General features: G+C 35.5%; 7 protein-coding genes and 1 long non-coding RNA gene across 18 annotated transcripts in view; 5 read left to right on the plus strand and 3 right to left on the minus strand.

Moving 5' to 3' along the window:
• Positions 1-9,258: 9,258 nt before the first annotated feature.
• Positions 9,259-9,655, plus strand: LOC149966637 (uncharacterized). The gene is made up of 3 exons (XR_016480328.1): positions 9,259-9,324; positions 9,389-9,476; positions 9,544-9,655. It is a non-coding gene; the product is annotated as an uncharacterized LOC149966637 (long non-coding RNA).
• A 10,866-nt stretch (positions 9,656-20,521) lies between these two features.
• On the minus strand, positions 20,522-39,374 carry LOC149966638 (uncharacterized). The gene is made up of 7 exons (XM_090153650.1): positions 39,305-39,374; positions 35,733-35,850; positions 29,294-29,342; positions 28,959-29,031; positions 28,155-28,840; positions 26,155-26,615; positions 20,522-21,117 (listed from the first exon to the last, which is right to left on the minus strand). Exons 3-7 carry the CDS (start codon positions 29,331-29,333, stop codon positions 20,986-20,988), a joined length of 1,392 nt encoding a protein of 463 aa, XP_090009776.1. The 5' UTR covers positions 29,334-29,342; positions 35,733-35,850; positions 39,305-39,374; the 3' UTR covers positions 20,522-20,985.
• A 1,969-nt stretch (positions 39,375-41,343) lies between these two features.
• On the plus strand, positions 41,344-45,298 carry mRpS33 (mitochondrial ribosomal protein S33). Of its 3 annotated transcripts, none has more exons than XM_090153666.1 (2): positions 41,344-41,476; positions 44,857-45,298. In XM_090153666.1, the coding sequence occupies exon 2, from the start codon at positions 44,874-44,876 to the stop codon at positions 45,210-45,212; it is 339 nt and encodes a 112-aa protein (XP_090009792.1). In that variant the 5' UTR covers positions 41,344-41,476; positions 44,857-44,873; the 3' UTR covers positions 45,213-45,298. The 3 variants fall into 3 exon arrangements, with proteins under 3 accessions (XP_090009792.1, XP_090009797.1, XP_090009800.1); XM_090153671.1 differs by having other exon boundaries at positions 41,366-41,490; XM_090153674.1 differs by lacking the exon at positions 41,344-41,476 and adding an exon at positions 41,576-41,675.
• A 2,282-nt stretch (positions 45,299-47,580) lies between these two features.
• LOC149966640 (uncharacterized) lies at positions 47,581-53,423 on the plus strand. The gene is made up of 8 exons (XM_090153657.1): positions 47,581-47,627; positions 47,723-47,773; positions 49,525-49,627; positions 49,701-49,889; positions 50,023-50,106; positions 50,242-50,329; positions 50,462-52,303; positions 52,586-53,423. Exons 4-8 carry the CDS (start codon positions 49,845-49,847, stop codon positions 52,930-52,932), a joined length of 2,406 nt encoding a protein of 801 aa, XP_090009783.1. The 5' UTR covers positions 47,581-47,627; positions 47,723-47,773; positions 49,525-49,627; positions 49,701-49,844; the 3' UTR covers positions 52,933-53,423.
• A 12,434-nt stretch (positions 53,424-65,857) lies between these two features.
• Positions 65,858-69,951, minus strand: LOC149966641 (uncharacterized). 5 transcript variants are annotated; one of them, XR_016480335.1, is made up of 8 exons: positions 69,909-69,951; positions 67,860-67,941; positions 67,714-67,797; positions 67,528-67,597; positions 66,766-67,469; positions 66,528-66,584; positions 66,371-66,470; positions 66,214-66,297 (listed from the first exon to the last, which is right to left on the minus strand). XR_016480335.1 is itself a non-coding variant. In XM_090171878.1 (6 exons), the coding sequence occupies exons 3-6, from the start codon at positions 67,768-67,770 to the stop codon at positions 66,103-66,105; spliced, it is 1,014 nt and encodes a 337-aa protein (XP_090028004.1). In that variant the 5' UTR covers positions 67,771-67,797; positions 67,860-67,941; positions 69,909-69,951; the 3' UTR covers positions 65,858-66,102. The 5 variants fall into 5 exon arrangements, 3 of the variants coding, with proteins under 3 accessions (XP_090028004.1, XP_090027987.1, XP_090027995.1); XR_016480334.1 differs by having other exon boundaries at positions 66,371-66,584; XM_090171878.1 differs by lacking the exons at positions 66,371-66,470; positions 66,528-66,584 and having other exon boundaries at positions 65,858-66,297; positions 67,540-67,597.
• A 6,237-nt stretch (positions 69,952-76,188) lies between these two features.
• LOC149966642 (putative glutamate receptor) lies at positions 76,189-108,131 on the plus strand. 2 transcript variants are annotated; one of them, XM_090171899.1, is made up of 9 exons: positions 76,189-76,326; positions 77,065-77,106; positions 77,864-77,958; positions 80,609-80,693; positions 80,752-80,916; positions 83,286-83,442; positions 84,148-84,365; positions 85,470-85,768; positions 107,897-108,131. In XM_090171899.1, the coding sequence occupies exons 1-9, from the start codon at positions 76,312-76,314 to the stop codon at positions 108,114-108,116; spliced, it is 1,296 nt and encodes a 431-aa protein (XP_090028025.1). In that variant the 5' UTR covers positions 76,189-76,311; the 3' UTR covers positions 108,117-108,131. The 2 variants fall into 2 exon arrangements, with proteins under 2 accessions (XP_090028025.1, XP_090028033.1); XM_090171907.1 differs by lacking the exon at positions 77,864-77,958 and having other exon boundaries at positions 76,197-76,326.
• A 4,576-nt stretch (positions 108,132-112,707) lies between these two features.
• On the minus strand, positions 112,708-115,414 carry LOC149966643 (amine sulfotransferase-like). The gene is made up of 2 exons (XM_090171919.1): positions 115,212-115,414; positions 112,708-113,575 (listed from the first exon to the last, which is right to left on the minus strand). The coding sequence occupies exons 1-2, from the start codon at positions 115,341-115,343 to the stop codon at positions 112,754-112,756; spliced, it is 954 nt and encodes a 317-aa protein (XP_090028045.1). The 5' UTR covers positions 115,344-115,414; the 3' UTR covers positions 112,708-112,753.
• A 19,831-nt stretch (positions 115,415-135,245) lies between these two features.
• The window catches only part of LOC149966644 (uncharacterized), a 10,590-nt gene continuing 1,656 nt past the window's right edge, over positions 135,246-144,179 (plus strand). The window contains exons 1-5 of one of the 4 annotated variants that reach the window (XM_090171946.1): positions 135,246-135,265; positions 139,020-139,101; positions 139,165-139,248; positions 141,907-141,976; positions 142,039-142,742. In XM_090171946.1, the coding sequence (XP_090028072.1) occupies positions 139,045-139,101; positions 139,165-139,248; positions 141,907-141,976; positions 142,039-142,742 (915 nt within the window). In that variant the 5' untranslated portion in view covers positions 135,246-135,265; positions 139,020-139,044. Of the gene's footprint in view, positions 135,266-136,989; positions 137,094-138,918; positions 139,102-139,164; positions 139,249-141,906; positions 141,977-142,038; positions 142,743-144,179 lie in introns of those variants that run through there. The other 3 variants (XM_090171954.1, XM_090171930.1, XM_090171937.1) reach the window with 3 other exon arrangements.

Consider the following 144,179-nt stretch of genomic DNA (forward strand, 5'->3'; position numbering starts at 1 on the left):
GGTGGTCATGCAAACATTACAAGTCACTGATCGGAAGTTGGCAGATATCCTCAAGAGCCAGCTCGAAGACGAAGCCTGTTCCAAGCTAATATCGTATGTTAATAACGGGTGGCCTCCAGTTAAGAGGAAAGTTCCACCGAGTTGCCAGGTATACTATCCTGCAAGAAACAAATTGACGGTCCAGGAGGGCCTCTTGATGTATAACTGCCGTTTGGTGATACCAGCTTCGAGGCGAAAGGAGATCATGCAAAATATCCATCAAGGTCATCTGGGCATTGTAAAATGTCGTGAACGAGTAAAGCAAGCTGTATGGTGGCCGGGCGTTTCTAAAGAAGTAGGAGACACAGTGAAGAACTGTGAGAAATGCCTTAAAGAAGGATCAAATCGCCACCAGCCGTTGTCTGTCTTCCCGGATCGACCTTGGCAGATCATAGCGATGGGCATTTTCCACTGTGACTCCAAATGATACTTACTAATTTCCGATAACTATTCTCGTTACTTCGAGCTAATTCCGCTTCGAGATCAGTCAACGGTCACGATTATTGAAGCTGCGAAGTCAGTATTCGCCAGATTTGGAATCCCGGAGGTTGTTCGCACGGACAATAACTCACAGTTGACTGCCACCAGGTCAGAGGCTTTTGAACGATTCTCTAAGGACTACGGCTTCCAGTCCACCACCAGCAGTCCTAAAATTTCCCAAAGCAATGGTTTCATAGAGTCGGCGGTCAAGATTGTTGAAAGCCGTATCAAGAAGTCCGATGATGTCTACCTTGGGATGTTGGCGTATCGGTCAACTCCTTTGGCGAATGGCTTTAATCCGGCAGAGCTTCTAATGAATCGCCGTCTTCACACCACTGTTCCGGTGTTATCTTCATCTCTACGGTCGTTGGTACCGCCACGAGAAGTGGTGGTTGAAAGAGAGCAGCGTTCCAAACAGGATCAGAAGTCCAACTATGACCGACGTCATGGCGTAAGAGTCTTACCTGATCTCGTAGAGGGGGACAGAGTTTGGATTGTCGACAAACGTATCGACGGTCGGCTCGTTAGCCATGCCCAGCGTCCAAGGTCGTATGTAGTGGCTACTAATAACGGGGAACTACAACAAAATCGGTTCCACCTGGTACCGTTACCGAAACCACTACCTGGTGGTGATCCGTCTCGGGGTCTCCTTTCAGTCCACTGCCCAGCCCGGTAACTTCTGGTTCCAAGTCACCGGTATCCTGTCGTGGGTCTAAATTAGTTCAACCAGCCAGTCGACCGTCTACGTCAACACCGATGACAACAAAGTCCGGAATAGTAGTCAATCCTCCCGTTCGTTTGAATCTTTAACGATGGGTCGCTAATTTTGGGAAAGGATGTGTAATCACGCTTGTGATAATGTAAAAAAGAATATATTCTTATCAATGTTGTTTTTGTGTAAATAATTTTAGGTTAAATAGCTGTTGTAATAACTTTGATAATCAGTTATCTCATTGAAATCTTAATGTTATGTTAATAAAGCCTGTTCTGGTTTTAATCTGAGTGTAGTTCTACGTAACAGATCCATATGAAACTATGAATTTTTTCAGTTTATTTTCTGAACTTGAACTGTGCTTTAAGACAAATTTGCCCAGATATTCTGTAAGCTCCGCCTTCGTGCGAATAGCAGAGAGCAAATCCTTCAGGCTGACCTGCGCGATGCAAGTGTTGTCGCTTATGTGATAGTATGTGGCGTTCTTTTGTTTACGTGTATTCCTCGTTTGTTCCTTTAAAGATGAATCTTTGTAAGTGTCGAAAACGAGCATAACTTCATCGTAATCTGTGGCCATTTTCTGAAGATTTCCAAGGAACAAGTTCGCCAAATCTCTGCAAGTTTTGATTCGCTCATTTTTCCTCAGCGATTGTACAATAGCCATACCATCTATTAAGAGTACCATATACGAGAAATGATAGTGGGAAGAAGTTCTTTCATATAAATGATCCTTAACAAGAATTTCCAAATCTTTATTTTCATTAAGGGCGACTAATTTTAGCTCTTCTTTCAGCATCGACACAGCCAGGGTTTCCAGTTGCGCACAACATTGCTGGAGACGGACCAACTGACAAAGCCAAAGAGACCTCTTGGAATTGCCCCAAACTCGAAGATTCAAATACATTCTTTAAGGTCCAATTCTGGCCTTTTTCTTGCAACAATTAGGAAACGCTGTAAGAGATCCCGTTCCTCGGTTATCTTAACAATTTTTCCCCCAAAGCGGACTGTTCGAGTGGCATTGCTGGTCTTGAAGGTTTTTAATTTAATTTTTTTCATTGGAGCCCAAACGCTTAGTAACCCTTCGTTGAGACGTTCAACTACGAACTCCTCAAATTTCTTTTGTTCCAAATTATCTCTTTCGAGAATATCCAAAGCGAAGTTTTCTTCGACAACTTTGTGAGTCAATAGGTTGTGAAGATCATCTTTTCCGCTTTTATATGGATCCCCGTGGTTTCTACACACCTCTCGAAGCTTCTTGACATTCTGGGATATTATATTTCCCTTAGTTTATGATGTTTCGTTCTCTTCTCGCATTGATTTATACCAAATAGTGTTTTGAAGTCATCGGTCATGTGGGATAGCGAAGGAGAACTTGTGAAATACCGATCAAAAGCTTCTTTGTTTTGGGTTATTCCAACTATTCCACCGTTGACTTTTACACGACGGTTTTCATGCTCAATTCCGTAGTCTGGTACGATTGACGTAAGCGGTACACAACTTTTAGTTACATAAATATAACCTTTATCAAGCTCTCGCCATAAAGTGGGTTTCTTTTCTTTGGTCTCTTCCATTGTATGTAGGTATAGAGGCAACACACGTGCATAATTTAAGTGATCGTGCACAAATAAGTACTTGATAAGGCTATACTCAGGACCGGCTTGTTTTGCGTTATCTTTATCTCTGCGTATCTTTTTCTAAAGTGTTTCAATACTTTAAAGATATAAACTGTTATATAAGACGTGTAAAGGGTGAATGAAAATAAAAAAGCTCTCGACTAACTCATTTCAAATGGGTATACGAATACGTTAAATTACATTCCGTTATACAAATATATATACTTGACGTTCAATAGCTTTCCAAAATGTAAATATAGGTAGTAAAATACTACAAAAACCTCTTACTCGACGTTCAATACGTTAAAATAGATTTCAATACGCAAATATAGGTGGAAAAATACTACAAAAACACCTTAACTTGGCGTTCAATACGTTAAAATACTTTTCCGATACGCAAATATAGGTAGAAAGATACTATTTAAACATCTAAATTCTAGTTTAAATCGGATAAAATATATTTCGGATATGCCAATACATAGAAAAATACTACAAAAACTAAACTCTACTTTTAATGCAACAAAATACAATTCCGATATTCAAATATTTAAAAATACTTAATTAATGTACTAATTAAAATACGTTTAAAAGAACCTTTATAAACACGAATTCATCCAATAGTTAAACATAGATTCCAGATTAGATGGTGTATGTATGATGGGTAAGACTCTTGTTAGAAAGATAAATTCTGCTTTTAATACGTTAAAATACATTTCCAATATGCAAATATAGGTAGAAAAATACTACTTAAATCCCTTTTTAAATTTGATAAAATACATTTCCGATATTAAAATAGGTAGAACACTATAAAAATTCCTTTTCCTACTTTTATTACGGCAACACACAACTCTGATACACAAATATATACAGAAAATACTAAAAAAATCTTTACTCTACGTTCGATACGTTAAAATACAATTCCGATACACAAATATAGATAAAGAAATACTACAAAATGTAAAAAGGTAGAAAAATACTACACATTAACCATTATGAATTTAAGCTTACAACATCCTTCACGTAGAGTAAAACATATAAGTTCAGAGTTAACTTGTTTCCTCGTTTTCTATATCTCATGTGTTTTAAATAATGTATGGAATAAGTTAAGAATGTATTGAAATGGTGTATGTTAAAACGTCGTAGAATAAAGAGTAAAACATATGTTCAGAGTCGGCTTGATTACTAAAGAGAATAACACAGACGTTTCCGGTGTAGTAACGTACGTAGGAAGAAAAATACTACAAAATCTCTATACTCTACCTTCAATACGTTAAATTACATTCCCATATGTAAATATAGGAGGAAAAACACTACAAAAACCTCTTTTCTTGGCGTTCAATATGTTAAAATAGATTTCTGAAATGCAAATATATGTAGTAAATACTACAAAAGCCTCTTACTCTACGTTCGATACGTTAAAATAATGACATGCCTCCGATCGAAGAGTCCAATATCTGAAATATATTTTATCCGATTTAAAAAATGATAATAACGAACTCCAAAATGGAGTTGTTGGAAGAAAAATAATCGAAAAAAGTGGGTCCATAAAAGTTTATTTTAATATAATTTATTCATAAATTTGGTTTTGAAGTACAAATAAGAGTAGTAACCATTTAGTTATTAACAAAGTTAAAGTTTTATCAATAAGTAAGTGTTGATCTATATAAAGTATATTTGTAATATTTAGGTAATGTAGTAATTCCACCTACGTGACTTCGGTATAAAGGCGTTTAATGATATTAAAATGAAATTTAAAATTATTCCTACCTATTCTATTTAACTTTGTGACGTAGTATACTATTTTTTAAATTTAAATTTTCTTATTTACAACACTATGTAATCCTCATTTAACGTCTTAAAATTTGGGGCGACAAAGTTTATTTTAATATAATTTATTTATAAATATTTTTTGAAGTGCAAACCAGAATAGTAACCTAAGTCTACACACAAAAACATCTTTACTCTACTTTAAATCAATCAAATTTATTTCCGATGTATAAATAGGTGGAAACATATTGCAAAAAATCTCTTTTTCTACTTTTAATATTAAGACATTATTTTATCGTTCATTGCTTTTTTTATGAAATAAGCCTCAGATATATCTAGTTCGTTGCGGGTATTACAGTGTTTTTTAAGGATAATAGAGTCGAAGTTTATTACATGGTTAGTTTCGGTGGCATGGGTTGCGAGAGCAGATTTTTCTAGTCTTTTATGTTTGACGTCAGCGTTACAAGACTTTGAAGTACACTCTGTTTGAAAAGTCTTCGACAGCTGAAATTTTTGCCCTCTTTTTAATTCTGCTAAAAAACTATAATAGATAGCTCGATGAAACCAATTGCAACTTTTATTTATTTTCCAATATCTTTCGTTATTTATCGGTTTCGTCCGCCAAAAATTAATAGTTTGGCGGGAACCGTCGAAACTCATTTTTGACAACTGTTTAAATATTGGTTCTACGGCACTGACTCACGCGTTTTTGAATTCACAATGGTCGATTCATATTTAGAAAGTGGAAAAATTATCCCTCTACAACCAACGGTTGAGAAGTTATAGCGTTTCCAAACTTTCCTCGAAACTAGGAAACACCTAAAATTCATCAAGCGATTATAAATAACGCAACTTCGATGACAATTTGGAAACGCGATAACTTCTCAACCGTTGGTTGTAGAGGGATAATTTTTCCACTTTCTAAATATGAACCGACCATTGTGAATTCAAAAACGCGCGAGTCAGTGCCGTAGAACCAATATTTAAACAGTTGTCAAAAATGAGTTTCGACGGTTCCCGCCAAACTATTAATTTTTGGCGGACGAAACCGATAAATAACGAAAGATATTGGAAAATAAATAAAAGTTGCAATTGGTTTCATCGAGCTATCTATTATAGTTTTCTAGCAGAATTAAAAAGAGGGCAAAAATTTCAGCTGTCGAAGACTTTTCAAACAGAGTGTACTCTGACAGCGTGTTCTCTTCCGAGTCATCGCTTAACATAAACCATTAAATCGTTATTTCTTAGCGCTTTGCCGTTAGCTACGTCTAGATCAGATTGTCCTTATCAGTTTATAACAGATGCCTCTGATGTGGGGCTCGGGGATATGTTGTCGCAGGATCAAGTAGGCGAGGAGGTGACTATTTCATATACTAGTCGTGTTTTCCAACCGGCTGAAAAAAAATATTCCGTTACTGAAAAGGAATACTTGGCTGTAGTGTGGGCGCTTAAGAGTTATACCCATTTTTTTAGAGGGTACGGATTTTAAAGTACTAACGGATCATCATGCTTTGCGCTGGCTTCAAAATTTGAAGGATCCCCAGGGCAGCTTAGTTCATTGGGCTTTAGAACTGCAAGATCTCCATCCGACCATGGAGCATAAGAAAGGGAGTACCAATGTGGTAGTTGATGCGTTGTTCCGCTGTTCAGTACCAACCTCCGCAACCGCGTCAGAAACCTTGTGTCGTGTCAAGGGTTTGTGTCCACTTCCGCAGTTTTCGTTTGCGCACGTTCCCAATTGCGCGTTTTCCATTTGCGGAATTGCTATTTGCGCAGCTTCCCATTTGCGCAGTTTGTCATTTGCGCAATTTACCATTTGCGCGCTTTTTCCCGATTGCGCGGTTTTCTCGTTTGCGCAGTTTCCCGTTTGCGCGGTTTCCCCGTTTGCGCGATTTTCCTGTTGCGCAGATTTGTTATTTGAACGGTTTTCCTATTTGCGGGGATTTTTATGACGTAAATATTCACTATTAATCCTTTTTCCTAGAAAAAGGGTTATTTCTGGCAGGTAAATTTTAACATTACCTTGTTTACCATCCAGCTGCGCTGCTAGTGTTTGTTTAATGTCCGGTTGGGCTGTAAATACCAAAAAAAAAAAATAGGTTTTTCTTAATTAAAATAGCATTCGTTGAATTAGTCTCTTGGGAAAATATATATAGTCCAACAGCGACTCGAAGCTTCCCGGCCTTTTGGCTAAGATCATAGTGTAGTAACTGTTTACTGACAGTTCCAGCTTTAAGGACGATTTTAATGATGGCCATACCTCTTAAAAAATTGTAGGCGGCACAATAAAAACGATACAATAAAAAATGATAAAAAATAAAAACGATGTTTAAAATCTAAAATAAACAGGAATTAAAAAATGTTTCAATTTCAGATAAAAATGCTGCTAATACCTTAGCACCACTTTTAAAATGGCTTCTGTCGTAGGACAATATACGTCCTCTGTAGTAGAACACCTATATGAAAACGGTGCCTACGCGCCTGCGGCGCGCCCGGCTCACCTAACCGTTGAAATGGCCTCCAATATAGGACAGTAAGCGTCCTGTATTTCGTAGGAATGGCCTCTGTCATAGGACAGTTACGTCCTATGTGAGAGGAAAATACCAAGATATTTCGTTAGAATGGCTTCTGTCGTAGAACACCTCCTATATGAAAACGGTGCCTACGCTCCTGGCTAACCTAACCGTTAAAAAATATTCTTTCTGACCCCTAGGAAACATGCAGTGCAATTAAAAAAGTGCATTTTTGGTGGAAGGCACTAAATTTAAATAGCAGCCAATATACTGTCCTCAATGTTACAGATACTACATTTTCTTTTAGCCTAAAGGCTGAGAAGCTACGATTCGCTTGTCGACCGAAGATTTATTCCCAACAAAATAATTCAACAACCGATATGTCAACTTCAAACAACTTTAAATTATTGGTATGGACAGCGCGACCGGTAATTAAAAATACACCAGCAGCACAGTTGGATGGTAAACAAGGTTACGTTAAAAATAAACTACCTGAAAAAATCTTATTTCAAGGAAAATTGCTTAATATAGAATATTCAGGTCGTGAGAAGCCGCGGAATATAAAAACCTGCGCAAATGGAAAACAGCCCCATTGGGAAACCGCGCAAATGGAAAATCTGCGCAAATGAAAAACCTGCGCAAATGATAAACCGCGCAAATGGAAAATATCTGCGCAAGTGGAAAACTGCGCTTACGGAAAAAGCGCAAATGAAAAACGCGCTAATGGAAAACTGCGGAAATGGGATACTGCGCAAATGAAAAACCGCGAAATTGCATTTGCGGAAATGGGAACTGCGCAATTGGCCCATTACCGTGTCAAGGGGTCTAACCTTCAGGGATTATTATTAGATACAATCGACCTGTGTACTATCCGCAATTTTTTTTACCTACTTTCGATGTTTATCAACCCTTTTCTTTTTCTGTTGAAGAGGTTAGGCAGTAAACAAAGGGAGGATGATCGCGTTGGTGACTTATATTCGTCGTTATTTAGCGCTACTCCTCGGACAGGTGGTGTAAATCCAATCGAATTGCGTCAGTATACTATGTACAATAACTTGTTGTATCGTAATTATGCTCCTACTCTATTACGTGAGCGCGGTCTAATGACGTAAAAGGAACGCTGCTCTTACAAGGACACTACCCGAGGTGATAATCACCGATTTTTTTTAAACTAGGTGGTAACATGAAATTTCCCCACGGGAAAAATTGCAATGGGCATTAGTTTTGCCATGGCAACCGAAAACGTTTTTGTACAAAAGTTCCAAGATTCGAGGTCTTCGGTTTCCAGTTCTCTCATATCAATGATATAAAGGGGAGCCCAGCGAACTTAGTTAAGTTGATCAAGCGCGTGAAAATACAAGCACATATCTTCTAGTGAAGATAGGTGAATATTCCAATTTGCACTTCGACTAGTGTGAATAAAACAAAATAAGTTTAGCACCTGCTTAATGTAGTTTTGTAATCCAAATTTATGGTAGAACACGCCACAATCCACGTGTCGATGAGAGGGATTAGCCTAGCGGCATCTTTCTTAGCGACAGGCACCAACAAACGCTTTGCTCTCAAGATCCACTGTCCTTCAACTCAACAGCCGTGATTGAACTTCCGTCTCCCAAATTTCAATTCGTTGACCCCTGGTCCGCAATCCTTTCACTGGTAAGAATGGCAGCGTCACAAGCCACCTCTCTGCAGTCTTGGTACCACCGCGAAATGGACACTTTTGAAATTTGCAGTTCTTGAGCAGCAAAAATTTGCGGTATATTAAATGTGAAAAAGTAAATTGTCAGAAATATATCTCTTAATAACAATGGAGATTCCTTAAACCATTAATCTGTGTACGGAAAATTTAATGTTTCACTGAATTTTCTTCTTGTTTCGGTACTGCGTAGTACCAGCGACATCTCTATACAAAACGGTTAAGAGTCTAGTAATCTAGGTATAATTGCAATTTTTGGTTTGCATTTCGCAAAATCTAATCATTTCGGCAGAATAGAGTAGTGATAGTGCTTAGAGTGCTACATCACGCAACGTCACCCATGCTTTTTCCTATCCATGTTCCTATTCGCTAACGAAAACTCCGGCAGCGCCCCTATCCACACTGCGTGTAACTGTATAGTGGTGATCAGCATTCAGCAAATAGTGGTGTGCTACTGATGAGATGGTATTATATACGTTTTAACAGCGAATTAGTGTTTTCTTGGTAAGTAGGATTGAATGTAAAGTTTAGACATAATGTTTGGTTCTAATTATAAACTGTCATTAAGATTTGAAGTCCTTTTGGATTTACTTAAAACATTGTTAGAGTAGGCCTTGGAGCAATATTGTTCAAATAAAAGATGACATCTCAAAAAGGTATGCTAACATTTAATTGGTATTCTATTATATTATCCTATTTTAACCTTTATTTATTCCATAATAGTGAATCTCACCATGGTTGAAATTTGGAAATACATTGGGGAAAAGCCAAGAGCCTTAGAAGAAGGAGAACGGATGTTTAGAGAAAGCCCAAAAGGATCAAAATGGGAACAAAATGGAGAAAGTTTCTCGGGCCAAATTTTCGTGGCTTAAAAAAGTACAAGTATTGGAATATGGCCTCTTAATTAACTTAAATAATCCATTTCTAGCTTTTAGTCCAGATGGATTATACATGGAAAATGGAGAGAGAAAATTACTCGAGATTAAGAGTCCTTATGTAGCAAATTTAACTTCTTGAAAATTGGAAAAGACGGAATTTATTTACCAACTAACGATTGTAGAGGCTACTATGCACAAATTCAGCTTGGCCTTTTTTTCTTGTATTCTCCCAATTGCTATCTTTTAATTGATATTCAAAGAGACGAAGATTATTTGAAACAAAACATAGTCAAATTGTGCAATTTTTATTTCAAATTATATTTACCATTACTAGTCAAGAGTAAATGATTTTTAAAACAAAAAGTTCCTATTTTGTACTGTGCCAATTAGTATTATATAAGAAAAGTAAAATGAATTTGATCAATTAATGTTATAAATGAATTATTAATAATTATTTATAATAAAAGATTTTTAAACTTATTTGATAAAAATTAATAAAATAATCATCATCGTCATTAAATAAGATTTAAACTTAGTCATCAAATTTATCATCTGCTAGAATTGGTTTTAGTAAATTTACTAATCCACATATGACCTTCAGAATTTCGTCACAGTAGGGAACTAAATCAAGGTCAAATTTATCATTTAAAATTTTAAATAATTTGATTCTTTGAATGGTTATCTCCACGTGAACACGAGCGGATGCAATTTTTTGATTTTTTACACTTTCTTCCTTACTAAACTGTTATTTTACTCAAAAATGGAGGGATGTGTAGAGCTATGCCATTGGCCGCACATTCATCTTCAATAAGGAAGCCTAAATTTAAGTTGAATGAGTTTTAAAATATTTTTTTAACATATTACACTTTTATGCATACCTTTGCCAACCATAATTCCATCAATAAATTGTTCACAAAGATTTATGACCCCACTCTCAATGGTGACTTCCTTTTCCACCCCAGGGGTCGCTAACGAGCGTGATCATGCCAGAAGGTGAAATTCCAATGAGAATTTTTATTGTGCGAGTTCCTTTATAATGGCTGTAGGTTGCCACTCAGTCGTGAAATGTGTTGGGCTTCATCATAGGTACTTCTGAGCAGTCCAACACAATGCGAGTATTATTAAACTCTTTAAAACATTTAGGAAAGTTACTTCTGATATTTTCCATATCCGGCCAAAAGATAAATTTCTTCAAAACTTCAGCAAGGGCACAAAGGGTTCTTTTGAAATATGTTGAAACTGTTCGATTCGAAATGACAAATAATGAAGCCAAAGCGTCAAATGTCAAATTTGACTTAAGCTTCATTAGGGTTAACAACACCCTATCTTTTACAGGCATTAGAAAATTAGAGAGCTTGCTCTGGTTTTCAAGCCCTAAAACCTCACTTGAAAGGCTTTCAAATAGTTCTTTCCCAATGCCAGTAAGAGACACAAAATCAGCATTTTTCATTCCATTGCTTGAAATTCCAACTCTTGACCCAGCAAAATACTTTCCATGGTCCAACTAAACTTGAACACCAATAGACGCATTCATTACTCTAGATGGTTTGTGAGATTGGTCCTTTCCTTGAGCTTCAGTTGTTACTTCAGATAGCATAGCTAAGTTTGATAATGACAAAACATTATCATTCGGAGCTGGTTCACTTGCGCTTTCAACAACTTTTGGAGCAATGGAATCTGTTATTGGTGATGTTGAACATAGAACTGCTTGATTTAAAATTAAATTTGTGTTATTATTCTATTTATTATTTCACAAAAGTTTACCATAAAATAAGAATACCTTTAGAACGCTTTACGTAACGTTGAGCTCGTTCTTTTAATCTAACTTCGGTTGATTCTTTAATTGGCTTACATGGCAATTTTTGGGAGGGAATGGCGTTACATTTCAAACGTCTTCTTACTCTATTGATGAGTTTTTCGATTAATTTATTTTAAAAAAATTAATGTTATTTGCATCTCACCATTTCTTTCCAAGAAGTCATCATCTGTAAAATGGGCGCTACAAATCTGAGCCCACTTACTAGGCCTTTTCCCCGACTTTATCTTTGTTAACCACACATTTAAAAGTTTCTTACAACTTGGGAATTTAGGAAATGATAATCCTGGCTTTGGTTCTTCACTATTTTCTTCAGTTTTACGTTTTTTAAGCACAGTATTATTGCAAAAAGGGACCGCACAACTTCTCCCACCTCTAGCGTTAATGTGAACCGCCATATTTCTTGGATTTGTTTTGATTTTGATCACCACTATACGCTGGAAAACCAAGCTGCAGGGGTAGCGACGGCAGCGCCACCTATACCCGTTTTGCTAGCGAATAGAGTAGTTTCAGTTCGTAGCTTTGGCAATGGCCGCCATTTTGTGCGGGATTTTTTCTCTACGGGAAAAAGCATAGGTGACGTCGTGTCATGTGATACTGAAATGTATAGATATAAAAACGCGCCAAAAATGGAGGCCATGGCCAAAGCTAAGAGGTGATACTACTCTATTACGCGATAGGCGATCCAATCCAGATAAAGTGAAGAATTCACCTTCGTAAATTTCGCTGTCGTCCGACGATTCACCAGTAGGATCTGTTGGTTCACTAATAGAACCACCTGAAGACAATTTATTTTTATAACACATTGAACTTATTTTCTATATTTAGGTTATTTGGCGCCCAGGGCCAAACTCCTAAATTTGCGCCCCCCCCCCACCTACGCCAGCCCCAATTTCCGCCATAAAATTCCATGTTTTTAAACGAAACCTAATCATTATCAATAAGAAAATAAATATTAATATATTACAATTTAATTGATATATTAAAAAATTTCCAGTTTCCAATATCCGCTTTAATACTTTAGGCGCCTTTTTGGCCACCCCTGGCCGTCGGCGCCCAGGGCGTATGCCCCCTCTCTGTTGTGGGTAAATGTCTAATTGTGGGTAAATATAGAAATTTGAGTAATAATTTGGGTAAATATAGAAATTTGAGTAATAATTTGGGTAAATATAGAAATTTGAGTAATAATTTGGGTAAATATAGAAATTTGAGTAATAATTTGGGTAAATATAGAAATTTGAGTAATAATTTGGGTAAATATAGAAATTTGAGTAATAATTTGGGTAAATATAGAAATTTGAGTAATAATTTGGGTAAATATTTTAATACACGTAAATATCTGAATTCGGGTAAATATCTAAACAACCCTAAGACTAATTTTTATCCAAATCTAAAAAGGTAGGGTGGAAAATTGCAAAACATTTGGTCGATTTGTCGTGTAATGATCCCAAATTTAGAAGTTTACCAAAATTTAGATATTTACAAAATTTAGATATTTACCCAATTTTAAATATTTACCCAATTTTAAATACTTACCCGAATTTAAATTCATACCTAAATTCAATTTAAGTATTTACCAAATTTAGATATTTACCTGAATTAAAATATTTACACAAATTTACATACCTGAAATAAAATATTTACACAAATTTACATACTTACCTGAATTAAAATATTTACACAAATTTAAGTACTTACCCAAATTATTACTCAAATATAAATAATTATCCAAATTTTAATACCCAAATTTTAATACGCAAATTTTGATATTTACCCAAAATTAGACATTTATTCAAAATGAGATCAAGAATGTATTTATTTCTACTCGGGGAGAATGAATATGTCGAGACTATCGACGAACACGTTGAGCCCCTAACCCCGTCACGCTAAGGGGGGGGGGGGAAAGGAGGCGGTCTTATTTTTTGAATCCTTGCAGCAGCGTTAATCGCGTCGAAAAACGTAATTTTTAAGAACCAATGAGATTGCAGTATTATTTGATTTTATTAAAGCGGAGCAGCATACTGGGGGGCCCAACGGGTGGAATTGGAGAAACGCTAAAAATAATCTTGACATATTCATTCTCCCTGAGTATAAATAAATACATTCTTGATGAGATATTTACCCAAAATTAGATATTAACCCAAATTTAACCACCTTTGTTTTAAAAAAATCTTTGAATAATTTCATAATCTTCGATTTTGGGACGTTAATTTCCATAGATAAATATAATATTTTAGTTGTCAAAAACGTCTTTGGTTGCCATGGTAAAACTAAAGCCCATTTTTTCCCTTTGGGGTTTTTAAGTTACATGAAGGTCTACTTAATCCCTGAATTTAAACAAAATCGATGAGTTACACCTCGGGTAGTCTCCTTGTCAGTACCCTACCTACCTGAACGGCACACACTATGGGTTTTAATACCTGGGGTCCCTCAACAAACTTCATCAACCTATAACTTGCATTATTTGCCCTTGTGAATAGAAAATAAAAACTAATTACTACTTTCCCTTCTCCATGAAGTTTCAAACCCCCGCCCTGTGCCACCGAAGTTTTGAGCCCCTTTAATATATTAGTATAAATGTATAGCTGGGAAATAACTTCAGATACTTGTCCAACTGCTCTTTTATTAGCTTAATGTTCAAATGGAAGCACCATTTACGTAAGGCACCAGCATAATGATCAAAATTGACCAGTTCTTGACCAATTGTAATTTCTGAGCCAGTTTTTGGAACACATTTCAAAATAATAAATTTTATTACAATAAGTTCTAAGTGGATTTTGATGAAATTTTCTTATTAGGGCTCTTTGGACTAAAAGAACTGTAATCTCAATTTTTGGAAAGACTCTTAAAGCCATTGTCAATATGTGTAGGGGTTTTCTTAAATTTGTCCCTGCTCCTATTGGCATCAAAACGCATCTCTCAATCAAATTGAAATGAGACATGTAGTTTATGCTCTTTTCTATATAAGAGGAATCTGAAGATTGTTTCATATTTGTCAAGCTCATGATGTTCAATAATCATTTAAATTGTTTGACTTCCAAAATAGTGATGTTTTTATTCTCATATTTAGTTTTTATACTTCTCTGCCAATGATTTTTGGAGAACTTTTAAGGGGGTGAAAGCGCCAAACATTTTAAACAACAGTAAGAACTAAGGAAACTATTTTAAATAAATAACTATAAATAATAAAGCCTCTAATTTTTATCTGGAAAACTGCATGTGCCAAAAGTGTCCATCTCAGTCTGTTCAAGAGATACGCTTTGGTCAAGGTAAAAATTTGTCTTTTTGAAAATTGTGAATTTGGTCCCCATGATCCAAAGAACCCTAGAAACAAAATTTTACCAAAATCCACAAAATAATGCTTGAAAAGTTGGGTCAATCAGATTTGGTACACTTTTGCTTTGGGCAATACTGTATAACAAAAGGGAGGAACAAAACCTAACAGGTCAATTCAAACCACTACTAACTTTTCAATGCATCTTACTGGTTAATAAAAAAATTATTTTTGGTTGATGGACAACAGTTTATTTCGAAGGGTTAAAGAACTAAAGGTGAAATATATTAATAATGTTTTATTACGAACATTGATGCCTTTAATAAGTGACTTTCTGTTAAATAAAATTTTAAAGTAATTGTTTGCTGGGGGAATTTATTGAGAAACAATAATAAGAGTTAGCAGAGGAGTAACCATATCCAACCTTGGATTATTTAAAAAAAAAGTTCCAAAAATGCCCAGATTAGCTAAATAAAGCTGCTATATTGAAAAAATTCTGGCATTGCATTTGAAACATGGATCTGTGAAGGATTTCTCTAAGCTTTGAATTTGTAATTTAAAAAACTTACCATTTGAGTTAGTTCTTTTTATGCAGATTCTTAAGTGTTAATTAAAAGGTTGAAACCATGTATTTCAAATATTAAATTCCAGATTTTGGTGTGGCAGGATTCAGGATGAATAATCCATTGATTCATTAAATAACCGAAAATATAACTTCTTAGAAATTCAAAAAATAAGCCATTACTGACAATTCTCAATTCTTATCTTTAAAACGAAATTATGGTAAAGAAAACAAAAGGGGTTGTAAATTAAAACTATTTTGGGATTTGAGAGTAGGTCCTTACAAAGACCAAAAGTGAAGCTTCGCGAGCACATACAGAACAAGGTCAAAATGACATTACGAGGAATAATGGGTTATGGCCATTAAACCCTCTAAACCAATTTAAGAGCGACCCTACAAATATACCAGGAGGCGATACACGGCAAGCGTTTGATGTAAAACCGTCAATCGAAAAAAGTGAAGGACGGCCAGTGTCGATACCATTCATCGGTTTTAAATGAGCTTTGGAAGAAATGGAAAGTAAAAGTTACTGTATTCTATTTGGAGAAAATTCTGTAGGTACATAAAGGACCTTAATGGGTCAGGGTGTGCAATACCTGGTGGCTTTATAGGGGAGTCGGGGTCCGGCTCTTGTAACCCTCAAAGGCAGTGGCGCACTGGGATATGTTAGCTCTAAGGTGGGGTGGCTGAGTGGTTAGCACTTTAGCCTCGCAGCAAGAGGAGCCGGGTTCGATCCCAGCTAGAGACACTGGGTGAAAATCCAGAACCACTCCTGCGTAGAGTTTGTAAGTTCTCTCTCCACTGGTTAAAGGGGTTTTCCACCGAGATCTTTGGTTTCCTCTTCCCATAAAAACTTGCTGAGGTTAACGGTAATAGTTAGTGTAGGGAGCTGTTGGCTCGCGTGGCATGAAGGGCTTGCCACCACCCTCCTACGCATTGTAACCCGGCCACCTGTTACTTGATCACGCACAAGCAACATTGCTTATGTGGTCGAAGGTGGTGCCTTGGGTATTAACTCTATTTAAAAAAAAAATGGTCCTATCTCCACCTCCGACTTTGGTCAGGTAGGGGCTGGATACTGGGCTTCGGCTCAGGCTAACGGAGAGGGTCCAGGCATCCTGGCCACCTCGGCGGATTGGGTAGCCTGCTGTGGGGCGGGCCTCTGTATGAGGGGACGGCGGTCCTGTTTCCCGGCCTTTTGGAGTCCCACAGGGATCTCCGGTGCCAGCTGTGCCAGGTTACTTGGACTGCTGTGTGCCCGTTGTCCCCCGTTAGGAGCTCTCTCCAAAGGGCTTGGCTCTGTACCTCTGTAGGTGGGGTGCCGGCTGGAGTTGCTATAGCATCCGTTCTCTATCCCACAGCTGTGCGTGAAGTGGCGGGCTGGTCGTCCCATTCTTGCGCCTTTTGTCGGGGATGAGTGGCTTGCGTCGAGGGTGCGACCATCAGTAGAGGGGTTCTGCTACCCATGCTTGTTTTGTCACCTGTCCGGGCTTGTGGATGCTGGCGTAGGGCATTCTGATGAGACCACCGGTGTAGTAGGCTTTTTGATTCGCTTGGAGCACCAGTATATGTACCAAATAACTTCTATAAATATTATGTCTTTTCAATAAAACTGTTTGAGCAAAATTCACCCTTGCAGGATGTCCCTTTAATTTTTTTATTGTACCTATAGATGTAACTAAATTTGTTACAGTGTAGGTCTGTATGGATAGTTCCTATATTTGCGTTAAATTTTCCAAACACAATTTTTGTTGTTAAACATTTATGTTAGAGTTACTTTGGCATTTTATACTGCATTACTTATGTTTCACTCAGTTATATACTTAGGAGCTTGTTTGTTTTTGACATATGTAGTACACATTTTGGCCGCGTGATGGTGCCACCAGTTAGGTAGTGGGTATATAACAGCCAGCAGAGGCAGATAAACGAAAACAATCTCATAGCCGCTTGCCCACTTAACCTGGTCTCCTGCTTTAACCGAGTTCGTTTATAATTAAAAATTACTATTTTAATTATTCAATTATTACCGTCATAAAAACAATCCACACTACAAATTGGCAATCGCGGTGTAACCGATCTAAGGCCAGCAAACCTAGGTTCAAAGTAGGAAATAAATAAGACCTCGAAACACATCTTATGGAAGTCAAGGTTTATTTTAATCTTTCAACATCCACTTTTTTAAAGCAAGATAACAATAAAATATAACATTAGGTTTCGAGATATGATTATTTCTTAATAGATTTAAATGATATTTATATAAATTATTAAGATTGTAGAGAAATATAACACACCAAAGTGTGAAGGGTCATGTTGACTAAACAAAAATTACCCAGGGATAACTCGGTAGTCAATGTTAACAAATGACGCACAGGTCAGAAATGGAACTTAAGAGTGTTGCCTAGTAAAAAGGACAACGTGTAGGGGAACGGGAGATCAAGGTTTGACCGCGGAGTTCTTGTTCCACCAAACCGAATTAAAGAAAACATTCTCAAAAGATTATCTTGTAAAAGTCTTTATTTTAACCAGCCGATAAAGTACACCATTTAAACAGTATAGAGACCTTCGGAGAGTGAAATGACTATTCAGATCCAACCGTCAAAAGTGACCGCCGACCTCCTTGATATGTCCTTATATAGCTTCAAAAGCCCTCCGCAGACCGTTGAACCCGAGATAAGCCATCTCTCCACATGTGGTTCAACTATAATAAATACAGCCACCAAGGCTTCCCGACATATCTCCCGTTACAAACGTATTGGCGACTGGAACCTAGCTACTCCAGGCTGGTCTACCTTGATGTTCTGCTGCTTTCTCCCACTCTACTCAATATATATATATATATATCTGTTAGCGACCCGAGCGCCTCCTATACTTGAAAATGGTGACGTTATGTCAACGGCCAATCATGCAGTGGTGAGATAGATAAGAATGTAGGTAAAGCTAATGTAGAAAAGTAGGAATGTCCCAACTGTTTCAGCGGTTGTGCAACTTCTTCAAGGGTATTCAGCAATGTTCTCAGAGTCAATAAAACAATCCGTGAAACCTGGGTTCTACATTACCAAACTCTAGTAAGTCACTGACAGCTCGCTTTACTTTATTTGAAAAATCTCACACACTCTTCTTGGGTTTCAGTCATCTTCTCCAAAGTACAAGTTGCAAGTGTACGTGGGCTCTAGGGGTACCGTTTAATAAAAACTCTGGTTATTATGGATAACACAGGCTTTTATTTCTAAATAACTATGTTTAACATACAATGAGAGCATATAAATACAACGTTGCTTGAGTTGAGCGTTGAATCAGTCTGCCAGCTCCTCTTATACTGGATCATTCCCGCCAAACCGGGTAGCCATGTGGCCCCCTCCTGTGGCCAGAGATCTCCCTGAAAACAACCATGTGGTTTTCCATACTATAGCCAAGGCCCCCATTACAAGGGCAACAATTTTGGTAAACTCTGGTCTTGACTAACGAACCATAATTCGAAAGATTGACGATCTCGATGATGTTAGCCAAAAAATAACTTCCATTTATACACCAAAAATGTACTTGGACTTTAAACAATTGTCTAATTAGATGTTTCAAAATACTTTTCTATTTTTTAAAGGCTAAAAAACGTTTGCAACAACAATAATGAGTGAAATTTTAGATGAGTAAGCTATGCTTTTGTAATAATGTGCGAGACTCTCTCTTTCTCGGATCAAACAAGTTAATTTTGGCTTGCCCCACTTGGAAATTTTAAAATTGCATTTTCCAGTGAAAAATAGGTCTTTTCCATCGAACCAAAGGTATTTATAGCTTTCAGATGATGCTCTACAAACTCTCAATTGACCCAATTAATCTAGCACATAGTGGTGATCAAATAATTTTTCTAAAAGTGTGAAAATATTTGCAGAAAAGTATGTAATTTCTGCCATGTCCGCTGGTGTATTTATTTAACCACAAAAATGTCAAGTAGTTTCGTAAAAAATCACTTGTCCAAACAAAAAAAAACCACCCTGTATAATAAATAGGATATACACCCCTTTTAAGGCCTCTGTACCCTTAAGAGAGATCTAAAGTGTTTTTTCTGTTTGTAGAACTGATGTAATACTTTCTTTATTAGAATTTTGTTTTGAAACCAATCTGTAAGAAGAATTGTATAGTTTGGGCAAATGTTTTAGTTGCTGTAAAGATACTAAATTAATATAATTGATTCTTAAAGTAAATATTTAGTTTAAACTATTTATTGTAGTCCTTATAGAAAAAGTTTTGAAATGCTACAAAGAGTTCCAGTTAAAAGATATATAACATTGCGCTTTGAAGTATTCTTTAAAATTATAAGACCCTGTCTGTAAAGTGTGCAAGATAAAAGTGTTCCTCCAAAGGGGGTTTGAGATAGAATTCTAAGAATGCTAGATTCTAAAAATTATTTTTAGCATGACCCCTCCTGGGTACATTAATCATGGGAGAAAAATCTTTAGGTGTTTGTTTTTAGTTCTTGTTTAAATGGCTAACATAAGTGCCTAAATAAATAACAAAGAAGATTGGTGTCATTGTAATTTGTTTACTACGAACATTTCTGTAACTGAAGAAAAACAAGAAACTGTATTTCAAAAGACTATACCAGATATTGTCCAGTTATACTAATACTAATAAATAAAATCCAACTATTTAAAAGTTACATAATGTAAAAAATGTAACACGAGATATATGAAAGCTGTACATTTGTTTTCACAACAATGCTAGTTTTGAATAGTAGGTATGGTTCTCACACCATAGAATTTTAAGGCACCACCCACTTAAACCACATTTTAATTATGAATTATAACTACTTGCTTATAGCAACTGGATCAAATCAATCCAGTTTTCTACAATATATACATTTTATACAAGTTAACAAAATCTGATACCTTTACACATCAAATTATCTTAAAAAGAATGTTAAAAACCTTATATACTTTGATATCATACCATAAGCAGAAAATATATTAGTCCCGATAAGTTAGAACCTGGCCATGGAACCTTGATAAAGTATTTCCTTCTTAGGTTGGGAAGAAAAAGCGGCAAGTGCAATTTTAGTAGTAAAGATGGAGAAATTGAGATGGAAAATCACAATATATTAAAAATAGTTTAATTTCCCATCTTATCTATAAGCACTGAGCACCAAGAAGAACGCTTATCCAACTGATGGAAGAAAATTTAATTTCACCAAGTGGGGTTAATACACAAAACATATTGGAAGAAAATTATTTGACACTGTTTTGCTTCTAAGGACTAATATATAATTTGCTTATGCTTATGCTTTTTGGAGGGTTTTCTTTGTGCTAAAAACTTAAAAACTTTGAGCATTTGGAGACATTCGCATTTAAAATTAAGCTGAAATATAATTAAATTTTATACTTATATTAACTATATCATTGTCTCTTCAAATCTAGAAACATTTTAAAAAGAAACTTAAATTTTTATACAAGCAATATCAAACCAAAAATATTTATCGAATTAAAAAACTCAAAAAAATATAAATTATAAAAAGGTTTGCACATTTCAGTTTGTGAGGCTTAGCTAAAATTAATAACTAGTTACTGAGTTAATAAAATAAATAAATGTAACTTGTAAGTAAATTTACTGTAAATGTACTTTTCAAAGTTCCTGAATTGAAGTACTATAATCCATTTTTCTTTATACTAGGATTGGGCAATTTTTTACTTAAATTTAATTTGTTAAGATTCCTCATTTGTAAGGTTTTGGCATCCACAAAACTTGTTCCATTGCCAGGAAAATCTATTTTAGTGTCCTGCAAAAATTTGAAAAATTAATCAATTAATCAAAGGTCAACAGAGGAAGATTATTGTTATAATTTATTCATGTTCTACCAAGAAAGAGTGAATTTATACTTGGCGAGAATGACTATGTCGAGGTGATCTTTGGGTTTACTTTGAACTGACATTGCTACAAAACTGTTTTGTAAATTTCCATAGATTCAAGTTGATTTGAATCTAATCATTTTTGTAAAAAAAAATTTAGATCTATGACATAGATTTAATTCAAGCAAAAAAGTGTAATTTAGTTTTATTTAAACAAGACAAATAATATTTTTGGGAAAAAATTGGTATATCACCTTTAAATACTCAAAATAGTATTTGTTTCTGGGTAGCACATTAGGCCATCTCAGTTATCACTAATACTAACTTGGGTGAAGTGAACTACAGCGGCCTCATTGAATTTTATATTAATTTGGGTTGCGCCTGATAGACCTTGTCACATAGATACGGGGGGCATTTTTTATTTTGGCCGCAAATGATTATTTAATTTTTAAATTTATTTTTAAAAAATTATCATTTTTGGGCATTTTCACGTGATTCGTTGCACTTATTTCCATCGTGCGTTCGCCGACACCACAGTTTTGATGTCATAATAATTTCTACGTGATATTCCGGTCAGCCTTGGAAATAAGTTTTTTTTAAACTGGTCCTTATGACCAGTGACCCCCTAGCATATGAATTATTAAACTGGTCCTTATGACCAGTGACCCCCTAGCTTACGAATTATTAAAATATAGTACTATCTCACCTACATTAGCGGCGCCAGCAACAGGCCAGGGTAGGCCTGGGCCTACTTGAAATTTTGTTAGGGGCCTCCAAAATTTAATATATGGGCATCCAAATTATTTAATATCAAAAAATTCTGTAATTTGTTAGTGAAATAATTTATTTTTATTAGTTTTACAATATTCAATGCGAGTGATTCGCTTAACGACACTGCTGTTTTTATCCCTTTCACTGATACGACTAACTTTTCTTTGACAGTAGTTTATTTTTTAGTTTTAATTTTTTGCGAGCGCTACTATATCCAAATTGTATCTTTAATTTTATCTTTACAAATAAATGGTTCTTAAACTTACTTTACTATGTGTAACTACGTACATTCATCTTCGTTAAGTTGTAAGTTTTGATGTAAGGAATGAATGTAAATTGATAGACTGGAATTCAGTCGTAGAAATAATAAATAACCACTCATTTGTTAAGTGTTATCGGTACACAGAAAAGGATCGACAAACACTGTTTTTAGTAATGTTTAAATTCATAATTAATTCTAATTTTTTCGTAGCGTACCCATTTTACCCAAAATTTCACCACTTGCTTAAAAAAATTAAATAATCTACGTGGACGAATTTGAAAAAATTGTGGTGGGAGGGCCTCCATAATTTTGGTGGGGCCTCCAAATAGTTGGCCTACCTCCCCAATAATCCTGGCACCGCTACTGCTCACCTAAGACTACTACTATAGCCTAGAAGACCCTCGTAATTTACCGTATAATCTCTTTCACTAGGCCCCGTAATCCAGAGTCCCCGGTCCGTTACCGCGTAGCCAGGTAGCCTACCGTACTCAGGGGAAAGCGAGACTAGAGGATTGAGGGTTTGAGGCCAGAGGGGTGTTAGACAGTTCAACTCGTTCGAGGGATGCGAGCGAAGGGACTCTACATAAAACCTCGACGTGCAGCCGCGGCAGTAGTAAGCGGAGTCGCTGTACATAGAAATCCAGTGAATAGGGAAATCCAAATTGATTTAAACCTTAAATTAATAGGTCATCTCCTATTATTTGGAATTATTAAACTGGTCACCTTCTGTTTTTTTGTTATTATTTCGAATTAATAAACTGGACACAGTGACCAGTGACCCCCCAAATTTTGAATGAATAAAGGGGTCTGAGCAATTAATTAACTGGTCTTTGACCACCTGTCCACAGTTATTTCCAAGGCTGATTCCCGTACTTTATAAAATCAATTAGTTTTTGTTAATTTTCTAGGTGTTTTATATTTTTGGCCACAAAGTGATATTCCCGTACTTTATAAAATCAATTACAGGTTTTGTTAATTTTCTAGGTGCTTTGTATTTTTGGGCCACAAACGCTTTTTTCTGGTTAATATTAAAAGTATATACTTGATGCGTAAGGCTTGGTACTGTCCTCTAGGTCGCGTTATAGATGGCCCATCGCTTTTTTTAATATGGGGTTGGGGAGGCGCCGCGCGCCCCCAGCGCTTGAGCGAAGTGAGTGCGCGGCGCCGTCAGGCACCAATACGGGGAATCTCAAAGTGCGTCAGGTGCCAATACGCCGAGTTTAGTAACGTCTTTTACGTGTTTTGGAAGCAAACCTGTTCTAAATTTTGTTACTATTTAAGTTGAGACGATTTCACTAATTACGATTCCAGAAGGCCCACCGTCAATGCTCGGAATGGGGCTGGGGCGCGTCAAAAAAGTGGTAACGGATACACGACGGAACTGTTTTTTAGGAAAACATTAATCCCCTAAAATGACTACTTTTTTAATATTAAGTTAATTAAAAAAATTATCATTTGCGGCCCAAAAAATAACTTCGTAATCTACGCGTCAAGCGCTACATACTCCACCAAAAAAAAAAAACGGTAATCCCCTAAAGTTACTACTCTTTAAAATTAAGTCAACTAAAAAAATTATCAATTGCGGCCCAAACAAAAAATAATTTCGTAATCTACGCGTCAAGTGCTACATTCTCCACCAAAAAAAGCAAAATTACATGAGGCCGCTGAAGTTCAATTTTGCCAAAAACTTATTTAATTTACTGAGAATTAAATGTCTCCCATCGAGGATGGGCTAGCACAGTGGCGTAGCTAGCATGGGTGATCGACAGCTGGGGAGGATATCATATCATGTGGGTGACACCCGGGGTGGATATCATGATGTGCTACTTACTAGTCTCTAGTTAGTGTAAGTTTTTCATTATTACACCCAGGGCGGGCCACTCACGTCGCCCCCCACTGGCTACGCCACTGTTCTAGCATGATCTACTACCTATTGAGAAAATGTCTATAATAAGTTGCGAAAAATTTAAATTTAACTCTAAATTTAGTTCATGCAACCTTAACTGAAGCTGAATTTAACAATTTAATTTTTAAATTCATCATGAATAGTCAAATAACTTACTCATTAGAGGGTTAACAATTTAAAATTTCCAACTAGTTTCAGACACGTTATTAGTCCGTCATCAGGGTCTAGCCAATTTACAATGCAGGAATTTATAAACTCTGAATATGATACGTTAATTTCAGTAAAGTTTTTTTTTAAATAAGTTTTTTTCTAATTTTTAATATATTCTACTCCTGGATCTAGGTCGCGATTTACACAATTATTTTATCAGTAGCTTTTTTGATACAATAAGCTTCAGTGATATTTAATTCTAATGGTTTTTTTTGCAAAATGTTGTAAGTTTACAGGTTTTGAAATTAATTTTATGTTCTTTGTCTACAGTGTGTTCTGGTAAGGCAGATTTTAGCACTCGCTGGTGTCTTACATTGGCGGAATGTTCCTTCGCGAGTTTTTTAAAACTTTGCCCCGTCTGTACACTGTACTCTTTTCCACAGCTACATTCAATGGAGTACATTCCGGGCTTATCATCTTGTAGCACCTGGTCTTTTAGGGATTTTAAATAATTAGCTATTTTTATAATAGGTTTGAATGCAATATTGCAATCCAAAGTATTCTTTAAATTGTTAGCAATTTTTGATGATAAATTAGATCAGAAGGGAAAACACACCACTGGTCTTTTTTGTCAAAAGGTTTCAACCTTGTGTGGTTAGATACGTCATTAGAGTTATTTAATTTATTGTCCATTGCTACCATTCTTAGAAAATCTAATTCCAATTTTTATGTTTGATTTGAGCAGATATTTAAGGCTCTGTAAATTAAGGTAATTAAATTTTTTGGGATGAGCTGCCTGGTTTTGGGGAATTGTAGCTGGAAAAGGCTTCTGATATACAGTTGCTCAATTTCGTTGTTAACTTTTTTACCTAGAACATCTAACATATTAGACATAAGTTCCAACATAAATTTTATCGCTGGGTGGATACTATCTAAGTATTCGTAATGCTCTTAACCAGTATAGTATCAATTCTAAACTGGTTCTTAGCTGTTTATATCTCCTTTTTGTTACTGGGACGCACCATAAAGCTAAACTTTATTGGATAACTGGTCATAAAGGGCATCATGAGAACGAAAAGACTGACGCCTTGGCTAGAGAGGGTGCAAAGGCTGGGTTTAAAGGGCCAGAACCTGCTCTACCCATCCCCGTGACCTGGTCTCCAAGTATATGTCGGATCGTCAACTCAAGCTTTGGCTTGAGACAGATGGTCAAAGGCAGGCCAAAGAGTTTATCGCAGGCCCTTCTAGGCAGAGAGCAAAAGATTTACTCTCACTCTCTAAGACTAATATAAGATTGGTAACTGGCCTACTTACAGGCCATTACCAACTTAACAGACACTTAAATCTTATTGGAGTCAGTGATTAACCATTTTGAAGGGCTTGTCTAGCTGAAGAGGAAACTGCCTCTCACATTCTTTGTAGCTGTGATTACTACGTGGCTCAAAGGTTCTAGCATCTCAGTATGTACCGGTTGAAGACGCATGACTTCTTCAACATCCTGGCTAAGCGGATTCTTAGCTTTTGGTAGTAAATAGGACTTTATACTTGAAGTCACAGGTTGGGGCTTGTACAATGGACCTAGGGTTGAAGTGCACGGCTTGCCACCCATTTCAATAATAAAAATAAGTATTTGTGAAAAATTTCGAAGGCCTCCAAATCCAGGTCGCTAAATTAAAAAATGTCATCTACATAGGGAATTCATTGGGTCAGCGAGTTTGAAGAGGATTCGAAGCTGTTGATCTGTGCCAAGGTTACATGTATTTTTACAAATATTTGTATAATTTCATTATTTGTGATTTTGTTGCAAAGAATTATGGCTTTCCTGGTAAGATATGAGATCGGTAGGCAAAGAAGTTCGGTGTGAATAAAAATACTAACTTTATGAAGAGACAAGGCTTTTTTGGTTGCTGCCACAATATTTCCACTGTAAATAATTCTTTTCTTGGGGATTGAGTCTTTCATTTTATTATTAGATGGGCTGCAATTCTCCACCAAATTAAGCCAGTCGTGAACCCTGGTTATCCTCATTTCATCTCCAATGCTTCTGTTCTGCCGTCCAAAAAAGTACGCAACATCAGAATCAAGTAAGGTGTGTCGTGAAAATGAAACATCTTTGTTCACAAGTTCATCTGTTGTCACTGGCTGAAGGACTCTACAAGAGTTTGCTACTGGAATGAGTGAACTTTTCTGACAGATGGACTTCAAAGGAGAAATGGGTGAATTGCAGAAATCATTCTTCATGTATTTGTCTATGGTTTTTTGACTAAGTCGTCTTAGCCAGATTTGAAGAACTCTTTTTTTGCAGTGTTTCATTAACAACAAACTCTGAGTTGAAAGTCCTACAACAAAAAATTAAATTTAAAATAATTTTTTCAACGAAAATTAGGAGGTTACATAATTTCCTTTCCTAACTGATTCCATAACAATAATTAGGTAAAATAATTACTAGAACAATAAATATATTTATATTAAAACATAATATGAAGCCACAACTACAGCTTGTTTTAATGAATAAAGACATATCTGTCTACACAGAGAAAGAGCCTGCGATCGTACCAGTCTCTTTCTCCCTTACTGGGAGAGTGAGGAAGGATTACAGGAGGAAAGGTGGAAGGGCATGGTTTTCCTTTCTGGAATGACCACGCGAAAAGGGTGCTGCCCACACATTCTCTCTAGCAGGAGTATTATTTAAAGAGAGGAGCTTTAAAAATTATTTTGTTTATTTGGCAAAATGAATAGCAACTATTTTCTAGTTTTGCTCAATATCTCAGTAAAACTGAAGCTTACATATTTAAGAATTACTTCCCCATTTAAACCTCAAGAAAATCAAAGAACTGTTAATTTTTACAATGAAGTGGCAACAATTTTTAAAAGCCACAATATTTTGGACATATCCAATACACCTATAAACGAAAAGGTTATGAGTTTTATCACACCAGAAAAGAAATTTTTCCAAGGATTCAGCAGTGTATTATTTTTTTCAATTGATCATGAGTAATATTCTACTATAGATGTCAGTCTTCTTTACCAAATAAACTTTTAGAATTTTCACTCAGCTAGGCTCTTAGGTGCTCTGATTTCGGCTAGTAGTGTCTACTTCATAAAAGGCAGATTCAAAATTGCACACACTACTATTGTTGAAAAGCATTATGAAGTATCTTAATATTTTGGGAGATTTAAGAGAAGTAGTTACAGTTAAAAACTATAATTTTCTGTCAAAATCAAACAACATTTTCACAAAGTATTCATAAAAACTACTAATAATAAATAACATAACAGGTAAAATAAAATTATAATGATTTTTTTTTAATTCAAAAGATGATAGCTTAATACTTAGGAAATTTGCAATTCAGGTTATAAATAGGAAATTACTGGTAACACAAAATTAATTACACTCGCTACACTTCAGATTTGAGGTACGGAAATTTTACTGCATACATACATCTACCTAGTATATTTAGTTAAAAGTACTATAGTAATGTCAATAAGAAAAGATGACGCGATTCAACACTAGTTCATGCACAGTGGATGTGTTAATTAAAACATTTCACTGCCCATGCATAAATAAATTAAAGAAATCCCCTAAGTATTGTGTGGCGCCATCTTTAATCTAATTAGCAAACAAGTACCCTTATTCCATTATCAATAAAAATTTTAGAAATAACCATGATAAAAAAATTAAGCCTTTTAATTCTAAATTTTCCAAAGTTAAAATAGAAATACAGGTACCCAGTATATTAAAAATTAGGCAAAAAAAGGAGCAATTCTAAAGAATAATAGCCTTAAGAATGCCAATAACCCAGAAAAGCCATGCATTTTCTTAATAATAAATTACTTTTCAGAGTTTCTATCTTCAAAGAATCTGTTTTTCCACACACCTGAATCGAGTCTTTGGTATCGCTGATGTCTCTGTCGGACGGAGAATGAAAACATGTGACAAAATTTCTTATCCGCAGATTTCGGAGATCGATATGTAACACTAAATTTAAGCAGGGCTTCTCTATTTCTCAGCTGATGCGATTGCCCCCGAGACTTTGCTAATAAGGAAGCTTCAACAGTTTGACAATGATGTTCATAATTGTTTATCGCTTTTGACACAGATATTGGGTTCCATAAAAAGTTATTCAATGGAATTATGCCAGAACGAAGTAGAGGAGAACAAACGTCTAAATATTCAACATAATCGTGAATTGTAGAGCTATTTTGAAAAGTTAGTTCACTATTGGAAACACCACTTTTTGGAAGTCTGCTTATCCTCCGTAATGGGAAATGAGTTTTTGCTTTACTAATATCACTTGAGCGCATAAACCGATCAGTTGGAATTAAATTGACCATGCGCATGAACGCAGCAGTATCTATGCATTCTTCATCAGGCTCCGGTGAAGATGGAGGTGCATCATAATTTACCATAAGTGCTTTTTTCACATGATTGGTTTTGGAAGTTACTTTTTTGTTCGTAGGTCGTTGTGTGACACCTCCATTAAGAGAACATGTATCTACATTTCTCCTTAATCTTAGCCTGGAAGTACCAACATTTCTATTATCTATATCCTGTGTAGCCTTTCTGCAAAATAAAATAAGAAAACATAACATGGGAGATTTATACAGGTGCCAACCCAAAATAGAATCAGGTAAAATGGGTTGCTACAACACAACACTAGAAGAAAATAAACATTTCATACTTATTATCACTTTCGGGTTTCTTTCGTAAACCTTGACGTCTGTGATCCCGAGAAGAATGTAGTGTGTTTTGTCCTGTAAATAATTATATTCATTTTACTAAGGCTTAGGGTTTTTTCAGTAACTATATGCGCTGTTAAAAAGTTTTAAGAATAATAAAAGACGTCGTTACATTTACATATATATATATTTTAAAATATGTAAATATTGTAAAAAAGATTTTATAAAAAAAACTTGTAAAATATATACATATATATGCAAATGTAACGACGTCTTTTATTATTCCTAAAACTTATTAATTTTACTCTAAAACTGTACAGATAGTCAAATAACTTACCGTTTTTATTATCTGGTTCTTTCTTCTTTTTACTTTCCATAAGTGTCACCTAAAAATAAAATATAAAGAGTTTGAGATGTTTTTACAAAATGGAATCTCTCTCAATGACATTCCACAGCAAAATATGATGTATAAACTAAAATCTCATTTTACACTTTTTTATAGTTAGTCATTTTGCAATGGATGTCTTTTTAGCAAATGTTAACCCTAGGCTTAGTGGCTATTGCCACTAGGACGCGCCTTGACACTCCTACGCCTACTTTGCTATATTTATATTTCCACCAGTTACTCGCCTCTCCCGGGAGATGGCGCCAGCGGGGAGGAAACGCCAAAGGTCAGGGGAAGCTCATATATATAAGCTTAAGTCAGAGCAGAGTTTTTTTTTAAGCTAGAGGACTTCTAGCCTAGAGTGGATCCTGGGTAGCTGGCTGGAATTTTCCTGGCAGCCCAGTACTGTTGTAACGGGTCCGGTCCCCGGATGGCGTCCGTGTCAATTACAGTGAACCCTCCTATTTTTTATAAACATTTTTAGTTCTATTTTCGCTATCAGCCGCTAGAGGGATAGCAGTCTATCGTGGCCAGTATAAATGTCCTGCGCCACGCGATTTCATTGTCTCTTTCTCCTTGTCTTGCCCGTGAGGATTCCGGGTCAACGTTTTGTATCCCCTCGTTGGTATGTTTTTAATCCTTGCCCCAAGAATTTCCTTCTGTATTATAAAGTTTCCCTGAGATATATTATGGCTGAACAAAGTAGTTCCAATGTTATTGTAAGTGTAATTATATTTCTGAATATTAAACCTGTTTTTGACTGAATCAACTCGTGTGGTGATTTTCACTTATAAGACTGGCTTAGCCCGAACCCTAACTTGTAACCACTTACTCTAATCGTGTTACATCCTTAATGGGATACGATTTGGGAAGGAGAAACGGTTACACTGTTAAATAGTACACTTAGACCGTGGTGGGTAATTCTCCCTCACAAAATTTTGAGGCAATCCGCTGACTTGGCACTCTCTTCTCTGGTAACGTAAAATAATTTCTTTACCCTATATTATTTTTGTCAATCCGTTGATATATTAAGATAAGCTTCTTAACGTAACTGTAAACCCCTTTGTGACCCCGAATAAAGACTATGATAAGGTATTTTTATTTCTATTCAACCCGATTCAGTTTCCCCCTGGCTCGAAATCGGTTACAATTTTACTACCTAAAACCTTTTAATAATAATTACAGTAAAAAATTTACCAATTTCATCATCTAAAATACCACAATTATTATAATCTATTTATGGTAAATTTCTACAATTGAAATAAAAGTTTTTATGGTCAACACTAGAAATATTTTCCTTCCCCAAATACAGTCCTTATTTTCCTCAAGAAACTACAATACTTTTGTTTCATTTCAATCAATGGAATTTAATTGTCAGCGTCTCGATATAGACAAGGCCTCCTTTATCTAAAAAGCATGTTTACAATTTAACTAGGCTCAGTCATTAAAAACCAACACGTTATAGAATAGCATCAAAGAGAAAGGAACCTGTTAGTTTGTTTAGATATTCCTATTTCACATATTGATGATTTAATAGTCTTTTGTATTGACTAGGTTGGCCAATTCCAATGGCTAGGGACAATAGAGCTAAAAAATGTTTTACGACTCATTGTCGTAAGCTCCGAGGTTTTTAGTTATGCCTTTTGGAGACCATAATTCATTGAGCACTTTTCAGCGCTTCATGTATTTGGTTTGAATATAGATTGGAAGGACCAATTGGATGCTTTAGAAGGTTCAACATAGCAGACTCTTCATTGTGCAGAAGTCAAGTTACTGGCATTTAAAAAGGGAAAGAAGCAGCTGTCACCATTTGAGATAGAAGATAGAAGAAAAATAGCTAGTCTATGTATTCACGTTGAACGTGTCATAGGTTGTGTTCGCCAGAAATACACCATACTTGAAGGGCCCCTACCCATAGAGGTGTTAATTAATGATTGTTCAGATGAAGCAGCAAAATTGCTCAAGTTCGTTGTGCTCTATTTAACACATGCCCATTATTAATGAATGATTATGAGAAACAAAATTGTATGCGCCAACTTGTGCATAAATTACGATTGAAATTTTAAAAACAATTTTATTTATTTTGCTAATTATTAAAATTACTGATTATAGTTTCAACTTATTTAGGCCATCAGGGTTAAAACCCTGAGATGTCCTAATTAAGCCGAAACTGTAGTCATTTATATAATTGATTTTAATATTGACCAAAATAAATACCATTGATTTTAAAAATTTTGTCGTAATTATGAGTATTTTATTAGTAACATTATGTAAATTAGGAACATTTGTTTGTATTACTGTATATTTTTTTCAAGATAAATCTTAACGGTATGCTTTGCAAATCCATTTTCCTTTTGATTTTCAGACATTTGGTACGGTACCAACCAACTTTACATTATTGATTCTCGCAAAATGTCATTCTTTCATCGTAGCTTACTTGTCCTTTGTAAAGACACCAAATTTCTTTATCTTGACTAGATTTTAAGGTGTCTTTTGTGCTAGATTTGGTTGGAACTTTAAAAATACTTGAATAAGTTTTGTCATTAGAAGACGCAATTGAGTCCATTAAGGAAGTGAAGGGGTGGAAACTGTCTTTTGACTCATTTGAAGCAATGACAGCTGTGCCCTTTGAGGTGGATTCAACTTGATTGCCATTGGTAAAAAAGTTACCTACTAATTCAGCTAATATTGCATGCCTGAAAAAATTAGTCGCCTTTTATAAACAATTTTGCCAAAATTCAATATCAGGTACAATGCATTCTCTAAAAATATCTTCTTTCTCAGTCAGTACTACAAAATCACAATACCCTTTATCACAGATTTGCATTTTAGCTTGACAATGGAAGTAGTATTTGTGTTTCTTATCCAGAACTACATAACTGCCATCTCGAATTAAACAGTTTTTCTTTGAAACCAAGTCCTTTAATACGAAAAGGACATTTGGCCTCAACACAACCTTCTCCGCAGTAGTCGAAACTGACCATTGCATCTGGAGATGCTCCTAGATGGGGATACTTTGGGTTTATCACTAACCCTACATGATTGACTTCAAAATTGGCGTGGCCATTTTTCATGCTATTCACATACGCTTTAATGTTATCCTTCTCATGTTTGCATCCCCATTCAGTTGCTTCATTACAGGGTTGGCAAGTTTTAAACAAAATGTTTAACAAGTGTTTAAAACATGTTTAAAACATATTTTAAACAAACACCAATTTGTTTTAAACGTTTTTAACTATCTGTTTTAAACATGTTTTTTATTAGGTAAATTTTCATTGTTTTTTGGTAAGATTTTGGTGATTCAATATGAGGGAAAAGGTAGAAAAACACATTCGAAGGCTCTAAGAAAGGTAAATTGTATTGATAACGTGTAGTTTGATTTTAAGATTCTCTGAAAAGAGCGACTGAAAGGGCTCGATATGATTTCATAAATATTCTACCAGTGCAGTGTAAAAATCCTACGTACGCATTGAATTTTGTCTTTTTGTTTAAATAGAATGTATATAGCTTCCAATATACATCTATTTGAGACACGGCCGGTCTGGACAGATCGGGTTAAAACCGACTAGGCGGCACTCCTAGATAAAAATCAAGGGATTTCGGTCCCCTTTCTCGATTTTTTAGAAATTTTATGACGTGATGGAAGATTTAAGATTATAGAGGTATCCAAGTTCTTATTTTTTATTACATTGTTTATTTGTGATGATTTATGACTTCAGACGTGCACATTTCAATAAACCAAAAATAAAAACAATGTGTGAATAACTAGCTATTTTCCCTTTTCTTGGTACTATGCGACCGAAAATTCCAAGGTTATAGCTATATTAAAAACCCTACTACAGGTTAGGTAGTATTTGCATTTGGCATCGAAAACCCTAAGGCCGTCAATGGTTGGTAACAACGCTTAGCGAAATTCTTGGCTCGTTTAAATAAGCGTGTACTCTTTGGTTCTTCGCCCTGTGAGTGTATTTATAATACCGTAAGTGGCATAATTACATAAATTTAAGTTGAAACACCTTACGCTACTTGATTGAATTAAAAATATAAAAACCACTAATTTAATGCGTAAGTAAAATTAGTTATTTTAAATAAATAACTAATTTTACTTACGCATTAAATTCGTGGTTTTTATTTTTTATTCAATGGCATATTTACCCTAAGTGTGCCAATAGGAGTCTTTCCCACAGAAAATCTTCAATTTGAGCTTGTTCTTAACAGACGAAAGAAACGTAGGACTCGCGAATTCCCTTCAAGTACCCTATATGGTATTTTTAATGCTCGCGCCGCAGACGCCGCATCGCAAACACATTACGTAAATTTCGCCACTGGAAAAAATGACGTCATTTACGTCACTTTCGTTAAACAAGGTATCATTGAAAAATTCATCTTATTGACACACTTAGGGTAATTATGCCATTTATGATAATACGTTTAATGATACGTAATATTTCTTTAAATGAGTTTACTCGTGAGTCTGATTCATAAGTATAATAAAAAGTTTAAAACGTGTTTTAAACATAGTTTTTTATTGTTTATTATGTGTTTTTTATTATTTGATTTAAAAACAGTTAAAAACAATGAATCTTGTTTAAAACAATAAAAAACATTGTTTTTGTTCTTTTTGAAAAAAACAAGGATTTTGCCAACCCTGCTTCATTAGTGAATTTATTCTTCTCAGGATAGCAGATAATTTAACTAAACTTGGATTTGAGGTAGCGGACCGAGTGCAACACATCTTTATAATAATAATAATTAGCTAGGCTAATACCCAAGGCACCACCTTAGGCTCAAGTCATCAAGCGACTTTTGAAGCCATTAATTCAGGTTGCCGGGTTATAATGCGTAGGAGGGTGGTGGCAAACCCTGCGACGCTGTTACCCTTCCAGCTCGGATATCAAACCAATACTTGGATTGTGCTTGCTCTCTTGTGTTTTTTTTTCTATTTCTAAGGCCTCGTCTTTAGATAACTGAACATCAATGTTTTTTTATGATAATTTGGCACTTTCTTCTGAATGTAACTCTTTTAATGAGTTTTTTGGTAATGGCTTTGATAGAAATAGAGAAACAAAGAACTCCAGTTAAAAATACAGGCTTGAATTTCCAAGGAAGAGTGTGAAATAATTTATACATTTCCTCTTTTTCACTTATGGTTGGAAGAGGAATTACTCTTTTCTTCTTGGGATTCTTCGATTGGCCTGCCTCCGAGCATTTTCTCTTTCCAGTTGTGAAATTTAAATTAAATATCTCTGCATATATTACTTGTTTATCTCCAGGAGCAGGCCACTGTTGTCTTATGGCATAATCCATGAAAAATAGAAGAGCACCTACATGTGAGCAAACTTCACCCAAACCTGCCACACATGTACCATGTGCTGCAAGTATTTTGTGATGGAAACTTGAAATCAGCCAAGGTTGTGTGGGCTTCTCATTGAAGGTTTGTCAAATTATCAAATTATTAATGATGTAAGGCCTGAGAGTTGGCAACTGGCCAATTTATATAGTGTAAATTGTAGTTGAGAAAAACTTACTTTTCCTATGAAGAGAAAGTTGTGGGTGTATTCCTTTACCACAATTTCCCTTACAAAACCACAAATATAAAAATTGTAGGCCTCCAAACTCTTGTAAGCTTTTAGTTGATCAAGAGTATAATATTAAATATGTAAACAAATCTAAATAAGTAATAGGAGGCCAGAGCCTGATGTCTGAAATGCTTTAATTACTACAAACTAAGTATGTATGGATCTTCTTCGTATATCAGGGGCATTTTATCGAAGTAACGCTTTCCCGCCACTTTATCAGTAATACATAGTGATTTAAAATACTCTCATTTTTAAGAAAATTAGTTAAAACCATAAAAACGTGAAAATATAATTGAATGTTGACTAGACTCGCGATATTTAAAAACGTGCTTGCCCTCCAAGCGTTTGAAAAGTTGACTGCTTTAGTGGTTGCTATGGAAACGTAGGTGGAGCTTAAGGTCAGTGTCAGAGCTCTATTTTAATCCCCTCATTGAAATACACTGTCATTTAAATCAACGATTTAAAAAAAACTATTTTAATTACAATTTAAATCAGGCAGCCCTGCTCCATGCCACGCTAGCAAACAGCTGCCTACACTTACTATTACCATTGACTTCAAGTTTTTACAGACACGGGAAACTGAAGCACTCTGAAAACCTGTTTAAACAGTGGGGAGACAACTTGCAAACTCCACACAAGAGGTGTTAAGGGTTTTCACCCAATGCCACAAGCTGGGATCTGGCTCCTCTTGCTGTGAAGCGGTAACCAATCTGCCATTCCCACTTTTCAGTCCCACCTGTGCCCAACCACTTGCACTGATTGCCCTTAAATTCCTAAGTTTTCAATTTATAAAAATTAAATGCGAAACATACCTTAACTGTTTGTTTCTCTGCTGGCACCTTAGCACTTGGAATATTGCACAAGAATGAGTTAGTCGAAAAGTTAAATACAGCATATGACCCATCTGCATTTTGAGTCAATTTAAAAGACCTGTAAAAAATAATACCATTCTGTCAATAAAAAAATATAATGAATTAAATGAAAAACTAAATAAGGTCATATAGTACATCATAATAAGAGAATTTGTAATATCGTAATGATCTAGCATTTTTCTGCTTTGCCATACCAAAGAATATGGAACTGCAGTGATTTTTAACCCAACACTCCCATACTTGTACATAAAATCATATGCTTTTGATTTTTCACAACACTCTTACACACACAATTGTTATCAATGTTTATATTTTGTTATTAAAAAGCATATGAACATTCACTGCTACTAATGCACCATATTCTTAGGCACCCAAATTCATTCTTGAGAAGATAACAAATTTTAGTCAAGGTTGAGGAGAAAAACCCTTGGAAAAAAATGGTTGGATTTTAACAAAATATAAAAGTAGTTAAATTCTGCATTTCATTCATTACAAAAGTATTATGAAAAGCAGTGCAATTGTAAGGAGATAACAAAAAATTTAAATTATGTATTATAACCCAACCACAACAGGGGGTTATGCATTGTCAATAGAGCAATGGCAGTGCTACGACGCCCATGCTTTTTCCTATTCATAAAAAATTTGCAACCACAATGGCGGCCATGGCCAAAGCTGTGGAGTGCTACTAAATTTTCAAACCAGGTTTCACAAAGAAAAACAAGTTTTTATCAGATTATGCAGCAACTAAACCACAGAATGAATTTAGCTCATATATTAATAGGGATAACCATTTTACTTTAGACTGTAAAGTATGGCTTATCAGTAGAAAACCTTCCAGTATTCTTCAAGGAAGTTAAATTTACTTTTATTGTATATTTTGTACAAATAATTTGTAGACTGGTGTGATGAACACTAAGGTATGTTTACTTGTTTATAAACTTGAAATATGATGAAAAAGTGCGAAATTAGATAATGACAAGTAAAGTATTTACCATTTTCCATCAATTAGTCTAATCTAGTAACAAAAAAAGGCTATCAAATTTAAGTTATATCAAGTGATACAAGACTTAAGAAACTTGATTTAAGTTTCTTTAACTGAAAATTGAAACATGTAAAAACCGGTCATTACACACCTGTCTTGTGCAGAACAAAATAACATTTAAATACTATATAGTAGAAATGAACTACTAACAAAGGAAACTACCCGAGGTGGTTATCACTGATTTTGTTGAAACTCAGGGGTTAGGTAGACCTTATGGTAGTATGAAAATGGCCAAAGAGAAAAGTTGCAATCGGCTTAATTTTCATATGGCAACCAAAAATGTTTTTGATCTCTCAAATCCAAAAAATCTCCATTTAAAAAAGCATAGGATTTTCTCGGTTTCACTTAAAAAATTTGAAAAAATTAAATTTTGAAAACTTACCAAAAAGATAAATTTGACCTATTTTGGGTAAAATTGATCGACGATTTTGGGTAAAATGGATCAATTTTGGTTAAATTTTAACAAAATTTGGGTAACCAAGGAAATCCCATGCTTTCTTAAATGTAGAGGTCAAAAACATTTTTGGTTGCCATGGGAAAACTAAAGCCCATTGCAACTTTTCCCTTCGCGAAATTTTCATACTACCTAACCTCGGAGTTTTAACAAAATCGGTGATAAACACCTCGGGTAGTCTCCTGCAAGTACTATTAATTGAAGTTACATGTACCGTATTACCAAAAGTGCTATAGCATAACCCAAGTGTGCCAACTCTACCTTTACGCCACCATAGTCTACAAAGCCAACTATATGGCGATATACTACCGATGTTTTCTTGGTCTACGTGCTAATTAAACTTTGCATCATTCTCTCTCTTCTCTCATGCGTAAGGATACATTCTAAAAAAATGTACAATTTTGATCACATTTTTACTACTCTCCTACAAATATTTTCACCTCGCGACAAGCTCTAAGTTAAAAATATACACACTTATAAGTTTTATGTTGCTTGTAGTATTACAAATAAGCACATTTTAGCATAAACATCAGATCGGTAGAGATACCTTAAAAATTTGTGAGAGTTTTGAGAAAATTGGCACAAGTTTTCATAAAAGAATTAGCTGAAGTACTCCAAGGGAAACCCTGTAAACATATGTAAATACAACTTTGCAAGTTCTAGAACCAAGAGGCGACAAAAACTTGGCGATTTCAATGTATTAACTTCATTTAAATTATTTCATGTTAAATTTGGGTTAGGTTTTAAAAGTGTTTCACCTTGGATTTCAGATTAATAAATTAGTCTCAGATTTATAGAATTGGCAATCAGGTATTTTCTACCAGGGTTAATACAATTTAATTGATATTGAAGAATCCACAAGATGATTTTTTCAAAAATGGAAGTGTCTCAAATACCATTCATATCTCTAATTAAAAAGCTGGATCAAAGGGTTAATAATAAATCAATTTTGTACACACATTGTATAATTAGTTTGTCATTAACTATTGTAATATATTGGAGGCAACAATGGCAAAAAATCAACCAAAGAGGAATGAAAACTGCCGATTTGAAAAAAAATTGTCTAAAATAAGTAAAAATAACAGTTTTAAACAAACATTTCTTATAAGTGTAATTTTCTTATCTTCATTTTAGTACTATTTTATAGCAACTAAATTCACAAAAGTGTTTGCTGTCTAAATATTTTTCTTAAAATAACTTCATTGAAAATTTTGGTTTAGTTATTAGTAAAAATTGTTTCTTTGTGACTAGTATTTTATTTACGTAAATTCTCTTGCATTTGGGTATTTCTTGAAAGTGTATTTCTGTGGTTTTACATTATGGCACCATTAATTCGCATACACTCATTGGTTGATACAATACAAACCAAATAATTTATGTATCCAATATGAAGCGGAGTGTAAAGTACCTCAATCAGCACTTTCCCAAACTTTTTTTTCCTACAGATTTCATATTTACTATTTAAGATTTGAGCATTGTTATACTAACACATCTAGAGCAAAATTCTTTGAACTTTTTAAGAACCACATTGAATAATTCTACAGATTTTAGCATGAATGTATATTGTGTTTATAATTGTTGAATATTACTTTTTAAAACTAAAATAATTGAACTAGAGAAATAAATAGAACAACAATAATTTTATGCACCGAATTGATAGAAAATAATTTCTTTAAATTTAAGTAATGAAAAACGAATCAAATTGTAACTCTTGATAAGCCCTAGAAACAATTTATTAAAAAAATATTATTTATTACTCTTTAAAGTATTTAACAATACTTATAAGTAATTAACGGTTTTACCATGGTTTTAAGTCTGAAACGCTGTTTAGTAAAAAAAACCACGATAAATTTTTACAACAATCTTCCTTTTATTAATGCCACATTAAAATGTTACCTAAAAAAGGGAGCGTGCACAAAATTTTTACCAAGGCCTGAATAACGTTATTCGTTATTTATAAAGTACCTCTAAGGAGTCCAGAAAAACGTTATTAAAATTATTATAAAAATCACGCACCTATAAACTACTGAAACAGTAACCAACAAAACGAGAAAAATTTCGAAAATATGAAAACAATCGACATGAAACAAGCAATTGGCACTTACATATTATTTTGAAGTTTCCGTTCAAATATAGAGGTTATCCACTAGTCCAGCTCCAGCAGTGGGAACTGGGAAAGAGCGCCAAGACAGACGAGATTTGGCAGACAACGTTCTACGTTACCAAAGGGTTGGAGTTATATCCATTTTCTCCGTCTCAATTTTCAATATGGTCTCCAATATAGTTTTTAGACATAAAAGTCGTGAGTAAAATAAATTATATATTATAATTTTTATAAGGTATGTAACTATTTAAAACTAGAAATCTCACGACCGTTCTTTTTGGTACCACATGAACCCGCGACGATGATGACTAAAAGAAATTTTTCAAAGATTGAGGCGCTGCAGTCACTAGTTTCCGTTATGAAATCTCGACTATGATTGGTTCATTTCGTCCACGTAATTTTTATAGGCCTAGGGTTCCAAAACCTAGAATCTAGGCCTTGAAAAGTTGAAAGTCATATTGTAGGTTTTGTTACTACAAATACACGACTTTCAATGAAAATTAAATTAAAAAAATGTGGGAAAATACGTTTTGGAGGGTAAAATTATTAATGTAAATTATAATAGTTCAGTGCCGTAATACTCATTACTATCTTGTTACAAATAGGAATTTTATAAAATTAACGATAAAGTTGATTTAGACAATAGGGTTAGCTAGCCAGCAATATTGGAAACAGAGTAGTAGTTTTAGTAGTTGTTTTCTTCATTGTGACCATTTTCTATTTGTCTAGATGGCTCTGCAGCCCCAAAGCTTTTATATCCTGCTACGGTAACACTCTTTAATGTACTGTCTGTAGTAGCCAAATGCCTTTGAAAAAAATACGTTTTGCTGAAATTTGTCTATCGTGATTCTCAACAGACCACCAAAGCGTTGCGTAGAAACTGTTTTTTTTGGAAATCTAGCTTTAGTCCTGAACGATTCTCAAGCTGATAACATCTGGACTTTATTCTGTAAACCATTGAACGAGATTTCTATTTCGATACTCTTACCATGTCGAGTTCATATTCAAGATTTTGTACTGATTTATGCTCACTTGAAATTTGTACAGAATTTACGCTTCAATAAAACATCTTCAAGGAAATTACCAAGAAGTAATATTTCCGAGAGCCAAGACCTGTAATTTACTGTTTATATAGTGCATATTGAAATAATGGACATTTTTCCGTGACGTAATTCTAACTGTAATTTTCCTAAATAGCGTATGATGTGTACGTCTCGCCAATGAAAAAAATATTTCGAGCAATAAGGTACGGGCTGGCTAGAAATGCCTATAGACCCAAAGAAATTTTTAGTGCCCTAATGTTTTGTACCGACCACTTTTTCCTAAAATAATCTCGTGTTACCGAATTGAGTCATGATGTTTTTCAGTTTGCGTGAAGCCACAATCAGGGCCGCTTTATTCATAAGGCAGACTAGGGCCTACGAAAATTTTAGGAGACATTAGGGCCTAAGAGATTTTTGCCTAAGGCCTACGGAAAGGTTAAAACGGCTCTGGCCACAATAAAAGATCTTATCTCTAGCTTTAATTTTCGACATAATTCTTTTGGTGACTGTAGGCACTTGAGAAGTTGAGTGTACGTCGAAGCAGTGGCGTAGCCAGGATTTTGTTTCGGGGGGGGGGCACACCATTGAAAAAAAAATAAAAATATTTGTACGTACGACCATACGATTCGGCGGGGGGCATGTGCCCCTGTGCCCCCCAACTACGCCACTGCGTCGAAGCTTTTAAAACCTAAAGGAAGAGTAGACTCTACCCAAAGAGTGACACCGAATGCTTTGGCACTGCATAGTCTTCTAAACTCGTTTCTGTCACGGAGAGTGTATGCCATTAAAATTAGTGACTCCACCCTATCTTCACTCTACGCGTGGCTTAAAAAAACTTCCTGTTATGGAAATTTCCAAATAACAAAAATTACATTATCTTGGCTTCATTCATCCATTTTCAACTTATATATAGCTCTTTTTCCCGGTTTTGATCGTCTGCTTTCATTTCTACATCTATATCAAAATAGTTTAATATATTTGACTAATATACGAAAAATATACCTTAGGACTAAAATACCACAACTCTGCGATATTCAATAGGTAATGTGCTTTTGGTAAGGTGATTCAAATTTATATAAGAATAAGATTTTTTAAGTCTATTGTAAGGTTATTTTTGATATTCGTACTTAAATGGTTTTAACCCCGAGTTGTAAATACGAAAAGATAAATCATGGAAGTAGGAAAACGCGAGTGCAGCTGGACTCGTAACGACGCAATGTAATTTAAGTATGGTTAACAGGTAAACTGAATGTTACGCATTGGCCTTTGAACGATTGTTCTTTCTGGTTGTGTAATAGCTAAACAAAATTAATTTTTTGTGTGTTGACAATGCTATACAGTATCTCAACAAGTACTTGATCTTTTTCCTTAACCGGATTTTTTAAGTCTAAGACAAATTTGTAAACGTTTCCGAGGAAAAATAATCAGCTAGTTAAGAAATCCCCTACAGTGGCCATGGCGAGACGTAGAGTGACTTCACCAATGTTATTTGACCATAGAGAAAATTATTCCACAGATTGCGTCCACTATTAAAGCTACTGCTATGACGTCGAGTGATATGAAGAATTGATAGGCTTTGAAGTTTCGAACGCGTGGCTTGATTTTAATATTTCATATGCTTTATCACGACTAACTTTGAATACGCGCTCCCGTGCTATAGCGGTCGTAAGAATAATTCAAAATCCCATTAAAATAAGCGAATAGAAATAATCTAGGTATCCTCAAATATTGTAAATTTTAATGAAGGGGCGGAAATCGAATTAATTTTTATAGACATTTTTTCGCGTGTCTTCTCAATATTTTTGGACAAATTATGTTGAAATAAGTAAATATGATATGTTTAGAATTACATTAGATATACTTTACTCAATTAATAAACTGACTAAACGATAATTCGTTTCCCGACGAGAAAGGGAAGTCTGAGATATAAGGAGACGAGTTATTGATATGAAGACGCCATTTTGGAACGCATTATGGATATAAAAGCGCCATTTTTGAAAGCGTTATTTGAAATACGAATTTAGGAATGTATCTGTCAATATTCATATAAAAGAGTATAAATTGTAAACCATGCCTTCTTGTTGTGCCTCTAAAACAAGCAATAGAAAAGATTTATCGTTCCATGAGTTCCCAAGTAAAGAATATCTTTGGATATTATGGTTAAAAAACATAAACCGTAAATATTTTATTATAAATGAAAATGGAAAAGATGTAGTACACAGTCTAAATTTCAAGGAAGATGATTACATTTCAGGTTTGTACCTTTATTTGATAAAATAATTATCGATCATATTCTTTCAATATTGGTAATAAATTAACTTTATTTTTGTTTAGGCGTAAGCTAAAAAATAAACTGTGCCAAGTATTTTTCCTAATTATCCTTACTATATGCAAAATCCAAAGAAAAGAACAATTTTAGTACGATAACCTACAAGAGTAACTACATGTGAACCAACTGATTCTATTAAACATGCCGAAAATGTTACTTTACAGAATACATTCCTCAAAGGTCTAAAGGTGAAATTAAAAAAAATGAAGGTTACCATAAAAAATTTGGCGTCAAACAAAAAATTACAGCAAGAACAAGTTGACTCATTAAGAGAAATTTCTACAAAACCCTTACCTGAAACTAGGATAAATAATAGAAGATGCTGGTGAGGCAGAAAACCAACAGGCGTTATTCTTGTTTGTTTTAGTTAAGAATTATAAGATTAAACGCCTGCCATGGTCAACAAACACTTTACGGCTATGTGCCATCTGGAACTTTGCGTTACCTTAAGGATAAAAATGCTCAACCAAAAATGATTTCCTCAAGCTCCCGTCTAACATAACCCTGATGAAAAGATATGTTGGAAACATTTATGGTGAAATAGGAGTAACAAAAGTCATCAATAAATTGGATCCACATGAAACCTTGTATCTTTAATAAGCGACGAGATGTCCATTAAACCACTTAACCACAGTTAATTTATGACAAGAAGCTGGACCGAATTTTTGGATTAAAAAATACTACAAAACAAATAGATAGTAGACATAAAATAGATCCCTCTGCTGATGAAATTCAGCCTCCACTGCAAATTATAGTAGCAAATCAACGGTTGTGCTTTTTATTCTTGGGCTTTCGGAGTCTTACACCATACCAGGAGCCTTTTTCTTTTCGAAACCACTCACGGGAGGTGATCTGTATTTATTAACTTGTATGGTTGTTCGTCAAATTGAAGACTATGCTTTAGATTATGCGACTTGTTACCGACAATCATAAGACCAATGTTTCCATGATGAGTAAACTTGGAGAAGGAGTTTTAAGTTCAAAAATTGTAAATCCAATGGACGAACAACGATGCCTCATTCTTAGTTTCGATCCTAGTATATAATAATAAAAGTCAGAAACAAATTGCTCGACATTGAAACGGTAGAAGGGTCTACAAAGATTTCTGGGAAGTATGTTACCTAGCTGCATGTATATGAACTGCAAAAAGATGAGACCCTTAAGGCAGTTTGAAATTTGACAAGAGCATGTGTTTACCTTAACAATTCGGAAAAGCAGAAAGTAAATCGGGCTTTTACTGTATTTTCACCACCCGTTATTGCTGCTCTGCAGTACTTGAAGAATTAAAGCTTCGGTCACGTAAAGGCCTCCAAATTTGAGACTTCAGTAACAAAGTTAAAATAGTTCGATATACACAATTCTTGTAATAGGCATTTTCCTACCGAATCTAGATATCCAAACAAGGGACATTTGTTTTTCTGTATGGACGATGAAAGGCTTCTTTGGCTGGAAACTACTTTCCTGGGATATTTGAATGAGACTGAATCAGATTAAAAAAGTTGAAAAGCAATTAATTTTGACCAATGAGACTTAATAAGCAATCAAATTGACAATTGAATCAACTGCGTTGTGTATTCGGTACTTATTAGAACATGGATTTGGATTTGTTTTAACAAGAAAGTTGACGATTGATCCTATATAAATGTTTTTTAGTATTCTTAGACAATGTGTGGAGGAAATGACATGCTTGATTTTAGAAATTTATTGTAACTCTCGGCTTGAAAAGGGACCGCGGTCCGAAAGCTCGCCAATGTAAATAAACAAAAAAAATTTTAACCATGAAGTATCTTGGCTTTTAAAATACTGTTGTTTTTATTTTTAAATATCTTGTAAATGCCGATTATAGGCTAATGCCGGACCACAATAAAAAAAAAGTTGAAAACGTTTAATTCCGTTAGTGTTATCAACACTATTTTTTAACTACTTTACCGATTTTAATGAAACTTTGCGCTTAGGTAAAATTTTATATTCTACTTTTCATGACGAAGCTTGAATGTTTGTTTAATTATTTTTTAGTAATGCAATACGTTAAATCTATGGAAAATGTTTTGAAAAAATAATACTATTTTTGAATACTTTTTTTGCTCTTCAGAACTTCAACGGGACGTCATGGCCAACGTAGTCCCTTCAATGTCGAAGTACGCCAAGCGCATGGCTCAGTTGAGCGCTCAAATATTTGTGGAGGTGACCCGGCCTACGAAACAAACGTCCATGCGTGTCGTCAAAATGTTCAGCCAAAAACCCATGGACTTAAGGACGGAAATTATAAACTGGTATCCGCCACACCCACAAATATCTCTACTTATGAAACGGTTACGCGCCCATGGTCTTTACCGTGATGAACACGCGGATTTCAGAGATGAAATGTTCCGACTCCGAGCTCTGCGTGGGAAAGCACCACCTAAGAGGGGAGAGGGAAAGAAAGCCAAGCTACAAAAACAGGCGTAGTCCTCGCGCAAATAAATGAATACGATTCACTGTAGAGATAAGAATGTTAGTAAATAAGATTACAATAAAGTTCATTTCTCATATCACATTTATATATTTTATATACATATATTTTAGTGAGTTTTCTTAAACCTACTACCATTTAAAAGTGTTGAAATGAGCACTACGAGATCAAGGTCATTAAGATGAAACATTAAGCCTCGAGGCAGTTTTCAACGGACTCGACTTTAAGGTCTGTTATATACAACACTTTACATAATAGGCTTAGATACTATTAGCCTTTTTTCAGTTTACATAGAGCCACTTAACGGCCTACGTCCGCTAAATAGAGGTTTTTGGATTTATGGCCTGCTTATCAGACGAAAACCCAGTAGTTTATGAAATTCTCATACGTAGAAGCAGACAAAACAAATTACCTGTGGAACAACAACACAATTTTTTCAGCCACTTTTAGTTCTGACGCATACTTTTTAGGTGGATTGCAGGTTCTGCAACAGTTGCATCAAAATAAATTCAGACTTTCAAGCCCGGACTGGGTAACTAAAAGCGAAGATAGCTCGGTGCTTAGGGCCCTTTAGATCCGAATCAGGCTCAAAATCCCCTTCGTGAGTCGAGGGTGCAAAGCTGCGAAGGTCATTTCGCCCTGTAGTAGTACTAGGATGTTACAAAAAAAATAGTTTTTCCTCTTAAAATATAACCAAAAGCTTCCCGACTCTTCCAAGCCTATTTTAAGCCTTAACCTTTTCGAAAATACAATCCTTTCTCTACAAATTCAATTAAGTATTTTTTTCTTTAACTGCCCCGAAGCTTGTCGATATAACCCAAATTTAACCGTTAAATCATAACCTATGTGCTGAAAATTTAATAATTAGTCCGTTCCGTTACCTAAGTATGGTCCTGGCCAAATTTTTATATTATTTTTCAACATTTAGGGAAATTTCGAATAAGCCACGTGTTTGAGTATACTTTTGGTCATAACACCGAAGCGATTAGTCTAAGCGATCCGCGGTCGCATTCGATTCAGCGTTAACAAATACTACGGAAACGATACCCCACTCGACCAGATTTCAAAATTTAAAATTTGGGGAATTGGTTTGGCATATTCGAGAAAACACCACGTGATTTAGTACAAATGTCGGACCTGCGGTTGATCTCATTCGACTCAACGTGGAAAATCCCCACGGCAACGACACCAAACACTTCATTCAACCCAAATTGCTGGGGCAACTGCCCCCTCTTTCCTCCCTTGCCCCCCCCCCCTAGGATAATCAAAGACACCAAAATGGAATTTTTAAGCCACATTGCAAGTTAGGACGAATTTTGCCGTTGAGCTACCCTCTTTTACCCATACTATTGATGTAATAGCTCAAGCAAATCGTTGCAAAAGCGGCAAAGAAATACGCCATGGGCGGCATTTCCAATAGCTGGATAATATAACCCTTTCTTTTTCCTACCTCTCAATGAAAATAGCATCACTTTATAGTCAAATATTAATCTGAGTCATGCATTATAGGAATTAAATCCGGTACCAAGAATATGGGAAGCCAGAAATTCTAAGCCCCAATTCGTCTGCTTTCGTGGCAATCTTTCGCACAAATGATTTCCAACTATGTTTATGTTTTAAGATTAAACGGATGACAAATTTACGCTATGAAGTATGCGAGGATCGTACCTCTAGGCTAGTGTTATATACCTATTATCTTAGGTACTTGAATGCATTCGCAAATTCACAAATTGAAATGGCTTACTATTCAGTTTTTACCATTTTTTATTTCTGGGTAATTCATTTATTTGTCATTGTGTTATTTAATTCTTAACCAATTAAGTCAATTCACTAATTTATTTTGCGTAGCATAATATATTTTCTCAACATCAAATATAGTATTATATTCTGAGGATATTTAGAAATGCCGATAGAAGGGTAGTCTAGTAATAGTGCTTTCGTCTGATACGATTTTGAAAACGTCACAGCTGTAGTGTTAATTAATGACAGTTACCGTTTTTTATCAATAGGCAAATTACATTGGTGACGTCGTGAGTTTCGAATTGAAAGCACTCTATAAATATAAAACGTAAGACCGCCATATTGAATCCCAGATAGCGGAGATCAAATTTACGCGACGCATGCTCATTAATTAGGATTTGGAACGTAGACGTTCATTTTATATCAGTTTTGGGAACACATTACAAAATATATATAGCGTTTACTTCTAGAACAATTTCTAACAAATTGCAAGTCGACTTTATGATCTTGCGAACCATTTTCGAGCCAGCGGTAAATATCATGCCATAGCTTTGTCGACGAAAACTTACGCGCGTAAAATAATAAAACGATAATGAAACAAAAATGAAACTTACTCTGGAAGCAGTGAGCAAGCACAGATAGGTACGCTTAACTTATCTCGACTAACACTTGTAAGTTCAGATAACATGAATAAATGATTCTCATAATACTCAAAATGAACGCTAAGTATAATTGGGAGCCATAATTTGTTTTAAACGTTTCTTAGTAAAAAGTGAAATATTTTCGTTGTCTTTTTCGCTATTGCTAATATGTAATGGTAAGTGATAAAAATTATAACTTTCGGGAAAGGCTAGACTCATAAGGAATTAAATTTGAGTTTAGAAAGTTTAGACTAAACTACATCAATGAATGATGTAACCCTGCACACATATTTGAATCCTATTCGTTGGCTATATGTATAAACACGAGTGCAAAATGCCGAAATTAAATTTTCTGAAAAATTAAATTATTCCGAAACCCAGGGCCGGCCTTAGGGGGGGGGGAGCGTGGCAAAAGTACCCCGGGCCTGGGTACTTAAATGTTCTGCATATTTCCAAAAAACTAAATTTCGGAGTGAAAAAATTTGGGGGGGGGGGGGGCCCTGAGAACGCGTACCTGGGGCCCGAAATTCCTAGCGCCGGCCCTGCCGAAACCTGAACCCGAACTATAGGACGTATAATAAACTCTAATAATTATAATAGAGTGCTTTCGTCTGATACGATTTTGAAAACTTGTAACATCACAATTGTAGTGTTAATAGTGACGGCCATGACAGTTACCGTTTTTTATCAATAGGCAAATTACATTGGTGACGTCGTGAGTTTCGATTTGAAAGCACTCTATTGAGGGTATTTTTCCAATAATTTATTTTAATAAATAATTAAAACACTATATTTGTAATTTCAATTGCTGATCATGTGTATAGAAACGTTTTTATTTAATAATTAAAGGGAATATAGCTCTTAGTATTTCTGTCGCCCCAAAGGTATCCTATATTTAGAGCTCCCTCCTATGGGTTTCGACATTTTCGGAACTGCTTGGTGGTTGGTTTTTGAGGTAATCTCTAAATTTTTTGGAATAAATAACGCGTTTCAGGTTATATTTCCTTTAAATACTGAAATTTGCGCAATTCCAACAATAAATTGAAAAATTTAAATACAAGCATTTTGGCCTCGTGAATCTCAGGCAACAAACGAATTGACACGCAGTCTATGGTACTATGTTTTTCTACTACCTATTGACAAAGTTTAAAGTTTTAGCGTTAAACTTTCATTAGGGTGAATGAGTTAAGATGGATGACGAAGTGACATATTCATTTTGTACTTCAATTTATTCATTACTACAACGAGTATCGAAATGTATCTGGTAGTCTGGCCTCAGTCGCGGGGATTGCATTGGTTTCTCTAGTATGTTATTGGTCACGCCGCTAAGAAATGTTTTGATTGGCAACGTTTCGGAACATGGCCACTTCTATTGCAACGGCATAAAGTTAAATTTATTTATTTATTTTAATACTGAACGAATAAACAAATATATTAAAAGTAAATGCATTTAGTAAGTAATTTATTTCACCCGTTAAAAGGCACAATCTCTTAAACGTTTTGTGGATCAAGTCAGCGACAAACGTTTGTCTCCAGATTGGCTTAAGTAATTACGTAAAACACATAAAGGCACCGCCCATCTTAGCCCCATATGGTAGAAAGGGTGATGATATTGTTCGATATTAATGGTACAAATGAATACATTAATGGTTTGGTGGTGAGATAATATAACAAATTGCACCGCTAATCGACTGCATAGATTATTTCTAAAATTAGTATTAAAATTATATCAATTATTAAAATATGATCTTTATCTAAATTCAATAATAATATAAGCAGCTGACTGGAGAGAATCGCCCTCTGGAAGTTTTTATCGAGTTCAGAAATTATTTTAGTGTTATTTCGATACATTTTCTATCATATGCAACTATAAATATTCTAATATCTATTTGGTGAGATAATCCATTAAATATATTTTCTGCTACAGCAACTACAACATTCATAAAAATGTTGAATAAAAGATATGGACCGTGGAATTCTGAATGTCAAAAGGAATCGAAAGCATAACGAGGATTAAGGTTCATTTCGAGGTACCGTCTCTTTTTAGTCGTTCGGATCTGATCACGAACAACATAAAATGTAAGCATTTTTTCGGTTTTAAAGGTAGAAAATTTTCAGCGTTACGTCAAATGGCGGGAAACAACTGAAGCTCAAGCACTGTTGAGGGCCTATGACCTTGAATTAGTAAGGTTCATGGACATTCCTAATACATAAATTTACAATTCTTCAGCTACCGCTGGTTTGGGGATGGCGGGAGCAGCTACACAAGATGAACTCGCAACAGACGAGGTGGTAAGCATCAAACTTCATGACAGACCTTTCTCATGAAATCGAATGAATCTCTTTAATTTGTAACACTTAAAATTTTAAAATCAACGACATTATTTTATTTTTCACTTTTATAATCATTATTTTATTCCATTAGAAATTGACGGAATTCAAAGTCGGAGAATTTATGGGAGTTTTGAATAATGATTGCCAAAAACAACTACACTTCACTAAAAACAAGGTAGACATTTGTCGCTAATAATAGACTCTGACATAGCAGTTAAAACTGTAGACATTCCATTATAAATATATAAATTCCTGCTACAGATCTATGACACCTATTTCAAATTACTATATAATTTATTATCCATTTCAGAACCTCCGGGTTGTTGAGTCCGAAATTAAGAATGTTACTTATGTATACAACTACCAACAGCCAGATGTTTCACGGCAGTCCAGTCAAGGTAAGCGTCACACAAATAAATTTGATTTTGAAAGTTTTCTGAAAAAATTTCGACAGTATAATGCCGTTAGCCTATACTCTATAATGTCTTTCGAAATTGCAATGAATTATTTCGGTGTTATTCTATTTTCAGACTTGCTATCACACGTTAAAGACATCAAGCAAAGTTTCGAGACCCTATATTCTTCGGAAATGGCTTGGCTGAAGCCCTTGCCCTGGATCACGGACCTAGAATTCGAACCCGAAGAGTTCTACGTCGAACTGCAAATGGAAGAGCTGAGTCGGGGTGGGAAACTCTCGAAGAAGGAATCCATGAAAGTAGAAGACCTCTTGAAACCAGAGCTAGGTTACACGAAGCCGCCCAAAAGAGTACTGGTCAGGGGAGAAGCGGGACTCGGCAAGACAACAATGTGTCTCAAAATAGCCTACGACTGGAGCAAAGGCAAAGAAGGCAATCTGGCCGAGTCTTTCGAATTGCTCCTTATGTTTCGGCTCAGAGATCTCCTGCAAAATGAGTCACCTGAAAATGGGTTTTTGCAATTTTGCCACGTTAACGCTTCCAAAGAAGTACAGGAAACGTACACCGTCGACGCCCTGAGACAAGTGGCTGACAAGATTCTAATTGTGTTGGACGGATACGACGAGTTAAGTTCGTGTCACAAGGGCTGCCTCCATAGCATACTGAAAGCCAAGAAAGAGGGTTTTCAATCGGTCTTCAGAAATTCCACGATCGTCGTAACATCCAGAGTTACTGAGGACGAAGAATTTTTGAAGTTATTTCAGAGGCACGTCCGTATCGTTGGCCTTTCCGAAGAGGCCAAAATACAAATTGTCCGGAACATGTTTCCCTACGACGAAGATCGTTCGAGCGTTATTTTAAACAACATCAACAAGTACTACTTATGTTTTAGCAGCACCGTTACGCCGTTCATTTTGTATCTTATCTGCTATTTGTATCAGAATAAGAAGGACGCGAAAGAATCTAAGAGTCCTTCGATGGTCCTCAGAGAGGTTTTACTGCTGATGGGCCGAAAATGTTGCGAGAGACTTCAGATCGAAATGACGGAATCCGAAATGAAACATTTATACCGCAAAGTAGGCGAATATTGCGTGAACAGGGACCCCGATGAGTCTGTTCTGCTCTTTTCGAAAACGGACATTAATAACATTTATCAGGACGAAGCTCAAAGAAAATTCATCTTGGAGTGCGGCATCTTCCGCGCTATTAAGTCTTTAAGAAAATCTTGGATGCGAAAAGACACCGTTGAACCGGTTCACAAATTATTCGTGGACTACGTCTCCACCAATTTCCTACAACATGGCTTCGATTTAGCGTCTGAATTCGATGATAAATTGTCCTTCGTGTTCATGACGTCGAAGAAAGCGCATTATTTCACATTTTTGTCATCGGATTCAAAAATAGTCACATTCTATACTGAAGCAGTTCGAACCAAAGGCGTTCAGTTCGTCTGCTATTGGGAGAAGGATGTTGAGGACCCGGAAAGGCAAATAGAGAATGGAAAATTTTTCGTTACCGATGATGAGACCTACACTTCGCTGACGAATGAGTTCCAGAACGTTTGCAAGAATTATGGATCCATTGATATTTTTTTCAAGTGTTATGAGCCATTTAGAACTCACGCTGTTGAGAGGACAGTTAGCGAAACGTCGTCGTCTTGTCCAGTGGAATCGGGGTTTCTGGGATCGCAGAAACTGTTTTCTCCATTCGTCAAAGGAAGAAATTTTATAACGAAGCTTTTAGAAAATAGATTCATTACCCAAGAAATCACACTTCGATTAGGTGACACCGAGTATGACAGAGATGAAACTGGAAATTACATTTTAGGGATCAAAACTCGGAAAAATGGAATTCCTATTTGGACGGCTCAGATACACTTTTTGAATATCAGGTTCTACCCCGAAGATTGGCTCAAGAAAGAAGATAAAGACTATATATCCATTCAACCAAGCTGCTGTGAGTACCTTAATTTATATCATGATAAATATCCCAGTTCGTTTAATTCAAGAGTCAGATTTTAAACGGATTTTAGTAATTGAAATACAGGTAAATAGAAGCTGATGTTAGATTTTTGCAAGAATCCGTTATTTATACCGATAATATAGCTTGGCTTCGGCTGTTTGATACGGCGTGAAATTTCAAGACTGGGATTAAAGAGGATTTCCATGAGACGAACGCTTCCTAAACGGGAAATATAACTTCGGTAGATTTACGTAATAAAAATTGTTTTTCCCAAAGGTTACAGAATTGAAAATAAGGCGAATGAATTGCCTTCTGTGGAACAAGAAACAGCAACCACAATGCAAGATGATATTTCGAACCTGACAGGAGATATGGATGATCCATTGAAGACCGAACACCTTAAAATTCCAGAATCATCAAATTCGGAACTACGGCCAATTCAAGAATCATCAAATTCGGAACTACGGCCAACTCCAGAATCATCAAATTCGGAACTACGGCCAATTCCAGAATCATCAAATTCGGAACTATGGCCAATTCCAGAATCATCAAATTCGGAACTACGGCCAATTCCAGAATCATCAAATTCGGAACTACGGCCAATTCCAGAATCATCAAACTGAAGGTCAACTAAAAGTAGCGTCGGGGAAACCGGCGGAATCTGCTTAACATTCAAAATTACCCTGAAGCTCATACCTTTGATGTACCAATTCAGCCCCATAGGTGGACTCACATTGAACTAGATGCTGCCACCTAGGAGCAAAAAACCCAGCACCCCACACAAGGAGAACGCAACCCGTCAAAAGTCATGGATTTTCTTGTGTACAATTTTCATTGGTTAGACGCTTTAGCACCTGCTGCCGTCGGAAGGGGAAAATTCCGAAATTGGCTTCCCCCACGCCCGTAAAACGTTCAGCGTAAAGGTTCGTCCAATGCAGTTTGTACACAACACTACCTTAGCGTGTTTAAAGACTAGCTGCGTTCTCCTTGTGTTTGTTGCTCCTAGCTTCCTCAGTTTATTTATTTCCTCAATTCTGCCAGGTTGAGGAAAAACTATCACATTTTGAAAGGTCGTATTGTAATTGATGAAAATTGGTAATTTCTATTGTTTTTGGGGAGTTGTCTAATTTGAAAATAAAACATTTTAATTGTTCTTTGATGACTATTTCCTTTCATTTGGTTTGTGAATTTTACTACACGATTATGAGTAAAATTTTCATTTACGCGAATCCAATAGCAAAATAGAAACATATACAGTTAGGGTGTTACGGATAAAAATGTCAAAAATTAAGTGACTTGTTCTTTGGGTCATATTGAGTCGAAAATATCTGATGAACATGGGTCTCAAAATGCATTGCTTCCGATCGAGTAATTGGCCCTCAAAAATCGGCCTCCAAAACGTCGAAAAACGGGCAAAAAACCCAATTGTTTCCTTTTACTAAGCATTTGTTTTTTATCGAAGAAGATAAGAAAACGATCACTAGTATCAAAAGTGCGATATTAAATTAGAATAAGTAGGAAAAGTGTTTAAATTACATTAACGTAAAACGAAGGTGTTTCAAAGGGCCACCGTTGTTTAAATGATAGTTCCTAATTGAATTGGGATCTTTTATTCTTCAAATGTCATGAAACACGTAAAAATTTAATTTTATTACAAAAATTGTTAAAATTGGCCACCTACCAATGATTCTTGAACCCATTCGAAGATTCCAGGCGTGTTACAGATAGTTTCACAGGCATCAATTATTCGTTGTCGTAGGTAATCAATGTCGCGAACCAAGTTTTGAATGTGTCCCCAGAGACAAAAGTCGGGATATCACGGTGGCCACGCAACGGTGACCCCTTGAACAATCCATCTCAGGAAACGTCACATCAAGGTGAGCTCTTCTCGGCTACAATGTGGTGGGGCTCCGTCGTTCAATTTCAGCATGCGCCTCCTCGTTGCTAATGTACGTCTTCCAGTAATTCAGGCAAAGTATCTTGTTTTAACCACACATACGCCTCACCATTTAGCCTTAGTGGAAGAGAGTAAGTTCCAAATAAATGGTTACTGTGAAAACTCACATTTCCATTTCTTTTTTTAAATATGTATAATAATAAAATGCAAAATAAAAATTGAGCATGTAAATTAAAACTTAACGTTAACAAAAATGTAAAATTAAAATACCATCACATTTAAAATTAAATATAAAATCTAACAAGTTGGCAAGCCAAAATATACCTCTCCTCGGTAGAATTGTCCCTAGTGGTATTAATTTCTCGAGATAACCCTTAAAGATATATCTCCGCAATTTAGAGTTATTTGTTAAAAATATTAACCCATTTCTATCCCGCCCGGTATAAAATTTTAATTATAATTAAAATAATTGAGACGAAACGACCAATTTTAATTTATTCAGAATATCATAAGTTAAGTAGTTACAACAGTAAGTTAGACGTACTATAACAATGCACAATTGAATTAAACCCTTTTACAGAACAAGTTTATCAGTTAATTATAATACGAAGCAAATTTTAATGAAAGAAATATCTACAGAGGCTTTTTGGAATTACTCGCTTACGAAATACTTGCCGCATCTTTAACGCTCATTTTATTTCAACACTCGCCCTTGATGAAGATACCGTAGATATCTGGTAGTGGACGACTCGTTCACTTCCTGTTGACGTTGTGACGCATACCACATGAAAAAGACCAATGCCGTCCAATTTCCAATATCATATAATGACTCGCACACCCAAGAAATCATTGACTGCGTTAGAAATCGTAGATATCCAAATATCCACACCAAATGTATTTACAAGAAGCAAAAACCTTACCATCAACAAAGCACAGAGAGCCACTTGACTAACCGCCACCTCTTAAAGCAATTAACGTTAAATTATCTCCTTTGAATTAGCAGAACTATATATAGGTCGTTAAGAAAGTGGACCACCCACAGGGTCTACCCTTTAACCCTCTAATCTCGGCTGACTGCGCTAAAACAAGATTTAACCTTTAAAAAATACCAGATTAGGCCTTCATAAATTCATTAATAAAAAAAGACTTTATTACCTATTATGCTTACGATGCCTGTCTTAATTTCAGTGAATCTAAGCAGCTATCGGTGGTTCTGTGGTAGAGCGCTCGACTGCCAAGCCGAATGGTCTGGGTTCGAAACTTGGGTGGCGCATTTGTTTTTAATCAATAGAGAAACGCTAAATTAGAATTTCTTCGATGCAATAATTTCAATTTCAATTCTATTTCAATTAAACCAAAATTTCGTACTCTATTAAATACGCTTCCGATAAAGCTGAAGGTCTAATTTTCAATAAGGCGTAACAAGTGTCGGTGGTTCTGTGGTAGAACGTCCGCCTGTCAATCAGGAGGTCTCGGGTTCAAATCCCGCCCGATGCGATCGCAAATTGATACTAAGACGAATACCGTGTACAACTGGTGGAAACCCTGCCATTGGACGTTGAGAGGTAGCATTACACTCAGCACTCGGTCCGTCCCAAAGTCATTAAGAAGAAGTTGGAGAGAAAACGCCCATATAAACACAACAGACTCAACATGCACATCCATCAGAACACAAACACAACAAATTCAACACTCACAACCTACGCATAAACATTACAAAAACGTAATACACCAAACCGTCACGACGGTGAGCGAAAAAACACCATCCAAACCAAACCGCAAATGCATCCGTTAACGCTCACCGTCACACGGTGGTTTTGCCAACCCTTTGAGAAACTTTGCACCGAAAATGCGAACGCGTTCGCAGTCCTGACAGACAGACACACCCACAGACCCACCCACAGACCCACCCACAGACAGACACGGTCGTTGTATAACCCCTCCTAGGGGACTTTGTCCCCTCGGAGAGGTAAAAATACATCAAACTTAAAGGCCGAGAACAGAGTTTCCATTTTCTCGTGCGCGAATTTAGACCCCCACAAAATAGAATGACAGCGTCGACAGCTTGACCGACGGCTCTGACTGTTTTTGAATAGAATATATACAATGAGCATCAAAAAAAGAGGTAAGCTACAATACATGGAATTGTCCAGGCGGTCACTCAAGCTGTCAGAGCTGTCACTTAAGCTGTCAGAGACGTCAAACAGTTGTCACTCGTCAAAAAATTAAGTACAGGATAAGAGGGGTGGAAATTAGCTCTGGTCTTTAACAGTGAACCATAAGTTTAAAAATAAGATAGAATTTTGGTATTAAAAAACCGTTGTATTTCAAAATCTACACTATTGTAAGGAGAAAACGCTGGCGACGGGCAGTCGGAGAAAAAGGATTATCTTTTCGGCCGGGTTTCAACCATCCACAATCTTTTGACCTGACTCATATCCTCGCCGGACTGTCCGTAGCTAGCGTTACCTCTATAAACTTTGTAAATGTAAAATTTGTCTATCAGGACAGTGATTGGTCGAACCCTTTCACTACCTTGCGAAATTTGTATTTTTGAAGAGAGGAAAGTTGGAGGTTCGCTGGCCAGTTGCTACTTGGGCTCCGCTAAGAAAGGACCCCAAGAAACTCGATAAAAAATAAAATAAGTTTTTTTGAGCAAACAGTCTCATCTTTAAAATAAAATAAGTTAGCTAAGACATTTTTCAGTCGGTGTGGTAGTAAAAAGAAATAAGTATCTCCAAAAGAGCGCGAACCTTAAAACTTAAAATTAAGAAGAAATTAGGGGGGTTTCTTCCGCTACTAACAATACGACTACATTGCTGTTGGTGTGACTTAACACTTGTCGCGACTCGAGTGACGTTTCTTTGAGTCCACTGGTGGTTAACGTTCTGTGAACATTCAGTATAAAACCACGGGGAAATTGTTGGCCACGTATTATTCGTCACAACATAACGTTATTGGCAACCCCCCAAATTGCCGAGTTTTTGTTCTGAGATCACCTTAAACAAGTTGGCAAGCCAAAATATACCCCTCCTCGGAAGAATCGTCCCTAGCGGTATTAATTTTTCGAGATGACTTTTAAAGATATATCTCCGCAATTCCGAGTTATTTACAAAAAACGTAATCCTGGTTCAATCCCGCCCGGTATAAAATTTTAATTATAATTAAAATAATTGAGATGAAACAACCGAGTATAATTTATTCAGAATATTATAAATTAAGTAGTTACAACAGCGAGTTAGACGTACTAAAACAATGTACAATTGAATTTAACCCTATTTACGGTACAAGTTTATCAGTTAAATATAATACGAAGCCATTTTTAATGAAAGAAATATCTACAGAGGGTATTTGTATTTTTCTCGCTTACGAAATACTTGCCGCATCTTTAACGCTCATTTTATTTCAAATTAAAAAGCTTAATCGGTCGAGAAAACGTTTAAAATAAATTACGAAGTAATGACGACCCAGTTAAAAACCAGACCAACATAAGTATAAGCGCACGATGTATACAACTCGATAAAAATATACGACTGAAAAAACGAAATAAAATACAAATAAAACGAAAGATTTAAAATTAAAAAAACTGATCCTAATAAAACGTAAAAATACCCTCCACATCACGCACATTCGAAATACGCAGAAGTAACGTTATACTATATCCAGTTTAAAATATTAGAGTATCAAAAATTAAAAAATAACGAATAGAAAAATACACAATAACAACCCAATCAATCAGACTTCAGAAACAAAACTCATAGAAAAATATTATAACGCAGTCAAGCAATCAGACTTCAGAATCAAAATAATTCATAGAAAAATATTATAACGCAGTCAAGCAATAAATTAGTTCAAATACTTAGAAATCAAGCAATAGAAAATATAATATCAAGAAGCGGAACACCTTACCATTCACAAATACGATTTTTCACGTTATTATAATGAAACCGGATAAGCTTTTGGGCATGACTTACGCTCTTAAAGGTTCCTCTAAAGGCCCATTTTCATGATCGCTGGTAGCGGGTAAAAATCGTCAAAATCCGCTTCCGCTACACACTTTTTGACTTTCCGCGTCGATCTGTTTCAAACAGATATTTTAGCTTTATTTTCACGCTTGCGAGTGGCGGAAGCGAATTTTGACGATTTTTATCCGCTACCAGCGAGCATGAAAATGGGCCTTTAGACTGGACGATTTTGCGGGAAAAAGGAAATAAACTTAAAAAATAGTAGATACAAATATAAGACAGAAAAACCAACAATACCAAAGACTACACTAAAAAGAACGTAATCTCGATCAGTTAAAAAACACAACAAACAAGATTTGACCTTTAAAATTTCATACGTAAAAAATGTAGACTTTAAAAATCATTAATATACTCTTCTGCTAAGCTGAGTTTATAATTTTCTAAGAATCGCTATATGCATCGGTGGTTCTGTGGTAGAACATTCGACTCTCATATAGAAGGGCTCGGGTTCGAATCCTGGGCGGCGCATCCTTTTTAATCAACAGAGAAGACGTTACATTCGATGCAATAATTTAAATAGAACACGAAATTTCGTTCTATTTTAAAAACTGAAATTTAATGCTCTGTTAATTTGTAATAAACGATTCCGCTTAAGCTGAGCTTATAATTTTCTTTGTACCGTAACATGTATCGGTGGTTCTGTGGTAGAACACTCGCCTGTCATGCAGGAGGGCTCGGGTTCGAATCCCGCCCAATGCGATCGCAAAATTGATACTAAGACGAATACCGTAAACAATTGGTGGAAACCCTGCCATTTGGGCGTAGAGGCGTTTATCGTAACTCTCAGCACTCGGTCCGTCCCAAAACGCATACACATCAAAATCATCACCCACAATCGGCATAACGCAAACTCAACATACCCACACTACACATAAACATTACAATAATAGCCTTTCCAATGCAACTAAGTTGAAACCGTCACGACGGTGAGCGATAACGAAAAAAAAACCGCCCACCAAACCGCTCCAATCGTTTACGCTTACCGTCAGACGGTGGTTTTGCCAACCTTTAAAGTTCTGCAAAAACCGTTTTTCGACTTTGCTCCGGTAACGCGTTTTGGACTTTGCCCCGGTAACGCGTTCGCAGAATATAGACACACACACAGACACACAGACAGACAGACAGAGAGAGGTAAAAATTGTAATTAAATATTTGACGTTTTACGTTCATTTAAGTTCATAAACAAGTTGGCAAGCCAAAATATACCTCTCCTCGGAAGCGTAACTGTATCCGTGGTTCTACGGTAGAACGCTCACCTGTCGTGCAAGAGGGCTCGGGTTCGAATCCCGGCCTATAAAAAAATTATACTACACCCGATGACAAAAAGAGGGCGCTTTTGGAAAAACCTTTTCCCTGATTCTAAGAAACTGAGTACGCAGTGATTACCCTTTGCCCCGAAAATGCGAACGCGTTCGCAGGCCTGACAGACAGACCCACAGACAGACAGACAGACACGGTGGTTGTATAACCCCTCCTAGGGTACTAAGTATCCTCGGAGAGGTAAAAAGTGACGGAGAAGAGGAATTTAAATCTAGTTGTAAAAAGTATTAAGATAAGCTACAATAAACCAGCAGAAAATTAGGCAGTTACCAGATAGACGTACGTTCGAAGCCGTCGATAGACGTTTACGAGAGCGTGGTCATACTCAACCAGCTTGTAATAGTGAAAGGACGGAAGATGTTCCAGAAGAGGTAGAAGAACAAGTAATTAGTACTTACTTCCATTTATTGATAAATAAATAAAGAGTCAATAATTAAAAATACGAATATTTAGGTGCTTATCGTTTTCGACAATGATCCCGAAAGAAGCAATTGGGGGGTGAATCACGTCATAGTCACTTCATGGTCATCAGTATCGCCCTTACCATCTGCAAATGGTTCAGTCTCTGAATGAAGCAGACAATCCTAGACGAGTTGAGTTATGCCAGTTGTTTGTGGACAGAGTCTCTGAAGATCCACAGTTTTTGGTTATAATCTTAACGGCTGATGAAGCCAATTTTTCTCGTGACAGCATTATCAATCTGTACAATAACCGTCAGTGAAATCAAAGAAACCCTCACGCGACAACTGTTAGATCACACCAACCGCAATTTAGCCTTAATGTCTGGTGTGGAAGTTTTGGTAACACTTTATTTGGACCTGTCTTTCTTCCACCCAGGCTAATGAGGAGTATTTACGGTTTCTACGAGATGCTTTGCCAGAATTACTTGAAGACGTACCTTTAACAACGTTGAGGCGCATGTGGTTTTTGCACGACGGTGCTCCACCACACTTTAGCCGAGAAGTAAGAGCTCACCTTTAAGATGGATTGGTCGATTTTGGATCGTTGCGTGGCCCGCTCGATCTCCCGATTTAACCCCTCCTGACTTTCATATCTGGGGACACATTAAAGACTCGGTTTACAAGACTGAAGTTCGCGACATTGATGACCTACGACAACGAATAATTGATGCCTGTGAAACTATCCGTAACACGCCAGGAATCTTTCAACGGGTTCAAGAATCATTTGTACGACGGGCCCACGCGTGTATCGAAGCCCAAGGTGGTCGTTTTGAACCTTTTTGTGATTAAGTTAAATTTCTACGTGTTTCATGACATTTGAAGAATAAAAAGATCCGAATTCAATTAGAAACTTTCATTTAAACAACGGTGACACCTTGAAACTCCTTCGTTTTACGTAAAATGTAATTTACACACTTATCCTATATTTAATATCTCACTTTGATGCTAGTGATGGTTTCCTTCGGAAAAAACCAAACGATTAATAAAAGGAATTGGGTTCAAGGAATAATTGAAACTGCACATTTGCCCGTTTTCCGACGTTTTGGAGGCCGATTTTTGTGGGCCAATTACTTGGAAGCAGTAGCGCCACCAGGATTTTTTCCCAAGTACCAACAAATTAATTTAGAGGCCCCCCTCTCCGCAATAATTTCAATCGATATTCTCACGTTTCTTTTTAAACTAAACTTTCCGTTTTGAAAGAGTTCACCGTGTTTCTTATTGCAAAATTATGTGAAGCTCAAATTAAAGTATTTTTTTTCACTTGTCCCCCAGTTTAACCAACATTTAGATAACCAATATCCCCAATTCCAATAATCCCTTATTTTAAATATTAAAGTCGTTTTACTCAATGAATGACACTCTGCGATTAGAGCTCTTCCCAAATTCATCAACCACTAACATCGGATGTTCTTTTAAATTATTCGATAAATCTCAATTAATGGATAATGTGGCCAGGTTGGAAAGTCTATCCTCTAGAATTGTTGTCGGGAAAGCCACCTTGTATCGTCGTTACATAGTGATAACAGACTGTTACGCTTTAAAAACATTTCGGTTTTATTAAATTTCTGGCTATTTTAATTTAACCTTTCAATGAAATTTGGTTGAAATTAAAGCGAGTGTATATTTGGCAGTGGGCTAGGACGTTATTTTCTACGAGAAAGTTTTCCGAGTCGGGGTCAGACGCAGTTATTCCTTTAATTAGGCTATTATTTTCTAAAAATCGGTTTTTCATTTCTGATATAAATTTATCGATTATTTGGTAGTAAGTTGATCTCAACTGTTCATTTAAGGTCTTTGCTTCAGTGTCTCGGTTTCCTATTGTACACGTTACCACACTATGCTTCAGTCTTTGATTAGGGATTATTTTTCGTTTTCTTAAAGCTAAAGGACTAAAGGTGCAGTGTTGCGATCGGGAACCGTGATAAAAACGGATTCTGCTAACTTAGAAGCTTTGTCCCAAATTAAGTCAAATGTTTCGAGGTTCCTTACTTCCTCTAAGGTAGTTATGGTAGCTTTGCAAATAGCGATAGCTTCAGTTAGAACGACTCTCGAACTTTGTAAATATTCCGACAGGGAGTTGGTAATACTTGCTAATATTTCATCTAAAGCCGTAATCAAAATCAAGTTAGTGAAGTTTTGTAATTGTAATATGTACCCTCGACACTCGGCAGCTTCTTCTGGCTTACCATTTTCTACCAAGTTCTCCAATGCTAATAGAACAGAATCAAATCTAGTGTCGCAGCTTTGCGGCATTTTATAAACTATTTCATAGCCCAGCTCTTTTTGAGAATTATCAAAACATTCACTCCTAATAACTGAATTGCTTTGGAAATTATAGATCGCTTGAACTAGTCCGAGTAATTCCATAACCGTGACTATATTGGAGCAGCATTCAACCAAAACTAAATTTAAACAATGTTCATAGCAATGGACGTACGGACAATTTCCACCTACTGCCTTCTCTATTTGAACCCTCACCCCTTTTACGTGCCCACTCATTACACTGGCCCATTCATTAGTCTGAGCAACGCAATTTTCAATTTTCAGTCCGTTCTCCGTCAAAAGGGTAATTAATTATAGCCGAGCTGATGCTTTCAGAGTCGAACTTATTCAAATCTGTGTATGCTAAAAATCGCTCTACTACGCCAATTTCCTTTCTAGTATACCTAATGCAAACACTCAGCTGTTCTACTTCCGCATTATCTTTAGTCTCATCGGCAATTACGGAAAAGAAACCACCTGATTCATTAACCTCCTTTACCATCATTCGCCTGACAAAATTTCCACTAAGGTTAATCAGCTCATTTGGACAGTGCTTTGTATGTATTTAGCATTATTTGGCATACTTTCGCACTTGGCTTTTAAGTCGGGACAATTTCTCTTTAATAAATCTAAAATTTCTACGAAATTGCTCCTGTTCCCATTTTCATCGTCCGACCTATGCCCCCGAAGAGCGAGATCTTGTTGGGCGCACAGTACTATTATCTGCACGTGAGCAGCTAAGACATCAACACTCGGTCCGTCCCAAAAGTCAGTAAGAAGTTAGAGAGAAAACGCCCATACATACAAAATGCCAACACAACACACTTAACGCCCACAACCGCCATAACACGAACCCAACATTCACACATTACGCGTAAACATTACAATAACAAAATTTCCAATGAAACTGAGTTGAAACAATTAGAAGTTTCATTTAAATCAAGGAATACCTCTGCGTATTGTTCCATACCAGTGTGACTGAGAAAAATCATATCACCTCGGACAGGAATCCAACCTACGACCTTTGGGTTACCGTCCCAACGCCACTACCATTGGACTACCGAGGTCACGAATAATCAGGCCTCGGACATCCAATTTAAGAATAACTCGATCTGGTTCGTACGTTCGATTCCTGCCCGAGGTGATATGATTTTTCTCAGTCACTCTGGTATGGAACAATACGCAGAGGTATTCCTTGATTTAAATGAAACTTCTAATTATATTAATTCCTGCGTAATTATAAAAAATGAATTATCTGAGTTGAAACCGTCACGACGGTGAGCGTTAACGAAAAAAAACCAAATAAACCAAACCGCACCAACCGCAAATTTATCGGTTAACGCTCACCGTCAGACGGTGGTATTGCCAACCTTTAAACTGCAAAAACGGTTTTTCGACTTTGCTCCGGTAACGCGTTCGCAGCCCACAGACAGACAGACAGACACAGACACGATGATTGCATAACCCCTCCTAGGGGACATAGTCCCCTCGGAGAGGTAAAAAGCTTGAAAAAAGCCAACTAACTATATAAACTAGCCCGAAATGTTTTTATTTAAAACAAGCGCAGTACGGCTTCTTTAAACGTCTAGGAGGTAGAAGTCGGAACTTGCCAAAAATATTTAAACAAAAAGAACACTAAATTAACTGACTGACAAAGACTCGAAATGTAGAGAACTGCTTTGAAGAAGCGCACAAATGAAATGAAACTCTGGTAAAAATAATGGCTTAACTTCGTTAAGATAAGAGTGACCACCGGCTTTTCGAACACGTGACCCAGTGGGCAAGTCACAAACCCCCAAATAAGCTGGAGCTTTCCATTTGTACCCCGATGGTGGAGGCCCACCCATTCTAGGACGATATTGCGCTTATCAACAAACGACTTTTTTGACAACATGGTAGCTCTAGGACGAACAGGTGTCAGTTGCGGGGCCCCCTTTCTCGATTTGCATCTGGGGGGGGGGGAGACATTTCGCTCTCTGAACTTGCTACGAGGTGGAGGGGAGCTAACGTGTGCGGCTTATGGAAGAAGCTCTTTTTTCCCCGAATTACAATGATCCCCCCTTTACAAATAAACTCGGAATGTTAACACCACTTAACCTACCCTTTCTAGGCTGCGGGGCGCCCCTGAGGGGGCTTGTTTTCTAAGGTGGAAAGCAAAGAATAAAAAAATGGTAGTCAACTACTCATCTTTTCAATGAATTTTAGGCCCCGAGAAGGCACCTTTTATTAAATTGGAGGCCCCAAGTAGGCCTATAGTTCTTAAAATGAAGGCCCCCTTAGTAGGCCCAATATTTTTCAACGAAGGCACGTGCCTACTTGTGCCTACCGCTGGCGGCGCTACTGCTTGGAAGCAATGCATTTTGGGACCCATGTTCATTAGTCATTTTCGACTCATTATTACCCAAAGAACACGTCACTTAATTTTTGACATGCTTATCCGTAACACCGTATTAATCAATTGGGAATAAACATCCAATATCTTTTGAAGGAACGCGTAAGTTGGCTTCCACTCTGACAGGAATGTGGTATTTATCCCACCAAACCACTTTTTTTGGGACCGATAGAAATACCAGGTTTCCTAAGCCAGTGAGACGATTTTGCGTTAAGTATTATGGACGTCTTGAATAACCACCGAAAATCGAAGTGTTGGCAGTAGAACATGAAATGCAACTAAATGGGTAACTTAAAGGAATCTTCAATATAATAAAGATTGATTACCGATAACTTTGATTCAGATAAAACAGGTTTTATTGCATAACATTTCTACACAAACCGAAAATATGAAGTAAATGATGGAGGTTTTTTTTATATAGTTTGGTCAAGAATGTATTCTTATACTTAGTTAGAATGACTATGTTGATACGCTTTTATCGCTTCTCCCAATCTTCCTCATGCTTGAGTAAGTAAGCCCTGTATCTCATTTTCTCCCTGAAAAATACGTCTTCCGACGCGATTCAAGCGCACGCCTGTGACTTTTTATCGCCCCCTCCCAACCGATACGTGACAAATATCGATCATGATGCCCGCGGATCGTCTCACCAGTCATTATCCGTAAATATATATATATACATTTTCGATTTGGTGATAAATGTAAAAGTAACACGAAATGTACCTTTTCTAACAGCTCAACTTCTACCCTAATTATTCTTAGAAATTGATAATTGCAAATGAAAATTATTTACATGCGTTCGTTAGATCATCTCGGTGGCGCCAACCAAGGGCCTGATGTTTCTACAAGCACACAAGCTTTTATGGTGTTCTTTGAAAAAGGTTCATCGAGTGAAGTTTCCGTCAAGCTTTGTTTAACTTCGCTAATTATACAAAGTTTAACATTTAATTGCTTTTATGGTAAGCAACGTCGACGCGCCGTTGACTTTTTAGTACTTTTCGGCAACGATAAATTCATGTTTAATTTTAGAAAACATTTTTGGTATTGTTATTTTCTACAGTTAATTAAAATACTTGATTGTATTTTATAAAACTGCTTTTTTATTTTCTATACAAAAATACTTTAGTTCTGTAATATATTGGATATAATCTTTGCCGATAATTCAAAACAACGGTAAAAAATGGAATGTTAGCAGTGGATTTAATTTATATTGTTTGAAACACACCGGCAATTGGTAACTTTTGTTTTCCCGACCAAATGAATATTTTACAGCATAGTATCGATTAGGACTATTAAATAGGACCCCAACGTCACAGTCATCTCTAATATTGGTAAAAGTGCGTAAATTTGAAACAATCGGGTCGCGTATATAGCCCCATAAAATGTTAAGCAATTTGAACGAATTGGTGTACGTAAGTAGCTACATGTAGCATCTAAAGTTACTGAAATTTCGCAAAGAAATTTTGGACATCTTTTTCAGTGGTTCGCTTTGCACGAAGAACGAAATCTAGTCCACCAAGTTTAAGGACTTCAGCTTCGTACACTTTCTCGTCTTTGTTCATTAATTGAAGACTCTTCAAAAGCTTTTCCACTGGATGTTCTTTTGAACTCGTACTTTGGCACAGATCAGGAAGCTAGAAGCGAAAACCATAAAAAAAACATTACCGAAAAGCACGTGCACAAATGACATTGAAAACGCTGAAAGACCATTAAAATCTTGAAAAGAAATCAAGAAGAATTCCGAACTCCTATAGACAAAGACGGTGTTGCAAACAGATTTTCACCGCAGGACGACCTTCATATAGCCCTTTAATATATAAAACCTGCTCTAGATTTGTATTTCTGGTATTCCAAAAAGACCCACCATTTGACAGCGACCTGCGGTAAGAGCTCCTTCTAACCCCATGAGCTGTCCCTGATTCTGTTCCAAAAGTTTAATGGTTATTGACTTTAATTAGGAGAATTAATTTTTAACGGGAGTATGAAATAAATCGAAAAATTGTCTGCTAACACCCCTAGCTTGTCAAACCTGCATGGTGGCAGAAATTTGCGTAAGTACGGAAGTTCAGACTCCCGTTAAACATGAAATTAGGCATGCGTACTTGGCTTGAGCTTCTTTGAGGTGTCGTGGCACAGTCGTTCGGAAAAGAAATGGGTCGTCGTGAAAGCAGGACGTGCCTTTGAAATAACTGAAACAAGGAAGCATTAGCTGTCCTTTTGTTGCAAGTCAATATAATGGTTGGCCTTCTGAAAGACGATTTAGCTTGCGAGACGATTCTTATAAAATCGAGGACGTGATTTTGTAGTTGCCTTTCTATATCGTCAAAGCTGTCCAAAATTATAATCGTGTGCGTCGATTCACACCTTAAAACGTTTTCCAGTAAATCTAAATCGTCGGGAGTTTCGCAGCAAAGGTTCATCAAAGCCGCTTCTAGGTTGTCGCTTACGGTAATTTTCTGCAGATTGCACAGCACTAACAATTGATAATCAACTGCCAAGTTATCGACGCGTTCTAATACCCAATCGTAAGCGATCTTGTGGCAAAGCGTCGTCTTGCCGCTTCCAGCTTCGGACATTATCAGGATCCTTTTAGGCGACATTCTGCATCCATTGTCTGCTAATAGTAGTTCGTTCAGTGCTATTTCACCCACTATTGTGCTATCAGAAGAAAAAGGAGGGTGCAGAAGTTGAAGGGAAATTGTGGAAGTAAAATCCTTTTTTCTGTGCAGCAAGTCCGTCAGCGTTTCTTCAAGGGTGAAAATTATTTCCAATCGATCCTTAATATCAGGAATACTATCTTTGGAAACTAAACCAAAAATATTTAGGTTTATGCCTTTTATGTATAATTTATAGTAGAAAAATACCCATTTCTTTAGCCGCTGCATATTTGTGGACGTAAGTAACATTTATTTCAGATTCTACAAACTTGTTACCCTAAAATATCAAAAAATATATTAATTTAATTGGAGATCAATGATAGAGAGACAATTTTTTACAATGTTTTTTGTAAAAAGATCAACGGCTTGGTATAATATTGTAATGATAATTACCTCTCCACCACTGAATGATACTTGTTTTGTGCTCTCATTATTTAGAATTCCAACCATTTTGTCCAAAGAAAAATGAGTTTTTTTCTACAATAGACATAATATAATTTAAAGAATTCTAAATGGTGCGCTCAAATGATTTTTGTTACTTTTTCAGCTACTGAGCTTTGCTACATATTCGTTTGTGATTCAGGTGGTTCTACCATTTTGCTCTTATAGTTGATCTTCTATCTGAAAGGGACAATTTATTCAGTGAGGAAACAAAACCCTGAATGGACTCCTGGCATGGTGTATGACTTTGCCTAGGTATGTTGAGACAGCATTGGCCTTTCACCCTTTACTAATTTAAAGAGATTTTAAACTTAATTTTGTTTAATAGGTAAAATTTCACCATCCCGTTCTTTGAAATATCTGTAGATTTTTGCAAGTGAGCATGTTATTTTCGTCATTTAAAAGCCAGTAATTTAGTTACTTCTATTTGAATTTATTACATTCGTCGCAAGTTCTACTTTACCGAAGAAAACAATTTCTGTTAGTTGATGGCAGTTATTATTTTTACCTTCGGCTCAATTTTATGGTTATATCACAATTTTACTATTATTAAATAACTATTTATCAATTGTCCTTTAAAATAATATAATTCTTCATGGGATTTTTTAATAATAGGTCCCTGAGCCCAATTTTTTTATTTTATTTTTAAAAAAAAGGTTCAGATGCTAGGGATTCAAATCATTCAATGGTGCAAAATTTATTTGTCGGAAACAATTATTCGTGGAGTTATGGAAATTCAAAGTTAAGCGTTTGTCCCCTATGTTTTTGAGCATTGCACTGAGTATTCAAGTGGGGATTTCTTAACAATAGACACTTTTTTGTGTGTTTTTTTTTGGTTTGTTATTTGTCAAGGATTACAGTAATGCTAAAAGTTTTAACCGCCATTTATTATTTAAAAAGATATGATCAATGTAAAATTGTTACTTGCCAGCAATTTTTACAACGGAAAATACGACATATTTCGAGATTTGTCTACGTGTTGGATGAGGTAGGACTGATGACGAGGACGATTCTTTAAATTCCTAGATTTTAATACTTTTTGGATAACTGATGACGAAATAGAAAAAGGCTGAAATGCAAAACAGTACTAACTTTTAAGGGTTGGAAATTTTCCCCGCATTTCAACGCTGTTTAGGCTTTTTAAAACCATACTATGTCATATTATATGTCTTCTGTGTGATGTTGACTTAAACAACGTCGAATTTATTCGAAGTATTGGCGCCTGACGGCGCCGCGCACTCACTTCGCTCGAGCGCTGGGGGCGCGCAGCGCCTCCCCAACCCCATACTAAAAAAAGCTATGGGCCATCTATAACGTAACCTAGAGGACAGCCTGACGCATCAAGTATCGTCAACCCGATATAAATCCAACTAACTTAATAATATAAATAACCTAACCTAACCTATTTTCCCCGCCAAAACCCCTTAAATGCGTTGAAATACGGCGAAAATACCTAAAATAAAAAAATAAGTTAGTAATGTTTTGCATTACCACATTTTTCTTTTTCGTCATCAGCCCCACGTTAGCCAAAACGCATTAAAATCTAGGAATTTAAAGAATCGTCCTAGGGAAAATTCACTGAAAAAGACCAATGTTTAAAAATTCATATCTTTGTAAATATTCATTTCCGCCAAAAAAATAACATTAAAATAATCCCCATCTTGCCCTCCATCCAAAAAAAATATATAAAACAAATAGGGTGGGGGCAGCTATTCTGCACTTACCCAAAATAGCAGAATAGGCCAATTATATATAATTTCGAATTAACTATATCACCTTAAGTATTTATTTCCGCAAAATAATTTTAACGGCAATAGATTCCTTGCGAAAAATACAATATGGAAAATTATAAATGGTAAAATTATTATTGTCCACGGTTAAGAATGTATACTGGCTACAAATAATTAAACATAAATACAGGGGGCTTTTTTATTACCGCTTGGTTATATTCCTCCCTACGGTTTTTACCTCTCCGAGGGTACTATGTAACCTAGGAGGGGTTATACAATCACCGTGTCCTGCGTTCGCAGTTTCGATGCAAAGCGTAATGCTTGTTTTCCACTGGCGCGCGCAACGACGCGTTTCTCAGCTTTGAAACGTTCAAACGTATTCGTTATGAAATATAATATCGAAGTAAAAACTCTCACCATTGTAAAATATGCTGCAGCTCAACACGCTACTGCTCGCGGTAAACAGCATTATCTCATTTTCAGTAAAACGAAACTGGAGATAGTTTTCGGAGAAATGAAATACTTCTACAGTGGCAATTTCCAGTTCAGTTTAGTACCGATGCAACTACTCTAAATATCACAATATCAGTGAATTAAGATTATTACGGTAATAATATTATAATTTCAATTAAAAAATAAATTTTATATTTTGGTTACGCCTGTCGAGAATATGGAAAATTATAAATGGTAAAATTATTATTGTCCACGGTTAAGAATGTATACTGGTTACAAATAATTAAACATAAATACAGGGGGCTTTTTTATTACCGCTTGGTTATATTCCTCCCTACGGTTTTTACCTCTCCGAGGGTACTATGTAACCTAGGAGGGGTTATACAATCACCGTGTCCTGCGTTCGCAGTTTCGATGCAAAGCGTAATGCTTGTTTTCCACTGGCGCGCGCAACGACGCGTTTCTCAGCTTTGAAACGTTCAAACGTTTTTACGCGCGTAAAGAAAATAACATTATGACGCGCGCTAGTGGAAAACAAGCTTTATGCGTAATCACTGCGTACGCAGTTTCTTTGATTCTAAATTGTGGCAAAACTGCCGTGATGGTGAGCGTTAACGGATAATATTTGCGTTTGGGGTTTTTTGTTCGTCAACGCTCACTGTCACGACGGTTGTGATTTGGTAGTCTTTTTCGAGATGTTGCGATTGTAATGTGGATGTGAATTGTGCACTTGTGACGTGTTGTGTTTTTGTGATGTTTGTGTGGTTTGTGTTTCGTTTGCGATATACTCTCCAACGTCTATGTATTGACTTTTCGGACGGACCGTATGCTGAGGGTTACGATAAACGTCTCAACGTCCATAAGGCAGGGTGTCCACCAAATGTTCACGGTATACGTCCTATTATCAAATTGCGATCGCATCGGACGGGTTTTGAACCCGGACCCTCCTGCAAAGAGCCACCGATGCTATTATATAACCGCTGTTTTTAGAAAACAGCCTTGACAAAAGTCCTTTCCGCTGTTATAAAGTTATTAACGTCACTTAATCCTATACCGTTTTATTACCTCTCCGAGGTACTATGTAACCTAGGAGGGGTTATACAATCACCGTATCTATCTGTCTGTCTGTCTGTGTGTGTGTGTGTGTGTGTGTGTGTGTCTGTCCTGCGAACGCGTTCGCATTTTCGGAGCAAAGCGTAACCATTGCGTATAAATTATATTAATCTTATATTTAATTAAATATTTATAAATTATATTAATTTTATATTTAATTAAATATTTATAAATTATATTAATTTTATATTTATTTAAATATTTATAAATTATATTAATTTTATATTTAATTAATATTTATAAATTATATTAATTTTATATTTAATTAATATTTATAAATTATATTAATTTTATATTTAATTAAATATTTTAGTACTTTAATGTAAAATTTGATCGTGACCAGGAATTGAACTCGGGTCGCATTGTAACAATGCGGATAGTTCAGCACCGATCCATTGACTTCCTTAGGGAAAATATTAAAGTAAAGGAACCATTATGATAAGGCGGGTTTTTTTACTAAACGGGTGAATACAATATCTGAATATATTGTTTATTGAACTTTGTTTTTTAATTTTTGTGAACTTGTTAAAGTCTAAATATTTTACGTATGAAAATTTAAAGGTCAAATCTTGTTTTAGCGCAGTCAGCAGTTAAAATGGTTAAAGGGTAGAACCAGTTAGTTTTTTGTAATTTATTTAGATTTTTCAGTCTTTTTTCATCTATTGCGTGTGTGTTTAGCGTATTAGTTTTCAAGGGGAATAGTTCATTTATGAAGAAAATATCGAGTTGTTTACATAGTGGTCTGGGTTTTTAACTGGGTCGTCATTACTTCGTAATTTATTTTAAACGTTTTCTCGACTGATTAAGATGTTTAATGCAGTTCATCAATTTGGTTCGTTTGTTTTATTGATAAAGAGCCCTAACTTTTCCGTCTACGGTCATTTATTGATATACGAGCTGTCAAGGGGCTTTCTGTGCTTTGCGAATGGTAAGTTTTTCGCTTCTTGTTAATTCATTTTTTATTGGTGTGGATATTTGGACCTACGATTAATAATGCAGTCATTGATTTCCTGGGTGTGCGACAGTGCGAGTCATTATATGATATTGTAAATTGGACGGTATTGGTCTTTTTCATGAGTTATGTGTCACAACGTCAACAGGAAGTCTACGAGTCGTCCACTACCAGATGTCGAATATAGCTATTCTACGGTATCTTCACCAAGGGCGAGTGTTCAAATAAAATGAGCGTTAAAGATGCGGCAAGTATGTCGTAAGCGAGAACAATACAAATACCCTCTGTAGATATTTCTTTCATTAAAATTTGCTTCGTATTATATTTAAATGATAAACTTGTTCTGTAAATAGGGTTAAATTCAATTGTTCATTGTTTTAGTACATCTAACTCGCTGTTGTAACTACTTAATTTATATTATTCGGAATAAATTAAACTCGGTTGTTTCGTCTCAATTATTTTAATTAAAATTTAAAATTTTATACCGGGCGGGATTACGTTTTTAGTAAATAACTCTGAATTGCGGAGATATCTTTAAGGGTCATCTCGAGAAATTAATACCACTAGGGACAATTCTTCCGAGGAGAGGTATATTTTGGCTTGCCAACTTGTATTTCTATGCATTTGCTTCGTCTAGTGGAATTTTACAGATTGAAGCGTAAAGTCAATAGGGGTTTCTATAAAATAATACAAAAAAAATATTAAAAGTATAAAATATTTTTCTCCGATTCACGAGCTTAAGCTTTGGAATACATTATGGGTAAGCGCATGCTCTCTATCTTCAATAACTATAGCTAGTGACATAGAAAAAACATTTACACTTGACCTCCCGTATTTTATGAAAACACCTATTCGTTTTAAGTATTTTTTTATTAATTTTCAGATATTAATTTTAATTTTAATATCTTTTATGGATGACTATTTAAATATCGCAAACATTAAAATAATTCAATAGCACGGTGAAAACACAATAAAAATTAAATTAATGGTGTAAATAAAAGTCGATCGCGAAAGACCCTACGAGAAGAGCCAAGCGACGCCCATACATAATCAGTACGAATACCAGCATTATCTCTTACCCACTTTATGATGAGTCGTTTTGATGCTACGCCCATTAAATTACCGTGTTTCTTTTCTCTGGGCTGGAAGAGTGCCAACCTAAATGCTTTTAATTCTATTGCTTGTATGTGGGGCATACATGCGAACCTGTAGTTCTAGTGACAATAGTTAGTGAAGACCCATAATCACAATACAATTGTTTCACTCGGTCAAAATAAGTAAACAATTTATATGTTTTATATAGTAAACTACATTTGGTGGGTGAGGACAGCCACTAATATCAGCCTTAGGCGTGTAATGTATTTTCCCAAATTTGGTATATCGAACTCAAACTATTTGATACTGAGCATATTCTGGAGAATACTCACTGGGAAATATTTCATAGCATTTTAATGTAATACTATTAGAAGTTCATTCCGTTCTAGAAAACGTATAATTATGAACGACTAGGAATGTTATACACGATAAAAGTCTTTTTATGTATATATTAAAAAAACCATTAACGTCACGATGTATTTTCCAAGGTTATATCAGATAAGAATCTGCCTTGTTTTTTATTGTATAGTATATAGACTCACCTTGAGCTCATTTAATTATGTCACTTAGCTCCGGTTACCTTAGCTGGTCATTCCACTTTGTCATAGCTTACTTCGTTAGCAGGTAAGTCCACTTTGTCATAGCTTACTTCGTTAGCAGGTAATTCCACTTTGTCATAGCTTACTTCGTTAGATAGTCATTACACTTGGTCATAGCTTACTTCGTTAGCAGGTCATTCCACTTTGTCATGGCTTACTTCGTTAGCAGTTCATTCCACTTTGTCATGGCTTACTCCGTTAGCAGTTCATTCCACTTTGTCATGGCTTACTTCGTTAGCAGTTCATTCCACTTTGTCATGGCTTACTTCGTTAGCAGGTCATTCCACTTTGTTATAGCCTACTTCGTTAGCCGGTCATTCCACATGTTGTTTTATAAATATATTATTTTCATATTTAATTGATTGCTTCAAGTCATTTCACCACTCTGCTGGTTATTGAGATTAAAAACCTCTATACAAACTCTATGATACTGAACATATGCTGGAGAATACTCACTGCGTAATTTTTCATAGTGTCTTAATGTAACACTATTAGAAGTAAATCCCGTTCTAGAAAACGTAAAATTATGAATAAATATTAAAATTTCTTATATCCATGGAAAAACTTAACTGATTATTTTATAAAAAGAAGAGACACGCATGGATTTCCTTTTAACAATTTATTAGGTTGTCAAGGACCTAAGTGACTGAGCTTTCGGCCCGTTAGCCTTCGTCAGAGTAAATGAACTAAATGTGACATATTTACAGTTATTAATACACCGAGGAAAATATATAAAAAATATAACAAAATATATATAAATCCATGTATAAAACCGAACAACTATTTATCATTCCCCCTGTTTTTATATAGATATTTTTAATCTATAGCCCCCCAACATTTTGCGTCTTCAAACCCTTTATTCAAATTCCTTCATTATTTTTTAGTATTTTTAATGTATAGAGCTTCAGCAAACCTACGTTTAAAAATGTTGCCTTCTTTATACAAAACAGTTGAGTCATCAAAATTTACCACACAGTCCTTGTTTGATTTCCAAATATGAATCGACCCGCTCACAGATTTTTAATGACAAAAGAAATAGTAGGCATATTAAACAAAAGTTTCGGTAATTGGATGATATTTTCATAATTTTTAGAAACAATAGGGGGATTACGTAAATTCACTTGATCAGGATAGTAAATTTACCCATGAAAAAGGTGATAATTGTAGTTTGCTTTTTTTAGACGTTTTAGTTTAGAATGCAATAGTTTCGTGCTTAGTTTATATCAAAAACCTAACCATAGTAATCGTTTTTAAATTTTGACTCGTATCACCCTAAACAAACTAAAATTGGTGTTGTTAAAGCCTTAAAACATAGGCTAATAATCCAGTTAGTGACAAAAATATTACTAAAAACAGTTGGTTAATTCAGGCTCTCCCGTAAAGGTTTTGAATAACATTCTTGATGAAAATTTGGTTAAAAACTATCAGAGCGATGTTAATGAAAAAAGAAATGTCCTGGTTTTACCATATTTCAAAGGTACCAGTGAAAAAGTGTCTCGTCTATTAAAAAAGAATGGTATCACTTTAATTAATAAGGGTGACATAGTCACAATAGTCACAAAAATAGTCAAAAACAAACAAAATATAATAATTTTGAAGTTCTTGATATGAATGCCGCGGTGTATAATGTTTCTTGCAAGTGTGGGGTTGATGACTTAGGCCTAAGGTGGTGCCTTGGGTATTAGTCTAGCTGATTATTAAAAAATATATATTATATTGGAGTTAAACAAAGCGCCCTTTGAAGAAGCGGTTTTACGGCGGTTCATATTTGGAAATCAAACAAGGACTGTGTGGTAAATTTTGATTACCCGACTGTTTTGTATAAAGAAAGCAACATTTTTAAACGTAGGTTTGTTGAAATACTAAAAAAAATTAATGAATTTGAATAAAGGGTTTGAAGACGCAAAATGTTGGGGATTTATAGATTAAAAATATCTATATAAAAAAGGGGAATGATAAATAGTTGTTCGGTTTTATATATGGTTTTTTATATAAACTGAATTATTTGGAAAGTGAGTTGAACGCGTTTTTTACCTCTCAATTTTCCAAAACCTTTACCCTAATCAATTAACAACCTTAACCTTGGTTTCCACTAGCGCGCGTAACGGTGCGTCACCGAACTTTGAGACACATCAACGTTTTGACGTGCGTAAAGAAAAATACATTATAACGCGCGCTAGTGGAAACTAAGCTTTAGGTGATAGATATTGTGGAAAATGTTTCTTAATGTGAATATCATAAACATAATTATTAAAATAAATGGTAGTATTCTTTTCCTTAATCTGTACGTTTATGAGTTTTCTCAGAAACGTAAAAACATAATTTTTCCAAAACAGTGCATATCACTTATAAGCCCATATTTTAAATTTATTGGCGTAGCGATAAAAAACGAATATCCAATAAGAAAAACCAAGATGTTCCTAAAATAACGTGGTATTCCTTGGGGTGATTGCTGGTTCAAAGTCCTAAATTATGGAACACGAAACAGGCGTTTTTTTCCAAGAAAAGGGGAAACGAGGGACGGAAGTTTTCTTTTCGCAGTTTTCTACAACTCGAGTCATGCTGAAGTAGACTTCGCACTTTTCGGATGATTCATTTCTAAGACGGAATGAATTTAACTCAGGTAACACATTTTTACCTCTCCGAGGGGACTTTGTATCCTAGGAGGGGTTATACAACCACCGTGTCTGTGGGTCTGTCTGTCAGGCCTGCGAACGCGTTCGCATTTTCGGGGCAAAGGGTAATCACTGCGTACGCAGTTTCTTAGAATCAGGGAAAAGGTTCTTCCAAAAGCGACCTCTTTTTGTCATTGGGTGTAGTATAATTTTTTAAACGGCCGGGATTCGAACCCGAGCCCTCTTGGACGACAGGTGAGCGTTCTACCCCAGAACCACGGATACAGTTACGCTTCATTAAAAATTAAAAACTCTTCCGAGGAGAGGTATATTTTGGCTTGCCAACTTGTTCTAAGAAACATTGCTGTGTTACTAAGAGTTTACATTTAAAAGCCTGATTATTTACCAGAAAGTATAATCCCAGTCCAGGAAATTTATCTTACGTTAATTCCAAAAATATTGATTTTTCTTCTTTTAATAAAACTTCCTTTTAGTGTTTAAAAATATTTAGAAAATTTTAAATTTCCTAGTTATAGAAATGTTACGTTAAAACTCAATTGAGGCAAGTTCGGCTCTAGATAAAGATCTTAAAGCTTGTTTAGCGCGGTGTTAAAACAATTATAAATATAAATGACAAGAGGGCAGCAGAATTAGACTTCAAGAAGGCAAAAGACATGGTATCCTTCTTAATTCCTAATTAAAATAAACTCTTTTGCTTTCTCATTTTGTATTGACAACGTGAAAAGGACTCAAGAGCCGAGTGTGATCTTGTGATCGGTTACTTGCCGGTAAGTACGATTTATGCATTTTTGAAATTCATAAAATGTTTAAATTATATTGTTTGATGTTGTAATTATTGACCAGTACCAGAAGGGTATAAAATATATTTTACTAGAGAAGTAATTATTTCCGTATACTGTTAATGTTCGCTTGAAACAGGTACCTTCAGCTGATTTTTCAAAACATTTTTTTCCGGGAAGAAATGCATCATATAGGCTTCGAGCTTAGGAAATATAGCGCCATCTGCCATTATATCCGTCAATTAAATAGGTGAAGAAATAGCAGCCGACTTTTGCATTTCGGAGCTATTCCAAGAGCCAAAAATTGACCCCATTTCGATGCTTTTCGGTTGAACTTTCAGCGGTTGTTCGGATATAATTTTGATCGAACAAACAGCTTTCATATATTAAATTTTAAAACTCTGTCGATAGGCGGCGATACTTTTAACGAAAATTTAAACTACGCACGAACCCTATAGCGAGGTTGTAAAAGTAGTAGGTCTAGAAAATTATTGATTAATTAGTACATATTTGTATTGAGTATAATTTTAAGGTATTGCATGGTTCGTAAAAGAAATAAGCGAGACAAATTTTGACCTGTTAAGCTATGTTCACATACGCGGTTTGGTGGAAAATTCGCTGTCAATGGAGCCTGCAAATATTCACGTTTAATTTTTATAGCCTAAATGGATAATCCTTTCGTAAGAGTTAGATTTTAAACTTCTACCAGTATTTATACTTTAATATTATATTTGAATGTGGAAAGATAATACCTTGGAGCCGTAGAGATGCTCATTCGGATGTTTTCGAAGGGATTCTGCACGAACTGGTGACGCTCTTGACTACCTCCCTCCGTTTTAGGTAAGAACTCAAATGGCTCATATTTTTAAAATGTCGATATTGAAATTGCGAACGAAAGTTGGTAGGAAGCTGAGATGATAGTATCCTGTGTTCTAATTCCATCTCGTTTGCAAATGTTCAAATGATCAAATTTAATATACTTGGCATTTTTCTAATTGAAACCCCAGTTCTATGGGGGTCGTATTTTATTTTCACCAAAAATAATGAGATAATCTATATTTCTGAAAACTTATTTCAAGTAAAATTAATAATAATATATAAGGTCCGGTTAGGCTATATCAGGTTCTAGGTAAAGTTATGTTATCTAAATAAGGTAATGATTAGTGTATAGTTCAACATAATACATTAAGTTAATTGAAATATTTGCACAATCAAATTCAATGTTTTATTTAAATGGCCTGGGTCCGATGGGCCGATGACCTACCGATCGAAGTAGGGTCCAACGGATTGAAGTCCGTCGAACCGAAGGTAAGCACCAATTATCGATAAAAGTCCATCGAGTCGAAGAAAAGCACCCACCGATCATAGTCCGTCGATTCGAAGAAAATTACCAACCGATCGAATTCCGTCGAATTGAAGAAAAGCACCGGCCGATCGAAAGTTTCAAATACATTTTTAAAGTGTAAAAGATAAAAGGTTTCAACGGATCGAAAAAATGAAATGTTTTAAAAGACTGTAGGATCAAATGAAAGTACAAACCTTATAAAGAGTGAAAATATATTGACAGTGGTGTCCTGAGCCGACACAATCCGACCTAACCCAACTTATCATAGCCTAACCTAGCCTAGCCTAGCCTAACCTAATACAACCTAACCTAACCTAATCTAATCTAACAAAACCTTATCTAACCAAACCAGCAATAATATTTTTCGATTATTTCCACTACGGCAGGACTGGAAGAAATTCAGCCTAAAATCTAATAAGCCTTTCTATAAAGTAATTACACTTGCCGAACTTGTTTTAATGTATCGCTTTCGTCACGAGATACGTAGTAGTTCAGTTCAGTTTTAAAGGTTTGATCTATATAAAAAGGGCGACTCGTTGAATTTTAATTCATGTCTTGTTCAACTTGTTAAAATGTTCCACGCGCTCTCTCATATTTTAGCGTTAAAGGCTCGCGCATTTTTATTTTATTTCGGGGAGCACGCATGAAATCGCTCGAGCCCATTTACGCGCAAATATCAAGACGCACGTGGAATTTTTTAACAAGTTGAATAATGGCGTTTTTCTTTGGGTTGCTCCGAAACCGCTCTCAACTCCCTTTCGGATCAAAAAAAATTGACGTGTGACGTCATCGATCCTTAAGAGAGCGGACGAGAATACTTTTCCAATGATAAACGTAACTTCTTTCGGATCAGTATTTTTGGCGCGCTTTTCCCAATGAGAAACAATTGTTTCTCCAACTTTCTTGTATAGAATTCAGACGCGTTTTATTAGGCCTAGAACGCTGTAAAAATGAGTCAAAAGGTGATTTTCGGCAGAAATAGCACTACTTTATTGTTTAATGGAAAGAACTCTGAAGCTTCAAATTCCGCGACGAGGGAATAACACATTTCACGGGTTAATCGAAAATTATCCCGAAACTTTAATTTTTTCTTATTAGTCTACAGTCTACATTTACATTACAATATAGTAGAGGTAGTAATAAATTTATGTACTTCTTCATTTGAAAATCTATGCACTAAATTTTTAATAAATCCCTCAATTTTCGGATGTTCTGCTTTATCCTTAAAAATATGTTCCAAAAAATCTTCCTCCTCTGAACTTGATGATGAAGATTCTAATAATAACAAAATAATTCGTAAATCTTCTTCCCAGACCGCCGCCATTTTCCACAAAACTTGCTCCGAATCCGTTGATCCGTCACTTATCTCGGATCAACAGAGAGCAAGAAATCAGCCACTCTCTGGCGGAGCAACGTCCCAATGGGAAACGCGAATCTCTGCGGGATCTGCTCTTGAAAGCCCAATGGGACACGCAAGGACTTTCGGAGCACTCCGGGAGCAGAGAGAGCAGCCCAAAGAAAAACGCCATGAGACATAAATAGAGTTTAAGCTAGCGTCTATTGGCTATCATAGTGAAACGTCACTTCTACGTCACGAGTGACGCGCCCGATACATCTAAACAAGAAGGCCAATGTTACTTTATAGAAAGGCCTATTAGATCATGCGAGCTTATTCGATCCGTTGACACCATTATCCTTTAAATTTTAAAACAAGGAATTTTCAATATATTTTTCGGTATACTTCTTTTAGGTCCGTTGAAAAATTTTCCTCTTTACACGTTTAAAACAATAATAGATTTTGATCCGTTGAACTCCTTCGGTCGGTTGGTCTTCGGCCCATTAGAGCTACCCCATTTAAATATTTCACTTGAAACTCTTACTTCTGCAGGAAGCTTTAGTTGGTGACTTTGATAATGCGCAATCTTCGTCGAGCCCAAGTGTAAGAAAGGTGTACTCTATGTAGAATATTCTAAGATTTCGGATTACTCGCGGTTTAGTGCTGGGAAAATATTTTGTAGGGTGTGATTTACACTTTGCTAAGTCATGCAAAATTCACTATTCACCAAAAAAGGGCAGTATATATATTTACGGTCCCGTATAAGCATTTATAATATTTAGAGTATATGCATTCTTAATTTGTTTCAGCCACAAACTGGTCGAAAATCTCGAATGGACTGCCTCTCCAACTAACGGGACATGGTCCGGGCTCTTCGGGATGCTCCAGAAAAATGTAAGAACGAGGAAAGTTCACTGAACCCTATTCACAATTTATAATGGCTCTTGCTCAGGAAATAGATTTAATGGTAGGCCCGTGGATAATAAGCGAAGAGACTTACAACGATTTCCCGATTTTACCGCTTTACTATCAACGATCATCAGCGCTAACTCTCGCATCTACGTCCAGAGGGATCCCCAGCAGTTTTTTCTCTTTTATTCTCTCTTTCCAGTCAGAGGTATGCTTCTAAGAAATTGTTGATATTTTCTGGAACAGTTATATACCTTTAAGCACAGAACCATAGGCCTTTGCTGGGTAATCTCTGATTCACTGTCTTGAGACGTCACTACAGAGGTGGACTGGCGAAGTTTTAGTCCCACTTTTCGCCGATGAGGAGGAAGAGGGGGTACTGGCCGAACATTTAGTTAAAAATTCTAGCTTGTTAAAATTTTGAAAGCACAAATTCAACCACTATCGGCCCTCTTTTAAAAAGTAAAATTTGCTCGTGGCACCGTGGAATTTTTCGCACCCGCTCGCTTGACCAGTTCACTTCTGAGTCACCACTTAATTAATCAAACAATATTCATTACATATGACAGGGCGTATGCAGAATTTTATTTCGGGTGGGGTTTGAACTGTTCACCATAGATATATAAGCCAATTACGTTTTACCAGGGGCGTAACGACAAATTTTGGGCTCCGCCGCAGGATTGCAAAAGGGCCCATTTATAAAAAACATTTTTTTTTAATTACCCCATTTTTACAAGTTCTCTGAAATTATTGGGGTTATGTGCCAGAATTCTACATTTTACCAATAGTTAAAGCATAATTTATTTAATTATTTAAAAATTTAAATAAATTAAACAATCAATACTTAAATCGAAAGGACCCCCTATTTTGTAGACTTTTCAGACTTAAAATCAATGTAAAGCAGGGTTGGCAAGTTTTAAACAAAATGTTTAAAACTAGTGTTTAAAACACGTTTAAAACAAATATTTTAAACAAACACCAATTTGTTTTAAACTATCTGTTTTAAACATGTTTTTATAAGGTAAATTTGCATTGTTTTTTTTTAAGATTTTGGTTATTCAATATGAGGGGAAAGGTAGAAAAAACCAATCCAAGGCTCTAAGAAAGGTACATTGTATTGATAACGGGTAGTTTGATTTTAAGATTCTCTGAAAGGGCTCGATATGATTTCATAAATTTCCTACCATTGCAAAAATCCTACGAACGCCTTGAATTTTGTTTTTTTTTGTTTAAATAGAATATATATAGCTGCCAATATATAATATTTGAGACACTACCTATGCATGAGATAAAAGTAGGTTTGCTGTTTAGTCGGGTTGTGCCGGGTTTTAAATAACAAGAAACACGGCCGGTCTGGACAGATCGGGTTAAGACCGACTAGGCGGCACTCCTAGATAAAAATCAAGGGATTTCGGTCCCCTTTCTCGATTTTTTAGAAATTTTATGATGTGATGGAAGATTTAAGTTTATAGTGTTATCTAAGTTCTTATTTTTTATAACATTGTTTATTTGTGATGATTTATGACTGCAGACGTGCACATTTCAATAAACCAAAACTAAAAACAATGTGTGGATAAATAGCTATTTTCCCTTTTCTTAGTACTACGCGACCGAAAATTCCAGGATGATAGCTATATTAAAAACCCAACTACAGGTTAGGTAGTATTTGCATGGGGCATCGAAAACCCTAAGGCCGTCAATGGTTGGTCAACAACGCTAAGCGAAATTCTTGGCTCGTTTACATAAGCGTAAACTCTTTGGTTCTTCTCCCTGTGAGTTTATTTATAATATCATAAGTGGTATAATTACCCTAAGTTTGCCAATAGGAGCCTTTAACACAGAAAATCTTCAATTAGAGCTTGTTCTAAACAGACCAAAGAAACGTAGGACTCGCGAATTCCGTTCAAGTACCCTATACGGTATTTTTAATGCTCGCGCCGCAGACGCCGCTTCGCAAACACATTACATAAATTTCGTCAATGGAAAAATGACGTCATTTACGTCACTTTCGTTAAACAAGGTATCATTGAAAAATTCATCTTATTGACACACTTAGGGTAATTATGCCACTTATGATAATACGTTTAATGATACGTAATCATTCTTTAAATGAGTTTACTCGTGAGTCTGATTCCATTCATAAGTATAATGAATAGTTTAAAACGTGTTTTAAACATAGTTTTTTATTGTTTATTATGTGTTTTTTATTGTTTGATTTAAAAACAGTTAAAAACAATGAATCTTGTTTAAAACAATAAAAAACATTGTTTTTGTTCTTTTTGAAAAGAACAAGGATTTTGCCAACCCTAAAACGTTCCGCCAAATCAGATTAGAAGGGAATCATTCCTAGCGCAAGATATAAATTCCCCATTACGGTGCCACATATGTTATAGAGGTTTTAGAGTTTATGTTTAGGTCCAAGTTGCGAAACATTTCTTATATAATGTAATTATTGAGTCAGTGAAAAAATCTAAGAAATTATTATGTTATTATTAAAAAAAAGATTTAAGAATACCAGCATCTGAATAGAACAAGGCAGAATTCTTTATATTCAAAGGATTTTTTGTCATATTCCAGGTATGGTATTGCATTGTGGCGTCAGTCGTCTTCATGGTTGTGGTGTCATCGCTAACGGAATATTTGGATCTAAAATTTAACAAGAATCAAACCATAAAATTATCGACTATTGTGGAATTTTACTTTTGGTCTTTTCTGGCTGGGCTTTTCTACGAAGGTTTGTAAAAAATAAGCCTCAATTTAAAAATAAGTTTTTGGAAAATTTGTACCTCAAAATGGATTCTCTATCAGATAATTTTTATATTCTTCTAGAGCTTGACTTATAATAACACCAAAAATATATAATTTATTTCTTACGAGAGAAGTGTTGATCTACCTATCCTACTAATGTTATTCACTTGAAACATATACCTTTGGGGGCACCACATGATTTTTCAAAAACGTCTGATTGAAAAAATAGTGTGGTGGTACGACCTTTTATATATACTTTCTAATACAAATTCATCGGGAAAATATGATTTTTCCATCCCTACACAGTGTAATTTTTACATTTTTCACCTTTAATCGGAGTAATATACTTACAAATTGTGATCAATAATGCGGTGTATACATCCGCGATTAGGCAAGAAATTCGCGCCGAACGGAATATACTTCGAATCTGCAAAGTTACTTGTTTCATTTGAATTTTCAAAATGGATACTTCTATCGTAAGAGTTATCTAATAAACGTCTGATAACACGTAATTGATAAAACAATCGTTCGATTTGTCAATGTCATTTGTTTAGATGAAAACTACTGATTCGTTCTAAAAGTGGCAACACAACGTAATTTTAATTATAAAATGGTCTTAAATTGAAAACAAACGTAAAATAGGAGCTGCAATAATGAAAAGAGGCACAAATTCTATTGCAAACCATTTTAGGATCAGCGAAAAATCCATCTACGTATCGTGGAAAGTACTTCATGTCGTTGTGGCTATTGGCGATGGTGGTTCTGGTAAATTCATTCTCTGGGCAATTCAAGGCACTCCTTTTGATCTCCGCAGAAGGAGACATCATAACAGGAGTGCAAGATTTGGCAAATAGACGGCACATAATACCTCAAATTCCGGACTACAGCACATTCTACGACTGTTTCAGAGTTAGTATAACGAAGAACTTATTTATTTATAGTTCTTAAGAACGATCCGCGGGCAATATGGTTTATTTTCCTCTGGCAGATGAAAAAGTTACTCGCGTCGGAAGACGTAAGTTGTAGGGAGGCAATGAAATACAGTCAGGGGCGGATTAACCCTTTCGGCGCCTTTAGGCACAGAAAAGTTTGGCGCCCCTTGGCATTGGTCAGCTAAGGAGGGGCGTATTGGTTTATAATAAATAAATAAATAAATAAATATATTTTAGTTTCCCCAAACCTTTTCGGCGTTATTTTGAGTAGGGGCAAGCCAAGTACATGGACCGTGGGGCTTTGTCAGAGTTTTGGCGCCCCTAGAAAAATGGCGCCCTAGGCACGTGCCTACTTTGCCTAATGGTTAATACGCCCCTGAATACAGTGCTGATTTGATTTATTTCAAGGGGCAGATCCCTAAGTACAAATAAATATATTCTTGCTATAACTTTATTTTAATGTACATGTTTATTTTAAACGCAGTTCTACCTTTAATAGACTCGCTTTACCGGATTTTATTGCCTAAATTGATAATTTGGTTCTTCATTTCCCTGGATATATTTTAACATTAATTTTTTTTTACTGGTGTGCTATTCAGGCTGTAGTTTGTTGGTCGAAAAAGTGATCTTCAAATAAATGCAACCAAATTGTACAATCTTATGCTTTATGGGGGGGGGGGGGACAAGTAACAGGCGAAAATTAATAGCTGCATTTTTAATGATTATGGCCACCATTATCTAAGGTGGCCGGAGCTCCACCAAGGGAAAGATTGAGACCTCACAACGTCAAAGAGCGCCTTTAAAACCACATGATCACAAATTTTCGGAAATCATTTAATTTATTGAGGATTGAAACCGATTTTTTTTCCAGTACTAAGTTCAACCAAACATTTTTCATTCGTTTCGCTATTCCACTGCTTAAAAATTCCAGACGTATCGTAATAGTTGTTAAAATGGCTTCTCCGAAAACAAGATGCATTTAAACTTTCAAAAATGCCCTTTTTAAAAAGCCGCGATAATCATAATGTCGCACCTTGTAAGGTTAAGTAAATTCTCGAAAAGTGTTTTTCCCTGTCTGTAGGACACCGATGTCGAAGTTTATCATCAGGTTTGGAAGAATATCCAAAGTCACGCGAAGGACAAACCCATTTTCCCGGTGACGGATTTTGTAAATCAATTTTTGTACCAACGAGTGAAGGATGGGAAGGCCGTCTTAACCGCGGAGCCAACAGTTACTAAAATGAACTACGCCGCCATCTGTCGCCGATTAACGGGACCCAGAGAAATACACTTCGTCGAAGGGATATGCCCACCAGTTGCCTTCGCCATTTTTGCGTCGCCACATTTAAGCTTCTCCAAATTTCAAATGCTGTACAAAAGGTAAATTATTTAGAAATTCAAGACCAAACCATTACTAATCAGAAAATGATTATGGACTCAGTTACCGCTATTTCCAACTCGTTATACAATCATTTAATTTACTGTTAACTATTTATTCTATTAAAATAGTGGTAGTTTGAGGTATGAGACTGAACTATAACTAACCTGGTCACCTATAATTGGCTTCACAAGTCACTAGTTGACTTATAGTCCAAGAGCCCATGACAAAATAAGCGACCGATAAGGTACACGATGGGTCTATATATTTTTGAATTACCATTACGAAGGGTAACCAATAAATGTTTGTGGGGGCTTTTGGAAGATATTGGCCATCTTACGTCACTTTTCGGGACCTATTTAGCAACTTATTAGTACATGACTGAAAAATACCCTATTTATTAGGCATTTGTGTGTATTTAACGAAACTATTAAGTCAGATGGACAAAGTGGGGCCATACGTCATAACAGACTGATTACGTCACCGTCTGACACGCCCATTAAGCAAATTATAAGGTACAAAGCTGGAAAAGGTCTCATTCGATAGATCTCGACTTCTACTTTCTGAAAAATATCATTATGACTACCAAAGTGGGGTCATATAGTAAATCTGACTACTTTTATTGTACCCCACCTTATATTTTTCTTTAACGAAGTGATTTAGGAAATGGGGTTAAACATTCGTTCCATTTCTTCGTAATTAAGATTAGTACCTTGATTTTAGTCAATTTGAGTGAACCGAATCTGAATAAGAAGCTTTCCGGTTTCAAAAAAACTTCTTTATTTGACCAAATCTTATGTTTATACGGTTAATTTCATCATTTTCTTTACGCGAATTTTTATTGCAAATATGGTTAAAACAAACCAGATGTGATTAAAATTATTTACTTAAATTACAAATAAGGCTAGTTGTTGCCTTCTACAACTTCTAAACCTAAAATATCAGAATTTTTATGATTGTGATACTATCAGTATGTCATACCTTTAGGGCCAGTTCCCACTAGGGCAAAAACCGTTTTCGCCGTATAAATTGACGCACGCGAATAAAATTTAATACGTAAATGTCCTATTGGTCGCTGAAAGAAAACGTAATTCTTCGGTAAAATTCGCCAATTGGGAACTAACCTTTACACATTATATTAATTAGTTCCTAGAGTAAATATCACACTCCGTGCATCAGATTACAAAACTAATCGGGTTTTACGATATTGATTGGGTTATGAATTGATATGACTACTTCAGAAGATTGTTACTTTCCTATATAATTTTTTTAAAATCTTTCTTACCAAGAGCTATTTGTAAATCAACGTATTAGGCGGAATTACCTTAACATTTAGTGGTTAATAAGCGAAGCACCAATAACAAACTATGATTTTATTACACTACTTTCTAATCCTTAATAAAACAAAGGGTTTGAAAGTAACAAATTTGATTTTTCGGCTATTGTAACATGACACAAGAAACCAGAAATACCTATCAATCCTATTATTCTTCTTCGCTACTCTCGGAGTCCCCATCTTCTCGAAGAAACTCGTCTATTTCCAATTGCGTTTCGTCTATATCACTTGGTAGGTGATCTAGAGTTGAAGGAACTTGATCCCCGTCGAACCATTGGGGTTTAAATTGGCCGTTCTCCAAGCACCATCCATGAATGAGGGGATCTTTAAGCAAACTATCTACTTCCGTAGCTTTATTCCACTGTCCACAAATGAAATTAGTGCGTGTCAGCTTATTCTTAAGAACTGCTTTGCAGGGTGGTAGAGTACTAGCGTCCGTCCCTTTGATCTTTGAGAGAGGTGTACCAGATTTGGGTTTGCATATACTTATGAATTTCTGAAATCGAACGTCATTTATTCTTTTTAACTTTTTAAATCCATATATCTCGCAAACAAATTTTTACAAAGTTTGTAAAGTTTCTTCTGAAACTGATTCGGAAAACCCCAATGAAGAAAATGCATGTTGATAATCTTCATTTCTTTCTAAAACCTTCAGTGGCTGAATTTTCCCTTTTCGGGAAAACGACGCTGTATAATCGCACCCAGTGAAACTGTGAAACCCTGGAAGAGCGTCCGACAGCGAACTCCCCAGCTTTCGATAAAGCTTACCAACGTCGATATACCTTAAGGTATTTTTTGATTGAAGTCCCACTTCCAACCAAACATTTACGCCCTCTTTAAAATTTCTGTAGTTTCCTAGAAGGATAACTAAGACGTCGGTGTCGTTAGTTCAAACAACGACATTTCCAGGCACCCTGAAAGCTAACGATATGTGATAAACAATTCGGGTATCTGCTTCTGCTTGATAGCATTCAAACGACGAGTCTTCCCTCCTATGTATTTTTTCATTTTTTTGCGCTGTAAACGTAACATTTTTGTTTAGCTGTGAGATATAAAACTTTCGTACCAAAAACACAAGCTAAATCGTTTGACGTCCAATTCAATACTAAAAATTTAACCAACTCTTCCTTGAATTGATCGCTTCTCAGTGCTGCGATAAAATCCGAAGGTCTCTTCATGTCTGGTCCAGTTATACTCCACTTTTGTTCTCGATACGTTGATAAATTCGCCGCTCGTTTGTTTCTTTCAGAATCTTTAATTGAATTTGAAATTATTTGGTCAAAAATTAGGTGAATTTCCTTTCCGCCCATCTTGCACAATTTTATTAAAATCGTCCTTGCAACACCGCCGAAAGTAGCGGGAAGGTCGAATAAGGTGTGTAGAAAAAAAACCCCATCGAGGATTGTGAAATCAATAGTACGTGGTATCGAACTTGAAATTCTACTTTCTAGATTTCGCAATAAAATGGATTTTTCCGTACAATTCATCGTTCCATCCACGTGCACGAGAGATAATGGGGCTGGGGTAAGAGGGTAGGACAGAACTAATTCCAAGTCAATTTTGTTATCAATAGCCAAGCATAAAAGCCTTCCAAAAAGGTCTCTTTCCATTTTTGTTTCGACTATTTTGCCGTCTTTGTGTTTCTTACGATATTTGGTTCCTTCTGAAGCAAAAGTGAAATTTTCAATTCGTTTTATTGGACGATCGAACCGTGCTGGGTCTTCCGCACATTCTTGAATAAAATTCTGGCGTCCTTCATTTCCTATATGGAAGACGTCCAACAAAAACTTTGCAGTATTGAGGGAAGTAGCCTTTCCGGTACTAATGTTATATAGATCATCTTTATCGATCCGTGGTTCAAAAGGGTTTAAACATTGATCAATTTTTGTTGAAATAAGTTCTATTTGGTAATGGTGCTTTGCAATGTTACTTGGACGGAGCTCTGGGCTGACTTCTTCTTTCCTTTGTAATCCGAGTTCATCGAAGAAATTGCTCAAAATTTGAGTTGTCATAAAGTGACTTCTAGCCCATCGTTGCCTAGCTGAAATGGAGTTTGTAAACGCTGATATACCAGTGAAACCGTTTGCGGCATCTGCGTTGATAGTTTGTTCTAACGTCAAATCAATAGCTGTTCTCGCAAAGTTTTTACTCGTACGACGGATTGAAAGAGCTCCGTTTTCAAACTGCTTTGTGATTCCTGGATGAGTTTCTTCCATTTTAAGGAAATTGTCTTCCAAACGAACTAGCCATCTCGCGTAGATTGGCTGTTTGAAAGTAAAAAATAGTTTTGACATCTCAGCTATGCAGTGGATGAACAAATTGGAATTTCCGGTGTGAACACTACGTGCAAACTTCAAATAGAGGCGAATTATTTTTATGTATATATACCAATACTGGGCAGTTTTACCGTGTCCTCCATTTTCGGTTATTTGACAGTAAGTCGTGTATTCTGTTATTACGGTTCGAACGTTTTCGCTGAGTTCTTGTATGTCAAAATTTGTGTGCAAATAATATAAGTCACTGATGTCTTGCGCCAAGTTATCTGGTATTTCAAATGTTGAAAAAAATTGTCGAAAATGAAGTATTTGTAAGGAAGTTGCTAAAAGTAAATGGGCTCTTTTACATCTGTTGTAGTGTAGTCCTCCAATAAAGGCATTTAGAGATCCTTCCGCCAATATTCCAGACTCTCCTAAAATATGTGTTCCACCAGATTCTTCTAAATATTTTCCTACAGCTTTAAAATACGCCATACATATATGAAATGGTCCTAACATAATGAAAATGTTGTCGAACTTCGGACTCTCTTCGGCTTGTATGGTCAAGGCCAATTTCGCTATTGCTAGATCGTACGAAACGACAATATATTCTTGGTCGCATTTTTCTGCGATTTTCAAAGATCTTTTCATAGTTTCGACAACTACTTGAAGCGATGTAGGCGACTGATTTATCTGAGGTAAATACCTTATGACTTGTTCAGGCTGTTTATCAATGAGAACGTTAGAATTCCAGCCACACCACAGGGGCATTCCCTTAATTTTAAAAGCTAGCGAAATCATCCAAACTGTGTCGAGAACTTCGAATGTTTCAATGTCGAAAGGTATCGATAACCTCTTTTCATCGTTGAGTGGAATCAACCCGCTTGTTCTCATTCGAGGTCGTTTTCGGTACGGGGATAGCTCCAACCCAGTGGCTACTAACGATCTTCTTTTGCGGCCATTTTGTAAAGAATCTGCATTTATTATCTGCTCATTCTCAAGTATTTCGTCACTTTCGAACACAAATGTGTCGACATTCTGAAAGCAAATTCCAACGGTGTCATGTAGTGTAGACTTTCCATCAGTACGATTAAAGAGAAATAAAAACCACTGTATGTATAATAAAACTGTATTTAATTCTATATTTAGAATTAAATACAGTTTTATTATACATAGAGTGGTTTTTATTTCTCTTTAATCGTAATTATTGTATAAGTGCCGCTACAGCTCTTATTATTTCCATCAGTAGTATCAACGAATGCATCGTAGTTGTCCCAGGCTACTCCAGTTGATAAATTTCCAATTAGCTTTATACCTCTCGGAGTTAATCTTTTATCTTCAAAGGATGAAAACGTTAATTCGGTTTCTATTTCTTCAGCGCAACTGTAGTTGACGGTTTCTCCAAAGCGGTTCATCACCTCAAGAAGTTTTCTACTCCCACTCAAGCTCTTAACGGCTAGACCTAACTGTAGATGTTTCGAAGGTTTGACGCAACCGTTTGTTACGGCGTAAATTAGGTCTTGGGAAATTGCAGATATTCTGAGATTATTTCGGCTCGTATTTCCTCGTCTATTATCGGGTCCGCTTATAAGAAAAGTTAAAAATTCTGTAACAATTTCAGGAATTTTCGCTTCTCCTTTCAATACATCGCCTACTGTTAAATTTGAGGGTAACGGAGTCCTTTCAGTTTTTAAAATTGCATTACGAAGTGCATACGCGACATCACGGATGACCGATTTAGATTTGTATTTTTCGTTAAAATCCATTCTCAAAGCGTTCCGGAGGTCCATGCTACTATTATAAATAATGCTTCCTCTTCTTCGGTTTCCCTGGTCGTCTTTGGATATTGCGTCTCCAAAATGTTGAACAACTTAGTTTCTAAAGCCCTAATAGAACATTCTTCAGCTAAATCCAATGGGTCACCGTTATAATACTCGTTAACAAGTGCAGAATATTGAATGTTTAAATCTTTCAACAGGTGAACTTCTTCGTTCTCAATGACTGATTCTTGAATATATATGCATAAATTCTCAAACGCTGCTTTGTGAGCTAATCTTAATAAATGCCAGGTTGAGTTTTTTGGATTTTCTAAATTGAATGATTCGGCTTTTTTTTTGATAAGTTGTCCTACACATTGCATGGTACTGGGCTCCTTTTGCGACTAAATTAATACTGTTTAATCTATCTAACATTTCCTTGTCATTTAATAAAATCGCAAATTTATTTATATTTTCTTGGAAGTTTGAACTTTCACATTTAATCAATTTCTGTTTCACTCTGTGGTGTTTTTTACCTATTTGTCCGCAAAATAAACAAGTATTTTCGAAAGCATTCGAACTTGAGTTAGAAGCATCTAAAAGATTATTTTCATTCAAACTTGTTGACGATAATAACTCAGATTTCTGTTCTTCGTCTTGATTTACATCAGATTGAATTGCTAAATTAGCCGTTTTTACAGCTGTAAAGCGTTTGTAACATTCTCTGTGGAATCCATCTTTTTCATTTGGAAAATCTGGTAACTTTACTGATATATACTTAGAAAATTTCATCTGCTGCCTTCTAATTAAACATTTTCTGGCAGTTTCTAATGTCTCAACTGTAAAATTCCGTATGTTACCTAAGTTTCCATCACTTCCGAGGTGAAGAACGCATTTCTTTGAAGACTCCATTTGACACTTTAGGCTTAACGTTAAACCGTTTCAGAATGTGGTTTATGTCGATTTTATATAATAAAATGCAATTCTAAATAAGATAAAATCCTTAATTATAAATATTAACAAGCAAAAAAATTTAATTTTAAGCATTTACCTTCAAAAACTAAAAGAATACTTGAATTAACAAGCTAACGAAGATTCCAAAGTTTTTGCGTCTCCGGAACATTTTTGCGTCTCCTGGATCGAAACGCACTCTAGTAGAGGCTACATAAGGACTACGCACGCACGCTTATTTTCAGGATTACGAAGTATTGTGCGTATCGCGACACCTACGCTGCAACAACTAGCCTTCTTTGTAATTTAAGTAAATAATTTTAATCACATCTGGTTTGTTTTAACCATATTTGCAATAAAAATTCGCGTAAAGAAAATGATGAAATTAACCGCTGCCTACGTTAATCAAGGCCCGTGCGCGCTCATTGGGAAGGGGGAGACTTTAGAGACACGCGAAGTCTTGTTTTTTTCGCAACTCTGCCGTAAGATGGCTCTCTTCCCTATCCCAATTTGAATTAGGTGAGGCGGGAAAAAGTGTAAGCTTAAATACTTGTATAAATTATTGTATTGCCTATTAAGCGATTGGAGCCCAGTTCTTATTAAAATAACATATTATTAAGAGGAAACTTAAAAACACCACATAAGTAGGAGTGTCCAGGATCTTTGCCAGTTTTCCATGTACAGGTAGAAAGGGGGTCGGCACCGGAAGTCCCCGCTTCCTTCCCCCTTCCGGCAGTTGGCGCGGGGGGTCGACATTTTCCTCCCCTCGGGGTCATTGACCCCCGCTGAGTGGCGCGCGCTGATTGGCTGGCGTGGGGAGCACGTGGTTACTACGCGTGTACTGCGCGCTGATTGGCTGGCGCGGCGTGGATACTGCGCGCTTATTGGCTGTCGCGAAATTGTTCAAAATGGCGCCGATTGGTTGGTGTTTTGGCGCGAAAAGGGGTCAGTACTCCTTTAAAGGAATTCCCAGGCTCTCGGGCATTGTTAAAGTGGTGACAGGTTTGATTGATTGAGCAGGTGTAGAAATAACTTAGCGGCGCAAATACCTTTAGTGACAATACCGAGAGAAAACCTATTAATTATGTCATCGAATTAAATTGAGTCGCGCTGGAAATGCGTTAGTGAACAATCCTTTCGCATAGTCATGGTAGAACCGGTTCATTCCGCTTTCGTTAAGAAATTAATCATTTTGACAAATTGAATACACCTGTCACGCGATTATTTTGATCCTCCCCCCACCCCTTACCTTGCGAGTATAAAAGAAACCGCGCAACGGTCAATTTCGCAGAAGCGACTAACAGCGCACCCACTCTCCGACGACCAATCAGCAAGATGGTAATTATGTTTTTGAAATTTTTTAAGCGAGATTAGTTTTTAATCTCTATATGTCTTAGGCAGCCCGAGACGACATTAAGCTCGATTATGACACTCCCCCAACAGCACCAGTGAAGTTGCCCGAAGTATACGCTAGAAAATCAAAAGTCGGCGAAGTAATTAAAAAAATAAACCTCGACAATTATTCGCGGGGAAAGTTGCTAACCAAGACATAGAAAAATTAACAAAGAATACCACTTGGCACGATATTGTATTAGAATTCTCCGAGCTCGGAGATTTGGGCGTTAAAATAACGACCTTTGACCAAAAAATATATATAGATATAAGGCGTTACGCCACGCACGTAGCATCCAGTCTTCCGCAACCGACTAAACAGGGTGTATGCGTTAAACTAGAATCGGGACCCCAGCTTAAAGCAGCCTTAGAAGACGTCAAGGACCTAGACGCCGTTTACCTAATTGAGGGTGATAAATTAGAAATTCGCCATAGCCAGGCCACCGGTCACACTTGCTTGACCAAAAATTCTGGTTCCTCATTTGCAAAATCGCTGACCCTATACGGCAGAAGAGACATTCACGACGTCCTGCGGTTATTGAGGGAAGTGACTCAACGCTACGACGAAATTCGTAAATTACAATGACTCAAGAAGCCCCTCTCGATTTAAGTACCAGGTTTCGACCTGAGAACTATTATTCGGTTACTAAAATTATCTCTCGGACTTCCAAAAAATACAAATGTAAAACTTTAGAATTCAAGTGCGAGTTCAAAAATTTGGACGATCTCAACCACGCGCGAATAGAAACCCAATTAAACGAAATTTTCCAATCCCTTTTAAACGAAATTAGCGATGAAAATCAGGGTTATAGTCGTATCAGAATAGCGGTCAGTTCGGACGAACTCGAAGAGCCCATTAATTTCCAATTTATGAACCTAAACGAGTTGACGGCCGATAGAATTTTAAGCGGTATCGAGCAGGTAGCCCAGTCCCATAAAAATTTATACTTTGAGGCCCCCCTAAAATTCGACATAATTCTTCTGCAAGACACCAATATGAGTGGTAGTCGAAAAAGTATTCGTAACAGGACTATTGAGTGCTTAGAAAATTACATTGAACAGGGCAATACCTTTATTCCAATTCGCAATTCTGATAATCTGTGCTTTGCTAGGGCGGTAGCGGTAGGACAGTGTCTCGCCGACTACCAAGAATTAAAAAATAAAGGCCAATCCAAAAATTTTAATATGAATGATCTAGATTATATTCGTAATGTCAACCATCCAAAACAAAAAAAGCGGCCTTAGCATTACACAGATTATCAAAAGTTCCCCCAGGTCCTGTTGAAATAAAAGACATTCCTAAATTCCAAAATGTCTTGCCCGATTATCAAATTATTCTACTCGATTCCGATTCCAATTTTGACCCCATTTATTTAGGCCACTTTCAACCCAAAAAAATCTTTCTCCTTAAATTAGGAAACCACGTCCATGTAGTGAGGTCTTACGCCGCCATGTTCGGGGGAATAGGGTACTGTCCATTTTGTTTGAAAGTTTTTACGAATGTCAAAGTAAAAAAGCAGCACAATTGCGAGGGGGGCGTCAGCTGTAAGCGGTGTCTCGACACGAATGTTTCCCATACCGAAGCTAGTCAACGTTGCGCCAACTGCTTTAGATATTTTTCGGGGAATACGTGCTTCCAAAAGCATATAGAATTAGGGACGTGCGACAAACTCAAACGTTGCCTAACTTGCGGTAAAGAGTTTGAAGGGGACCACGTATGCGATTTGAAATGTCACTACTGCAAAATTGAGCACCCGAAAAATGCGTGTTTTGTTCAACCTATCACGTTACCGGAAAATTCCACCAGAATCCTTTACTTTGATTTTGAAACTTTAGTCGACAATGACGAGATTAAACCCGTTCTGCTAATTACCGCTATGCAAGACAGTCCGTACTCTGAAACGTACGATTACCGTACCTTTACCGGCTTTAATTGCGTCGAGACGTTTTTAGATTACTTATTGGAGAGTCAGGTCGTTGCAAAAAAGGGTAAGACCAAATATTCAAAGGTCGAACAAGTTTTTAATAACATTACGTGCATTTCGCATTTTGGATCTGGATTTGACAGTTTACTCGTATTAAAAGGAGTTCTGACCCGGCCAATAATCCCCGAAGTTATCTTTAAAGGCTGCAAACTTCTCGCGATGTTTCTTTCCAAATACAATATAAGGTTTATAGATAGCTTTTCTTATTTTCCAGCCCCTCTCAGAAGCTTCTCCAAAACCTTTAATTTAAGCGAAAGCAAGGGATTTTTCCCATATTCATTCTTAAAAAAAGACACCTTAGACTATATCGGCGTCGTACCGGAAAAATCCTTTTTCGAAGTAGATAAATTCACCCCCGACCAATTGGCAAATTTCGAAACTTGGTACGACGCCCAAAAATGTACCGTTTTTGATTTAAAAGAAGTGTTGACAAAGTACGCCATTGATGACGTCAAGCTGTTACAGAGGGGTTTTGACCGGTTCAGAAATCTTTTTAGAGAAAAGGTCAATTTCGACATTTTGGCGGGAAAAAGCGTGACTCTACCCGGAGCTTTAACCGATTTATTTTTGAGCCGGTATCTGAAACCAAATACCATAGCTATTATCCCGCCGGCAGGGTACAGGGGTAAGCATTCCGTTAAAGTTCTCAGATGGGCGGCTTACTTGGAGCAAAAAATGCACGTAAAGTTTCAAACGGCGCGATCGTTGGAGGGAGAAAAGTATTTAGCTCCTTACCACCCCGACATTTACAGCGCTGACCCTTTAATAATTGGGGAATTTTTCGGGTGTTTCTGGCACGGGTGTCCCAATCACACTGACCATAATGGGTACAATTACGAACTTAATGAATCTAATATCAATAATTACTTAAAAACTCTCGACAAAATCGAGTTTTATCGTCAAAATTACCCCAACGCGCGTTTAATTACCATATGGGAATGTGAATGGGACACTTTTTTAAGAGAAAACCCCGAAATAAATTCTTTTTGCGACGAACTGGCTTTCTCCGATCCGATCAATTCGCGAAGCGCTCTGAGGGGCGGCCGCGTTGAAAATTTTTTACTGTATATAGAATCCACCCCCGAGAGGCCGATTAAATTTTACGATTTTAACAGTATGTATCCGTCGGTCTCCATGTCCAAAAATTACCGCTACCCGAAAGGGCTCCCCGAAATCTTAACTAGCAACTTTAATTACGAACCCGATTTCTATTTCGGGCTTATTAAAGCGACTCTTCTCCCACCCCAAGATCTATATCTCCCCGTCTTGGGCTCCCTGATTGGCGATAAATTAATGTTTACGCTATGCAGAACGTGCGCCCTCTATAATCTAGCCGACTGTCGTCATACCGAGGCGGAACGCGCGATTACGGATACGTACACTACCCCCGAGTTTTATTTATCCCTTCAATATAATTATAAAGTTTTACAAATTCACGAAGTGCAGCATTATCGCGAAACTTTCGACTCTGACTGCCCCCTTTTTGACGATTACGTCAGAGATTTTTACAAAATGAAAACCCAATACGCTGGTTTTCCTAAAAACGTTGACTCCTTAGAAAAAAAAACAAAAATATTTAAACGACTTTTGGGAACAGGACGGGATAAAAATAGGCCTAGAAGAGGTTAGCTCTAACCCGGCTCTCAAAGCGCTTGGCAAGCTTTCCCTTAACCAGCTTTAGGGGCGTCACCTAATTCAATTACGTCAAAATAATAGTTCTTTTATAAACTCCTACGCTGACTTGGTTAAAATTTTAACTGATAAAACGAAAGAGCTGACCGATTTAAAACTCCTAGAAAACGGAATGGCTCTCGTGACGACCAAATATCACGAAGACCACGTCCCGGCTTATCGTAAAGGTTCCCCAACTGTGGGCATTTTCGTCGCCTCTTATGGGCGTATTAAATTATACAATCTAATGGCTAAAATCGGGCCTAATTTGGCCTACGGCGATACGGACAGTTGTATTCTGATACACGATAAGAAATTAGATTTAACTTTATCAAGCAGCTTGGGCGGACTTACGGATGAATATCCTAATGACCCCATTAAAGCTTTTACCACGATAGCCCCCAAGGGTTACTCTATCTTGTTCGAATCGGGCAAAATTTTAACCAAGATAAAAGGCGTCACTCTTACTAAAAAAAATCAGACCATCTTAAACTTTGACACGATAAAGCAGTTGGCGCTCGAGAACCGCGAATTAAAATACCGAGTCGAGATTCCCTTTAACGTGAAAAGACAAAAAACTGGGCACTTGTATCTCAGACAAGCCGAAAAACTAGTGGGATTTACGTCGACGAAACGTATATTTTTCAAAGACGGTACTTCTATTCCCTACGGATATTCATGTCTCTCACACGCCTAAAATTTCAAACCCCTTGTACCTTTCTTTTGGCTGGCCCCAGTAAGTCGGGAAAAAGTCACTGGACGTTTAATCTCTTGAAAAATAAAAATTTAATGTTCGACAATCCACCCCAAAAAAATTTATATTGCTACAATCTTTGGAATGATCAATTTGACGAATTAAAAACCCTTGCCCCCGAAATTGAATTCCATAGAGGGCTCTTTAGTGAAAAACCCGAAGATTTGTTTGACAAAAGACAAAACAACCTCTTGGTGCTAGACGATCTTTCGAGCGAGTGCTTAGACAACGCGCTGGTATCTGAACTTTTTCGAGTGTGTTCGCATCATCTGAATCTGAGTATTGTATTCTTATGCCAGAACGTCTTTGGTCAGGGCAGATTTTCTCGCGACATTTCGCTTAACGCTTCATTTATAGTCCTGTTCCGAAGCCCCCGTGATCCATCACAAATAAAACATTTAAGTCGTCAGATCTTTCCGCATAACCCTAATTTTCTGAGCAACGTTTATAATTACGTAACGTCGGATACGCCCTATTCTAACGTGGTTGTTGACCTGCAACAAAAAACTCCCGAATTTCTAAAAGTTAGAACGCAATGCCTCATGGAAGAAGGACCAATGCTAGTATTTACCGAAAATTAATTTTTTATTTTATGTATTTATCATTTTTGGTAGAGGAAAATGTATATTATTGTAATAATCAGAATATATAACAAAGTGTTTATTCGAATTTTACGTCATTCTGTAAAATGCCTTTGCCCAGGTCAATTATAGAAAGCCGCCCGTATCTAACTTTATTGAAAAAGGCTTCCCCAAATCAAAGACGATTTTTACTGAAGAACGCCACGCGAGATCAGGTTGGCTCAATCGCGAATATCTGTCATAATATTTGCCGCGGAGCTTTGCCCGTTGGCGAGCATAAACGACGGCAATTACAACGATATAAAAAATCTATTAGAAAACTAGGTCAAAGAGATCTCAGTGATCGTTATCGACGAAGAATTCTAGTCTCGCAAACGGGCGGTTTTTGGGGAGCGATTCTCGATTCGCTCATCCCGCCAATCTTGGGTCGTATAATTAATCCGGCGCGATGAAGAAATTTGTCTTGCTACCCGCGGATAGCTATTTATCCGATACCGAAAAATTGCTAAATTTAATACAAGAACACATGAATAGTATTCTTAACAAACCCGTTCGAGACGGTAGTGAAGAAGAAAAACTACGAGAATATCTGGCAATGTTGGCGCGGTATCTCAGAATTAAAGACTATGACGGCGCTCCAGCCGTTCAAATAAAACCGCCCCCTTTACCTCCTTCTTCGAGTACGTTAGCGCCGATACAGTTAGCACACGGTGCGATCTACCAGCCTCCCGCTGTACCTAACGGTTCATTCGGTAACCCGCCGCTCGCCTCGCCAAGTTTTTTTTCGCCTCCCCAAACGCCAAATCAGCTCCATCAACTATTCGCCGCGCCGCAACAGGTGCAAAGAGCCGTACAGCAACCTCTCCACCAACTGGAAATGGCTATTAACAGGCCCCTCCCAGCATCACCGATAAATCCTGGAATTTCTACACCATGGCAGAGTGTCTCCGGCATTTCGGGGTTGGACGAAAGTCAATCGCCCGATTACGCCCATAAAACTTTAATTGCAGCCCCACCGCATCTCGTGACGTCACGAAATATTCCATTCAAGCCTGACTTTGCGAGTACTCCAGGCTACCAAAAGGGAAGATGGAAGAACGGCGCTAGCAACGTTTTCACTTCGCCCGCTCGAGCTGAGCTACGTAAATCTCGAAGCGAAACGAGTCTCGATGAATATAGCACGCCAACTTTCAAAGACAGCAGCTATAAGCCTTCGGAATCCACCCTTCGTAATACGACCGAACCTGTTTCCTTGCCTTTCGTAGGACCGCTCTTGACAAGAAAGGAATTGCCAACCCGACAAGGTCGCAAAGAAAGACGCCGGGCGTATTCTAAAGATCGTGAAATTAATGATTGGGAAATTAATGAATGGGAAAATTAATGTTTTTTGTAAAACCATGTTTATTAAACACTATTGATTACAAAATCTGTTTTCGTGATTAAATAAATGCACACACAATGCCAATAGCGAAATTACTTCGTTCATATATATTTCATTATTATACATTTTTAAAATTTTCTTAAAGCTTAATCCAGCAGACCTATTTAACAGAAACGAAGCAACGTGCAAACCGCAAGTTTCTTGGTTCATATCTTGAATTATATTTTTATTATAAAACCATTTCTGAGCTAAATGATCCAATTTAAAACCGTAGACATCAAAATGTTGCCCGAAAGAACAAAAAAAATCTCCCACGCGTTGTCCTTTCCTATTTTTAGCACTGACGAAGATTCCTATCCAATGGCTTCCCGGCATTGATGAGTCTTGTACATTGGCCACCAAACAAAAGGGCTTTTTTTTCGGACAATCTCGGGGTAAAGTATCTTTGGAAAATGTGCCCAGAAAAAAAGGTTTGGTTCTCGGGTCGCATTTTAAAAAAGCGTCCAATTGAAAAGTATTCATGGCAAAACCCTTTGAATTTCTTCGGGGTAAAATGACCCCAATATTTTCTCGTTATTCTTGTCCTTGATATGGTAGAGTGGGCGGGGTTTATTTATCACCTTCGATATGGTGAAAACCTCTTTACCCCAATATCCTTTAAATCCCTTACGAAATACTTTGCTGGTTTTTGACAGGCGCACGTGATCGCCAATCTTGAATTTCGGTTCCTCTCTTTTCGCTTTCTTTCCAAATAATTTTTGCCAAACAAGATGCTCATTGGCTAAGCTTACTTCGCTAGGTCTATATCCCGTCGTGCGATGAACGCTATCGTTATAGGACTTTACAATTTTTGGTAGTTCTTTTATAAATTTTTTTCCTTTACTTTTGGTAAGAAATCTGTAAATTTTATTTTTAAGCGTCCTATTCACTCTCTCGCATACGCTGCTTTTTTTATCGCCGTAACAAACGAAATGCTTAATCTCCTGGTCCTTGAAATAGCGTTGCACTTTACGATTTAAAAATTCAGAACCTTGATCAGTATTAATTTTCAAAGGCTTACGTTGTTTGTGGATTTTTTTGAAAGCAGCTAATATATCGCTCGCTCTCTTAGTTTTCACGGGAATAGCGAATAAATATCGGGACAGAATATCGATATTAGTAAGAATATAGTTAAATTTATTAATATTTTTTAATTCGTTTAACTCGATTAAATCAGCCTGGTGTTCTTCGTTCAAGCTCGTGACATACGTCCTATTTCTAGGAAAATTAAATTTTCTATCTTTGTGCAACGTATAGGCGTCTTGGGTCAACGCCCAATCTTTAATTTTTTTCTTGGAAATAGAGGGTAATTGTTCGGATAAACGTTTTAGTCTTCCCAGACTTCCGGGATTTTCTGGGTCAAAATAAATAGATTCTATATTCATGTCTTGACAGTTCAAAGTGTGCTACATTATTAAATGAAAGACCAGCAAAGTTTACATTTTTATACATTTTAATGGAAATTTTTAATACATCAGCTCTGATAAAATTTCAGATTCATTTTGCATGATATTATGATATAAATTTTCTACCCCCAGTTTATAGTCGGGAAAGTTGACGTAAAATGCCTTAATTACGTTGTCATAGTTCATAAGGGGTATCGCCATCTTGACACTTTTTTCAAGTCTTTCGCAGAAATGTGACGCGATCGGTTTGCAGCTAATGTGATGGGCCAATTGATTATGGCAGGGCAGGTTTGGGCACGCCTCGGTTAACGTAAATAATACACTTTTTAATTCGTCTAAAATAGACATTTTCATTCCTTCAAAAGCGTCTTTTCGGTCAGTTATTTCTTTGTCGAGACTCGTACGGATAATCTTCAAACGGTCCCAGGCTTCTTTATCTAGGGCGACCCCGTTGGCGGAGGAATACACAACGTCGTAATTTGAATTAGACCCGCGAATATAGCCGCGAATATCAATAATTCTTCCACGCTGACAGAAGAATCCTTCCAACTTGACACTATCCGACAACCAGCTGTGAAAACGTATAGCTTCGGTAGTGGTATTGAAAAATCTTTCAATTTCTTGTTCATAGTTCCAGAGATTCTTCCACACTTTTACGCTAAAATTGACATATTTTCTATGTCCTTGACGGTTAATTAAAATTTCAGGCTCCGCGAGATTCGCCGATAAAAAAATGTCGAGTTGGTTGGAGAGAAAATGGGGGCGTGTCATTCTCAAACAAAAGCTCGCGTCGAACTAATCGAATAGAAAACAGGGTGGCTCATTTTATTCGATACTATATATCACCTTTCTGTCCCGGGTAATTAAAATCTCGTTATCAAATTCAAAGTACATTATACACACGACATTAGTCGGTAGGGGGTCTTTCAATTGAACATCTAAACGTAGAGACCCCTGTCGAGGAATACTCGTATGATCAGCCGAAGCATTCTGGTCCGGCGACATATCGAAAGTATAGATCGTGTACCCCTCCTTAAAATTCGCAAAATTTAGATAATTACCCCTATCTTCGGAAGCTATGCCCATTGACTCGAATAAAGACTGAAAAGGTAAACAGTAATTTGAATTTGCATAATCCATTTGAAAGCCGTCAGGAGGGTATCTATCCGGTCCGACTGACAAAGATAAGTCGGTGATATTTAAATGTTCAAATTTCAAGCTATTTGTGGTCAATGACCCGTTGAAAGCTTCTTCTTTGACAAAAACTACAACTGCCCTTTTTGGTATTTTCCCGAGTATAACGTTATCGCGATTTATGTTTTTCAGACCCTGAGCGATAGAAAAACTTTTCATAATTGTTTGCGTAATGGGATAAATCGCTGGTATTCCGCTTTCTAGCATCCTAGCGTGGGCTAAACTTATCTGCGGAGCCACCTTGACTTTAGTAACGTATAAATACGCCTGTTCTAAAATTAGCTTATAATCTTTTCCCTGCTCTAAAGCTATTATACAAGTTAAACGAGGGCTTCTTACTAAGCGGAATCTTACGGGTAGTTGATTGACAATAAACTTATTCATGTGACAAATATCGAGGGGTAAATGGCCCATTAACTCAAACGTGGTCGATTCTTTCGTTCGCGCGCATCTCTTCAGCATTCCGTTACGATCATTGTTAAACGCAGGTTCCCACATGTCTTGCGGGTTACAGGCCGCGTTCATATAATACATTCCATTCTCCAGTTGCGTTTTCTTAGCGTCTTCACCAAAATTCAGCAATTTCGCCAAGTACGCGTTATACGCCGAAAGATTATTTGTAGACTGTACCGACGTATCGCCCAAATACGCGTCGATTTGCGAAAAAAGAGTTCCAATAAGATTATTCGTGACCCCGACTTTCACTTCAGTGGCTGGTACGTCTGTACCGTCGAAATGCACGAGTTTCATTTTTAGTTTGAGCATAGTTTTGGATAAATCAATGTATAAGTCATCAGATGCCGGAATAAAAAATTCGAGAGGGCCATTGTCGGTTATGTTATTCGTGGGCAGATATCGTATTTCGGTTGTAGCTAATATATTGGTATTTAACACGGGTCGTTCGAACAAGTCTAACGAACTTAGCATGCCTTCTCGAAGCGCCATTGTTTCTTATCCCAAAAAATCGTCTTTCGTCCTTGATTTTTTCGTTTTCTTTTTCCGTTGTCTAGGAGGCACGCGTCTCTTACGAGTTCCACTGCCTGACTGGGGCTTACTCATTCTGTCAGCGGCTTTATGTAACAAATTGCTTCCGGCTAATCGTAAATTGTTGCGGATAGCCAATTGCGGATCTACACCGGATTCCAAATCACCGAACATACGCTTTCCGAGACCTAGGGCTTCGCTGCGTAAAGGTATTACCATCGGTGTAATATATCTCATTAATTTCTTAAATATTCCACCCAAACCACGCCCTCTCTGGTAAACGGGGCCGGCAAACACTCGCCCCCCATATTGAGACTTATAGTAACGGAAATAACTGTCACTCTCTGACATCTTTCTTGAAATGAAGTCGAACGACCGTCTTCCCCGCGTTAAATATCAAATTTTCTCCAAAATCAGTTTTTAAATCTATCTCGATCAACTCTAGCTCTCTTGCTTTAACCGGGTAATAGTCTATTTTGTCGTATATAATAGACTTATTACTAGACTGATCATTGCTCGCTAACGGTATAATTTTCATGAGAGGAGCGAAAGTATCTCTGGTATACTGGGGATATATTAAATTCGAATATAGATAAAGCGTACTCGCGCCTCTAGATAAATCGGCCGGATAAGTACTGTCGTGACCAACCAGGTCAAAATCAAAATCCGTAAATCCTAAGAATTCGCCTAAGCCTTTTTTACTCGATTTGAAGAAAATAGTCACAGCCCTGTGATCAGCTCCTACATGGATTGTGCCATTGGGGTTTATACCGAAATGAACAAGGTTTCTCACGTGATCAGGGATAGTGTTTGACATGGCGTCTAATATTGCTTGAATACTTAAATAAGTTCCAATCGGAATATTACAGTCAACTTCTACGTTGCGTGTTAAAGTCATATCGCGTAGATGATTTTCTTTGATTTCAATATAATTTAGATGATTAAAAATTATGCTCCTCGTATAGGGGGTTACCGGTTTTGACGGCTGATATACCCCCGATTGATATCCCGTGTCATCCTTGCTCTCGAAACATAACAGTTCTTTCAAAGGTCCGTCAGGAATAAATAACTCGAAATTGGTCTTCTTTTTCTTGGTCGGGTCAGCCGGATTATGTATTGTCGGATCGTAAATCCAATAAAGTCCATCGGGTTTTTCCCAGATTTTGAACGAAATGTAGGCGTCTAGTCCATTTTCCCTTATTCCTTCGTTAATAGCGCGCACAACTTTTTTAACCAGACTATATTTGATGACAAATCCGGCAGTGTCTTTTTCGGCTTCCAATTTAGCGACTTTTAATGAGATTTTATAAATGTAAGGTCGTTTTTTATAATAATCAGCTACCACCGTTTTTAATTGAAAATTATTAGTTTTATCCGTGATATTTTCCCAGTTGGGAGGCAAAATTACTTCCGACACGCCAACAACAAATTTGTCCGGTAGTGTTATAGAACGACCCAAGTTTACTTTAAAGTTTGACTGAGTATTCGCCGGATAGAGGTCGCTAGAGGCGTTACTCGGTAGAGTTACGTAAAAGTCGTCCATTTTTATAAAAAGAATGACGGTCTCTTATTTGGAGGGGATTCGAACTCGTGACTATTTTAATTTGCTATTTACAAAGTTGTTCGTCCTACCAAGTAAGCTACCGTCATCCCTACTCGAGATTCGTTTCGTTTCCTACAGATTCTCCTTTCATGAAAGGGCAAAGCGGTATCTTTTCCAAGTGTCGAATGAGTGCTACGCTTTTCCAGTCGGTTATGACTAGCGGACAGAAGGCGCACTTGACCGAAACGCTGTCTGGTAACGAATAAAACCCTTGCGCGGCCAAGTCTGATTTATGTACACCTGGTACCTTCCAATTAACGAAACTCATTAATCGTTTTTTTTCCGAAAGAAATTTTAAAGGAATATCGTGGCTATTTACCGTAGCCATTTTTTCTTCGAAATTTACGTATACAACGAAATCGTCCCGAATACAAATCTGGAGTTTCCTCTAACAGCGTACTGGGTAACCTAGCAACGGCGCATTCCTCGATAAACACCTGCTCGTAATCAATCAAACCTGTCACCACTTTAACAATGCCCGAGAGCCTGGGAATTCCTTTAAAGGAGTACTGACCCCTTTTCGCGCCAAAACACCAACCAATCGGCGCCATTTTGAACAATTTCGCGACAGCCAATAAGCGCGCAGTATCCACGCCGCGCCAGCCAATCAGCGCGCAGTACACGCGTAGTAACCACGTGCTCCCCACGCCAGCCAATCAGCGCGCGCCACTCAGCGGGGGTCAATGACCCCGAGGGGAGGAAAATGTCGACCCCCCCGCGCCACCTGCCGGAAGGGGGAAGGAAGCGGGGACTTCCGGTGCCGACCCCCTTTCTACCTGTACATTGAAAAACCCTGATGATGGTAGCTTCTCCTACTCACATAATAAAAATAATTTTAAGCAATTTAAAAGAAAGCCATTTTAATCCTTAATTGTTGATATCTTACACTTTTAAAACTTTTCGGGATAAAGGTTTATAATTTAATTTTTTTTTAATTCATCGCGAGCATGATTGTACAATAGTGGTCTTAAATATTTTTCGAGTAGTACTTTTGTAAGTTTTAAATTTTCTGAACAGTGGCATTTTAGTGCTGAACTAAAAAATTTTAAGTAAGAGATTTTTAGGGATAATATTAAATGTAGATTCTGAAAAGTCTGTTAAGACGATCAATTGTGAAATTGGTAGCTTGCTGGGGTAATTAAGACCTCCATTGTCCTGTTGTTTTAACAACTTCAGTAAAGGCGCATTTGAAGCTGGCTGAATAAGTTTATCTAAACAGTCGTAACACTCTGTACGCTCCTCTGCCACGTTTACAAGATAACCACCAATTCACGCAATTATACAGTTTTTTATAGTTGAATTTTGGGAAGATATCTGATCACAGTTGTTTTGGTTTAATTTTTGTAACGAAAACTTGAAATATCACATTTGTTAATCACAGTTGGTACTGCATGGGGTAGTAGACGTTTTTTGAGAATGATATACTAAACTATTCCTTTGTAAAATGCAGGCAACACACCTTAGATTCTCTGTTGGCAGCGAATCCTTTTATGTAATCACTGATATTATCACCGTCTCTTTTATTAAAAATACTGCAAATCCATTTTCTTTGCAACACTTTGTCTTACAATGTGAAAACTAATAGGGTTTTCATTATTTTCCGTCCGGTTTCTTCTATTTCTCTTCTTTTCACTTTCATTACAACCAGGTACAATTCGTACCACAATGTACAGCCTTGGCATATTAATTATTATAGCAATTGCACTACCTTTTCAATCCTAAATGAAAACACAGTTATATTTTCTCACGTTACAGCAGATCAATTAAAAATTAGACCAAGAAATATTACCTTACCTAATTAATACTGGATGTCTGGGCATCAAAATAGCGATAAAATGCTGATTTACGTATAAAACGCTAGCAGACGACGAAACCTAATTTTCTACAGCAAACGGCGGAAAAACTAGGATTTCAAATATGTGTGACGTCATGCAGGTCCAAGAAACAGCGATCGCGGTGAGAGAATACGGCGACTTAAATTGCCAAAACAAAATAGGAAATGGGAGTCGCGCACGGGCCTTGATTAACGTAGGCAGCGAATTAACCGTATAAACATAAGATTTGGTCAAATAAAGAAGTTTTTTTGAAACCGGAAAGCTTCTTATTCAGAATCGGTTCTCTCAAATTGACTAAAATCAAGGTACTAATCTTAATTACGAAGAAATGGAACGAATGTTTAACCCCATTTCCTAAATCACTTCGTTAAAGAAAAATATAAGGTGGGGTACAATAAAAGTAGTCAGATTTACTATATGACCCCACTTTGGTAGTCATAATGATATTTTTCAGAAAGTAGAAGTCGAGATCTATCGAATGAGACCTTTTCCAGCTTTGTACCTTATAATTTGCTTAATGGGCGTGTCAGACGGTGACGTAATCAGTCTGTTATGACGTATGGCCCCACTTTGTCCATCTGACTTAATAGTTTCGTTAAATACACACAAATTCCTAATAAATAGGGTATTTTTCAGTCATGTACTAATAAGTTGCTAAATAGGTCCCGAAAAGTGACGTAAGTTGGCCAATATCTTCCAAAAGCCCCCACAAACATTTATTGGTTACCCTTCGTAATGGTAATTCAAAAATATATAGACCCATCGTGTACCTTATCGGTCGCTTATTTTGTCATGGGCTCTTGGACTATTAGGCCTGTGTGGTTTAACTGGCCTAGCTGATTATAATTACTACTATATCCTGGTATATTAGAAATGTACGCAAATTTATTATTTGCCATATATGGAAAGTTATTTTTATTTGTAATCTGATTCACATACCTGATTATGTTCAGCTGAAGTGCATTATATATATTCTATCTAATATTAATTATAAGTTGGTTTTTAGAATAAGGTGGATGATGGAAGGTTACTTGGTGGAAAAATGGATCGAACTCGAGAGTCGTGATCTTTGGAAGTGTTTCATCAAACACGACTACAACGATGCAAATCCTTTGTCGCTCGACAACCTCCTCGGAAGTTTCATTTTATTGGCTTTCTTCGATGTCGTGTCATTGATCGTGTTGCTAACGGAGATTGCTTCCTTTAAATGGCGAAAGTTCACTTAATTGTTCGCATTTTTATATTAGCTTTTTAAAGGGAATATAACCTCTGTTATTTCTGTCGCCCTCCGAGGGTTCCAATATTTTCCGCTGCCTACCATGGCTTTTCACAACTGCGGCGCTGATAACCGCTGATTGTGAATGGAATAAAGGAAATTGATGGGGTCTTCCATAAAGAACGCGTTGGAGGTTCTATTCCCTTTAAACTTGTAATGTTATATAAAAAATTAACGATTCACTGATCTTATGATACAGATATAATTCATTTAGTTAGGCTACATAGAATTTCACCCACTTACATAACTTTGAAGTTATGTACCTAAATTAGCAGATTATTTTAAAGTTATTTACCTACGTTAATTATAAATTATAGCCAAAATTAAATTAAAGCTGTTTACTTTTAATAGTTTTAAGTTGTTTGCCTAGAATAATTTAAACTCTTTTACTTAAATAATGTAATTTTTTTACGTAAAATAATTTAAAGTCGCTTACTTAAAAAATTTAAAGTGGTTTACGTAAAATTATTTTAGGTTGTTTACGTAAAATTATTTTAGGTTGTTTACTTAAAATAATTTAAAGATGTTTACCTAAAGTGATTTAAAGTTGCTTACATAAAAAAATGCAAAGTTTTTGACGAAAAATAATTTGAAGTTGCTTACGTAAAATAATTTAAAGTTGTTTATTTAAAAAAATTAAAATGGATTATTTAAGGTAATTTAAAGTGGTTTATTTAATGTAATTTAAAGTGGTTTATTTCTTGTAATTTAAAGTGATTAATCTAGATTAATATAAAATTACATACTTAGATAAATGTAAAATTACATACTTAGATAAATGTTAATCACATACTGAGATTAATGTGAAATTACATTAATTAATGGTAAATTACATGGATTATTGGTAAATTACATTGATTAATCTTAAATTACATTGATTAATGTTAATTAATGAATTATATATTTAGATTATTGTTACTTATATTAATGTTAAATTACATACTAAGATAAGTTTTAATTTATAAATTATATACTTAGATTATTGTTAAGTTATAAATTATATACTTAGATAATTGTTAAGTTATAAATTATATACTTAGATTATTGTTAAGTTATAAATTATATACTTAGATTAATGTTAAATTACATACTTAGATTATTGTTAAGTTATAAATTATGTACTTAGATTAATTTTAAATTACATTGATTAATTTTAAATTACATACTTGGATTAATTTTAAATTACATACTTAGATTAATGTTAAATTACATACTTTGATTAATGTTAAATTATATAGTTATATTAATGTTAAATTATAAATTATATACTTAGATTAATGTTAAATTATAAATTATATACTTAGATTAATGTTAAATTATAAATTATAAACTTAGATTAATGTTAAATTATAAATTTTATACTTAGATTAATGTTAAACTATAAATTATATACTTAGATTAAAGTTAAATTATAAATTATATACTTAGATTAATGTTAAATTATATACTTAGAATAATGTTCAATTATATACTTATATTAATGTTAAATTATATACTTATATTAATGTTAAATTATATACTTATATTAATGTTAAATTATTTAGTTATATTAATGTCAAATTACATATTAAGATTAGTTTTAATTTATAAATTATATACTTAGATTAATGTTAAATTATAAATTATATACTTAGATTAATGTTAAATTATATACTTAGATTAATGTTAAATTATATACTTAGATTAATGTTAAATTATATACTTAGATTAATGTTAAATTATATACTTAGATTAATGTTAAATTATATACTTAGATTAATGTTAAATTATATACTTAGATTAATGTTAAATTATATACTTAGATTAATGTTAAATTATATACTTAGATTAATGTTAAATTATATACTTAGATTAATGTTAAATTATATACTTAGATTAATGTTAAATTATATACTTAGATTAATGTTAAATTATATACTTAGATTAATGTTAAATTATATACTTAGATTAATGTTAAATTATATACTTAGATTAATGTTAAATTATATACTTAGATTAATGTTAAATTATATACTCAGATTAATGTTAAATTATATACTTAGATTAATGTTAAATTATATACTTAGATTAATGTTAAATTATATACTTAGATTAATGTTAAATTATATACTTAGATTAATGTTAAATTATATACTTAGATTAATGTTAAATTATATACTTAGATTAATGTTAAATTATATACTTAGATTAATGTTAAATTATATACTTAGATTAATGTTAAATTATATACTTAGATTAATGTTAAATTATATACTTAGATTAATGTTAAATTATATACTTAGATTAATGTTAAATTACATAATAAGATTAGTTTTAATTAATAAATTATAAACTTAGATTAATGTTAAATTACATAATAAGATTAGTTTTAATTAATAAATTATATACTTAGATAAATGTTAAATTATAAATTATATACTTAGATTGATGGTAAATTATACATTATATACTTAGATTAATGTACAATTATACATTATATACTTAGATTAATGTTAAATTACATACTTTGATTAATTTTAAATTAAATACTTGGATTAATTTTAAATTACATACTTTGATTATTGTGAAACTACATACTGAGATTAATGTGAAATTACATACTAAGATTAATGTGAAATAACATACTAAGATTAGTTTTAATTTATAAATTATATAATTAGATTATTGTTAAATTATAAATCATATACTTAGATTATTGTTAAATTACATACTTAGATTAATGTTAGATTACATACTCAGATTAATGTTAGATTACATACTTAGATTAATGTTAAATTACGTCCTTAGATTAATATTAAGTTACATACTTAGATTAATGTTAAATTATATACTTAGATTAATGTTAAATTACATACTTTGATTAATGTTAAATTACATACTTTGATTAATGTTAAATTACATACTTTGATTTATGTTAAATTATATACTTTGATTTATGTTAAATTATATACTTATATTAATGTTAAATTATATACTTATATTAATTTTTAATTATATACTTAGATTAATGTTAGATTTTATACGTAGATTAATATAAAATTTTATATTTAGATTATTAAATTTCATATTTATATTAATGTTAAATTATATACTTAGATTAATATTAAATTTTAATTTAATGTTAAACTATATACTTAGATTAATGTTAAATTATAAATATATACTTAGATTAGTGTTAAATTATAAATATATACTTAAATTAATGTTAAATTATAAATTATATACTTAGTTTAATGTTAAATTATAAATATATACTTAGATTAGTGTTAAATTATAAATATATACTTAAATTAATGTTAAATTATAAATTATATACTTAGTTTAATGTTAAATTATAAAATATATGCTTAGATTAATGTTAAATTATTTTCCCAATTCAATAAAAGACTTGTTCCCGGAAATTGAATGTTTTTATTATCTCGTCAGAAGGTTTATGTCAAATCACTTTAGCCAAAAAATATTCTCAATTTGTTATATCGCTGCTATATTATTTAGAAAGCACTTTCTATGTTTTTCAGACCCAATTGATAGTAAAAAAACTGAAATGTATGGTATGAATTGTTTATCCAGCTAAACGAGTGTAAAAAAACGATGAACATTGGACCCATCCTGTGAATTATCCCTTTGATTATAATCGTTTAATGCCATTTTGATTAATTTAATTTTAAGAATCAAGTTAAAAAATCTATTAGCCCATGGAAATGTTATATCACACAAAATTAAAATTTAATGTTAGAGAAAAAAATGCAGGTAAAAACGCCTGCTATAGATAGAAGCATGAATTATTTCATTTTACCCATGAATATAAAACTGTACCTTACCTGTATGGTGCTATCCCAATCCGGTAGAAGGCAGGGCTTACGAAGCTATGCCGCTACCACGTCAAATTGTCTAGCCAATTAAAAGCTAGAGGAAATGACGTCGCAACTCACTGGACGAGTTTGTAACTACAGTATATCCGTCACGTGTAAGAGGGGCGGAGCTTATAGTTCCGCCTCTTTCCGACAGAGATAGAAACTATCTAGAGCGGTTCTATATTTATGGATAAAATGAATAAATACATGATAGAAGCATATAATAATATGATCATATCGCGAAACAAAAAATAATTTTAGTAATAGTAATTTCAGTGCAAGAGGTGAAAAAATGGACGCTCTTCTTAAAATGGTGATCTTGACTCTCAAGGTTGCGATATTGACATTCAAAAAGATGAGCTGTGCCTTCAAAATCTGTTTCTCAACAATATACTAAGATCTGAGAATAAAAAATAGTTGCTACCATTTTAATGTGAGTTCGACCTTCCAAATCCTTATCTTGCAAATATACTAAAATGTTATAATAAAAAAACCAATATAATTAGGCAACCTCGACCTTGAAAATAGTGATTTCTACCTTCAACTCTTGAAATAAAAATAACTATAATAATTTGCGTGCTCTCGACCTTAAAAATTTTGATATTTAGAATTGGAAACTTGCACACCCCTGTTCTAGAGTATAAACCAAGTGTTCATATTTTTAATTTATTATATATTATACGTTCTATTGACAATGACAAGAAATAAAGCAAATTTCAATAACTATTAGGCTTTAAATACAATGATTTGCTTTCCAAAATTCGTACATTTCGGTTCCTTTGAGTCGATTTTCGATCATTTCATCAAAAACTTGATTTTGCGAAGCGCTCAAATAACTTTTCCAGTCACCCACAATTCCTTTTCGTACCACCTGAGGCGCTCTTTGATTTGGATTGGGCATTGCTTTGCTGAGACGTTGAAGAAACAGGTCATTGTTGCCCTCCTGCGCCAGTTGATTCGATTCAGAGATACTTTTTTGAACTAACTCGTCCGTCGTGCGTTTCATGTAGTCGAAGCTGCTAAATTTTACAATATCGTTGAGAATTCGGAAATCGCTCACTAACTCTTTGTACTCGGGACCCATAAAGTTGGCAATGTCGATAATGGCGCTAGTCACATCTGTCTTCATCTTCTCGTAGTACAAGAACAGCATGTTTTTCTGGTGTCTGTGTTCATACCACGATAAAATCTGATCAAAGTAATCGTTATACAGGACTTGGCCCTTCATGAAGAGCGAAAACATCACGTCAAATGATCCCTCTTTAAACCGGTAGGCGTCGCTTCTCATGAAATGGTACAGAGACACCAAGCAATCCTTGGGATTTCTGATCACGACGATGTACTTCGCCAAGTCCGATTTTGGAGCGTCCTTGTATTGGAAATGAATCTTGTAGCATCTTGGCTGTGGCATATTTTTGAGCGCATCCGGACCCATGAAATCCAAAAAAGGACATGAACTCCAATATTCTTCGCCGTTACTGGGCGGTGTACCTCGGTTTTTCAGTAAGGTTATAATTTGGCTGACCCAATTTGTACCGCTCTTCGGATAAGTTACCTTTAAAATAATTTTATATTATGATAATAATAATATTATAAATTTGTCAGTGACTCAAATTACACTAACCAAATAAAAATTTAAACTACTAATTTATTCACTAATTTCATCAAACTGACCAAATGAAAATATAAATAACAAAATTATTCACTTATTTCTTAATAGAGGAGAATGCTTCGTGGGAAAAGTTTGGTTCAGGGGTGTTTCCACGTTTGTGTTATAGTAGTCCAGTAACCCAGCTCGCGCAAATATAGTAAAACATCAATAGGGAAACTTTTAAGTGATCGGGTACATGGCTGTTGTCGGGTTGAGAAGACTACTGGAAGAGTACTGATTTTTTATAGTCACCTATCGTCCCTTTTTAGTTGGATAAGGATAAAGAAATATTTCTGGAATAAATATAGTACGTTTATATTGTTACGGGAAAAATATCATTGAAGGTGGGGAAGCTCGAAATGGTGCCGAGGGGAAATGAATGGGAAAAGAGCCTGTAGCCGAATTCGTTCAACACTGTTCCCGAACACTTGCGCTACCCTCTAATAACAAAGTTATTGTACACTGAGACTGACTAATAAAAAAACCTACACCGTGTTCAATTTCAAATAGAGTCAATGAGTGCGTTGAGATCAAATAGACAGAGGTCTTCTCGAGGGTGTATTTAAGGGGGGAGGGGGAGGCGTAACTGACTCTCGGATTAAAAATGAGCATGCGCAGCTCAAAGCCCGGCCAAAGTGAAATCAGGCTGGAGAAAAGCGAGCGGGGAAAAGAAAAAATTGATCTCCTTTCATGAATACTCTTATTCGAAATCTACTTTAAGTATTAAAACTAAAAATATGCTGATGTCTTTCCTTAACGATATTTATTTTATGCATTTGGCTGACACGAGCAGCAAAAGACTTGGAATCAGTGGGTTCTTTGACGCCTGTCTGCGAAACTCCTTTTGCGGCCCTTCTTATCATAAGGATAATTTCTTCGTTAGGGTGGCTGCTTATTTTTCGGGACCGCCGGCACCGCAGGGCCGTTTTATACGCCACTTTCCTGCAGTTTCATTGGTCGTTTAGATTGTGCTTGTGCAAGAAATTTCTATGAAAATTTAAAGCTTATGACTTCATAATGATTTAACAAAGCTGTCTCTTTAAATTGGGACAGGGACCATGAAATAATATTTTCACCCTATTATATTCGTTTTAACATTGAAAAAAACATTAAGTGCTGTTATTAAAGTTTAATCCCAGGATCGGATAAAGGAGGGCAAAGGATTCAATTGCCCCGGGCGCCATCCAAATAGGGTCGCCGAAGTAATCTGGTTATATCCATACTAAATAACGAAATCTAAAATATATTTTTGAGGGTTAACCCGGGAGACTAGACATAAAAGGGATGTTACGTTCTGAACACATTGGGGGCGCTTATTGAGATAATGCCCCCAGAAGTTTAATATATAAGAAATGTTGAAATTTTTTGGTATTTGACCTTCAACATTTTCTTTTTCAATTCGTTTATGAAAATTGACCCCTAAACGTCGTTTATGAAATTTCATTTAAAAATGGAAGTTGTATATTAATGTATGTTGATTTAAGCAACTTTAATTTTATTTTCAAGATTTTTTTAATAATATTTCATAAAATAAAGTTACCAATATAATATCTCCAGGATCGGGAACGAATTCCAAACATTCCAGTACAGTTTCCCTCGAGAGGACTCCGGGCACAATTATTCCATTAACGTTCTGAGTGTATGGTATAAGATTTTCCTGGAACCTGGACATTTTTAACGTTACGTGGGTACGCACGTACTAGAGTGCCCGCCTCGATAAAGGAATAAAAATGTTAAGCTTTATCTGTTACATAAACGTTTCAACAATTGAGTATCTTATAAAAGTTAATCTACAAACATTTTCATTCTTCGCGTATATCAGTAATACGCAATGGACATTATAGCCTCGAAATAAGTACACAGACTAGATTAGGACTTGTTTAGCAGAGATAAAAATTGACCTTGGAAACAAAGTTACCGTGTTCGGTTAACACTTACAATTTGCGCGTTTCAAATCACCATTCTAAATATTAAAACTATAATCAAGCGTGTTGTGATAAGCAGTCTCGCAGATAGTCGACAGTAGCGTAGCGATCAAACACAGCTGGTGAACGACCCTTGAAAATTTGACTGAGGAAAATATATGACCGGCAATTGCCCGCAACTGAAAATACATTGTTTAATCCTGTTATTATAAATGTTTGTGTCTGTTAACTGACTGCGTTAATTTCACTTTATCAATGACGATTATAATTTATTTTGTTATATACGTTTGAAATCTGCGAAATTCTAATTCCTATTTGTAAAACGTTTCAGTAAAAACTTTAAAAAAACCAACAAAGACGTATCATAATTTTTCCCCGATCATACCAATAAGTACCATCATGAATCCTTAACGCTACTTGGAATGAGTAACGACTTTGATTCCGTTGTGGCGGAACATAGCAGGCGGAGTATATAAGCCGAGAGTGTTAGCTCCTCTTCCCATAAAACCAAGTGACTAATGTGTCGTTTGCTCGGTCATCTGCTTGCTTATTGAGTTCATGCCAAGAAAAGACCGAATGGTTTTAACACTTTGCGCCAAGCACTATGGAATACATGTTTGAAATCGGATCATGGTAGGATTGCCTTTAATTTGTGGGATGCTATGATAACTCACAAGATTTTTTATAGCAATTTGCTTCACTCCACACTGTTAAAAAATAAGGTGCATTTTGGTACCGACTAAGGTATTTTATGTTGCATCCCCAGACGAACCTTTAAAGGTATCAAATAATGCCTCTTTAAGGAGGTGCTATAAGGTACGTTTTGATGAAGGTATTTATTAAAACCTCCTTAATCCTAAAGGTACTGTACCATACTTAAATGGGTATTTGATTATACCAAGAATGGTTCCCATTGCTACTTATAATTTTGTGTAGGTACTAAATAGAACCTAAATGGGTGTTTGATTAAACCAAGAATGGTTCCCATTTGTACTTATAATTTTGTGTAGGTACTAAATAGAACCTAAATGGGTGTTTGATTAAACCAAGAATGGTTCCCATTTGTACTTATAATTTTGTGAAGGCAGTGGCGCCGATCCCATGGGGGCGGCGGGGCCGAAGCCCCCATTGGGAAAAATCAATGGGGGCTCTGCCCCCATTGGTAAAACCACCGATGTTAAAGGCCATTTACTTTTAAGCATCCGTAGCAAGAAAGTGTTGCCAGCAGCCTCATTCCAAGTTTATTAGTGTGCTTCGGCCCCCATTGGGAAAAAAAGCGATCGGCGCCACTGTGTGAAGGTTCTTAATAGTACCTAAACGGGTGTTATATTATACCAAGAAAGGTTCCCATTTGTACTTATAATTTTATGAAGGTACTTAAAAGTACCTTAATGGGTGTTAGATTATACCAAGAATTAATTGTGGTAACAAAGAATTTTGGATACGAAAATATTTTCCACATGAATTATATTAATTAGCTTTGAAATATAACTAATGATATATTTCAAACAGTATGAAATGAAGTAAATAATTTAAAATTATATATTTATTTCAGACCCCTGAATAGGCGAAACTATAAAGTAAATTTGGTCATAACCAACTTGTTAAAATGGGAAAACGAAATCACGTGACAACCATATCACAGCCAACATGCATTCGGTAACTCTTGTTCATAGTTGGCCGTGCGACGGAAAATAAAAATATATTCCTTTCAGATACTGCAGACAGCAAATTAATTTTAACCTTTCTATTAAGATGGTTTAAATAAAAGTAATAATACTTTAAATTAGATAATTTAGATTTTATTAATCAAAATTTAAACCGCCATTAGCAAAATAAAATGAATAGTGGTTCGTATTTCTTAGGATAGATGGCGCTTCAGTTCTCCACAAAAAGTCACGTGACTACCATCTTTTCAGCCCCCCTAGACTTTATAGTTTCGCCTATTGTTGCATTTAATTTAAAAAAGGCGAAATATTTTCACCTAGAAAACAAAGCGAAATGGTGCTGCCATCTGAAATACAGATGTCAAAAAAATGATAAGATAGTATCACTGTCGCCATCTCTTAGTAAATATACAAAATTGATAGATAAGAAAAATTATGTGCAACATTGAGTTACGACTAATTATTGTGAAAGAAACTTTTGGTTACCAAAACAATTTATATATTTATAAAATTGATGGATTCGTACCACCTCAGGCGATAAAACTCAAAAAGGATTCGTTAAATGCCATAAATGTACAACATCAAGAGTTCAAACCCAAAACGTTTTCCGTAAATACCTTTAATGGTAAGAAATACCTTTCCCGTATCTCTTAATACCTGTGCCGATTAAACAACGCAAGAGTACCTTTCAAGGTACTATTCAATACCACGATATAGTTGTAAATACCTTACCGGTATCACTTAATACCTACTGTAGGGTAAAACTACTAGTTTTTGGGAGTAAATGTAAAAGGCAACATCTAGTCAGAATGAGATACAGTAGACTCTATTAAATACCATGGGGTCTTTTTAGGTACCTTAACAATACCTTTATTTTTATAGTGTATGCTTCTAAATCTGAGCTGTTAGGTCTTTGTTCAGGCTGGATTTCTGGTACCATCCTTTGTCAACAACACTAACAAGTTACCAAAATGTTGTCCCACAATGAAGCTTTAATTATTCTTCTTATGTTATTTTCAACCCTTGGCTACAATAAGAAATATGCACCATTTGTTTTTGTTTTCTTTTAAAATGCTGCTTGAACACTTTAACATATTTTGTCCTGGCGGATTCACTGTATTTTATATGTTTTTGGTAAAAGAAAATGAATGCGATAACTCGAAGACTTATTTTATTGCGTAAGAATGTGTAGCAGATCATATTTACACGTGACATGACATCAACAGTGAAGTCAAATAGCGGAGAATATGAAATAACGGTTTGAGTCTATTTGATCGATTCCCAAATGATCGTACGGGTCCCATTTGATCGAATTTCCATTTGATCGAATTGCATTTGATCGAACGAAATTTGATCGAAAGCTACTGTAGGGTAAAACTACTAGTTTTTGGGAGTAAATGTAAAAGGCAACATCTAGTCAGAATGAGATACAGTAGACTCTATGAATAATAATTATTTCTTTAAACTGTACTAAAGAAAAATAATATACAGAAAAAAACCTGAGCGCAGTGACGCAGAAAACAAAATATTCTCTCGGACATAATTAATAGAAAAACCTATTAAAAAACGAACTCTGTACCTAATGTTGAGCAATAGAAGGGCCGTGAACCTGGTCAGACCCCTCGTATACAACAGTGTATACGCGCTTACGGCGCACGTACATCAACCTAACCTAACCTAACCTAACCTAACCTGACCCTATTTATATATATGAAAAACAACGGGCCGTTATCGTCGATGTCATAAAAAATTCCATCATATAGTGTATAAAGTAAAATTATCTTCATCTTTGTGGCTTAATACAGTTAAAGCAATTAATTATTCCATCATTATTCCTTCTGCACTTAAGCAATGAATTATTTAATCATTATTCCTTCTGCACTTCATATTGACATTCGGTAAAACAAAAACATACCAACTGGTACCATAAATACTTTTTAATTCGATCAAATAGTATTCGATCATTTGAAGGTTTCGTTCTTATGAAACAAATTACAAATGGGATTCGATCAAATCGAATTTCGATCAATTGCAACGTATAATGATCGACTGTCGATCACATATTTTTCGATCAAATGGACCAACACCGAAATAACTTCTGAATTCGATACCATAAAAATATACAATTCAAAAGCTGAAGTGGAAAACAAATCCCTCTCCGCTTCTGTGGTCTTAAGCACTAGAAAACCACCATGGAAACAAGGCTTTAAATTTTTAACACAGCGCCCAATTACATATTCAAAAACCAAATCCAAACTCAGTGGTCAGAGCGAAAGGGAAAAAGCTTCAATCTATTGTCTGTCTAGACAGTGCCTACGACCTGGATTTTTTCTACATTGTCCGTCGAGGTTGTCCGTGAACGGGTATTGGAATTTACAAAAATAAACACAAAATACAAATCTCGGAAAATACATGAATAAAATACTAAAACAATACTATTACAATACACTTAAAATACTAGAATTAAAATATTTACACATTGAAATTTATAGTTTTATACACTGTAATTATTAATTAACAATTAACCCTTATTAATTAATTTTTTTCATTAAATTTAATTAGATTGTTGGCTAAGTTTTCTACAGGAAGTAATGGAAAAATTGAGAAGTAGACAAAGTTTTTAATTTTTATGAAATAGAATAAAATAATAAAAATGTAATTTTTATAAGCAAATTCCTTCTGAAATAACATTTAAGAAATATAACAGACTAACAGTATTCGTGTTAAGTTGGATTAGTGTTCAAGTTCAATACTGTGTTACAAAATATCATTTAAAAAAATTTGTTTTTTTAGTGATATTTTAAATTTAGGTTTCCAGAATGGTATTATCTTCCTGAAAAACAGAGATTTTTCGGATTTTGACTCTAGCTTATCCAAGTTCGAAGCATCTACATTTGTTAGTCCATTACATGTGACATCTTCCAAGTCTACTTCTTCAGATTCGAAATTCGAGGTACCGTGATTTGATGCCATTGAATTTGTTATTTCCCCCATATTGGATTCATCGACATTCGATTTTTTTGGGATTTGTTTACCTTAAAGACCAAAACCAAATTGTTCTATATTAGCAGATTGTTGAAAGAATTGAAATATGTGATCTTAGATGTTTAATTAATTATTATAATCATTATGTTCGACCTATTCGAAAAATAATTATTTATTTACGAAATAATATGTTACACCTAAATGTACCATTTTTATGTAATTAGGTAGCAGCTTGTACGTTCTCCCAGAAGAATTTACTCAAAGGCAGGTAAATTAAAACGTTTTTGAACCTTTTTCATGCTCAACATTCAGCACCATTATTCTCACTGTCAACAATATGCTTTTTTCCAAATAATTAGTTATCTTGAATGATGTCCCTAATAGGTTTTTGAAAATAACGATGAAAGCTTGAGATGGAAATATTTGAATTACTTAAAATTTGTGGTACTGCACCCGACTATTAGCCCTTCAATATAATTTCTCCGCGAAATTTTGTTTTCAGTAAAAACATATTTACTTTAAAAGAATCTACTCTTTTTCAAGAGCAGATTCATAAGGTCATAATTACCGTAAATTGTTTTGACATAACCCGTGTATCGTGGTATCTTTGATCACTTCGTCGAATCCATTGTATGAGGCCCAAATAAGGAATGCAAGATTGTGAGGCTATTGGTGCCCCATAGTTTAATATAATTGATTGGTAGATTTTATTTTAAATGAAGTATAAAGTTCCATATTTATGGTGGATCAATGAATTTCATATATCTGTCGCTAGGTTTAAGTATATCTTAGAAATAGTTACTTTTAGGCGATTGGACATATATTTCAAATTATTAAGATGGTAAGCTAAGATGTTTCGACAAACATTTCCGCTCTTGAGATAACAATTCTTTACAGGAACAAAATTTATGGTGTAGAAATCATTTCACGATCTATAAGGAAGTAAGACGTTTATTTGACCATGAAAAAATAAGCCACTAAACGTAGCAACGTTTCCCAATATCATTTGCTGTGGATTACGTCCTCTGCTTTCTTATCGGGGAATAATATTCAGAAAATCGCGAATCAATTGCTAGACCTAGTGTTTTAGTTCAGTTGTGGTTAATGTTAAGTAAGATTTTGGCAAGAATCGGTTAAGTAAAATTGCTCATTTAAAAGGAAGTTACCAGGAAAATGTATTGTTATACTTACCTCTCGATTAATTATGAACTTTTGCTAATAGGTATTTCGCGATAGGCTATCCCAAGCCTCGTACTCTCCAATATACTGACCAAAAACTACTTACTATATGTTTCAAAGATGCATATTGAAGAGTCATTTTGTCCTTCTTTAGCCCACTGTTCGGGATCAAATGTTATTTGTCGAATACACATTTCGCAAGTCCATAAATCTTTGTAATTTTCTTTAGCATTGAATATCAAGTTGTGATCGAATTCCATATCCTTTTCGTATTCAGGATCGACTAAAAATATTAAAACGCAATCGCTAATGGCCACCGACTCCATAACCGCCACGAGAAAATTCCTCCCTTTCACGAATGGAGGGAAAAACGTTTGCAATCCACGAAACGACGACTCGTTTCGGGTGCATTCATCATTGTGACTCGTTCGTGGCTCTAAACGTTCAAAAACTAATCCTATTTCTCCACAGACTTTGGTCATTGGTTTGAAAGCGTTCACTAGACTTACATATACTTCGTCGTCCTGTACAACGAAGGTTCCTTTCGAAATTTGCTTTTCCAACTCTTCTACTTCTTCGTCCCAAAAAGAAAGAAACTCCATCCCCTTGAATCGAGTAAGCTCAGTGTAAAACATTACTTTTGAAGAAAACGAACAAAGGATAAAATCTTCGGGCTTCAACGTACTTAAAATAAAATATATTTTTTCTTCAATTCCCGAAATACTTTCAAATTTGTACTGTAAGTGTTGAGTGCATATAAAATCCAAAAATACCTTATGGACCGGTTCAACCGCATCTATACTAACGCCATATTTGTTCAAGAAAGTAGTCGGCCGTAGGACTCCGCATTTCAAAATGAAATTGCTCTCGTCCACGTTTTCGTAAAGTTCTTTGATATCAGCTCTGGAGAACAGTAAAGTTGGTTGATCCTTAGATAGGTAGAATTCACCCAATGGTCTATACAAACGTTCTATTTCGTTTATTGTCTTTTTAGCTCCTAGTCTCTCGTAATATTTTTGACCCATTAAAATCAAAACGGCATGGAGAACCATAGAACGGGTTAGAAAGAAGTTTATCTTAATATCCTCTAATTGATAGGAGTAGCATATTAATATCAGTATTAACGGAGTTATGGAATTACTAAAAGAGTCGTCGTAGTTGTTAATCATATTCATTATCGTAACCGCACGATCTTCGTTGCCCAGAAACATTTTTTTCGCGAGCTCAGCTTTAGATTCAGCAGAAAGGCCAACAATTCGGACGTGTCTCTGAAATAGTTTAAAGAATCTTTCGTCCTCCGTGACTCTTGAAGTTACGACGATGGTAGAATTTCTAAACACAGATTGAAAGTCTTCTTTTTTGGTCTTGAGTAATTCGTGAAGAAGATTCGCATGGTTCGTATTTAACTCGTCGTATCCGTCCAATAAAATTAGAATTTTGTCCGACACTTTTCGAAGGACATCGATGGTGTACGTTTCCTCGACGTGCTTGGTGGCATTTAAATGGCAAAATCTCAATAGGCTCTCTTCGGGTGACTCATCTTGCAGGAGATCTCTGAGTCGAAACACGAGAAGCAATTCGAAAGACTCGGCCAGATTGCCTTCTTTGCCTTTGCTCCAGTCGTAGGCTATTTTGAGACACATCGTTGTCTTGCCGAGTCCCGCTTCTCCCCTGACCAGTACTCTTTTGGGCGGCTTCGTGTAACCTTGCTCTGGCTTCAAGAGGTCTTCTACTTTCATGGATTCCTTCTTCGAGAGTTTCCCACCCCGACTCAACTCTTCCATCTGCAGTTCAACGTAGAACTCTTCGGGTTCGAATTCGAGGTCCGTGATCCAGGGCAAGGGCTTCAGCCAAGCCATTTCCGAAGAATATAGGGTCTCGAAACTTTGCTTGATTTCTTTAACGTGTGTTAGCGGATCTAAATTAAAAAAGGATCGTTAAAGGTTATATATTATACAGCTACTGTGAGCTTTATTGCCTTAATAGTAAGAACTAGATTATTTCCTAAAATATAATATTTATGATTTGCTATTTTTAGTAATATAAAAAGAAGTGTTTTATACGTATATAGAAGTCCAATTTGGTTTTGCACTAAATAAACTCAAGTTACCAATTTAGATATCGTTTGTACGCAAACGGTATACCCTGGGTTCATGGTGCTACTGAGCGCAGCAACGGTTTGGCTTCAAATACGCGTCCATTTAAATTTGCCTCGAAACCGCGAAAATAGACAGTTTAATGTACCCTTCTAGATGTTTACCTGTCTATCCACGCTCTTACCAACAAACCTAATGAGACATATTACCTTGACAGTGGCTCTGTGAAGTGCCTGGATCTTGGTAATTGTACACGTAAGTCACATTCTTGATTTCGGACTCCACAACCCGAACGTTCTATTCAAGATAATTTTAAACTTAAGTGACTTCAATTATTATAATTTCTGAATGAAAATACTTTATTTTTTGTGACGTGTATTTGTTTCTCACATTCGCTATTAACAACTCCGACAAGCTTTTCGACGTTGAACTCTGTTGATTTCTATTTCGTAAAAAAACATTATTCTAAGTAAGTGGTTAATGTCCTCTGCTACGCTTACATTAATAGAATCTGTCGCTTGCCCTTGTTCCACGACCATTGACGGTTCGCTGAGGTAAGTTATCTTACTTGTGTTAATTGAATTATCCGATGAAGGAATATTCGCTGGACGATCACTCGAAGTCATGATGTTATATGAAAATTTCCATTGTTTTAATATATCGTTCTACAATCTACGTCTTTGCAGTGAATGATCTGAAACTATTGAAAGTAATAATAATAATCAGCAAGGCTAAGACTTTTAATGCATTAAACAGGTGCCCGGGTTACCATGTGTAGGATGGTGGTGGCAAGCTCTTCATGCCCCGTGAGCCAACAGCTCCCTATATTAACAATTATCGTTAACCTCTACAAGTTGTTATGGAAAGGGGAAACCGAAGAACACGGAGGAAAACCCATTTAACCAGTGGAGAGAGACATTACAAACTCTACGCAGAAGGAGAAGTTCCGAGTTCTTACCCAGTGCCACAAGTTGGAATCGAACCCGGCTCCTCTTGCTGCGAGTCGAAAGTGTTAACCACTCCGCCACCCCACCTACCAATAAGGTAAGAAGCGGATAATTCGATAAAAATAACTGACAATTGTAATTTAAAAATAAAATGACGGCCACTGTTAATGCTGAATAGTATGTGAATCCTTCTCTTGGATCACGAAAAGTAATAAAAGGTCTGAAATAACGTTTTCATTTTATGAGTGCCCCTCACGAGTTCACTCCAGAAATAGGGCTGGATAAATTCAATAATATTATTGGCAAAATCTGCTATCACGAGGCACGGAAAAGGATTAGCTACTCGATTTTCACACAGGTTTTTCAAATTTCGATGTGTAGCTTTAAAGGATAGGCTTAAATTGAGAAAAAACGTTTCACCATTAGAAAAATAAATACATGCAATTGGAATGTTGTTTCTAACTATAATAGCATAGTTGCTGAGTTTAAAGCGTTTTTAAACGTCAAAAGAAATATTAATTTAATTTTTCAGTTTACTTGAAACGAGTTTTGACTTCTCATATCAGTCTAACACTTGTAAGTGTACCTATTTAAAAAATATTTTGAAAAATTTTCTTGAAGAAAGGTTTGTTAAATAACCAAAGCTGACGAATCAGAGTACTACTAATTTGATATCGGACCTTTAATGAAAAGGTCGTAGGACATGATGAAGAGTTAATGTTATTTATTTAGATATATCTAAAGCTCTTGGCTTATTCCCTCACTCAAGACTCTTAGCTGAGCTTTCCAGTAGTGGTGTCTGGAAAAATTCCCAACGTTGGGTCTCATCCTATCTTTGTTACGGTTCACAAGGTGTCCGTGTAGATTTTGTATCGAGTGACTCTTTGCCATTTACGAGTGGAGTTCCTCAGGGCTCCGCATTAAGTGTTTTATCGTTTCTTGTTTGCATCAGCTCCAATCTGCGCTTCTATTACGATAACCTTACGTTTTTCCGGTTGATTGGGTAATATCTGGACATCAACCTACTACCTTGGGGCCCTTGATTAGTGGTCTCCCTTCCAATATATATCTCAAGAAATCTTAACAAAATTCTAGTGAGCTAGGGGGTTGGAACGTTTGGAAATATTATCTTAAAAACTCCTTGGAAAGTTAAAGGGAAGTTTTGAGATAAATTGCTTTGTAAAATAGCAATATTTGATTTGGGAAATATTTCTTAAGATATCTGAAGAAAATCAAATGGAAATTTTTAAAGACAACTTTTAGGAAAATATTGGGAAAATTGGTCTGTGGAAAATGTAAGAAAAATGAAGGGATTTTAGATAACATTTTGTTTTACTTGGAATAGTAATCTTAAGAACTCTTAGGGAAGTTTTGGAAGAATTTAAGTTTAGTTATATTACTATTTTTCGACAAACTAGGGCCCAAAATTAGACTTTTTGAAACATAGGAAAAAATTACCTGCGCAAATAAAACCAGATCTTGTTACATAAATAATAAAACATTTTATTGGGTTTAAATATTTAATAACCATTAACTTAAAAACATTTGATATAAAAATCAATTACCAGTTGATTGAGTTTCCATATTCTAAATTAAATCTAAAATAAAAATTATTTTAAACTGTCAAATCGAAAAAATCCAAAATTATAATCATTATTCAGTATCATTAGTTTCTGTCTAAAATTCTTTAGGAAATGCTTAGAGAATTCTTAGGAAATTTTAAAATAATTTTACGGTATTCTGTATAATATATGTTTTTAGAAAAACACATTCTTTAGGGTTTCTTAAAAATTTATTTTAAATAGTTCTTGGAAAAAGGGGGCCAATTTTCCCTATATTTCCTAAGGGAATTCCTTAATAAATTCCTTAACGGTTTAAGTTTTAGTTTTTCTTTTGATCGATAGATACTGATTTGCCAACTCCGTACCACCTATTTAGCAATTATATTGCGCCAGTCACGGAATTCCATGGTTTAGTCATCATGGTGTTTAAGGTGGGGTAGCGGAGGGGTTAGCGCTTTCACCTCGCAGTAAGAGGGTTCGATCCCAGCTTGTGGCACTGGGTGAAAACTCGGAACAGCTCCTTCTGCGTTGAGTTTGCTAGTTCGGTCCCCGCTGGTGTAAGGGGTTTTCCCCCGAGCCGTTCGGTTTCCCCTTTCATAAAAACTTGTTGAGGTTAACGGTAATAGTTTAAGTAGGGAGCTGTTGGCTCGCGTGGCACCACTCTCCTACGCATTGTAACCCGACCACCTGAATTAATGGCTTTAAAAGTCGCTTAATGACTTAGGCCTAAGGTGGTGCCTTGGCTATTAGCCTAGCTGATTATTGTTATTTATAATCACAAGTTTCGCGAACAACATTTGTTATCGTGCTAACGGTTCTCTTTCATTTCTTCGAGGTCATTTTCTGCAGACCCCGCTAATATCATTACTTACCTTTACAATAGTTACGTGACGTCAGAGGTATTCTGGAATATGGTTGTTTGGTGTGTAATCCACATCTTGAATTAGACAAGAGCCTGCTAGATGGAGTTTAGCATCTTAGATTATTCCTTTATGATCACTTCCGCTGGAGAGAGGAACAGAGAGTCTTCTTTTTCATTCGCTGTTCCTTCTTAGGTTTAGATAATATGTTCAAGATACTGACCACTCTTCAGGAAATTGAACTTGATGCGACGATATCAAACACTTTTCGTTTTAACACACAATCCATAGGGGATTTGTGTGTACTAATTTCACGTATCGTGTATAGGCGCCGATTACATTATTACTATTTATTTAGTATCATATAATATTTGAAATTTAATTATCGCCCTAAAGCCATCAGTTCTAAAGATTTCGATGACAAAAATAATCTTGGCCGTTTTGGTTTTAAAACTATTTACAATTTATTTATTTATTTATTTATTTATTCAAACAACTTAATATAGTAAATTTACCCATTTTGTTCACATGCAGGCCGATAAAATTAAAAGGAAATGACTGTTTGTTTTTCACGACAATTCTTCTCGTCAGAAACGTACATTTCCGTCTGATGAAGGAAGTAGATGTGATAAATCATAAAAATAACAGTTTCAGACGTAATACGATTGTACGTTAAACCTTTACATTATATTATTATAACTTTTAACTATAACACACTATTTATTGCTTAATATTTTAGTTATACGTCGCTACTTTAAGATGTAAAATTTTCAGCTATAAAAATCAAGCCAATTAAAATAATTAAAATTACAAACCTTGAATCATTACTATATCACATCCAGTTTGTCAAAAGCCTAACATTTTTTAACAATTAATGGAAAGCGGATTGGTAATTGATTGGATTTAGGAGCTCACTGGGAAGTTAGTCAAATGAAAACAGTAGGAAAGGAAAAGGTGTCTAGTGAAATAAACCCAATAGTCCTTTAAATAAAAGATGATTCATAGCCGATTATAGAGTTTGTGCTGCTGCGACTGGATATACAACCGTTTGGTCTATGGTTTATCTTTATACTACAAAAGCTGAGAATTTTCTATACATAGATCTGGCAGCATTTTCAACAGAGGGGCAAGAGAGTCAGAGAAGGGTTTCTTTAAGCGCCTATTTCCGTCCAACCAAAGAAAACGTTGTTGGTATTTTAGTATTTTCTCATGATTAGCTCATTAAGGTTAACTTATAAAGTGTACATTAACTATAATTATCCATTATTATTATTCGTAAAATATTTAATATTTTAAGTAAATACTACCTTCACAACTTAGAGACGGACAACAGATGTCTTACCACTCGACTTTTAATAAAACTTTACGAAGCGGGTAAACCAGTACAAAAGCTGTTGATGCTAAGGAAATCACATATGTGATTTCCTATCGTTAGATATATAAAATACCATCCTAAGTTGAAGGATTAAAACTTGGGCGCCACCCACCCTCAGGATACGCGGGTGGGCAAAGCAATACAAAAGCTGTTGAGCCCATGTGATTTCCTATCGTTAGATGACGGAAAGTATCAAAGGTTAAATAGGTAAGCAAAACACGACGAACATAATTCTTTTAAATTATTGAAATTAGTGGAAATATGATTTAAAGAAATTCTTAAACTGGGATTAAAATGAGTTTATTTTAGGAAGTTTATATCAAACATTTGGGTAGTTTAGGCACCAAAAGTCAAGTAAATTCTCAAATTCATAAAAAACAATACCCATGAATCTATTAACTTGTTTTTTTCGATCACTCTCCCTTTAAGGGGGTTGGTCGGAGGGCGCGGAAATTAACGGCACTGCATGCGCGTCAAAGAGTTCTATCGAATGAAACCAACTTGTTTTTTCAGTCACTCTCCCTTTAAGGGGGTTGGTCGGAGGGGGCGGAAATTAACGGCACTGCCTGCGCGTCAAAAGGTTCTATCGAATGAGACCAACTTGTTTTTTTTGGTCACTCTCCCTTTAAGGGGGTTGGTCGAAAGGGGCGGAAATTAACGGCACTGTGCGTTCCATAGTTTGATAGAAAAAGTACCATCCTAAGTTAAAGAGTTGAATTTAACGTATTGTTGTTAAAGGGTGGTTGAAATTGTGCCCTCTGTTTACCTGACAGACCTGAAACTGGCCATCGGTAAAAGATGTGTAGCCCCACACTGTAATTCAAACTTCCCACCACGCCCATGTCACCCTTCCTGAAAATCCACTAGGTTGGGGGGGAGGCGAAGTTTGAGGTTCACTTGACCTTAAACGCCGTAAATATACGTAAAATAACGCGGAAAAAGGAACGACAATTGCGACCACTTATCTAGCCAAATACAAACCATAAAAGTGTTCAAGGCTAAAATTTCAAGCCTGAAATTTGATTAGTATGGCGTATATCGGTAGGTAAAGGCATCAGTTTTGGAGATTACGCGGCCAGCATCTATCTGGGTTCGAATCTCGGTATGGTCATTAATATAATTTATAAAAAATATTTTTCGTAGCTCCATCTACCGTGTCGTCGCTTTTCCACGCCAAACAAACACTTAACGAAATTCCGTCCATAGTAATAGTGTCACTTCGAATATGTATTCGATATGAAACTAAAAATTGGAGAAAATTTTTTGTCACGTGACTTTATTTTTTAACGTTTTTTATGTGGTTTCTTGGCAGTCCCTCAATTCGACAAAGAAGTTCTTGACTTTATTTTATTGACAGAGGGTTTAAGAAACTAGAGAGATCTTGATAAATGAGAGATTGACTAATTTCTGTGTAGAAAAGACGTTTCAATAAACGATCCCATTTTAATCCCCTGACATGGAGAAAAAGGAATCACTGAATGAAATATTTCCGGTTGGTTGGTTACCAGATTCACCTGCAATCTGGTTAGCAGGGAATACTATACAATCCATACTCAAGTCAAACCAAGTTCGACACTCATTAAGGTTTTCTTATCGACGCTCTCACCATCGCGGCGTTTTGGAACTTTCGGAAACCAGCCCAAAACAACGACCCTATAACGAGTCCTGGCTCTGTATAATCGCTAAATGGGTTTTATCAAATATAATGTAAACCTCGTACCCTATATTCGAAATCCCTGCCTAGCGCCTTGTCAAAAGCGTTTACCCACTTCCTGCCGGAATTACGAAGACATTCACTCCATCGTAATCATGGTAACCAAGTAAAGATAACGCCCTACAGCAACCAATGGAGGTCGATTTTTTGGATGTCACATGTTGAAAGTGAATATTCGGTACGTAACATAATTCGGAAAAAACTTTTGCTCTAGATCAAGACCTTTTGAAAATTAAAATGCTTTCATAATAAAACTGACGCTTTCTTCAGAAAAATATTGGAAAATTATTAAATCAAAACGAAAAATTAACCATTCACTTCCGCAATTTGAGATCAAAACACGTTTTTGCTGGTATTTATCAACGTAACCCGGACAACAATAAAGGAATAAACTGCTAGATTTTCCTCAGTAGCCGAAGTATAGAATTTATTTATTTTAGTTAATTGATATGTTTTATATATGGCGTTATAAATATTAATTGGTACGCAATTGTGGTTTGATGTTTAGAATGATTACATTCATTGTATTTCGATAAAAACGCTATTCTGATTAAATTTTATTAACACATGATAAAGTTTTTAATCATTATTATTGGAAAAAAAAACCCAAGTAATATTCCACTCAAATATAAACAATTCAAATGTTATCCCTCTTATCATTAATCTCAATATTAAATATAAAAAATAGTATGAAATAACGTTCATTATTTTTAATATGGACTGCATTGTAAAGGATGATAAAATTGGCGAATAATAATAATAATAATAATAATAATAATAATAATAATAATAATAATCCAACATATTATATCGCCTTCTCAAAGGCAATGTTATTACCCCTGAAACCGCTTTCCATGTTTTTAATCTGTCAAACATTTGTCCCCTTTGTTCAAAAGTAAAGGGCACACTGGAACACCTTTACTTTCATTGTGAAACGACATTAAAGTTTTTAAATGAAATTTCTATAAAAATAGGGCTTTTCAACAAAGATTTTAAAATTACAGATCATTTATTTTTATATTGGTTTAACATTACGGATAAAAACGATTTTAACAAATGTATAACACTAATTTTAAACATAGCTAAACTAATTATTTATTTTGCATACCAAAATGCAATGAACTCTGTTAAATTAAATTATATAATAATAATGAAAGAGGCTTTTCTGATTAAACTCTTAAGATTTTGTACATACCATTTAGAACTAGATAAGAGGAACGAACCTAATATACTCAATAAATTAATTGGTGCGAATATATGTAAATTAGATATGGAAGGTAACATTGCCTTAAATTGGAAATTTTAAGTTTTTCTCTCTGTTTGTTAATCAATGTATTTTTGTTTATTTTGTTGTTTTCCTTTTCTTGTAAATATTTTTTGTTGAATAAACGTCTACCTGCTTAGTCAGGTAGGCTTAAACTGAAAAAAAAAAAAATGTAAAATAATAAAATGTTAAATAATAAAATGTAAAATAATAAAATGTAAAATAATAAAATGTAAAATAATAAAATGTAAAATAATAAAATGTAAAATAATAAAATGTAAAATAATAAAATGTAAAATAATAAAATGTAAAATAATAAAATGTAAAATAATAAAATGTAAAATAATAAAATGTAAAATAATAAAATGTAAAATAATAAAATGTAAAATAATAAAATGTAAAATAATAAAATGTAAAATAATAAAATGTAAAATAATAAAATGTAAAATAATAAAATGTAAAATAATAAAATGTAAAATAATAAAATGTAAAATAATAAAATGTAAAATAATAAAATGTAAAATAATAAAATGTAAAATAATAAAATGTAAAAAAAAAAAGACTATGCTGAAGATGGCGCTAGTGCTCCTAGTGTAGTGTAGCGCCATCTTCATCGTGTTCGAAGAAAAAACCTTACTCATTCGTATAGGTAGAAAAGTTGAGATAAGGAACTATAGCAGCAACATTATTGTATTATACATACCGAATAAGGGGTTTGGAATTTCTAGGAATTCTAATCTAATCTAGTGTTTTCCGATTTTCTCTGGATGATGCCTTAAAGACATTCGATCAAGTAAACGCTCGCTTCAAAAATTGTTTCGTGCGTAAGTTATAAGTTTTATATTCGTCAGTAAGGATTATCAGCTGAAGTACCGCGTTATTTTCGTAATAAATCTTATTATTATTAATTCGTTGTTTTATTTTCAATTGATATTATTCTCAATATATAGTCCAACGTTGACTGTCGTCTATTCAAAGATTCTGACTAACATATTGAGGTAATTTCCAATTTATACTATTGAGGCGTTTAACTTAGAACAATAGAAATACCATTTATATACTTAGATTAATGTTAAATTATATACTTAGATTAATGTTAAATTATATACTTAGATTAATGTTAAATTATATACTTAGATTAATGTTAAATTATATACTTAGATTAATGTTAAATTATATACTTAGATTAATGTTAAATTATATACTTAGATTAATGTTAAATTATATACTTAGATTAATGGTAAATTATACATTATATACTTAGATTAATGTAAAATTATACATTATATACTTAGATTAATGTTAAATTACATACTTTGATTAATTTTAAATTACATACTTGTCTTGATTACCACGTAGATAAAATTTCGGAAGACGTTGAAGACGAATTAAATAATATTTTAAAAATAGCAGAAAATGTTTCGTTTAAAACTAGGGCCCAATTATGTAATTACCTTTTAAGTAAAATATATTATTTCTTACCAGCAATAAAGTTAACGCAGGTGTTGTCGGATAACCTACACAATAAAAGTATAAATGTCTTATGGGCCAATGGTAAACATTGGTTAAATAAGTTAGATACCACCCAAAAATTAGAAAATGGCGGTTTCGGTCTTCAAACAATCGAAACACAGTGGAAAAAATTTATTTTTCGAAAATTACAAAATTTACTTTTAGGAAAATGTCACCCTGTAGAGCTCGAATTTACCTCTTATTATTTGAAAAAAACAAATGTGTATAACTTAAGTTTTGAAATTTTGGGATTTGAAAAATTGGAGTTAACTTTTGATTATTTGCCCAGGTATTATAAAGACATTTTTATTCTCTGGAAAACTTTGCCTATTAGGCTGAAAGAACCCAGAAATATTAGCGAATGTTTTAACTTACCTATATTGTATAACCGGTTTTTAGAACTTGATTTTTACCATCCAAAATGGAAAACGCAGGGTTTTAGATTGTTTCAAGATATTTTTGATTTAAATTCCAAAAGTTTTAAAAATCCTTTTTTAACACGTGAACTTCGGCCACAAACCGAACGAGTTTTAACGAAACAGTTTAACGAAATTAAAACTTTACTATGCAAAAAATTCACTTTTCTAAACAACATTGAAAACTTTCAACCTAATGAAAATGAAGATGTTCTAAAATTAAACTTAGAAATAAAAATTACTAAGGAATATGCGAGTATACAAGAGATAAAAAAGGGGAATTTACTACTTACCTAAAACCAAATTCTGTAAACTTAAATGATAAACTTTTGCAAATGTTTAAGACCCCTCAAAAAATTATAATAAACCTAAAGCCTATATGGCAATCTTGTTTTAATCAAAAAGACAACAATGTATTATGGAAGATAGCTACAACCAATATCGTAACACCTATTCTAGCAGCAAAATTGTACGGTTTAAGGGACATCTGTCCTTTGTGTGCTAAAAGGAAAGGGGATGTCAAACATATTTTTTTTGATTGTTCTTTAACTCAAAAATTTCTACGAAAACTAGAAAAGCTCATTAATTCTTTTAAAAAAGATTTTATCCTAAAAAACAAAAATTATTGGTTTTTCTCTCCTGAAAATTGTGTATATCATAAGATGTGTACAATTTTATTTAATATTTCTAAACTCTCCATATATTATACGTACCATTTAAAAATGAATCTTCACGAAAAACCAGCCAATGAAATTTTATTAGATTTTTTTAATAGAAAACTGTACACTTGTATTTTAACTGAATATGAATTTTTTAAACGGAGAGATAGTAATGTTTTTAAAGATTTTATAAATACAGGAATTTGCATGTTAAACTATAAAAACCAAATTATATTGAAAATGGAAATGGAAGCTTTCTAAACTTTAGCGAAAACCGGTATATTTTCAAACTGTAAAAAGAGGATTGTATCTTGTACGAAATGTGTTTTTAAATAAACGCCTACGCCGCTGTGCAAGGGCTTAAACTGAAAAAAAAAAAAAAAATAATAATAATAATATTAATTTATTTTTAAGCTAATAATGATTAAATACGTCACTTGGATAGGATAAATGAGCGTCCGCTTCTACAGTCTCTCCATTCCACTATGCTGAAGATGGCGCTAGTGCTCCTAGTGTAGTGTAGCGCCATCTTCATCGTGTTCGAAGAAAAAACCTTACTCATTCGTATAGGTAGAAAAGTTGAGATAAGGAACTATAGCAGCAACATTATTGTATTATACATACCGAATAAGGGGTTTGGAATTTCTAGGAATTCTAATCTAATCTAGTGTTTTCCGATTTTCTCTGGATGATGCCTTAAAGACATTCGATCAAGTAAACGCTCGCTTCAAAAATTGTTTCGTGCGTAAGTTATAAGTTTTATATTCGTCAGTAAGGATTATCAGCTGAAGTACCGCGTTATTTTCCTAATAAATCTTATTATTATTAATTCGTTGTTTTATTTTCAATTGATATTATTCTCAATATATAGTCCAACGTTGACTGTCGTCTATTCAAAGATTCTGACTAACATATTGAGGTAATTTCCAATTTATACTATTGAGGCGTTTAACTTAGAACAATAGAAATACCATTTTTGGTGACCCCCAACCCCTCACTCGGCCTTGGCAGAGGCGGGCAGAGTCAACCGTAAATTTCGCACTTTACTGACTTAACACACATTTTGCCACCGAACTTTGGAGCATCTTTAAGTTTTTCTTATCGATGCTCTCACCATCGCGGCGTTTTGGAACTTTCGGAAACCAGCCCAAAACAAAGACCCTATAAAGAGTAGCTTGCACGTCCCGGTTCTGTATAATCGCTAAATGGGTTTTGTCAAAGATAATGTAAACCTCGCGCCTTGTCAAAAGCGTTTACGCACTTCCTGCTGGAATTACGAAGACATTAACTGCATCGCTACCTTGGTAACCAAGTACAGATAACGCCCTACAGCAACCGATGGAGGTCGATTTTTTGGATGTCACATGTCGAAAGTGAATATTCGGTTCGTTACCAAAAAATAAATCGGAAAGCTCTCTGAATTCGATTCAAGGGTAAGGAGTTATATATGGTCTTCAGTGTTGGGTAGTTTTTTAAGTACTTGTATTTTAAAAACTATTTTAAATACTTTTTCAGAATTTTGTATTTTATTTTAAATACTTTCAAAGCAATGTATTTAGTATTTTATTTTAAATACATTTTCCTTGTATTTTGAACAAAATACTGAATAATATTAGAGAAAATACTTTATCCACCAAATAGTCTCCATAAAATGAAATTGTCCGCGACAAAACACCATCAAGCCGCGAGCGGAAGAAATACGCCTAATTCATAATCACCCATTCACCCACAAAGTCGTGGAAAATTCCGCTTATCGGCCGTGGTGGCGTTGGAGCAGCGAGGACTCTAGTCTTAAGAGACAATCTGCCTTTTAGATCAGGCTTAAAAGCGTTATATTATCTACCTTTCGGACAGTCTGGCATTTTTTCCGCTTTCAAGAAATTAAAGTATTTTGAGTATTTAGTAATTTAAAATACTAAAATAAAGTATTTTATTTTAAATACTTTACGCTATGAGTATTTAGTATTTTATTTTAAATACTTTATCGTAGGAGTATTTAGTATTTTATTTTAAATACTTTATCGTAGGAGTATTTAGTATTTTATTTTAAATACCGAAAGTGAAGTATTTTACCCAACACTGATGGTCTTTGGTTTTATGGAAGAGTCTATTTCACACAAAGGTTATGTAATCTAACTGTAATTAAGAGGTATAGTTTTAAAGGCTCTGTAAACCTCAATTACACCTAAAACATTAACGAACTAATTATTAAGTTTACACATACGAGAGGAATCACCTTATCCGGCTAACTTTTGCTCGAGATCAAGACCTTTTGAAAATTAAAATGCTTTCATAATAAAACTGACGCTTTCTTCAGAAAAATAATGGAAAATTATTGGATCGAAATAATTAAAATATTAACCATTCACTTCTGAAATTTGAGATCAAAACGCGTTTTTGTTGGTATTTATCAACGTAACCCGGACAACAATAAAGGAATAAACTGCTAGATATTCCTCAGTAGCCGAAGTAAAAATTTAATTTATTATAGTTAATTGATGTTTTATAAATCGCGTTATAAATATTAATTGGTAGTTGGTTGTTTTTGGATTAAAGTGGTCTGATGTTTAGTATGATTACATTCATTGTTTTTATACAAAAACGCTATACTGATTAAATTTTATTAACACATTTTTAATCATTATTATTGGAAAAAAAACCACTCAAATGTAAGCAATTCAAATGTTATCACTCTTATCTTTAATCTAAAAATGAAATATAAAAAAAAAATTAAATAACGTTCATTATTTTTAAGCTAATAATGATTAAATACGTCACTTGGATAGGATAAATGAGCGTCCGCTTCAACAATCTATACACTCGACTATGCTAAAGATGGCGCTAGTGCTCCTAGTGTAGTGTAGCGCCATCTTAATCATGTTCGAAGAAAAAACCTTACTCATTCGTATAGGTAGAAAAGTTGAGATAAGGAACTATAGCAGCAACATTATTGTATTATACATACCGAATAAGGGGTTTGGAATTTCTAGGAATTCTAATCTAATCTAGTGTTTTCCGATTTTCTCTGGATGATGCTTTAAAGACTTTCGATCAAGTAAACGCTCGCTTCAAAAATTGTTTCGTGCGTAACTTAAGTTTTATATTCGTCAGTAAGGATTATCAGCCGAAGTACTGCGTTATTTTCCTAATAAATCTTATTATTATTATTAATTCGTTGTTTTATTTTCAATTTAAATAATTCTCAATATATAGTCCAACGTTGACTGTCGTCTATTCAAAGATTCTGACTAACATATTGAGGTAATTTCCAATTTATACTATTGAGGCGTTTAACTTAGAACAATAGAAATACCATTTTTGGTGAACACAGTTTCAAAACATGCTAACTCTTTTTGAACATTACCATAAGTAATATAATTCATTTCGGTATGACAATTAGGAAATTTTTTTAAGTGTTATTGGGCAATCAAGCTCAAAGGTAAAATATACCATAACCAAGGATAATAATAAGAAGTATCATATATTATGTTATTTATGGCAATACCTATTGTATTTTGGGTTGGCACGCGAGGGGTCGGAGTGTGCAATAACTGGTGGCTTTACCGGGGATTCGGGGTCCGGCTCTTGTAACCCAGCACGGGCGGTGGCGCACTGGGAGATGTTAGCTCCGTCCAAATGGTCCTATCTCTACCTCCGAATTTGGTCCGGTGTGGGCTGGTAACTGGGCTTCGGCCCAGGCTAACGGAGAGGGGCCGGGCAAACTGGCCGTCTCGGCGGATTGAGTTGCCTGCTGTGGGGCTGCGGGCCTCCGTATGAGGGCACGGCGGACCCATCTTTTGGGGTTCCACCGGGATATCCAGTGCCAGCTGTGCCGGGTTATGCGGGCTGCTGTGTGCCCGCCGTTCCCCTTTAGGCGCTCTCTCCTAAGGGCTTGGCTCTCTACCTTTCTAGGTAGGGTGTCGGCTGGCGTTGCCAGAGCATCCGCTCTCATTCCCACTGCTGTGTGCGAAGTGAGGGGTTGGTCGGCCCATTGCTGCACGTTCTGCTGGGTTGAACGGCTTACGTCGAGGGTGCGACCATCAGTAGTAGGGTTCTGCTACCCATGCAGGTTTTGTCACCTGTCCGGGCGTGTGGACAATGGCGTAGGGCATTTGATGATGAACCTCCGGTGGTGTGGTTTCAATCTTACTGGTACACCGGGCTATAATTCTGATGCATGTATTTTGGGTTCATGTTTATCATGTTATATTTCATTTCATCATATGGATAATAAATATTTGCTTTAAAAATATAATAAAAAGTTATGTTTTTTATAATTTCTTAAAAATTGTAAAACATGAAATTCGACTTTAATTCATAACTTGATTTCTTTATCTCCGATGTTTTTTAAGCTCAGGCGACGTTTTACACTTGTGTTATTTTAATTATGTTAAAAGGTTACTAATTTGGTTTGGTATCATTTATTCAAAGGTCCAAATAATATTTAATTTTTGCATTTCTCTTTAATGCATCACTATCTTGAAAATTATGGTAAGAAATATAAAAAAAATCATTTTTCGTATATTTGAAGAATGTAATTATATTGCAACCAAACCAAACTAAAACAAGCTAATTTAACCCAAGCTAGCCTAACTTAACGTTACCTAACCCAAACTAAAACCACCTAATTTAACCTAAGCTAACCCAACTTAACATTACCTAACCCAAACTTACCCAACCTAACTTAACCTAAGCTAACCTGACGTACTTAACCTAACCCAATAAACACTTACCTAACTTCGTTTCCCATAAAAAACCAATTACATGTATATTTTTGGAAAATAATTAAAATTTGGCATTTTTCATTGGGCATATTATCCGAATGTTCTAGCTATAATATTCATATTAATATTTTCATTATAAATATTTATTATTTAAAATTACTAAATATGTTTAAATTGTTTTTAACCAGATAAATATCTGCGATAAGGTAGGACTTGCGACGAATTTAAGAAATACATACAATGTTGTAGGCGGAATTTTATTTGCGATCATTTATAAACAGCTAGACATAAATGCACCGAAGTGCAAGTCAGCTAACGATTTTTATAGACTTTAATTCAGTTAACCGGGTTAAAATGGGGTAAAGGGTGAAATTCCAATGTGGTTTTAACATCCCTAGGCAAAGCCATACCCAGGAATCAATTCAAGGTATGTTTTCCTGACTGAACCAAACGTCCCTTTCAGATAAAAGGTGAACTATAAGAAAGAAATGGCGACACCACCTGAATCACAAATGAACCTGTCGCAAAGCTCAGCAATTGAAAAAGTAAAATATAATAATCTGAGCACCTCATATCGAAAACCTTTAATTATATTATGTCTATTGTAGAAAAAAACTAATATTTCTTTGGACAATATGGTTGGAATTTTTAATAACGAGAGCACCAAACAAGTATCATTCAGCGGTGGAGAGGTAATTATCATTACAATATTGTCTCTTTGATCTTCGAAAAATGTGATATAATTTCAAATAGTATCGTATAGAACTAGGGATTTTCGTCTGGTGTAAACATGATTCAATTAAACAGTAAATAGGCCACCTTCTCTCGTTTTTATAAAATATTTTGAGGTTTCTAGCTAGGAGCTCCTGTCATGTTCGCTTTTATCACTTCGTTCCGGAGAAGACTATGGTGGTTTTCATTCCAATAGTAAATTTTGGTTATTCCTTTAGACCTATATATAACTCCGTAACTAAACAATCCCTGGGAAGATATTAGGGGTTCGAAAGTTTCTTTAAATACATCTTTCGACCAGGTGACATAATTTGACGTGAAAGAAGGATGTTTTGATTTAATCCTGGTAGAGGTAACCGTACTTACATCTGTATAACATTAATTAACTCTTTAAGAGTTAATCAAGAGTGCATAGAAATAACTAAGAACTATGTACGATAATACCCAAGGAACCAAACAGGCCTAAATCAACTTGTGACTTGTGAAGCCAATACATGGGTTAAATTTCAATGATCTTATACTCCTCAGAATTGAAATTCCCCGAAAGATCTGTCTGTAGCGCCATCTATAAAATACCAAAATGGGGTATTTACGCCCGCTTTGATTGAAGATTCAAAATTTTTAATAATTATTAAAATAATAATAATAATTATAATAACAATAAATAATAATAATAAATTACAATTTGTAGACATTTTCCACGTCTATATGAACTATAGGAACTAGAGGACGCCAGTAAATTCCCTGAGTTTGAAAAGTAGTGGTTCATTGTGCCAGCATTAAATATGTTCCGAGCAGTGTTGCCAATGTGCGGGAAATTTCCCTTTTTTGCGGGAATTTTCGTCGTTAAATTGTCGGAGAGGGGAAAAGGGAATTTTTCTCGAAATACTCATATTTTGCGGGAATTTTGGGGGGATAAGAGACAAGATAGAAAAAGTGAAGGCAGCATGCGATAGTTTCGTCATGCGCAGTAGATTCCGGTTTTTCTATCCCCTCAAGGTCAAATCTGAAAGTCACTGCTCCGCCATTGCGGCTCTCAAAACACAATTATATAGCTTATGCCTGGTTTTTGTTGTCTTTTATTTAATACGTTTTGTCACATAAATGTATTTTTTTTTATATATTTATAATTTCATTAAAAATGTTAAATATTTGGTCGCTCCCGAAATATTGTGCCTGTTTTCCGAGGAGTTTTCACGAATGTAAGGGGGTTGGGGTTATGGAGGGAATTTTTTACCCAAAAAGGGAAATTTTTACCTTCTGAGAGGTAAATCTTACTTTCAAAACTTGGCAACACTGGTTCCGAGTTCCAAAGATATGCTCGTGGAGATAAGAGCTATATCGGATCTTAGCCGTAGACTGAATTCCCAACTAAATTTACTTAAGCCCGTATCCTTATCGAAAAAAAAGGGAAAAAATCAACTTCGGTAATTTTACATCAGTCGCGATGCAAGTTGTTCATACAGATCTTACAAGATGATCTTGTTTTCCAAACACGCCGTTTTCACAAATTTTATACAAACAACAGTCACCGGATTTACCTTTAATATTTTTTGTGAATTTTTTTAACGTCGTCTGTTTCTTGCAATTGTCGTTCATTATCTTTTGAGTGTCCTGAACGACCGGCTAATAATAAGAATGATATTAATCAGCTAGGCTAATACCATGGTACCACCATAGGCTCAAGTCAGCTAGCGACTTTTAAATCCTTTAATTTAGGGAGCCGGGTTACGACGTGTAGGAGGGTGGTGACAATTCCTAAATGCCGTGCGAGCCAAAAACTCCCTCTACTTACTAGTTCCGTTAACCTCAACAAGTTTTTAGGGAAAGGGCAAACCGAATAACTTGGGGAAAACCAGTGGGGAGAAAACTTGCAAACTCGACGCAGAGTTGCTTCGAGTTTTCAACCAGTGCTACAAGCTGGGAACGAACCCGGCGAAAATGCGTATAATGCTAAGCGATAAAATATGCGACAGTACACAACAACAGCAGCAAAAAATAAATATATATGTTGTGTGTTAATACAGGGTGTTTTGAATTGCTCTGACTGGGCATTTTGTTCAGGAACTGCATTTCAGATATTTCTTTCAATTATGTACAAAAATGTGAAGGCTATTGGTCCCTATGGACAGCTTGTCTTTTCATCAGCTCATATCTTCGTGAAAAAGTGTTCTTTTCCAATGAAACCAATTTCTTTGAACATTTTCGACAGCACTCTACAACTTTATCATTGAAACGTTTTTTTCTAGCACGTACTGGCGAAAAAATATTTTTTTTACAAAAACCCGAAATTATTTCCGATTTTTCTGAAATTTAGAATTTAAAGCGATCCCACACTAGAAATAATACCCTGAAAATTTCGCAACTCTATCTCTTGTAGTTTCTAAAAACAATGCCCAGTCAGATCAATTTAAAACACCCTGTATATAAATACAAATATATTGAGTTTAGGTGCTCTCTATTCTCTAACATGTTGAGAAATTATCACCACCTAGAATGCAGTTCGTTCAATAAAAAATTGGACTTTCAGAAAACCAGAAAATTATAACTTACGAATAAATTGTGGTTTTGTTTATCGTCCATCGTATACTAAATTAATTCCCGTTTTGCCATTTTAGGGTAGCAAGTTTGTAGAATCTGAAATTAATGTTACTTACGTCCACAAATATGCAGCACCTAAGGAATTAAGTAATTTTTATTAAATATAAATTACATATAAAAATACATAAAAATAATAATTTTTGGTTTAGTTTCTAAAGAGAGTATTCGTGATATCAGAGATCGATTGGAACTAATTTTCACCTACGAAGAGTCCCTAACGGACTTGCTGCACAGAGAAAAGGATTTTACGGCAACGGTTTCCCTCCGACTTCTACAGCCATCGTTTCCTTCCAATAGCAGCATAATAGGCGAAATAGCCTTGAACGATCTACTATTAGCCGACAATGGATGCAGAATGTCGCCCAAAAGGATCCTGATAATGTCCGAAGCTGGAGGCGGCAAGACGACGCTTTGCCACAAGATCGCTTTCGACTGGGCAGTAGAACGGGTTGACAACTTGGCAGTTGATTATCAATTGTTAGTGCTGTGCAACCTGCAGAAAATTACCGTAAGCGGCAATCTAGAAGCGGCTTTGAAGAACCTTTGCTGCGAAAGTCCCGACGATTTATTATTACTGGAAAACGTTATCAGGTGTGAATCGACGAACACGATGATAATTTTGGATGGCTTTGACCACATAGAAAGGCATCTACAAAATCACGTCCTCGAGTTTGTACGAATCGTCTCGCAAGCTAAATCATCTTTCAGAAGGCCAACCATTATATTGACCTGCAACAATAGGACGGCTGACGCTTCCTGGTCTCAGCTATTTCAAAGGCACGTCATGCTTTCACAACGACCCATTTCCTTCCAAAACGATTGTTTCACGGCAACTCAAAGTAAGTCAGAACAGGTGCGTATGCTCAAATTCGTGCTTTAAAATAATTCCTCTCTCTGAAGGCATTTGACCATTAAACTGTTTAAACGAAATCAGCGCATTTAAAGAGTGGTAGAAGGAGTATATATCGAGGGTGGCTGTAAAATCATTAAATGGTGGCAATTTTTGGGACAACAGAATCGCAAATCTATACGGCTTTTTATAAATTAAGATGCTATATATGCTATCAGGAGACATGACTAGGAGTTCACAGCCGGGCGCTTTTCCCAACGCGCGCTGTTAACGAAAAACGTGTCTTTCCCTTCTCAAACTGTTACCCCCCAAACAGTGTTTCTTTCAGGCATCTCTCCGGGGGGGGGGGGGCGAAGCCCCCTCGGAAAACTTCTACCGCCCCCCCGGAGCTTCCCCTTTTTCCGACGCCACTGCCAGGCGTGCAGGGAGCGCTACGCACGCCACTGGATACAAGCACCCCCGAATGTCTGGGAAACCCCCCCGAAGAAAATTTTCTGAAAGAAACACTGCCCCCAAACCGTGGTATCTCCAGTCTCGGAGACGGACCCGAGATGAAATATTTTAGTGACGCTTTCTAGTGAGGATTGTGGGAACTACCGCTGAAGAAACAAGACGTACGACGGTCAGAATACACACAATCCTTCTAATGTGTTAAGTTTGTTTGAGTTATTCACAGCAACCTGCAACGCCGGTATCGCAACCAAAATATATCCACGGTCACACACATATACATATTTACAATTATTTGTGACTTCTAGTCATACTTTGAAAGCATCGAAGATTCCTTCGATCAGTGTCACTTTTATTTTTTACTTCTGATCACACTTATTTGTTACTACTCGTCAGCCGTTGAGTGTCACACTTATTTCTTCTAGTAACTTATTAGTTACTTCTGATCACACTTATTTGTTACTTCTGGTCATACGCCGAAGACTAGGCCGATCAGTGTCATACTTAATTGTTACTTTTGCTCATACGTTGAAAGCACGGCCCACTCTTAACGGCCTTGAAAAACGCCAGAGGGAAATGGGCGCGTAGACCTCTATAAACACGCGGATTTACAATGTTGGAAATTGCGGAGGTCCGTATACGCTGCCCAAAAAACCTTACTTAGAATTAAATTTAAGGAACGTATTTGCAATTCTAGGTTAAATGTAAACCACAGCTATTCAAAAATATAACTTTCATGAAAATCGGACTTAAATTAAGGAACGTTATGTCGACTTTCAGGCGGAAATATAAAACCACGAACATTGGGGTCCTGTAAATAACCCCGAAAACTATACTTAAATTTCATATTTACTGATATAACCGAAGTTGTATTTCAACTGAATCCTAACCTATCCAATAATATTTTTTTAACGTTATCGGACTTAATTTTAAAGAAAATATCTACCACATAAAGGAAATCACCGAAAGTAGTAAATTGGGCAAATGCCC

The sequence above is a fragment of the Leiobunum rupestre genome, chromosome 1 (genome assembly GCF_980474605.1).
Source record: "Leiobunum rupestre chromosome 1, qqLeiRupe1.1.hap1, whole genome shotgun sequence".
NCBI lineage: Eukaryota > Metazoa > Arthropoda > Arachnida > Opiliones > Sclerosomatidae > Leiobunum > Leiobunum rupestre.

Excerpts from the sequence above, each read along its gene's own strand:
- LOC149966641 (XM_090171861.1), bottom strand. The coding sequence starts at position 67,770 with ATGGTTGGAATTCTAAATAATGAGAGCACAAAACAAGTATCATTCAGT. Across the intron at positions 67,598-67,713 it reads TATCATTCAGTGGTGGAGAG|GGTAACAAGTTTGTAGAATC; the intron begins GTAATTATCATT and ends TTGATATTTTAG. Across the intron at positions 67,470-67,527 it reads TGCAGCGGCTAAAGAAATGG|TTTCCAAAGATAGTATTCCT; the intron begins GTATTTTTCTAC and ends TTTTTGGTTTAG.
- LOC149966642 (XM_090171899.1), top strand. Across the intron at positions 77,107-77,863 it reads TTGTGATCGGTTACTTGCCG|ATAATACCTTGGAGCCGTAG; the intron begins GTAAGTACGATT and ends GAATGTGGAAAG. Across the intron at positions 83,443-84,147 it reads GGCTGGGCTTTTCTACGAAG|GATCAGCGAAAAATCCATCT; the intron begins GTTTGTAAAAAA and ends AAACCATTTTAG.
- LOC149966638 (XM_090153650.1), bottom strand. The coding sequence starts at position 29,333 with ATGGAAAGTAAAAAGAAGAAAGAACCAGATAATAAAAACG. Across the intron at positions 28,841-28,958 it reads AAACCCGAAAGTGATAATAA|AAAGGCTACACAGGATATAG; the intron begins GTATGAAATGTT and ends TTTATTTTGCAG. Across the intron at positions 26,616-28,154 it reads ATACCAAAGACTCGATTCAG|GACTTTCAACTCAGAGTTTG; the intron begins GTGTGTGGAAAA and ends TTTTTGTTGTAG.
- LOC149966643 (XM_090171919.1), bottom strand. The coding sequence starts at position 115,343 with ATGTCCAGGTTCCAGGAAAATCTTATACCATACACTCAGAACGTTAAT. Across the intron at positions 113,576-115,211 it reads ATCCTGGAGATATTATATTG|GTAACTTATCCGAAGAGCGG; the intron begins GTAACTTTATTT and ends ATTATTTTAAAG.
- mRpS33 (XM_090153666.1), top strand. The coding sequence starts at position 44,874 with ATGGCCAACGTAGTCCCTTCAATGTCGAAGTACGCCAAGCGCATGGCT.
- LOC149966640 (XM_090153657.1), top strand. The coding sequence starts at position 49,845 with ATGGCGGGAGCAGCTACACAAGATGAACTCGCAACAGACGAGGTG. Across the intron at positions 49,890-50,022 it reads AACTCGCAACAGACGAGGTG|AAATTGACGGAATTCAAAGT; the intron begins GTAAGCATCAAA and ends TTATTCCATTAG. Across the intron at positions 50,107-50,241 it reads TACACTTCACTAAAAACAAG|AACCTCCGGGTTGTTGAGTC; the intron begins GTAGACATTTGT and ends TATCCATTTCAG.